At 44.0% G+C, this 121,896-nt stretch overlaps 1 protein-coding gene across 1 annotated transcript; it reads right to left on the bottom strand.

Annotated features, from left to right (window-relative positions):
- Window positions 1–7,448: 7,448 nt before the first annotated feature.
- Window positions 7,449–64,020, bottom strand: PIK3AP1 (phosphoinositide-3-kinase adaptor protein 1). Its single transcript, XM_065894221.1, has 15 exons — window positions 63,988–64,020; window positions 61,430–61,574; window positions 59,196–59,338; window positions 58,935–59,067; window positions 56,475–56,671; window positions 53,653–53,842; window positions 38,212–38,307; window positions 34,456–34,653; window positions 30,526–30,591; window positions 28,470–28,675; window positions 27,396–27,468; window positions 20,486–20,641; window positions 15,805–15,875; window positions 14,366–14,484; window positions 7,449–7,506 (listed from the first exon to the last, which is right to left on the bottom strand). The coding sequence occupies exons 1-15, from the start codon at window positions 64,018–64,020 to the stop codon at window positions 7,449–7,451; spliced, it is 1,884 nt and encodes a 627-aa protein (XP_065750293.1).
- Window positions 64,021–121,896: the final 57,876 nt, after the last annotated feature.

Raw genomic sequence — 121,896 nt, 5'->3', positions numbered from 1 at the left:
ACATTCTGACCTTTGTTGATGGCAGCCAACAAAGTACTGTACTACTATTTGTTTATATCTGTCCCAGCTGCTGGGACAGTGCTTGTCACATCACAGACATTCAATAACTATTTACTGAAGACATTCATAAGTAAAAAGTCACATAGCATAGAAGGATTTAAAGAACACATTCTAGATAGTCTAAGACGCATCACAGGGCAGTACATGATTAATTGCTGAATGAATCATATGCCAGTAATTACAATAGAAATCAGAGGAGGCGTCTTATACATCTTTGTATATCCCCCAGAGCACCTAACACAGTGACTTCCTCATAGTGGAAGCTCAGTAAATGCTCCGTGAATGAATAATCACAGTTTTGAATCGAGTGATGATGGGCAATTGAAGAACAAGCAGTGTTAAGTGCTGAATAAAGATGCATGAGTAGTTTCTTGCTTAAACATCCATCACCAGCCTCCACAGATTTGAGGCAGTAAGCATTTGCTAGGTGTTGTCAGGTGCTCTAGGTTAGCAATTACTTTGGGGTGGGGAGGACACAAGAAAAAGTATGAAGTATTCATTTGGGGAGTGTAGACCTAAAACCAGGAAACATTACACACATAGAAGAGAACAGAGATTACAGTATACAAAAAAGAACTGCACAAAATGTGACCAACTCTGCAAATGTTTGATAGGCAATAAGAGCAATGGGTGACACTCTCACCACTATTATTCAACATAGTTTTGGAATTTTTAGCCACAGCAATCAGAGAAGAAAAAGAAATAAAAGGAATCCAAATTGGAAAAGAAGAATTAAAGCTGTCACTGTTTGCAGATAACATGATACTATATATAGAGAATCCTAAAGATGCTACCACAAAACTACTAGAGCTAATCAATGAATTTGGTAAAGTAGCAGGATACAAAATTAATGCATAGAAATCTCTTGCATTCCTATACACTAATAATGAAAAATCTGAAAGAGAAATTAAGGAAACACTCCCATTTACCACTGCAACAAAAAGAATAAAATACTTAGGAATAAACCTACCTAAGGAGACAAAAGACCTTTATGCAGTAAACTACAAGACATCGATGAAAAATATTAAAGATGATACAAACAGATGGAGAGATATACCATGTTCTTGGATTGGAAGAATCAATACTGTGAAAATGACTACACTACCCAAAGCAATCTACTGATTCAATGCAATCCCTATCAAATTACCAATGGCATTTTTTATGGAACTAGAACAAATCATCTTAAAATTTGTATGGAGACACAAAAGACCCCGAATAGCCAAAGCAGTCTTGAGGGAAAAAAACGGAGCTGGAGGAATCAGACTCCCTTACTTCAGACTATACTACAAAGCTACAGTCATCAAGACAATATGGTACTGGCACAAAAACAGAAATATAGATCAATGGAACAGGATAGAAAGCCCAGAGATAAACCCACGCACCTATGGTCAACTAATCTATGACAAAGGAGGCAAGGATATACAATGGAGAAAAGACAGCCTCGTCAATAAGTGGTGCTGGGAAAACTGGACAGCTACATATAAAAGAATGAAATTAGAACACTCTCTAACACCATACACAAAAATGAACTCAAAATGGATTTGAGACCTAAATGTAAGACCGGACACTATAAAACTCTTAGAGGAAAACACAGGAAGAACACTCTTTGACATAAATCAGAGCAAGATCCTTTTTGATCCACCTCCTAGAGCAATGGCAATAAAAACAAAAATAAACAAATGGGACCTAATGAAACTTAAAAGCTTTTGTACAGCAAAGGAAACCATAAACAAGACGAAAAGACAACCCTCAGAATGGGAGAAAATATTTGCAAATGAAGCAACTGACAAAGGATTAATCTCCAAAATTTACAAGCAGCTCATGCAGCTCAATATGAAAAAAACAAACAACCCAATCCAAAAATGGGCAGAAGACCTAAACAGACATTTCTCCAGAGAAAATATACAGATTGCCAACAAACACATGAAAGGATGCTCAACAGCACTAATAATTAGAGAAATGCAAATCAAAACTACAATGAGGTCTCACGTCACACTGGTCAGAATGGCCATCATCAAAAAATTTACAAACAATAAATGCTGTAGAGGGTGTGGAGAAAAGGGAACCCTCCTGTACTGTTGGTGGGAATGTAAATTGATATAGCCACTATGGAGAACAGTATGGAGGTTCCTTAAAAAACTAAAAACAGAACTACCATATGACCCAGCAATCCCACTACTGGGCATATACCCTGAGAAAACCATAATTCAAAAAGAGTCATGTACCACCATGTTCACTGCAGCACTATTTACAATAGCAGGACATGGAAGCAACCTAAGTTTCCATCGACAGATGACTGGATAAAGAAGACATGGCACATATATACAATGGAATATTACTCAGCCATAAAAAGAAATGAAATTGAGTTATTTGTAGTGAGATGGATGGACCTAGAGTCTGTCATACAGAGTGCAGTAAGTCAGAAAGAGAAAAACAAATACAAAAAACACGTATGTATGGAATATAAAAAAAATGGTTCTTAGGAACCTAGGGGCAGGACAGGAATAAAGACACAGACATAGAGAATGGACTTGAGGACATGGGGAGGGGGAAGGGTAATCTGGGACGAAGTGAGAGAGTGGCATGGACATATATACACTACCAAATGTAAAACAGATAGGTAGTGAGAAGCAGCCATATAGCACAGGGAGATCAGCTAGGTGCTTTGTGACCACCTAGAGGAGTGGGATAGGGAGAGTGGGAGGGAGACGCAAGAGGGAGGAGATATGGGGATATATGTATATGTATAGCTGACTCACTTTGTTATAAAGCAGAAAAAAAGTTATGTCTGGAAAGTTCTGAAGTTTGCATTGATTATTTACACTGAGTGGCATTTCTCTTCAAGACTAATATGAACTTACTAGAACATGAAACAAATTTCCCACTGTTCTCAAAAAAAAAAAAGAGCAATGGGCGAGGAGAGAAAAGCAAACCCTATTTTGGTGGAGTATTTGGGAAAGTTTAATGGAGGGAAGAGCATGTAGGGCCATTAATTCAAGGAATATTTATTGAGCATCTATTATGTGCCAGGAACTCTGGTAGGTACTAGGAAATGATGATGATAAATGGCTTTAGGGGATAAAAGTCTGATAACAGTAGGCTTGGGAAGAAGGAATAGGAGATAAAATAACTGATTAGAGGAAAAAGAATATGGCTTCAAGATTCTTGGAGGCTGATGACCCACAGGGCTCAAAAATTGTTAGGACTCAGGGGCACCATCAAAATCAGGGTTGTTCTGCCAAACTGGACAGTGTAAAACATTGATAAATCTTATTTCATCAGTTTCTTCATCTAGATTAATGATCTCATTCCCTGACACCAAAAAGGTTGAAGGGGAAAATGCCAGTGAAAGGAAACCCCTCCCAAATGGCTGTACAACTTCTTTTTCATGATAGTTCTAATAAGACTCAATTGGTTAAAGAGTTTATGACCAGCAAATGATCCAGAAAACCAGAATTTCAACCTTTTATTCTTATTCTTAATAAACATGATCATCAAAAGTCTTGGTCTATAGATGACAACATATCTTCTGATTTCCATCTTCAGCTACCTTTTCTTTGAAATTTTATTTCTTCTTTCTACTTTATGTCTGTCTTTCTAGTAACTTTTCTATTGCTATTTACCACCTTCTACCTCTACCTTTTCTGTTCTAGATGAAGTGTTCTAGATACTGAAGAATTTTATAATTGGTCTGAATTCTTTCTTTAGGAAACAATCACTTAAAACATTGGTTCTTAGACCAAAGAGCAACTAAAGCTATTAATTTCTTTGTACAGTCCCCATTTCACTGTTTCTGACACATTTCTTTTAACTGATCTGTCATAACACTGATACAGGGCATGGAATGGGAGTTGCCACATAATAAGATCCCTTGCTAATTAGGTGGTGAGTCTAGTAAGGTTGTCTCCCTCCTTCATCAGAATGAGGTATTCCCCACCAAGGGGAATTGCCTTAGTCCTAAACTTAAAGAGGTGAAGGGACCTGGGTTATTACTAAACACAAAACATTTTACTTCACAGATGATGGGGAGTCAAGTTAAGTGAATTCAGCAAGTCAGCAGCAGTCCAAAATAAAATCCAGGTTTCCTGACTTCCAAGCCATGTTCTTTGTCTACATCATGCTAAATCTTACTGCATGGCTAGCTAAGACATTTTCTCCTATATTGTGGGTTAAATGGGCTCTGGCGAGCTAGCCAAGGAACCTATTTATTACAATTTCTATGAGAAAACGAATTCTGAGTTTTGCCTCAGAGTTCAGAACACATCTTTCTACCTCCTACTCATCCTCTTACCACTCTGATGAACATAGTATCTGGCCATCAGGAATGAATGAGGAAGGCCATTTTATATTCTTAATAACTCACCTGGAAATGAATAGAACACTATTTATCAAACCAAAGCAAATATTTATACAGGAAGATTCTTCAAAATTGAGGATTGATTTTTAGGATGAATCTTCTAGAGTTATCCAAATTAGCTACTTGTCTTTCTTAGAAATAAATCTGTTACTAATACTTCCTCAGCCAACCAGCTGCAAAACCACACACTATGCTTTGAAAGACAGCACAGAAAACCAACTTACTTCCAGGGGCAAATGGGAGAGGGATCTAAAAATCCCAGCTATTGAGGTGATGTAGGACAGAGTAGGATCTCTCTTTTTTAATAACAAAGTAAGACAAAAGAGGGGGAGAGGGTAGGTAACTTAGCTTGACTTGTAAAAATATTCATTGAAGTCATTTACATACTATTACTTTGCCTAATTATGGCAAAGCATTAGGGATTATTCACATCATTAAATACATCAAGTTAAATTATTTGATTGCAACACAAACCTCCTGTTCAGAGTCTCTCAGTATTCATACTGTGATGCTCATATAGTTGGGTTGTCTGCTCACAGGTTTTAACATAAGATGAAGGAACAGTGCTGGCCTGGGAACTGGAGGACAATGTACCTTGCACAGTTAGAGGCAAAGGCAATGAAGTGAATATGACCAATAGCTTCACTGTCTATGAGCCAGTTTGTAAAATCTTGGGAAAGGATGGTGGCCACACAGCTGTCTCCCAAGGCATCATATAGAGAACTTTTCAACTGTCTCTTTGGACACCTAGCTACAATTTAGTTTCTGATTCTCATTGTATTTAAATTCATGGTTTTGTTACATAATGTATTCCTAAAAATGTATACAAAAGTTGAGTGTGTGGAAGTTGAATAAATTTACATTATAATGGGTGGTTCTGTTTCTAGAGAATGAAAAATTTCACCCCAGCATTAGAGACATTCTTTGATAACATGGTCCCAGTGTTTCATCCAAATTTTTCATTTTCCTTTTTTACTTTTACACACAACCAATCATTTTGGATGTTCAGTGAACATTCAATGAGGATTTAAGACTTGTCATTTTTGACGTGGCACTCCTGATTATTTTGTTCTGTGTCTCAAGTGTGTGTCACATTTATGAAACCCAGGTATCTCGTAAGCACTTTTAATTTTATGGTTTCCACTTATTTTCATATAAGAATAAAAATGCAATAAAATATTCCAATATTGCACAGTGATGTGCATACAAAGATGGTAACACCATTGGCTGGGAGCAGATTTTGCCATGTTACTGATCTAAATACTTGTTAACCAAAGAATGTAAAAAAAAAAAAATTCTAAACTTCCCATCCAAAAGGGAGCTTAGAGGTACTAAATATCTTTAAAAGTATATCTTTTATCAAGATCAAATGTGCTTAAAACAGAGACTATCAATAAGAGGAAGGATAACCATACCAACCTTGTATTTCTCATTCTCCTTTTATCTCATATCACCCTATTTCTCCCAGATAAGTGACCAGAGAGTAAAGGGACCGTTGCAAAATGGCTACTATGTGCCAGGCATTGTGGTAGGTAAAATTTCCACAAATACTCTCTTAATGGCCGGTGCCAACAGTGTATTTTATGTCAGAAAAAACAAAGCAAAAAAACAGAAAAACAAAAACCCAAGATCTCAGAAGCTATTAACTTCAATAAGTCCTTGTTTGCTGGACTGAGGAATTCGATTGAAAAAGAACCATTGATCATTACAAAAGGACCCAATAAAACTGTACTTAACTGGATCTTTAATAGTATGGCTTTTATATCTTTGTGTGGGATGGAGAATAATTTCATGGAGAAGCACCAGATTTCTGATAACTTTTAAAGAAATAGGTCTGATACTAATTTTGCTGTATGTTTAACCATCAGTTAAGGGCCTGTGCTTTGAAGGTAGATTTATGTGCTAGGGACTCAAAATTAATGATATGTTTAAGGCTCTACATTCTCTGCACAAATTTCCCAAGCCTGGTGGGAATAACGTGTATATAACGAAATAGATAACTATTTCTACTTTAAGTTCCTCCTTCTTCTTCTGACCCATCAGCAGGGTAAAAGTCAAGGGTCCTCCTCTCTCCTATGGCCAGAACTAAGATCTACTGCTCTGCATCTAAGGGTGCAGAGCAATAAGTGGGGTCCCTGGCATCCCAAGCTTCTGGTTCCCAACCATTTTTTAGATGTTCTTTGGTAGCATCACTGTTTTGCAAGCATACTGACTTATAAATGCTCCAAATACTTGATAGTCCCATACCTGGGAGATATGGAAGAAGGAAATTTCTGGAAGGCCAATAGTCAGTCACTGAACAAATTTCTACATCTGCGCATTTCTTGAGGGAGAGAGCTTGGCTATTTGGAGATGGAAAGTATGGTGACCTGATATCAGCAGGTCCTGATTCTAGACCCACCTCTTCGTCTAACCAACTGAGTGTTCTTGGTTCCAGGCTTCTGTGAAACCTCAGATTTGCCTTCTATATAAAAGGAGTTAGGACTCATCCCTCTCTAAAGTCCTTTTGAGTTTGTTGTATGTGACCAGCCCTGGCATTTAAACACCCTCCTGAAGCTACAGAAAAGCTGAACAATCATTTAAAAATTAGGACATATCTTCTTACTTGAATACTGTAAGTCAAATCATAATCACTTCTAGAAATTAGATTGGACTAGCAAATAAGTAAGACCTAATATAAGTACATTTCAGTAAAATCACTTGTAATGTACATTTCTGAACAATCTTTTCAGGCTCCTGACATGCCAAATTAGAGGTAAGTATTCCAATTAAGTCGTCATCCTTTTGGCAAACAAGAATAAGGATCAATATACTTGATGATGGTGAATGAAGTCCTTAGTTTCACCTCTTGGTGCCTTAATAATATCTTCTTCAAGGAAAGCCCAGACCAGCAGGGCTGCAACAATATCAGCAATGAGACTGGGTCTTAAGGTCAGCAGTCAGGCCATAAAACTCAACATGAAGACATCATTAACAGGCTGAAAACCACAAGTCTCAAGGTCCCGAAGTAGGCAGGCTTTAGGAGCTGGAATCAGCGACCTCTGGGTGGAACAGGTGGAGGAGGATGGAAGGTCTCCCTGGTCGGAGGCCTGAAATGAAAGTTAACACAATTATTATCAAACGAATTTAATTAACTAGTTCTCAGGCATCCACGATTTGTTGCAAGCTTGGTATACTATGCAAAGGACATGTTCTTCAATTAATAAAAGTGGAGAAACATACGGACCTTTCAGTGGCATACATGCTAAGCTGTGGCTTGCAATCCTAGCTGCACATTAGAATCACCAGCAGAGCTTTGAAAAATAACAGTTGCCAGGCTCGATCCCAGACCTATTCCATCATAATCTCTGGAGGATAGGGTTCAAGCATCACAACTTTTAAATAGTGTCCCTCCTTCAACCAGTTATATTAACTGTGTCGTTTATTTTCTGAGGCTTTGACATCTGGGCCCTGACTGATCCTGGAGGGCCTGCCCCTCCTAGGGAAAGCTAATTCCTAGAGATAGCAAACAACCTGCAGTGAGTACACCTTTCACATGCAGTCCAGAGCCCATACTCCAACCATGTCCTTTAATGGGACACTCATATTCGGGACCACTATCCACTGCCCTAATCACCCCAGGGCCAGGTGCCAGACAACTGGAGACAGCCCCTTTGCCCCGGAGCCCGCTGAAATTATTCAAACTAGCCAATCCTTAATCTGCCTAGCCTGCCTAGATTGTTCCTTCCTGCAGAACCCAAAATAAAGGCTCTTGCCCATGTTTCTCCCCTCCCTGACATTTCTCCTGCCTAAACCTGGGGCTTTCCTGTGTGCCCCACCCCGGCATAATGTGCCCCCTCCTCTTGGGATCTAGGAGTATAACAAACTCCCTATTCAAAGGCAGTCATGGGGCTTCCCTGGTGGCGCAGTGGTTGAGAGTCCGCCTGCTGATGCAGGGGACATGGGTTCGTGCCCCGGTCCGGGAAGATCCCACATGCCGCGGAGAGGCTGGGCCCGTGAGCCATGGCCGCTGGGTCTGCGCATCCGGAACCTGTGCTCTGCAACGGGAGAGGCCACGGCGGTGAGAGGCCCGTGTACCACAAAAAAAAAAAAAAAAAAAAAGGCAGTTGTCTCCTGATCTGCTGACCTTGCCATACCTAAGTAATAATAAAACCTATATTTTAAAACTCCAGTGATTCAAATGTGCAGCCAGGCAGGAGACACACTGCAGTGGGGAGATCCCTTGAGAGAGGACTTGAGAATTTCTGAAGTCGGCTTCTCACAACTACTTCCACCTGGGATCACTAAGTGTGTTGTCCCAACTCCATGTCTGCTTTCCTAGAAGCCTCCCTCCACATTAGTCTAGATGGTTTTTGAACGGTACTAAATGATACTCCAGAGAGACCTGGGTGAATGTATTTACAGAGGGTTCAACAACTACAGATGGTATTTCCACATGTGTGCTGTAAAACCAATATTTAATTCTCTTGGAAGCAAGTCAGTAAGTTAAGAAAGAGAGCTTTGTCAGGTGCTGTCATTGAACTGTGCTACCCTGGAACTGCGTATTTGAGGACTGAATGAATCAATGAGTAAATATTTACTAAATGTCTCTTGAATGCAAGTTTGCATAGGTCAAGGAAACGACAAAAGAGTTGGGAAAAGACAGGCCATTTCAGGAGCCAGAGAGGGAGGCAGAAGTAGAAAAGAATAACAACAGACATCCTCAGGAGGGTCTGCAGTGGCACCTGGGAGTAGATGGTTCTGTGTGGTTGTCTCTTTATCCAGAGAAAACAAATGGACGGTCTCCTTCCATCGCCCGACCTGCCCTGCGAACCATGGGCTTAAAGGAGAAAGCTGAAGGACAGCCAGGTGATACCACTTATCACTTGGGTAAGCTGAGGCTGGCTTCCTTGCTTCCTTCCTTCCTCTCAACAGACATTTATCTACTGTGCACCTGCTCCTGGGTGTGGGATATATCAGCAAGTAAAATGGGCATGGAACTTTCCCTCAAGGTGCTGAGAATATAATGGATGAGACAGACAACAGGGAAAATCAGTACGCTGCACTGAAAGTTTCGATAGGGCACATTCAGAACCTATGAGAACATATGGCAGAGGCATGTATGCACACATCTGGAGAATAAGTTCAACTTCTCTGAACCTCTTTCTCATCTGCCAGACAGAGGTAAAGATACCTATGTTGGAGATGTAGGTATCTATATTGGAATTGCAGATACCTATACTGTGTGAGATGACAGTTGGAAAGTGGATAGCACTTTTGGCTTAGAGTAGGCACTCAAGAGGCAAAGCTACTAATTTTATTATTATGATTAAAGATGTATTCTTAGAACTTTTCCCCATGTATGCCCCATAAGCCTTACATTTTACCTTCCATCACAAAGAGAGTCACAATTCCCTACTGGTCCCTCTTCCTCTGCGGCCCGACTCTGCAGTTGGGGCGAGTCTACAAGCAAACCATCTCCACATTTCATTCTGATGAACAACCCAGCTAAGGATCGGAAGACCCATCTCAGGGAAATGGGTTTGTGATTACAGACATATCAGAACCGTGGAAATAAAGGTTATTAAATCAGAATCAAGTGGTGGTCTGTGGTGGAGATGGCGTCTCCAGGACGCTGGGAAGTTGGAGCTGGAGACAAGATTGTGCAGTCTGGAGACCCGGGCACTGGCTGCTTTCTCCTCCGTGTTGAGGGCGAGGTCTGTGCTGATGATAAGTTTGGTTCAAGAACCCAGCAATCCTAATGTTGGTTACATTCTTTTAAAGCAGGCCTATTATTTAGATGGTATGCTTTTGTATGATCACAATATTGTTAAAAATATCTTTAAGCTTCCCTATTAGTAAATAGCCTCCGGCCCAAGTCCCCTTACTCTCTGACCACTACCCCCCATCCCCCAGGGACTTCACAGATCTCTTTACAAGTCAGCAGCTAAAGGATTAACTCTTGGTACTCCAGGAGGCCTTCAGAAGTATGTTCTGATTTGGCAGTACCTAGGCTACGCCTGAAAGGGGAATGCATAGATTGTTAGTGATTGGCAAATCACTAGTAAATGGCAAAACATATTAAAAAACAAGGGGGCAATGGCTCAGCAAGATGTTGGCTTTTTTTTTTTCTCTACTGGCACGACTTTACCTATGAAGAGTGTGATATTGTCAGCTGCCCACTCTATAGGGACTAATGCCCTGCAAGGGAAATGCCATGCAAAGATATAATGCATCTGCTCCTGTTCTTGTCACCATCTGCCTTTCCTAACTTTGAAGTATAAATATATTAGGAACTTACAGCGGGTGGGAATGTGAAGCTTCTTTCCACTAATCTGTAACCCACCTGCACTGTGGTACACCACTTGATGGCTAGCTGTCAACCCAAGCAGTAGCAGTCTATCCATCCACCCATTCACTCACTTGCGTGATAAATATTTGCTAAATTCCTAGCAGGCGGCAATTACCGAGTTAACTCCATTCTGTGCTGCGGAGAGTAGAAAAAAAATTTTTTCTTATCAAAAATCTCTAGGAACTTCCCTGCAGTGGTTAAGAATCCACCCGCCAATACAGGTGACAACGGTTCGATCCCTGGTCCGGGAAGATCCCACATGCTGCGGAGCAACAAAGCCCGTGTGCCACAACTACTGAAGTCCCTGCGCCTAGAGCCTGTGCTCCCCAACAAGAGAAGCCACCGCAATGAGAAGCCCGCGCACCGCAGCGAAAGAGTAGATCCGGCTCGCCACAACTGGAGAAAGCCCACGCCGGAGCAGCAAAGACCCAAAGCAGCCAAAAATAAATAAATAAATAAAATTTTAAAAGCAAACAAAAACAATCTCTATTCTTTTGAGGTTTACCATCTACTTGAGGAGACAGATATGTAAACAAGGGCCACAACATGGGATGAATTATAATGGAGGTATTTGGGGAACCACAAGAAGGTTCATTCTGAATAGGAACATCAGGGAAGGCTTCACAGAAGAGGTAATGTTTGGACAGAGTCCTAAAGGATGTGTAGGAATTTTCTAAGCAGAGATTGGAAGGGAGTAGGAAGACAACATTGCAGGCAAAAGGAACAGATTGAGCAAAGACAGCACGAAATGACACAGCTCACTAGGAATTCTTAAGGGGGAAACATCAGTGACTACAAGAGAGGGGTGGGACTCAGGGCCACGGCATGCTAAAAAATAGAGAATTAAATTTAAGGCTTTCATGCCAGGAAGTGCCATCACCAGCTATTTCTGCTCTAGAATGGGCACTCTCTGGTGCAGTGGAGGAGGGACTGACTGGAGGCAGGGAGGTGAGTGTGGGCCTACAGGGATGAACTCAGGCACTGGCAGATGGAGACAAGGGGTAGATCTGAAAGCTGCAAGGGCAGCAAAATGAACAGAGCCTGGGGAGCTTCGAGGGAGGCAGGGATGGAGGCTGACCCCAGGGGCAGGCGCTTGGGGAAGAGAGAGAATAGTGCCACGTCTCAGGCTGGGAAATGGTGAGAAGAAGGCAGTTTGGGGCAGAGGATGGCAGGTTGGATGATGAGTTCAGTTTTGCATGGGCTGCGTCTGAGATCTTGGTTGGACACCTGGTGAAGTTCCCAATGAACAGTAGGAAACAGAAGGCCAAGGTACAGATGGCGATGGAGACTTGGAGTCATTGCTGACAATTCAAGCTCTGGGGACAGCATGCAGAGTGAGAAGAGGAAGGGACCAGGACTGGAGAGAGTGATGAGCAGGATGTGCTGTTTGAGGGAAAGGGGGGTTCAGGAGAACATGAGTGGGGAAGAACGGCCAATTCCCAGATCTGGAAGTGGAGTGGAGACCACCAAGGTCAGCCTCCCCTCCTGTCCGTCAGTGGGTCAAGCATTCAGGAGAGAGGCCCATTTTATTCTTTGCTCAAACATCTCCTCATTTTATTATGAAAATTACATACACACTTTCAGAACAATTGCATCTTTTCCAATCTTCACACCAAAAATGCACCCAAACCCCGTTTCTATCAGAGATTTCTTTGCAAACACCATTTCTTTAGTAACATATGTTTTCCTCCTTTTCTCTCCCCATCTTTATCACAACATGCTTCCAGACTCCCCCAAAACAATTCATCTGCCATCTCTCTTTACACATTAAATGCATCCCAGTTTCCAGCCTTTAATTTCTGGAACCCATTTCCCTGGTTGTTCCCTCTCCTGTAGACAAAATTCCACAGAGTCTTTGTAGCTATATATTCGAGATTGACATTCTTTTTAATCTTGGTACAATTAGATAACTGCCTCCAAAGTTTTACCTTCAGGAATAAAAGGTCTTAGATCTTGTATCTTCTCCCATGACACCTGGACCTCCTTGGACAGGTGTAACAAAATGACTAAAAGACTGGACCCTGGAGTCAGGCACACCTAGGTTTGCCACAGACATAAAGTCTCCATCCAGTCTTAAGCCCCAGTTTCTACATCTGCAAAATGGGATAACACTAAACATCTACCACCTAGAGTTGTGAAGAGAATTAAATGAGCTAATGCATTTAGTATGTTTAACAGAACACCTGGCACATAGTAAGCGCTCAATAAATATTAGCATTTATTACCACAATTGCTCTCCACAAACACCCCTCCCCAATCCCCAACTATATATAATTTTCAAGCAACAGAACATTATGCAAATTCAGGTGATTGGACTAGGTTATCGCTAAGGTTCCTTCTAGGGCAAATGTTCTAATATGTGAACTCTATTCTACACCAGGGAAACATGCTCCGTGAGTGTGAAGCAGCTTGGGACCGAGGGAGGCTTGTGTAGCAAGTGTCAGTACGTGAATGTTGCTGGGAGCACACGGAAAAGCGGTAATAGCAAGGGGAGAAACGGAAAGATCCTCAGCGCAGGGTCAGCTGCTCTTTCCAGAAAAGCAGAAGAAAAGCCTCCTCGTGGTACTTTCTCAACAAATTTCACTGATGAGGTTCATTTGAGTTACAAGTTTCAAATTGAAAGAAAAAAAAAATCCTAGTTTAAAAAAACATCCTTTTAATCTCCCCCTGCACCCCCCCCCCACATTGTATTTCAGACATCAAAGAATTAAACTCCCAAGGCAAGCCTAGGCTTTTATTCCCAAAGGCTCCTTTCTGCCTTGGCAGACAAGCTAGCTTTGACCACCTCTTCTGTGACTCCAGGAGACCTTAAAAAGGTTCCTGCCAGAAGCCTGAACACAAACAAAGACATACATCAGAGCCCCATAAGTCAGTCACACTCTTTTGTCTAATGCCCAGCTCCAAATCTCCATAGGCTCATCCTTCTGCATAAAAAACACTCAGACTGTTGTGCTCTTACTAAGGGCCAGAAACACAATCCTTACGACTCTGTTAGGAAGTTCATTGACTATCTCCGTTTTTTTTTTTTTTTGGCCACACCACGCGCAGCATGAGGGATTTTAGTTCCGGGACCAGAGATCAGCAGTGGAAGCTCAGAGTCTTAACCACTGGACCGCCAGGGAAGTTCCTACTATCTCCATTTTATGGACAAGGAAAGTAAGGCACATGACAGTTAAATAATTCATCCAAGTGGCTGCTGGAGACTTCCCCAGGCGGTGTTTCCCCACCACCACACCTTGCTGCCTCTCACCTTTATTTCCACTCCCAATTCCTTCTTATCTCCTGGTCCCCAAAAGGCACTGTCTCCACTATGCGGCCAAGGGAATTAGTTATTCGGGAGCTGAATTCTAACCAGATAAAAATTATGCAAAACATTGACCTTTACCGATGTATTTCACTGACAAAATATTGCATTTGTTATTTAGAGTATGTGCAACTGAATAAAGCATCCCTCAAGTTAATGAAGAGTCCACATTGAAATGTGTCCAAAGTATGCATTTCAGTGAGTCTAGCTCTGTGCTTATTCTTAGGTCATTTTAGATGTCCCCAGATCCTACACTCCCCTCCCCTGAAACTCAGAGAGTGAGGAAAAAATGTCCCGTCAGCTTCGATGTTACCTCTGTGAGGCGGCTCGGGGCGGCACCCTGGGGGGCCTCTCAAGGGGCATGATGGGTGCGCTGTCCACTGGTGGGGGGCCTGGACTACGACTTCTGGCAACCTCGGGGGCTTCATTATCCTACAGCAAAAAAGATGAGAAAGAAGGGTGAAAATCACATTAAGCAACAGCATAGTTGGACACACTCCATCCCACAAGCTCCTCAGCCCTTCCCAGCCTTTGGCTGAAGGTTACTTACTGACTGATAATCAACCCAGCAATACCAGGGCAGTTTTCCACTGACACTGACTCCCAGAGTCACTGAGGAGACCATCAGACCCAAATTATCATTAGTGATTCGAGCTCTTGTTCCTCACTAATCAGTGTGACATGTGGGCCACCAACATCACCATCGCCTGGGGGCTTGGGAGAGCCACAGGGTCCCAGGCTCCTCCCCACACCTGCTCCATCAGAACCCACATTTTCACAAGATCCTACGTATTTCTTATGCATGTTAAAGTTTGAGGAGCATTGCTCTATGTAACCAGATAGGCCTGGAGAAGTTTTATTTTTAAACAAAAGTCCCTTTTTGGGACAACAGAACGGTGACTGATCCTCAGTCACAGGGTCATATGAGCTGTGCACTGGTGGGCGGCCCGCCCCTAGGGCCCTACCTCAGGGAGTCTCCTGGGTTGGCAGTGACCCACGTGACCTCACCCGCACATCCCAGCTGCTGGTCACTGGATCAGGATACACACCCTGACCCAAACTGGGCCTCAGCCTAAGGCAGCAACTTACACTCTGCTCAGAGACCTTGCGGCTCTCGGGGAACTGTCTGCCACTATCCATGTGGAGAAGCAGAAAAGGCCAGTGCGCAGTGAGAGAAAAAGGAGATACCCACAGGGAAGAGGAGACAAAAGAGCGTGTGGCCTCGGGGGGTACAGTGAACAGTGGCTCCCGCTGTGGCATGCCCCGCTCCTGACCCAAGCCCCGAAAGGTGACCACTGCCTCTGGAATCCCTGATACTCATCCGGTTCCCTCTCACCCCTTTTGGCTTAACCCTTCCTCCTTCCCTCTCTTCCTTTCTTCCCCTCTCTTTATTGAGGTGAAATCCACATAACATAAAATGAACCATTTTAAAGTGAACAATAAGTAGCACTTAGTACATTCACAATATCGTGCCACCACCATCTCGATCTACTCCCCAAACTTTTTCATGACCCCTGCAAAGGAAACACTGTACCCCTTAAGCAGTTTACCTGCATTTCCCCTACCCCCAGGCCTGGTAACCACCAATCTGCATTCTGTCTCTATGGAGCTACCTTTTCTGGACATTTCATACACACGGAATCCTACAATAGGTGACCTTTTGTGTTGGGCTTCTTTCACCTGGGTTTCCATTTCCTGCAGTGAAACGACCCCCAGGACAAGACATATGCGGGTGCGGGCCCCGGCTCTCACCTCGTTGTCCCCCTCCATCCCGCTGCTCACACTGAGGAGGCTCCGGGTGCTGGATCGGTTACTCGCACTGCCTAAAGGGCGCAAACAAAATCAGCTGGACTGTGGATTGTCTCAAGGTAAAGTAAATTTTGCAGAACTCTAGCTCTCACTTACTGATAGAAACAATACACAAGCTGTGCATACGGGCTTCTTCAAAATGCTGCCGTCTAATAACATTACCATGTTTTTAGAGTTCAGTTTTTCTTTCAGCATAAAATGAAATGGTTCATCTTTGTATTACCACTTTTTGCTTTATAGTTACCATTTACTGAGGGCTTACCCCACGTTACATGCTTTAAAAGCACGACTGCATTTAATCCCTATGAAAACCCTACCCGATATTAGAGCTCCGAACTGACAGACAAGAAAGCAGAGACGCTCTAGTTCTCACGTGTTCAGTGGTATTTCTAAAATCTGCAAACAACTTTTGTTGCTAAAGTTTTTTTTTACCTATTTAGAAATTACGGCATGTGCGAGTATCACACATGGATACATACCTTCTACAAAGGGGCCAGTGTGACACAAAACACAAAGCACAGATTCAAAAGTATAATTTACACGCAGGGTAGGAACTGTGACTATGTGAGTTTAGGTGCTCAAGGATGTAAGTTGAGGATTTATCACCTACCTCATTGAAAGAGCATTATCCAATAGAACTTTCTGGAAATGTTCTGTTGTGTGCTATCCAATTTGGTAGCTAGTAAGACACATGGCTAGTGCAGCTGAGGAACGAAATGTTATTTAGTTTTAATGAACTTAAATGTAAATAGCCACATGTAGCTAGGGGTTACGGTATCGGACAGCACAGCATTAGAACAAGCTCAAGAACGTGGTTGGTCTAGCAGTGAAGAAGGAAGAATAACAGCTAATCAACTAAAACTTTGACTTTAATTTACCAATATTGCCTTTAACAGTATTGCCAGATCTTAGGTCTGCTGAATTTCCACTCAAAATAGCTCCTCATCATATTAGTTTATAGGTAAATTGCCTTAGTTTTGACTTCATTATGGTACCAACTTTGACCTAATTAATTTAGATGTTAGCTTGACGAGAGTCGGTTAAGATTATAATTTTGGATTGTTTCTCGGAGGCAGATTTTTAAATTTAAAATAATGCGTCGAAAATATTTCTAGAAACCAGGGGATTCAGAGTTAGTCTATTAAGGAGCACATGGCCCTGTCTCTTTCTCTCCAGCTACCCACACATAACACTGCTTGCTCAGCCAGAATGTCCTTTTCTCCCTGCTCCCCGCAGCCCACCCCTATCCACAAATAGAAAAGCTCCTGTCCCCAATGCTCAGGACAAATGCTGTCGAAACCTTTCCAGATCCCCCAAATGGAAGTAAACCCTCCTATCCACGGGCTCCCACCCCTGTGGAGCCAAGCCTCCCACGTCATTCATCATTGTTCATCCCCTTCCCCTACAATGAACCAGACTCCTTCCAAAGTTTATCCACTAGGAGGGAGCAAAAAGCTGTCCAGGCACTGGCTTCAAGATCCTGGAAATTCGCACCAGCCAGCTCCCCTTGTCCCTTCCCTTGGCGTTCTTGAATTTTTAACTCCCACCCTTTGGCTTTGAGCCTTCGCTCCTGGTTTATCAGCCCTGGCTGGCCCTCTCCCCTCTCCAAGGCTGATGACCTGCTTGGCCACAACCTGTCTGGACTGCACCACCGGTAGGAGGCTCTGGCCCCAGCCCCCATCATCTTCATTCTTGTTGGGGGAAGGGGGCAGTGCCCACCCCCTTGCCAGGCTTCTGTCACCAGGGAAGAAGGATCAGACAAGCATCTAACTGGTACTATTTTTATACCTTCTCCCCTCCATTATAAGTCCCCTGAGGACAGACCCTATTTCTTTTTCAGCTTTATGTCTCCAGTATACAGTCTAGCTCCATATGCACAGGGCTGTCCTCAATATTTGGTGGAGGAATGAATGAGAGAAAAAAAATGACCCTATATAGATGACCCTTAAGAAACCTGAACCAGACAACTTAGAAGAAGGTCAATGGTCTTTCTGTAATGAAACTTTGGTTCTCTTAAACATAACACTAATATTTTGTGCTTAAAATTATAATCACAACCAGATTTAACCTGCAACTGTTTTCCTGTAGTTCCCAAGAGATGACAGCTGAACCATAATAATATAGTGCTGTTTTTAGGGTACGACTCCGGGGGTTGAGAGGCAGTTGGTGGGTCAGAGCTGGGCCATCCTCACTCTCCCTCCTTGCCCTGGGAACTGTTTCTCTTTGGAAGGCAGTATGCCCCCATGGTTGAGCACACAGAGAGATCTGGATGTGAATCCCAGATGCCCTGCTTAATTTCCAAGTGACCCAGGGTAAGATGCCTAACCTAAGCCTCTGCTCCCTGGTCTCACAGCATTGCTGTATAGAGTGAGACCACACGGTAACAGGCTTGGCACAGAGCCTGTAAGAGCAAGCATTTGATTAATTACAGCAGCTATCATCATCATCACCAGTCTCAAAATGGCAGATTATCCACTAGTGACCCAAGGGCCCTCACCTCCAGTGTCCACACCTTTGTATAGCCTCTTCCTCACCTCCCTCTCGGCTTAGCCATGTGACTTACTTTGGCCAACGTGACGTTAGCAAGTGTGATGCAAGCCAACGCTCGATAAGTACTTGCACACTGGGGCTTGTCCTTCTGGAATGCTCCCTTTATGGATCTTGTTATCATACAAGAAGTTCAGGCTATTGAATTAGAGGCCATATGTACAGAGTCCCTGGAGAGTGAGATGCCATCGTGGATGCTCCAGCCCATGCCAAGCTTACAGCTGAATACAGTCACGTGAGTGACCCCAACTGACCACAGGGGGTGGAGATGAACAATTCCCACTTGACTCCTGGCCAAGTTGAGAATCAGACATAAATAAATGATTATGTTTCCAGCCACTGCATTTTGGGAAAGTTTGTTACATAGCAATAGATAACTGTGCAACAGGGCCTGGATGCAGTCTATGGCCACAGAGTAGAATAAAATCCTCTGGCCTGTCATTTAATAACACTTTCTACCCCAATAAGATAGCCACCTCTGGGCAGTACACCACCATACGAGGTAAGAAGCACAGTTTATGCTTTCCAATCTATTTTCACTCCAAGCTAACTCAAAGTAAAACATACGCATAAAATGGTTTAAATTAATCTGAACCTGAAGTGAGTACTCTGCATTCATCTTGTTAAATTTCCCCTTCCCGCATCCCAGAAAGCCCTGCCCTCACCCCAAGACTATCTACACCACGTCTCCTCTCCTCTGTGACACGTCTGAGCCGGCTGCCTGCCTGTCCCTTGCTTCCTCTGCCACCTGTGATCATTCCCATTTCTGAACTTATCAGAATTCTCTAAGTTGCCTAAAGGGGGGGTGATACACATTATCACCCCCATAACGTAAGGGGAGGTTTTCTTCTCTGTTAAGTCCAGGCTTCTCATGTGGTTGTATGATATGCTTTGGGTCTGTTTCAACAGGTAACAGTGGCAGAGAGAAGAGCTGGGTTCTACTCTAATTTTGCCATTGACTGGCTGTGGGACCTTGGGCAAAACCCCTTCCTTTTCTGGGTTACAAATACTCTATTAATAAAGTAAGGAGGGGGAATAGTTCAGAGGCTCTTGACCTAAGTCCATGGATGGGCAAAATTGTGTGTGTGTGTGTGTAAACACATACATGTGCATTTTTATAGGAAGCACATCCAGAGCATATACCAGACTCTCAAAGGGGTATGTGATACAGAAAAGATTAAGAACCCCTGGGTTAGGTGACCTTCCAGTTCCTACATCCATGTGGGGGTCTTCCACCTGACATTTAAGGAGACGTGAGTCCTGAAATTCAGCTTGTCTCTTGCTCTTTCACTTCTCTCCTAGCTGTTTTGATAACACTGAAGTGTTTGAAAGCAGCAAAACTCGATCTGTTTGGCTTGTGAAGCTGGTGTGTCTGAAGTCAGCTAATACCTCCCTGGATCTGGAAACAAAGCCCCAGCTCCTGCCTGCACATCAGCGTGTATTGCCTTGTTGCAATCAGACTCCTATTCAAGCTGTCAAGCCAAAATGAAGACACTTCCCAATTAGATCCTCCACTTGCCTCTAAAGTTGGAATTCTCAAATCTGAGTTCACTGTTTTCTAATGTTTCTGACTTTGTGCCCTTTCCTTCCTCTTCCCACAGATGAAGCAAAAAGAACAGTAGGCAAGAGTCTTGGCCCTGGATTCGGTCCACCTGAGTTCAAATCCCAGCACTACCACTTGTTAGCTATTTAACCTAGAGGAAGGCACTAAGTTTCCAGTTTCCTCCTCGGTAAATAGAGGTGATAATACCTATCCTGTAGAGTGATTATGAGAATTAAATCAGAGAATCTGTGGAAGAGGCTTAGCATATAGTAAATGCTCAATAAATATTAACAAGTATTATGATTAGGATTTTTCATTTATAAAAGCAATAGAGTAATAATTATCATGCAATCTGGCTTCGTGGGATATTTGTATAAAGGATCTTTGGCGCCCTAAAAAAGGTAAACCTCACAGGCTAAATGCCCCCCATTTCTTACACCTCCCAAGCCCAGATCAGGCTCCAAGTAAGATCTTCTGGGCTCATAACAGAGCACATTTCCAAGGCCCAAAGGCACCTGCGGGCCACCTGCTTACTTGCTGTGCTGGAGGTACTGTCTGTTTTCCAGTCTCCTCTTCTTAGCTCTGCCCTTGGGGGAAAGACGCTTTTCCTGGGGCCACTCTCATAGACTCCAAACTCCACTTTCCCTGGCAGGTGCTGTGAGTGCCGAATTGGGACTGTGATCTCCAAGTCTGGAATTAAAGGGAAAAGAGATAAGCTTTAAGGCACCAGGATGCCATTTACAAAACTGCTGGGCTGCTCTCTCTCCACGCACCTCCTCCACCGGAATCTGGAGGGTGCCTGGAGGGGAGGGGAGGGGGAAGGAGGAGGAGAAAGGGAGGGAGGAGAAGGTGGGGGTCCTGTCCAATTCAGCACTGAAACTCCACAGACTACTGTGTGGCGACTGTTGACAGAAAGTTGGGGTGGAGGAATGTTAGAAAGGGCAGAGAAATGCTTTTGCATCAGGTAGAAGAAAGAACATGTGATTAGGGAAAGATCCGGGGCCCCAGCTCTGCCACTCACCAGCTGTGGAGCTTGAGTTAAGTCAGTCGACCCCTCTGAATTACTTCCCTTTCTGAGGAGGGGTTGCAAATGCCATTGATTGTAATAATAGGTTATCCTGTGCATCACGCAAAGTTCTAAGAGCTTCCGTATTTTTAGCTCCTTGAATCCTCCCGAAACCCATGAAATAAATACTATTGTCAACATTCTAAATAGAAACTAAGGTACAGAAAAGTGAAGTAGCGTGTCCCATATCCCTGTCACACAGTCGGTAAGGGGGACAGCTGGGATTTGAACCCAGGCTCCAAAGTCCAGGCCCTTAATCACTACTCAGACTGCCTCTCAATCCCTTAGTAAGTGATGGATGAAAGGTGGGTGGGTGGTCCACAATGACAGCAATGATCCAGAGAGTTCACGAAAGGAGATCCATCAGGCCCATGAAAGATTTGGTGACTTGCACAGCTCATCAGTGGTTTGAGACCCCACAGATTCATAAGGGTAGATTATCCCTTTGCCCTGCAAAGCGTTAACGTAACCTCTTTACTGGCTTAGCCCTGCCCAGTGGCTGGTCTTTCTTCCTCCCTAGATTTCCACCCCTGGGTGCTATGAGCAGGGAACAACTCCAGCTGACAAGTGGAACAAAACATCTGTGCGGGTCCAAACCAGCTTCCTCTCCAGGGAAGTGTGAGAGCCAGGTGATCTCCTGTCACAGGGCTCCCCTTGAGGCCCTGGACCTTCCCAAGCCCTGGGGCAGGGCCTCTGCGAAGAGGTGTAAGTGCGGGGGGGACTTTTGGGGACATGTGGTCTCATTCTCAAGGAACCACTTCCTCCTCGCCTCTCCTCTGCTAGGGATGGGTGTGGCAGGAAGTTCAGGGAGCGCAGCGGCAGGGGTGGCTCCGCTTGCCAAAGCCAGAGGTCTGCCAAGAAGGGTAAACGGGTAAACAAGCGCAGGTGCGAGGACAGGGTAGACCAAGTGTGCTCATCATTCTGCATGGAGAATATTAGAACAGTGGACTGCTGGTTTGCATGAGCTCGAGCTTTCCTCATCCTAGAGACTCTGGTTCCAAGCGTAGTGTCTGGTCCTAGCAGTAACCCAGCTTTCCAGGTCTCAGTGGAACACAGATCTTTTTCATGTCCTTGGGCTCTCTTGCTTACAATTGAGCAGTGAGTGGAAGCACCCACCCAAGCTTGGAAGCACTCGGGTGGAGACTAGCCAGTGTACCCACACATGGGTGTGAGCCCATGGTGGCTCAGAGCCCAAACAGGTGACACTTTTTCCCCCCCCAGCTTTGACCGAGCTGTTTAACAACAGTCTCTTAAAGGGAGGTTCCTGTCTGCTTAATTCACTTCAATGAAGCAATTTTCGACTCTGAACAGTTCGAGGAGGAAGGAAAGTAAAATACACAGGAAAAAAGTTGGGAGTCAACAGTTCAAAAAATCAAGTAGAGCCAGTCTAAGTGTCTACAAAATCCGGATATTCTTTGAATAAAGGGACACTGCCAGGAAAAGTAATTATCATCACTATACTGCATAGTACTTTTGCCAAAGTGCATTCACATGTGTTACTATTCCTGCCTTGAACTCTGCTACTCCGTGAAGCAGATAAGCTGGGTGTAACCACAGATGAGGAAACTGAGGCACAGAGTGGTTAAAGGAAAAGGCCTAGATCATGAAGTGATTCAGTGACAAAGCAGGGATCAGAACCCAGGCCTCCTGGGACCCAGCCTGCTTCTCCAGGTCCTGCCGTGCAGTGGCCACAGACACGCCCAGAACACAAATATTGATATTCTCCTCCACGGGGCCAGGCCGTTCAGCAAGTCGGGAGTCAGCCAGCCCTCCTCTGATTTCCTACACCATCAGCGCTCTGCACTGTCTCAGCGAGAGGAAAACAACTCCCCAGGGCTGAAGAAATACTGGCAAGTTATTATGAACAATCTGTTACTTTTTAATCGTCCCTGGTCTTTTAACTCAAATTAAAGAAAAATCACCATTGTTTTTCTTTTCTAAGGCAAATGAGGTTTCCAAATGAATAGAGTCAGTCCTTGAGTGGAGTGGCCTCCATTCCTGGAAAAGGTCCTTCAAGCAGAAATGCCATTCATCGGCCCTAATTTTCCTATAGGTCAATGTTATCCTGTGTCGACAGTTTTCAAGCGTTTTTTTGTTTTTTGTGAAGCAGGATTCTTTCCTCTAGTGAAAACAGAAGCTCAGTATAGGAAACGGAGTTTTTAAAAAGGAGCTGCAATGGTTGAAGCAGAGTAAGTGGCCCCAAACCCTGTTCCAATCCAAATCTACTCCCCTACCCCATCCCCAACTGCCTCCCAGTTCCTACCTGCTACCACTACAAGCATGGATGCAGCAGCACTGGAGCACCTGAGTGTGAAAATCCCCGGAATAGGCAATTTCAAGTTAGAATGTACTAAATACACAATCGAGTTTTATGCAAAGATCTAGTATATCATATTCACTCAACCGTAAATGATGCCTTCTCTTTGGCAGATGCTCTGATGACCTTGGGCCTCACCAGGCAGTACAGGGTCCAACTTGCAACTGCCTGAGCTTTCTCTGGGAGCCGGATTACAAGCACCCATCTCCCAGCAGGCCTCACCCAAAGACACGGGAGCTGGTGTCTAAATGCCCCGCGGGAGGGATAACTCTTCCAGAGTGCTCTCCATTGACCCCCAGCGTCTCTGGGGAGATGAAACTGCAGTCTCCATGGTGCTAACTGCACGCTGCTGGCCGCCTTTCCTTCCTCTCTCACTTCCCACCCGCTCCTGTGTTCTCTAGGATCACCTCCCATATCAGTTCAAATCCTTGCCAGGAAAGAAAAAGTTCTAGAAATGGTTAGTGTTCATGGCTGTAAGATATTTTGAGTGTACTCAATGCCACCAAATTGTACATTTACATGCAAATAGGAAATGTTATCTTATGTACATTTTACCAAAATAAAAAACAAAAATATAGGGAGACTCTTGGTGCTGATGGGCAGAACACTCTCCCCATGTGGGCTACTTGCGGCCCCCAGCCGTTCTTGTTCAGTGTCAAATTATACATAGTTTAATCTTTTTTTTTTTTTTTTTTTGCGGTATGTGGACCTCTCACTGCTGTGGCCTCTCCCGTTGCGGAGCACAGGCTCCGGACGCGCAGGCTCAGCGGCCATGGCTCACGGGCCCAGCCGCTCCACAGCATGTGGGATCTTCCCGGACCGCGGCACGAACCCATGTCCCCTGCATCGGCAGGCGGACTCTCAACCACTGCGCCACCAGGGAAGCCCAGTTTAATCTTTTAATAGTTATGACATTAATTAAAACCCTTTATGTAAAAAGTAAAAATACTTAACCCTTCACCACCACCACCCCGAAATCCTGGTCAGGGGTCTGCTTCTTGAAGAGTAGGGTAGCAGGGAAGGTAGGGCATCTAACCCATGTTCCTTTGGAAAACTTTAGACATGGACCATTCTAATCTAGACTAGAGCCACTGGTGGGTATCACTTATTCGGGGCCTGATTAGCCTTGAGTGAACTTTGTAAAATGTGTCAAAAGCCACAATTCCAGGCCTGGGCCCTGGATGGTGAGTCCCAGCCCAGCGCACTCTCCCTGGGAAGCCCTGGCTAAGAGGATGCCAGCTGACGTGTGGGTGGTTTTTAGAGTGCCTCCATGTGCTGGGCACTGTGCCTGACCCCAGTTATGCCCTAACTCATTGAATCTTCAGAGCGACTCTCCTGGATGGGCACTTTTATTCGTGCCATTTTGCAGATGAGGACTGAGGCCCAGGCAGGTGAAGTATCTTGCCCATGGTTTCCAGCAAGTTAGGGGTGAACAGTGAGCAGGAACTTGACCTCAACCCTGCTGGCCCCAGGGCCCATGCCTGCAACCCTCTACTCCTCGGCATGCATGTTTGTCTTGCTTCCAGCTCTCCAGTGGGCCCAGGTGGAGCCTGGGTGGGTGGTACACGTGTGATGACACCAGTGGCTCGGTTCTGGAGCCCAGGCTGCTGAGCACACACGACTCCAACACTACGACTCACCGGCCTTCAAACACCACGTGCCCCACCAAATCGCAATTTTCTTGATACTACCTATATTTAAAAGCTTGAAATGTTTCATTCAGTCAAGGCTTCTATTGACCTCTGGGTTCATGTGCTCTAGTTTTAAAAAGCACCTCAGCCCTCTACCACCTAGAACTCTATTGTCTGACCCTAGGATGACTGCAGCTCTTGAAACAGATTTTCTCCCTTCTCTCCTTTTTCCTCCTCTCAAATAGAAGGCAGACAAGTATAAGGGAAGGGTGGGTAGTAGCAGCATACATTTAAAACTCAGTCACCCAGGCAGGAGTCTGAGGATGACCCCTCTGACTTTCTGCCACGGTTGTATCCTCTTTAGCCCTCTTTTTCCAAAAAGTCAAAATCAATAATATTCACTAGGCTGTATTGCTTGCAAAACACTGTGCTAGGCATTGTGGGACAGGCTGTAGCTGGGAAAACCAGACCTAAACAAATAAAAGACTAACTCATGAGCTACCAGATGGTGAAGACTGCATCTTACAGGTGTAAGATTTGTATTTGGCTGGGTGCCTGGTGCTCAGTAAGTATCTGTGGAATGAATGAATGGTGTCACCAAACGTTTCACTCAAACCAACCATTCCAACAGAGATTTCTTGAGTTCCACCGACGTACTGTGCTACGTGCTGGGAATTCAGCAGAGCACAAAACAGACAAGTTCTTGTCCTTGCAGAGCTTATGCAGGTGGTGGTGGCAGGTTTGGGGGGAGAAGGGGTGTGGAAAATAACCATGAGAATAGAAACATAATTCCAGTCTGTGATTTGTGAGAAGAGGGTGAGCAATGGCACAGGAGGTGAGTCGTGGAGAGCTACTCTGGAGAGAATGGCCTAACTCTGGAGGATGAAAAAGAGCCAGTGGGTAAGGACGTGGGGAAAGAAGTGGAGTGGGCACAGCAAGTGCAAAGGCCCTGGGCAGAATGCCCTTGGCATGACAGAGCAACAAAAAGCAGTCCATTGCAACTGGAACACAGGGTGTGGGGGAAAGTGGAGGATGAGCTCAGGCCTCACATCACGCAGGGCCTCGTAGGTCACAATGAAGAGTGTGATTTTACTCTTGGGACAAGAGCCCCCAAGGGTTTTGAGCAAGAGAGTGACATCATCTGATTTTTATTTTTGAAAGGTTGTTGACTACAGTTTGTAGGATTAACTGTAGAGGAATAAGAATGGACACAGGGAGACAATTGAAGAGGCTTCTGCATTAATCCAGGAAGAGATGGTGGTGGCTTGGATGCAGCTGTGGCATGGAAGGTCGTCAGAAATGATAACATGTACTTTGGATGCAGAACTTCTGGGAATTGCTGATGGTTTGAAGGAATGAAGTAATAACAACCAGAGGCAACAGAAAAGAAGTGCCAGGTGGACGGAAGGGATACTAGGTTCTATAGATGCTCAAATGAAGAAGGAGTACAATGGCCAGGAGTGGTCCAGGAAGGCTTCACTGAGAAGGGGCTGTCAGGGCTGGGTCTCCCAGTGCCGGTAGTTTCATACAGGTGAGGAGGGAGAGGCACGAGCAAGGGGCCTGTGGCAGGAAGAGGTCCTGTTTGAAGACCAGGGTATTACCAGACTGACCAGGTTCATGGGAAGTCGGGCCGTTGATGGCAGCTGGAGACAAACTATAGAAGTTATGCACCAGCGTAGTTCTTTATGCAATGGAGTGCCATTCAAGATCTGAATGCCTCTGAAAGTCTTTTCTTGCCAGCTCTTCTTGGTATAAGGCTGGCCAGTGTAAATAACAGAGACCCACCATGGCAGAAGCTCTCAGCGAGGATATGCAGTGCGGGCAAATGCCCATTCCTTGCTCAGGGGTGGTGGTGCCACATGGGTAGCACCTGGGGGAGGCAGGGTCAAGGGGGACAGAGGGGCCCGGTCCTCGGTGAGCACAACTGGAATCCATGGCCCTGCTATTGGGCCCCCACCACACATGGCAGGAGTCCTGCTGCACCTGAGACCGGGGCTTCCAAAGCAGTGTTTGGTGTGGACACTGATGACGCAGTGCCCTGCTTGAATCAGAAACAGACACTATGTGAATGGGATTTTCTCTTTTCTCTGCTCAAAAAAAAGTGTCTTCCTAAATGCCAAGGCGAGAGTCAGGTGCCTGGGGAGAAAGCATTATCATCCTCTTTCATGGGAGGAGGGACGCAGAGTTCAAGCCTTCCTTTCATTCATTTGCTGACGTGCCTTATGTGCCAGGTACTAGATTTATAGAATTAACAAGACAAAGCCGTTGCCCCAAAAGACCTCACAGCCTAGTGGGGGACCCAGATCTATAGACAGGTGACAGGTGCTGGGCAAGCATTCTGCCCACTCAGGCCCCAGCAGAAAGGAGAGTCAAGGACAACAGACCACAGCAAAGTCCCAAAGCATGCAGCACCCCCAGGAAGCCACATACCTGTCTGCTTTCCTGATTTTTGCTTCTCTCTCTGTCTTCGGGTGATGCTATCTCTTAGCCGTTTAAGATTTTCCTGGAAAAAAATTTAGTTTATTTTAAAAATATACCCCAGAATTATACCCTCTGGGCATTAGAGTTTCTTTCTGATTTTATGACATTTGCAAGATATATCACATTGCAATAACATTTCCAACGTGCAGACGAGGCTGGAGTGCATTTGCAATCGGCTCCCAGAGAAATCGAAGCCCTCTTAGAAGTTGTGCCTGAAGAGAAGACATCCTGTCCACAGCAAAGTATTTCCCCTCCTCTCTGGTTCTCAGCTCTTTCCCAGCCTTATAACCTACCACCCACTTTGCACGCCCCTTAGAAAAGCCTGTCTTCTACTTGCTTACAAGCTCTCCACCTACATTCCTACCTCTGAGACTGTGTCCTCACACATTCCCCTGACCCTGAGGGTCATGGATTCCATGACTTCACTCCAAGCCTGGGTCAAGGCCCACCTTCTAAGCGCCCCCTCCCATAATGCTCCAGTCCTTATTGCTGCCCATGCCATCCGCTACTGGGCTACACTGCCTTACCCTGTGTGTGTGTGTGAGTGTGCGCACGCGTGTGCACGTGTGGTCTCTTCAGAGGTACTGTGAGCTCTCGAAGGGCAAGAGACCAGGTCTCGGACCTTTCTGTAATCCTGCAGTCTGGTCTATCGCAGTCATTCAATAAATGTTGAACAGACATGTGAGGGTCAGGATTTGTTGCTATTTTAATCAATAAATAACAATCAGCTTGAAGTTAAGTGTCTGAGCATTCTAGGGAAATGCCCCAGGGACCAACATCCAGACCATCTGGTTGGAGCACAAGGTTCCCGTGAGGGAGCCACGGAGGCAGGACTGAAAGGTTGGTTGGGTTGTGACTGCAGCTGAGAGACTGAGCTTGGTCAGTCTCTGACCAAGCAAATGTTCTCAGGCCCAGTCACAGGTGTACAGTTACAGCAATACACAAGACAGCCACGGACCCAGCCCTCCTCCACTGTCTAGCAGAGAAACAGACATAAAACAAAGTCCATCTGGAGCCAGTTACCTGCTGGAAACGAAAGGACTCAGACCGCTTCTTCTGGTTGAGCTGCCACTCTTTGAAGTGGAGCACGGCCTCATCCACGTTGACGATGCCCAGCTTCACCTGCTCCTGGAGGGTAATAAGCTGCCGCTGGCCTGGAGTTTTCATCCCAGCAAATGGGTCATACATGCTTGACTGAGGCCTGTCCCTCCAGGGTCTGACAGGTGGCTCTGGAAAGGATGGAGAAACTCAGCTTGACAGCGGCGCCGCTGGGGAGAGCTGACCGGATGAGTGGGGTTAATGAGGCTGGCCATGGGCTCAAGAGGATGTGTCTCAAAAGAACAGTTACATATGGAACCAAGAAAAGGGAGATATGACGTGGAATCAGAGAGAGGGAAGCAGCTAATAATTTCAAATCCTGTTACACTAAAGTAGACAAGGCCACACCATTTTAGGAAGTAAGGCATCCACGGAGTGAGTCACCATAAATTACTGAGAAGCCTTTAGACCAGCCTTTCTCAACCTTGGCACTATTGACATTGTAAACTAGATAATTCTTTGTTGGTGTTGTGTAGCTGTCTTGTACACTGTAGGATGTTTAGCCTCATCCCTGGCTTCTGCCCACTTGATGGCAAGAGCATCCCCTTCCTCAGTTGTGACAATAAAAAATGTCCCAGACATTGCCAAATGTCCTCTGGCCGGTTGGGGAGTGGGGAGTGGAGGAGAAATCACCCCCAATTGAGAACCACTGATTTAGACTAAAATCCACTCCAGAAGAGAATATACAGGCAAGTCTAACCAGGCTGCTTCTCCCAGCACCACTTCCAGCCCTCCCCATCCCCCTTGCCTCCAAGCAGCATGGGGCACAGTGATTGTGGACCGACGGGTATGAACTGCCTGAGGAGACTGGAGTGCTAACAGAATCATGACCCAGTCCAATATCACCAGGTAAAAATTAGGTTCTGGGTCCCAGCTGACTCTCCTTGGGTTGTTCATGTGCCAACCTCTCCTCCGTATTAAAAACTTATAGTTCTCTGCTTTGGATACTCTAGGGAAGTATGAAGCCAACTCCTCTCTCTCTAGGCTCTGTGACTCCACTAAGTTCTGTGGGAAGAAAGAGCTACTTGAAGAGGTGATGGGGCCACTGGAGCATATGAAAACGACTTGACATTTCACTGCTCATTTCCTGTAGGGGGCTATCTTTGATTCTAAATTTCTCCAGCAGGACCCCATGTGAACATTGTGATTCAGGGAGACGGTATGAAGGAAAAAGAGAGATGATTTCTCCAGTGGGTATTGAAAAACTTCAAAGAAGCTAATCATTCTTACCAACCATTTACTCATCTGTCTACACACACTCACATAACTTTCTCCCAGGTTTGCCCTCTTCCAGGCTGTCTTTAATTGTGTTGGGAGTTGGAGTGTGGGGACAAAAAAAAAAAAAAAAATGCAAAAGCCAATCAGTTCCAATCTCCTACCACCAAAGCCCTTAGGGAAGTTTTCAAACGCTTAGATGGTGTCATAGTTCCTTTTCAGAAGAATCATCAATGGGATAATACTGAATGCCTCTGTTTAGCACAAGGAAATTCATCAAGAACAAAAGAATACTTATCTCTTCAAGCTTCCTTAAAAGGTCTTTGGAAAAGAAAGAAAAATGTCACCCAGTGGCAAGCAAAATGTCTCAAATAAAAGTTGAATTAAAGTATAGTCTAGCTAATACAGATAGGGTAGGTACATAGCACGGTAGGGCTACATCACCAGGTAAAGATTGGGTGCTGGGCTGCCCACTTTCATCCTGTTGGTATCAGTCTCAATGTTTAAATTGTACTTTAGTGTGCTGTTACAGACACTTTCTAGGGTATCAGTGTTATTGGTATGATCGATTAGTACAGTGTTCTAAGGCACCCCAATCTCTTCTCCTCTCCCTTTACCATCAGTACAGCTCCACTTCAGGTATCTCTTGGACCTCTCTGTTTTTCGAGGATAAGGAGCTGTTACACGTGGAAATCACTGAAACATGAACACTTCCACCACCCAGAAGTTCAGGTCATACAAAAGGAAGCTGAGGACATCTGCTTACCTTTCCTGATGCTCTCTGAAGTAACGTAGAAATTCTCAGGCCGCTCTTGACTTTTTTCTGCAAAAACTATGAGATAAAGAGTATTCTAGGTAAAGCCAAATAAGATCTCTTTCTAAAAGGCTTTATAATATTTTATACATTTACCAAAAAAATTACCAAAATCTTGTACAAAAAAATAATAATAATGGATCACAACTTGGACCACTGTATGCAGTTCTATAAACCAAAACTTTAGGAGGCAACCAATGAGCAGAAGCTATAGGGATTGTGAAAGGAAGACAGACCAAACCAACAAGGTCTCAAACCAGAAAGACAGAGCCAGTCAGAGGACATGATCAGCATTTACGAGATCATTAAAGAAAAGGGTAAGGTGAACAAGATTACCCTTTTCCGGATCCTTGAATACTGACGCAAGCCGTGGAACACCTTGAAGTTTGAGAATAAAAGGAAGTGCCACTTCACATGTCAACAAGTGCCATAAGACAGAACTCAGAGCAGTGGAACAGGTGAAATATGTGCAAGGCTCCAAGGGGACTTAGATGAAGTCAGTCATGCACAAGAGACTTGTAGGGGAGACTTCCCGGGTGGCGCAGTGGTTGGGAGTCCACCTGCCGATGCAGGGGACGTGGGTTCGAGCCCTGGTCCGGGGGGAGCCCACATGCCGCGGAGCAGCTGGGCCTGTGCACCATGGTTATTGAGCCTGCACTCTGGAGCCTGTGAGCCACAACTGCTGAGCCCGCATGCCACAACTGCTGAGGCCCGCGCGTGCTTAGGGCTAGTGCTCCGCGGCAGGAGAGGCCACCACAATGAGAGGCCCGCACACCGCGACGAGGAGGGGCCCCTGCTCGCCGCAGCTAGAGGGGGCTCGTGCGCAGTGGCGAGGACCCAACACAGGCAAAAATAAAAAATATATAAATAAATAAATTTATTTAAAAAAAAAAAGACTTGTAGGGAAAACTGGGAAATGACAAGCGTTCACTCAGTGGTAGGACTGCATAGTGATTAAGTCTCCCTGGGCTCTGCACACGACTCCCTGGGTTCAAATCCTGCTCTGCCATTTATGAGCCATACAACCTAAGACAAGAGGCTTGACCTCTTCTTGCCTCAGTTTTCTGATATGTAGAATGAGGATAATAATTGTACCCTCCTCTTTGTGGGGATTACACGAGTTAATACATGGAAAGTGCTGAGAATAGGGCCTGGCACATGTAAGCACTCCATGTTAACTTTTATTATTCACATCTAAACCTTGAGATTGATGCCAATAAGACAGCAATACCTTGGCTTGCTAGTTAACACAAGGGATGTCTACTTAGTGCTTTCCAGTTTATAAAATAGTTCCTCATGTATTATTCCATCTGACCCTCACAATAAGGCTCTGCAGAGTATTACTATGCATCATTGTATACATATGTTATTATGATACCCATTTTATAGATGAGGATACTAAGGCCAAAGAGGGTGAAATGACTTACCCAATGTTCCATACTGTACAGCTGAAAAATGTAAGAGCTGAGACTTGAACCCAGGTGTCCTGGACTCCAAACCATTGCCCTTTTTGTCATCTCCTGCCCCTCTCCTTTCCTTTCCTCCTCACAGTTTCCTAGCAAGTCCATCAAGGCTCTTTAGGAACCACCTATGCCCCTCCCAACTGAACTTCCCACAATGAGCCAGACCATCAACACCCTCTCCCCACCCCCTGCCATTTAGGCATTATCAATATATATTTGCATGCTTCTTCATTTGGGTTCCTTTAGAAGCAGACCTGGGGGACTTCCCTGGTGGTGCAGTGGTTAAGAATCCGCTTGCCAGTGCAGGGGACATGGGTTTGATCCCTGGTCCAGGAAGATCTCACATGCCACTGAGCAACTAAGCCTGTGCGCCACAGCTACTGAGCCTGTGCACTAGAACCCACGAGCCACAACTACTGAGCCTGTGTGCCACAATTACTGAAGCCCGCGCACCTAGAGCCCATGCTCTGCAATGAGAAGTCCATGCACTGCAATGAAGACCCAACGCAGCCAAAAATAAATAAGTAAATTAATTAATTTAAAAAAAAAGAACTCTGGAAAAAATGTCTCTTTAAAAAAAAAAGCAGCAGACCTGGGGACAGTGAACCAAGTACATGTAGACTATGTGAGAGGTGATGGAGGTAAGACAGGGAAGTGGATAAAGCAATAAATGGTGGGTTATCCAGTAAGTCACCATGATGGGCAAGCTGGGGAGCTCTGGAAAGCAATGTAGAGCATGCACTCCAGAGTTCTCCCAGTAAAGGGGCAAGTAAGCTAGGGTACTCAGCCAACAACTCTACTCAGTCAGTGGTTGAGGGCTGCATCCAGGGGTGATAATCCCCCAACTCTTCCAGCCTGTCCTGCCAGAGAAAGCCATCAGGCTAAAAGACACAGGTTCTAACAGGCAGGGTCCATCCAGTGGGCACAAAAACATAAAGAGCTGGGGAGATGTGAGCAGGACACTGACAGTGTCTGCTACACACGCCAAAGGAGATGCCATCCAAGGGATGGCAAACCATGAGCACTGATGGCATTAGGCAATATATAATATCCCCCCACTGTATTTCTACCCAATTTAAGGTTGCCAGATTTAACAAACCAAAACCAAAACTGAAAAAAAGAGTGCACTATTTGGGACACACTTACACTAAAAAATTATTTGCTGTTTGTCATAAATTCATACTTAACGAGGCATGCTGTACTTTATTTGACAAGCCCAGCCCAACTACCTGGAGCTCTGGTTAAGGGCTATCTTCCCCAGTTTATAATCTTTGCCATACCTTCCACAACCTGCTTATACTATTAAAAATGGAATGGAGGGACTTCCCTGGTGGCGCAGTGGTTAAGAATCCTCCTGCCAATGCAGGGGACACAGGTTCGAGCCCTGGTCCGGGAAGATCCCACATGCCACAGAGCAACTAAGCCCATGCGCCACAACTACTGAGCCTGCACTCTAGAGCCCACGAGCCACAACTACTGAGCCTGCGTGCCACATCTACTGAAGCTCATGTGCCTAGAGGCCATGCTCCGCAATGAGAGAAGCCACCGCAATGAGAAGCCCGCGTACCGCAATGAGTAGCCCCCACTCGCCAAAACTCGAGAAAGCCTGCACACAGCAACAAAGACCCAACGCAGCCAAATATAAATAAATAAATAAATAAGTAAATAAATTTATTTAAAAAAATGGAATGGAGGTCAAGCGCACAGATCTGGCAATTCCTATACTCTTACAGCACTTGTAATCATATTAATAAAATCAGGTCCTGAAAGATAGTGAAACTGACAATGCTATCAGCATCTCACTAATGTCCCAGGGATCACTATGGGTCAAAACCCAATTATCACCAACTTTTATCAATGTACGAAGGTAGACAGCATAGCATTGTGGCTGAAAGCCAAGGTTGTGGAGTCAGATTCCTTGAGTTCAAATCCTGGCTCTGCTACTTGGTAATCAAGTGACCTCTGTAAGCCTCAAAAATGAGGGCTTACATTTTCCTCATCTGTAAAATGGGGATGATAATGGCCCTTACCTAATAGATTATTATGACATATTCCAAATAGAGCACTCTTGGTAGATTTCAATAAATGTTAACTATTAAAAAAAATAATAATAATAATGAGAGTTTCAGGAGATAAATGTTTACCAGGGATCTTGCCATTTGGAGTAGAGGGACATCTTGTTTATCTCTGTCTTCACACTATGCATAAATTCCTCCAGGAAGGCCAGAACTGAATCTGACCACTGCCCCTAGTCTAGTTCCAGAATCTGCCCCAAGCTCTGACTCTGTCTCCTGGGGCTGGTTGGAGACCATTCAGAAGGGCATGGTCTTGAGCAATGGTTCAGGAGGTAGAGGATCCAGGGAATTCCTGCTGAGAGGCTCTGAAGACCCCACTGTGCATCATTCCCTGCCACACTTGCCTTTAGAAATGTATGGTTCATTGTCAGACAGCTGGTGAGTGCCAGAAGCACTGGCCTCTGGCCTGGGCACTGGGACAGGGGGCCTGTTGGCCAAGTCCACAGAAGAGGCCTCATCATCATCCACTGTGTGATAAACATCTTCTTCCTGACCGAGATGATGTACCTCCCTCTCCAAACTGGACATTCCCACGCTGTTGCCTAGAAACAGAGAGAAAGGTGACTGAAAGCTATTGTCAAACCCTGGGACCCCCAGGTCATACAGCCAGCTGCCCTGGGACCCAGCTCTGCACATCAGCAAGCTGGCCACCTCCACATTAGGTAGGGCCTGGCAGCCAACCAGGCCGGGGGCCAGCCCCACCTACCTGCACACTCACAGTAGTTGGCCCTGCCACAACAGAAAGGCCCATGGGGCACCACTAGAACACATAGCTCTGGTGACCAGAGGGGAGTGTGTTACTGGGCCCCACAGACATCTGCTACATAAGGCCACCACTCTAAGATTGGGAAACATCGCCAAGCTACCTAATACACAAAAATTAAAAGAGAGAATTAGGCAAAATGAGGGACAGAGAAATATATTCTAAATGAAGGAACAAGAAAAACCCCAGAAGAACTAAGCAAAGTGAAGATAAGCAATCTACTTGATAAAGAGTTCAAGATAATGATCATAAAGACGTTCAATGAACTTGGGAGAGGAATGGATGAACACAGTGAGAAGCTTAAGAAAGAGCTCGAAAATTTAAGGAACCAAGCAGATCTGAACGATACAATAACTGAAATTTTTAAATACACCAGAAGGAATTAATAGTAGATGAGATAATACAGAGGAACAGATCATTGAACTGGAAGACAGAATAGTGGAAATCACTCAAGATGAACAGAAAAGAAGAAAAGTATTTTGGATTTCTGAAGGAGAAAAGAGAACAAAAGGGGCAGAGAACATATCTGAGGAAATAATAGATGAAAACTTCCCTAACCTGGGAAAGGAAACAGACATTCAGGTCCAGGATTCACAGAGAGTCCCAAACAAGATCAACCCAAAAAGGTCCACACCAAGACACATTGTAATTAAAATGGCAAAAATTAAAGCTAAAGGGAGGGGCTTCCCTGGTGGCGCAGTGGTTGAGAGTCCACCTGCCGATGCAGGGGATGAGGGTTTGTGCCCCGGTCCAGGAAGATCTCACATGCCACGGAGCGGCTGGGCCCGTGAGCCGTGGCCATTGAGCCTGAGCATCCGGAGCCTGTGCTCCACAATGGGAGAGGCCACGACAGTGAGAGGCCTACATACCGCAAAAAAAAAAAAAAAGACATAGAGTGGCTGAATTCATCTATGATGCCAGCATCACCCTGATACCCAAAGCAGACAAAGACATCAAAAAAAAGAAAATGACAGGCCAATATCCTTGATGAACATAGATGCAAAATTGTCCTCAACAAAATATTAGCAAAGGGAATTCAACAATGCATTAAAAGGATCATGCACCATGATGAAGTGGGATTTAATCCCAGGGATGCAAAAATGACTCAATATCTGCAAATCAATGAATGTGATACATCATATTAACAAATTAAAGAATGAATATCATATGATCATTTCAATGGATACAGAGAAAGCTTTCGACAAAATTCAACATCCATTTATGATCTCAACATAGTGGGTATAGAGGGAACACACCTCAACATAATAAAGGCCATATATAACAATCCCACAGCTAACATCATACACAATGGTGAAAAGCTGAAAACATTTCTGTTAAGATCAGGAACAACATAGTATTGGAAGTCCTAGCCATAGTAATCATACAAGAAAAACAAATAACAGGGACTTCCCTGGCGGCGCAGTGGTTAAGAGTCCGCCTGCCAATGCAGGGGACACGGTTCGATTCCTGGTCTGGGAAGATCCCATGTGCCACAGAGCAACTAAGCCCATGCGCTATGACTACTGAGCCTGCACTCTAGAGCCCATGAGCCACAACTACTGAGCCCATGCGCCACAATTACTGAAGCCCATGTGCCTAGAGCCTGTGTTCCGCAGCAAGACAAGCCACCACAATGAGAAGCCTGTTCACCGCAATGAAGAGTAGCCCCCACTCGCCACAACTAGAGAAAGCCCGCACGTGGCAACAAAAACCCAACACAGCTAAAAATAAATTAATTTTAAAAAAGGAATCCAAATCAGAAAGGAAAGAGAAAAATGGTCACTGTTTGCAGATAACATGATACTGTATATAGGAAATCCTAAAGATGCCATCAAAAAACTACTAGAACTTGTGGCGCTTCCCTGGTGGTGCAGTGGTTGAGAATCCTCCTGCCAATGCAGGGGACACGGGTTTGATCCCTTGTCTGGGAAGATCCCACATGCCACGGAGCAACTAAGCCCGTGCACCACAACGACTGAGCCTGTGCTCTAGAGCCCGTGAGCCACAACTACTGAGCCCGTGTGCCGCAACTACTGAAGGCCACGTGCCTAGAGCCTGTGTTCCACAACGAGAGAAGCCACCATAATGAGAAGCCCATGTACTGCAACGAAGAGTAGCCCCCACTCACCACTACTAGAGAAAGCCCGCGCACAGCAACAAAGACCCAACACAGCCCAAAAAACCCACAAAAAACTGTTAGAACTAGTAAATGAATTCAGTTAAGTTGCAGAATACAAAATTAACGTACAGAACTCTGTTGTGTTCACTAATAATAAACTATAAGAAACAGAAATTAAGAAAAAAATCCCAATTATAATTGCATCAAAAAGAATAAAATACCTAGGAATAAATCTAACCAAAGAGGTAAAAGACCTGTACTCTGAACATTATACGACATTTATGAAAGAAACTGAAGACAACACAAATAAATGGAAAGATATACCACATTCGTGGATTGGAAGAATTAATATTGTTAAAATGACCAAAAAAAAAAAAAAAATGACCATACTACCCAAAGAAAACTATGGATTCAATGCAATCTCTATCAAAATACGAATGCATTTTTCACAGAACTAGGACAAATAATTCTAAAATGTGTATGGAAACACAAAAGACTCCAAATAGCCAAAGCAATCTTGAGAAAGAAGAACAAAGCTGAAAGTATCATACTCTCTGATTTCAAACTATACTATAAAGCTATAGTAATCAAAACAGTATAGTATTGGCATAAAAATGGACTACTGTAGATCAATGAAAACAAATTGAAAGCCCAGAAATAAACTCATGCTTATATGATCAATTAATTTATGACAAAGGAGCCAAGAATACATGGGGGGCAAAGACAATCTCTTCATAAATAGTGGGAAAACTGGACAACATATATATAATCACTCTCCAATATAACCTTGACTTAATAATACCTGTTTATGTTCCCCTATGTTCTCCTCCTTCACCAGAAAGTAAAGTCTCTTGAGGGTATTGATTATATCTTATTTTCCTTTGTGTCCCCTAGCCCAACAACTAAAATAGTGCTTTGCTCATAGTAGGTACTCATTAAATTTTGGTCAAATAAAAATAAACAAGTGTATTTAAAAAGAAATTTGGCTAAAGGCAACTTGTTTAACCAAAGCAGTGGCTCCAGTGGTGGGAACTTCTGGCTTACTTGTAATAGGCTGATGGGGGAGCTCATGGGAATAGAGTGCCTTCAAGCACACCATGTGGCATGTACATGGCAGCCCATTCCTTCAGTGCAGCAACCCTCATAGGGAGCCAGGCAATAACTTACATTTATTTCTCTTTCCCTCTTTTTGCTTCCCTGCTCACTGCTGCAACTTACCTTCTAAAAACTTGCGGATCATAGAATCCTTAGTGGTCCGAGAGAAACCGTCTCTGGGGATTGGATTAGATGTACTGGCCTGAAGCATTTCAACATCTAGAAGGAAAAGGAGACTAAGAGTTTGTATGTTGTTCTTCCACACAGACAAGGACATTTTATAAGTGGATATACAAGGTTTGACAAATCAAGAGATTCAAGAATTCATTAAACCATCCATCCATCTAATCACCCATGCATCCATAGGTCCACGAATGCATCCATACATCCAATTAACTACCTACTCAATAAGGACACTCAGTAAATATGGGGTATAAAGGAGAGCAACATTTACAACCTTCAGGCCCTTTCCTAGACCACAGGACTCAAAAGGTATAGATATGCTCATTTGTGTTTGAAAGAACTAGCTTAATTTTTAAATATATAACTGTAGTCTTTATAACAGCAAAAAAACCCACAAAATGACAACAACAAATAATTGGAGGCAGAAACAACAAAGAATGGATAGATTGTAATTTATTTAAACAATGAACCATTTTCAACAGTTAAAAAGGATGTATGGGAGCCACTCTACCAACATAGTACCATCTCAAAAACATAACAACCAGAACTCTATTTTTAGGTCATTCATGTAATTGGTCATTTATAAGGAAGAAGCACATAGACCTTTGGTTTTTCACTATTAAGCATAAACCCATGGGGACCAAAACTGTGTGTGAAAACTATTCAATTGCCACAGCAGATTCTACTAAAACCTTAGTAACCAACATTACTTTACGTTACTTTGTGACTCTGAAGTATGCATTTTGGGAGCAAAATTTCAGCCTTGTGTTAAAAGCAGAACTTTGATAATATCAAGAGGTTGCGTTCAGTAAGGCATATCACACAGTTACTGGGGACTTGTTTGCTTAGGCAAAATATGTAGTTTGAAGTTGAATAGTATACTTTGAGGAAAAAAATCATTTGAATTTAATCAGTATACACAGATATACTGTTCCTACTACTTTGATCTTTGGGGACCAGTTAAATACAGTCTGGTGAATTTGTATGAAATATTTATATTTATATTACATTTTCCAAGAATATTAATTGAAAAGAGGTCATGGTCGTAAAGTTATGTTAAGGATAGTGAACTTCACATGACATAATCCTAGTTTTGAAACAAAATATCTGTATGTACATAGAAAAAAAGCCTGAAAGGCAATACATCAAAATGTATATAGTGGCTATTTCTGAAGTAGTATGGATAGGTCATGGACATTTCAGACCATGGACATTTTATTTTCTATTTTACACTTTTCTTTGTCTTCCAAATTATCCATAGTGGCTTCTGTTGCATTCATATATGAGAAAAACCCTATCAGCACTTTTTTAAAAGGTCTAGGTAATTATGATCAAGTATGTACAATTAGATTCCCAAAGCAAAAATAATTTCAGGTTATTAAAAAAAATTATGGCTCACCTGTCAATTACCAGATTACCGATTTTCTAATTATAAAACATACTGATTTTTAAAAAATTTATTTATTTCTTTATGTATTTATTTTTGCCTGCATTGGGTCTTCCTTGCTGCGCGCGGGCTTCCTGTAAGTTGCGGCAAGTGTGGGCTACTCTTCGTTGCGGTGCGCAGGCTTCTCATCGCGGTGGCTTCTCTTGTTGCGGAGCACGGGCTCTAGGCGCGTGGGCTTCAGTAGCTGTGGCACGCGGGCTTCAGCAGTTTTGGCTCGCGGGCTCTAGAGTGCAGGGTCAGTAGTTGTGGCGCACGGGCTTAGCTGTTCCGTAGCATGTGGGATCTTTCTGGACCAGGGATCGAACCTGTGTCCCCTGCATTGGCAGGCAGATTCTTAACCACTGTGCCACCAGGGAAGTCCATACTAATTTTTAAACTTTCCAGTGACCAGATATTACATTATTACATAGCATAGCTCTTACCCGACCTTGTTTCAAACTTTGACAATCTTTTAATAATCTAAATATAAATTTTGTGACCATAAAATAAAACAAAACACAATGTTGAGTGAAAAAGTTGCAGACTGGTGTTTGCAGTATATAAAGTATTTTATATAAAGTAGTTTTCAGTATATAAAGTACTTTATATAAAGTTTTAAGGTCTATAAAATGATACTACATGTAGTTTATGAATTCATAAATATCTAGTAAACATATGAAAACATGCTGAAATGCTGGAAAGGATAAATGTTGAGTTCATGGTAGGGGTTACCTCTGGGAGGGAGGGAGGGCAATCAGGTTCCAGAGGGGGTTCATAGGGGGCTATAATATGTAATTTTTAAAAAAAAGATCTGAGACAAAAGAAAAAAAAACACATTCTTGATGAATCAGAATCTTTAAGAAATACAACATTTTTGAAAATTAATATGCTACCTTTTGCCCCCAAAGGGGGAAAATAAGATTCTATTTTTGTATTTTCCTGTATATGCAAAAAAGAAACTCTGGAAGGAGATATAAGAAATTAAGATCAATGGTTTCCTGGGAACTAGAAAGATGACAGACAAGGACTGGAGAAAGGTTTTTACACTGTTCATCTTTTTGTATTCTAGTTTTTCTATCCTATTGAAAAAATAAAGGAAAGAAATGCAGAGCTCTGATCATGTTTTCGTTACCTTAAATATTATCCAAAAAAAGGGAAGATAAAGCAATTCCCTTTTTCTACCTTTTCAGTTTAATGTTTCTTGAAATGTGTGTAGTGGAGACATTACATTGAATATAATGTACCTTGATGACCTCTGGTCCAGAGCCCTGTAATTCCAAATGAGTAAACTGTTAATTCAGTGAACTTCTCTTGTCAACACTGAATTCTTTAAAGTAAACCGTAGAGAGATTAGGGTGACTGTACTGATCCTGAAACACACCTAGAAGTGTTTTAATTTTAAAAATAAATTTCTGGGACTTCCCTGGTAGTCCAGTGGGTAAGACTCTGAGCTCCCAATGCAGAGGGCCTGGGTTTGATCCCTGGTCTGGGAACTAGATCCCACATGCATGCCACAACTAAGAAGTCCACATGCTGCAACTAAAGATCCCACATGCCGCAACTAAGACCCGGCACAGCCAAAATAAATAAATAAATAAATATTTTTAAAAATTTTCTAAGAACTCACAATTCATTCCTTAAAAATTCAAGACCAGAAAAATGCCACTTATTTGAGATTTCTATTTAAATTGCTTAATTGTGGTTTTATGGGACATGTTTCTCATGGAGTTAGAAAATTGGGAAGAAAGACATATCCTACAGGTGTGCCTTACTGGGAGCAGGACCCTCCTCTACCCTCCTGACTCCTACCCCTACAATACCTCACCCCTTAGCTGCCTGACCCTGACCCAGCCAACTTTTGAAACTCTTCATTCACACAACAATAAAACACAGAGGAAAAGACCCTGAAGGAAAGACTTGCTTGCATCAGACACCCCTAGAGATGAGAGGAGGGAAAAGTTTTGTGGACCTATCGTTGGGCTCTGTCATGCCCAGTGCTGCATCCTCCAGGAAACCACAGCCCCCTCAGGCTCCAGCATCTCTAAGAACCTAGTGAGGGCAGAGCAGCATCAGGACAGTTTCAATCACCAATAACCAGATTTCCCAGGCTGGCAACACCAGAGCGCAAACCTCACACACACAATCGGCCACCCCCACTGACAGTGGTAAAAGAGACACGCATGGCCTAGCTACTTCACTAACAAAGTTCAGTTTGAGACAACTGATTTCCACATCTGAGATGTAGCTGCAAAATTGAAGGAGCTACAAAGAGTGTTGGAAAAACAAAATGTAGAAGAAAAATGGAAACAGCAAGAGCAGCCCTGGCTGGACCTGGCACGCTTCTATAACGAGGAGGCAGGCTTCTGTCCCTAGTACTATGACCCCATCATAATGTGCTGAATTTTATGTAGGTTAAAGAAAGAATTTTAAAAAGAAAAGAGAGAAAAAAGAATGAGCACCAGTAATGCTACAACGCACTGAGGATGCAACATCATTGCTATGGCATTCTTGCCCCGAATTTATAACCTCAGTCCAATCACAGAAAGCATCTGACAAACCCAAACTAAAGGGCATGCTACAAAATAACTGATTGGTGTTCTTCCAGAGTGTCAAGATGAGGAAAGACTGAGGAACTGTTACACATTGGAGGAGACTAAGGAGAATAACAGCATGCACTGCAGGATCCTATCTAGGTTCAGCATCTAGTCCTACCTACGAACAGAAAAAGAACATTAGGGGGAAAACCAGTGAAATTTTGAACAAGGTCTGGAGGTTAGTTAGTGGAATTGCACCAATGTTTATTTCTCAGCTTTAGTAACTGTACTCTGGTTATGTAAGATGTTAATATTAGGGAAATCTGGGTGAAAGGTATACAGGAAGGGTAGCATTTTTGCAACTTTTCTCTAAATCTAAAAGTACTTCAAAATAAAAGGTTTTTTTTTTTTTTTAAGAAGAAGAACAGGTAGGAGGGAAAGAGATGACAAAAGGAGAGGAAGAAATGCAACAGCAAAACTAAAGAAGCATAAGCCCTGGGAATGACCTACGCTGACCCTTTCCTGTCCATCTACACTATCAAGTCACCTTCCAGGGACTCCTGTGAGCCACGCACCTCTGGGTACGATGAACAAGGCAGGGCTAAATGACCACCTGTGACAAACAAATCTTTTTACTCTACAGTCACGCTTTCACTGGTGGTTAAGAGCATGACTTTGGAAGGAGACAAACTAGGATCTGCTAAAGATCAGTCCTGAGACATTAGTAGAATTATTTCTCCTCCTTGAGGCACCCTAAAAGGATGGTGAGAGGTTTGGGCACTGTGGTCAGAATGCATAGTTTCCAATTTTGACTCTTCCACTTCTGACTATAGGACTGCAACACCCACCCGTCCAACTGACTTTTAGATCCAACTTTTTGGATCCAGCTGATCATTTGGACTCACAAGATGACCGTGGGCCGTGCTGGTGCCAGTCTACTCAGAAGGATGGAGGATACAGACCAGCAGGACAGTACCAAGCGGCCTTCCTCATCGAGGGCAGTCTTTATACCAATCCAGCAACTCCTACGCAAGGAGACATGGTCCATATCAGGCAGGTGGAGAAGCTGCCATGGTGTCTCAAAGGAGCAGCATTTCTCAACTCTGGAGTTTATTAGCAACTCCTGAGGCATTAGCTTCCAGGGTCCCCATAAGAGGCATCCAGAGACATTGCCCTCAGGGAAGCCCGAAGTATGGTGTCCCTTTCAGGTATTTATAGTTTACATACAACTCCTCTCAGTTCCAGATGCAATTTACCACCAATTAGGGGTCATTTTTATCATAGGCAATGTTGCCTAGAGACATAATTGACATATGGCTTTTATCAGGTCACCAGGGTAACAGAGTGGAAGTCAACAAAGGTCAAATTCTCCTGCAGAAAGGGAAATGAGAGCTGTTACATTAACTCTTTGCCCACAATTTTCTTGGGCCAAGTTGTTTACATCCTCTCAGGATCTGTTCTCCTGTCTGTAAAATGGTGATAATAATAGTACATACATCACAGGTTTGTCGTGAGTATTAAATGAGAAGCACAGTGCCTAGCACATAGGAGGTGCTAAATGCACGTTAGCTGCTATTATTACTGTTATCTTTATTATTAAATTCTACACCCACGCTAATGTCCTAAGTAGAGAACAATTTTAAAAAGAGGACTTCATTTGTACTTTTTAATAGTAACTTTATTTGTTTGAAGTCAAGTCTCCTCCTTCAGAGTAATAAATGCTTATGGGTTAATTCTCACATCTGAATATCCACACATATTTTCAAATTACCTTTCCTAGTAAAGAATTACACCCAATCAATATTTTTATATTGAATATACTTAAAGCAAGGAGGCATTGTAAGATAACAAACGATAATTCTTCACCATGGAATTATGTGTGGAAACCTGACTCACAAACAAGGCTTGCCAGGCATTGTCTTGATCATGGCTCCTGAACACCAAGTCCAGGCTGGACGGAGCTGGAGGCTTCTTTCCTCCTTGGCCAACGCTCTGCCGCTGCAGTCCAGACCTGACTTGGAGGCCCCATGCCCATTACCTTGTGCTTTCCTGAGGCTTACCACATTTTTTATTAGAGGGCTCAGCAATGAGCACCAAGGGGAAATTCTAGCAGCTCTTCAGTCGCTTCTGGCCCCACCCCATACTGCCGGGATCACAGGTAGAGGCTGATCTTAAGGTCAGAGCCTAAAGCCAGAGGATCTGAGGCTTGGCTGAAAGAGCATGATGGAGGCAGGGGCACAGGGAGGAGATGCGTGGTCTGCAGACACATGAGAAGGCCTGGAAGTCAGCTGTAAAGGCCCTGACAAGGGCTGGAGCCAAGTGAATGGTCTGCATTCGGGCGACAAATGTAAGTCAGAGAAAGGCAGCAGTCAAGGCCAGGCAAGCAATAGAGGTCCAGGACACTGACTGATAATGTCTGTAAAATGGTGATAATAATAGTACGTATCTCATAGGTTTGTCATGAGTACTAAATGAGAAGCACAGTGCCTAGCACATAGGAAGTGCTAAATGAATGTTAGCTGCTATTATTACTATTGTTACCATTATCTTTATTATTAAAGCAGGTCAAGATCACAGTCAGAGGTGGTGATTACCAGCGTGCACTTTGATATCCTGGAGACCTGGGTTCAAGCCCTGGCTCTGATTCTTAGCAGCTCTGTGTCCTTGGACAAGTTACTTGATATCACTAAGCTTTCATATCTCCATCTGTAAAGTGGGTATGGATAACAGTACCTACCTCATAGGAAGACTGTATGAACCAATTGAGACGATGCTTATAAAATGTTTAGCAACAGTACTAGGCACTAAATATTAATGGTTATCATTATATTGAGGCAACCTAGACAGTTTATTAGCTTGCTATTGTTGCTGTAGCAAATTACCACAAACTTAGTGACTTAAAACAACACCCAGTTCTGTAGTTCAGAGGTCTGAAATGGGTCTCACCAGGCTAAATCAAGGTTTCAGCTGGACTGCGTTCCCTTCTGGGAGATCTAGGGGAGGTTCAGTCTTCTTGCCCTTTCCAGCTTCTAGAGGCCCTGCACTCCTCGGCATGAGGCCCTCTTCTTCCATCTTCAAAGCCAGTAATGTTGGACAGAAAGCTCAGCTGAACTGAGTCCTTCTCATGGTGCCATCTCTGGTCTAACCTGATTCCTTCTTTTACGTTTTTTTTTGGCCACGACCAGGGCCAGAGATTGAACCCAGGCCACCGCAGTGAAAGTGCTGAGTCCTAACCAGTGGGTCACCAGGAAATTCCCATCTTTCTTCTACTTTTAAGGACCCTTGTGATTATACTGTGCCCACCCTGATAATCCAGGATATTCCCATTATTTTAAGGCCAGCTGATTAGCAACCTTAATTCCATCTGCAACTTTCATTCCCCTTTGCCATGTAATCTAGCATATTCATAGGTTCAGGGGCATTATTCTGCCTACCACAGGTAAGACCAAACGTGAGCACAGTCAACCTGTCATGAATTTCCTTCCCATGTGGGACTGGCAAGGGGAGTGGGCACAGGGACCAGGGTGCACTCAAGCAAGTCCATCATGTCATGTCCACATATGGACTCAGTAGCCCTGGCCTGATGTGGGCACAGGCCTCTGTTGAGTCTCTGTAGGTGCACTGCCTTAAATGAAGAAAAATACTTTTCTTTCCATTTATATTTTAAATAAAATGATTATTTTTATACTGAGTTCAACGTTAAGTATCTTTGAATTAGACCAGGAACAGTGGATACACACATTGGCCTCCATGTCCCTATCGTGTACTCAAGGCAAACATCCCTATTCAATCATAGCACTCTTTGTGGCCTCAGAATCCTTCTCACAGCTCCCCAAGCACTCAACACCAGCTAACTGACACTGACACATGAAATTACTTTTAAAACACTATTTGCCATAGCTATATTAGGCAGTAAGTCCTAGTAGTAGCAGATACTACTTTCGTAATAATAAAGAAGAGAAAAGAAAAAGTACCTGGTAGTTTGGAGTTAATGAGAGATAAAACCCTCAAACTGTAAATTTGACAACCCATGCGTACATACAACCCAGGCACACAGTAACAGATGAGCGACTGAAATAGAAAATTCTGGAGGTGAAGGGAGTCCGTTTCCAGACAAAGGACATTTTGAAAAGGAAAGCACAGCAACAGATCCCTGCGTCCCTGGACGCTCAGGGTTTGTACTTCAGATTCTAAGCATTTAACCTTCACCACTTAGATAAACTGAAATGTGCTGAAACCTGCTGGTCTAAGGAAAAAGTGCAAAGTTCTTTCATTTCATTGGGAAAAAAACCCAAAACAATAACAAGGAAACTCTGGGGCCACAGTCTCCTTCTGGGAAAAGCAGCTGCAGCGTTACACTATACTTTTTCAAAGGAGTCAATCCCAAAGAAACCATTCCTGGGAAGAAAGAAGCTTGAACAGATGAAGAGAAGGCAGGCAGGCAAGTAATTAAGGAATGAGTCAAGAGCAATAACTAATTTTCAAAGAAGCTCATATGATACTCCTCATGGGACATAAATCTAGATCACTCGGCTGCAGTGGAAACTCCATCCAGATTATGTGTTGTTAATTTAACAGAAAACCTAATCTGAGTATGTAATACAGTAAAATGTCGGATACTGAGAAACTATTCTTCTGGAAAGGCTCTCAAACCCTGAAATCAGGCCAAAAGAATTTTTTTTCAGTAAGTGCTTTTGTGGCCAGAAAAGAGGCTTAGAACAAGGATCAGCATGGTAAAACATGTGAAGAAAACCTGAAACCCGATTGGTTCCATCTGCACACAGGTGGAACAGACTGCTGTGATTGACCATGTCAATAAGAAAGTCCAACCTTCCCATACCCTCATGGAGAAGTGAGGGGAAGCAGAGAGATAGACAGAGACAGAGAGGCAGAGACAGGGACAGAGAGAAAGAGATAGTCACACACATGCAGAGGTGGTGGGGGGAGAGGGAGAGAAAGGGAGAGAGACAATGAGACAATGAGACACAAAGAAAGAGAGAGTTGGGGGAGGGGAGAGACAGAGACAGAAACAGAGACAGAGAAACAGAGACAGAAGAGAAATGGCAGTCTGAAATTAGAGGTGCTAAGGAGTGACTTGACACTGAAAAAGAAGCTAAGCATGAAAGGCTTAGGAGAGGCAGCATGCTAAGTTTCGTGGATTTCTTAGCAGACAGCAAGTACCTTAGTGCGCTGCTCCTGGTAAGCACACAGCCCCTCTGTCTTGCAGGAATGAGTCCACGGGATGAGCTCCTGATCTGGTGTAGTGGGTACTATGACTTGCTAAGTCACAGGCACCCGTCCCCCAATCCATTCTCTACTAGCTGCCCTCTTGAGGGCACCGTGTCTTTTTCCTCAATCGTACTGTCACAGCTTGTAGTTATATATTCAGTTATGCAGTACCTTTGTTTAATAGCCAACTCTCCCTCTAGAAGGGAAGCTCTGGAAGGCAGAGATCATGCCAGCTTATTTACTGACTCCTCATCACCCAGCACAGTGACTTAAACACTCAAGGGGGTCGATAAATGTTGTTGAATGAATGAAGGTGAGAATGGACAAACTAACGGGTAATAAGCAAATGAATACATGGATATGGAGATCTTGGGGCTTTGTTAAGGAATCTGGGCATTTCCCAAGCTGAGAAAAGAGAAGGGCAATTCAGGCAGCAGGAACAGCACAAGCAAATGTATGGAGACAAGAAAGAAAAGGCAGCTGGGAACAGCCAAAGACGTCCCACCTTCAGGGACATCTAACAGGTATCTCACTACCACCTATCGGGGAAGTGACGTCCTTGCACTGGAACATCAACAATTCCACACCACAACATCTAGGATGATTTCTTATTTTCTGGTAACTCTCAAATTCAAGAAATAATCGAGCACCTGTTGTGTACAGCCTGTGGATGATACACGCTTCCTAACTGAAGTAGGAGCAGGTAAGCAGAGGAGCGTGTACATAACCAGAGTGCAAAATGATCTGCATGCCGTGCCCGGGGAGGGTGTGACCCACAGCTGTGCAGGTGCAGAGGGGAGCAAGGTCGCTGCTGATGGTGAGGATTTTATCTTATTAATTTAAAAACATTCAATCCAGCATGCTTTCACTAAGTGCCTATCTCCACAACACAGTTCTTGTACATCTAGAGGAGGGAAAAGCTACAGAAGTCAGGAAGTGCCCTGAGGATCCCTCTGCTTCACCAGGTCAGTTTCAGCCCCAGACAAGACAGGAACAGCCAGCCCTGCCTCAGAGGGAGTTCCTTGCTGGTAAGACCTCATGCCTTGCACCCAGCCCCACTGCCTCTACGGCACTTCTTGGCTCTACTAGCCAGGGTCTTCCCAAGATGAATAGCAGGAGGATGGCAGAGACTCCGCGGCTGCAGGAAGGAAGACTCTTGAGAGAAAAGTGTGCAGATGGAGGAGATATGGGAACATATGTGTATATATGGCTGATTCATTTTGTTGTAGGGCAGAGGCTAGCATACCATTGTAAAGCAATTATACTCCAATAAAGATGTTAAAAAAAAAATGTGCAGATGGGGAAGGCAACATGTTCCAGTAACTTAATTTTACTTACAAATGGTCCTTCAGGTGGGCTCAGACCTTACATGGCTGGGCTATGAGGCTGTTCACTGGGCCCAGTTATGGCCCCAGCTCAGAGAGGACCCTGCTCACAGAGACTGTAACCAGAGAGCTCCAGTAAAGAAAACACTGCTGGAGATGATCTGTTACAAAGACGCAGTTACCAAGGAGGCTGCTAAGGGAAGTCAGCAAGTTAGCTGGGGCTAAGTTGGCTCTCCACTGCACACAAACTTGAGCCACAGACCCAGGTGGAGGGAGCAGGGGCGCAAAAGAAACGTTCAACGCGAGAGTCACAAGAAGCAGAACAGCCCTCTGGGATGGATTAGAGTGACACGTGTGAGTTTAGTCTCTAGTAGCGAGACATTGCATCTTTCTCCTTTTACTCTTCTCTCCTGATGCAGAAAGACAGACCTCTGAGATAGTCAAGCAGCACTAAATCCACAAGTGGATTACCTTTGTAACAGCTGGACAAGGGCCTCCCAGAAATGGCTCCTGAGGCCTTAGTACCCAGAGCCTTATCAAAGTGCCCAGTCACTGGGTGAGGCTTTCCACACAAAACGTATTACCTAAGTCAAAGGACCACCAGGACCACCGTATCATTCTCTGAAGGCAGGGTTAGAAGCAAACGAAGTAAATGAGAAAAAAATCAGGAGATAGTGAAGACACCCAAAGAGAGGTGTGTTGTGATTTTTAGTTAGTGTTTGCAGATGTTTACCCTAAGAACATTTATTTCTTACATAGTACGGTGCGGAAAATGATGGTTTAAATCTGTGGGCGTTTGAACACAAAATTCTCAAGAGAATTGAGAGCAAAGTTGAAAGTCTGATAACAAAGACGTAGTTACCACCTGGTGGCAGCATATTTAAACTAAAGACAGTATGAGGAGTGTGTGTGTGTGTGTGTGTGTGTGTGTGTGTGTGCGCGCACGCGCGTGTGCACACGCACCCACGCACGCAAGTTCAGGGGAAGGATCATAAAATCTCAGGATCAGAACCCAACATTGCCGCCCAGCCAATTCATTCAACCCTGGGAGTTTCCCTGACAATCTTCCTACTTAGTGCTTGTTTGGATTCCCTCTGGGGACCTCATTACTATCCCCTTTCCAAAACTCAAGTCAGAAAGAGGTAGATTTGTCCCAACACGATCAGATGACCTCCAAAGCTGTGGTAAGGAGATGGCATAGAGCCTGCACTCCATAATGTTTGTCCTGTGAGTGAATGAATGAATGAGTGAGCGAGTGAGTCAGCTAGTGAATAAACACGGCCTAGTTTCCTTTTTATTTTCAGCCTCTAGGGTTGAATGGTAACAAAACAAATGATAACCTCCGCTATTTAGATTTAGGAAATAGCTCCCCTGTAAGTATCCGTCCCAGGGCTGGCAAGTTCTGACCCTAGAAGAAGGGCAGGTCAGGAGGGTCCTCTAGCTCAGTGGGCAGCTGACAGACTTGACCCCTGGGAATATGCAGACCCAGATTCCTGACCTAGTTCTCCCTCGATTAGACTTAAGTAAGTTACTAAATCTTGAAGCCTTAGCGGTCTCCTCTATAAAATGAAGATAACTTTATCCACCAAGCCCCAGGACGCTCAGATGAGATCACAGAGATGAAAGCAGTGTGTTGACTTGAAAGGGCCAGAAGATTACTGTGCTGGCTGGTGTTACAAATATGCATCTTAGATTTATCAGTCTGTCCTACTTATTTATGACCTAAACTGCCTTCTCCCCTAGAGAGTCACTGGTAGTAAGATGAATGGTTCCTCCCCAGGTACAAGTGGCTGCTGCTTCTGGACCAGTAGGTAAGTGGTCATTCTCAAGATTAAACCACAGAGACAGAAACACAAATCATATCTAGATTCAGAAAATTCAGAGTTTATATGATCTGGCAAGTGAAAACTGCAGTGGGTTTCCTCTGCCCGTTCCCCAAACAGCAGAATTCTACAGCCTGCCTGTTGGTGGCCTCCTTCTAGCTCCACGGCAACCAGAATTCCCCACCCCCCCACCCCCTGGAACTTTACAAGATGCCAACTGGCCGCAAACCAGGCAAGCTCCATAGCACTCCACCGCCTTGGTAAGTGCTGAAGAGGCTCAGCGCTCACGCTGTGAGAGGCCCAGCAGACAGGAGTAATGGGATGGCTGCTGTTAGCATTCTGTACAGCTTTGCACTGCTGTGGTGGGGGGATTTCCTGTGTTGGAGCATCTAGAGGGATAAGAGGTGTTAAGGCTCTCTGTCAACACTAAACCAACTGCCAGTAAAGTGCAGGATCCTTCAATTCAACTGCCCCACCGTAGGGACACAGGGCAGAAATGATGATGCATGGTCTCTGGCTTCCCAGAGGGGTACTAGTTTTTCTCCAAATGTTCTTTTGTTAATGAGTCTCTGTTCCAGACTGAAAAGGACTGTGTCTTCCCTCCATCCCGTTGTCTCACCGAAAACCAGGAGTGGGAGCGGCAAGTGGCAGAAACACAGATGCTCCAGAATGCTTGTTGGGTACATGGAGAGATGGATGGATGTGCGAGGGTAGGGGGCGCCAGAGGCTGTCTTGTGAGCTAACATCTGGGCCGCGAAAACAGGAGGTGTGGCTGGAGCTGCTAGATGGTTTTTCTAAAAGAAACCACGACTAAAATTTGTGGTGTTAGATGGAAACTTCTGGCACAGAATAAGGAATATGGTCCTAAAGACAGAGAGACCTGGGTTCAAACCTGGACTCTATCACTTATTAGCTGTGAGACTTTGGTGGAGTTGCTTAACCCCTCTGTGTCTCAGTTTCCTCATTTGTAAAGCGCAGGTTAATAAAAGCACCCCTGTATGGTTGCTTTGAGGATTCAGTGAGGTAGAGGATGTGGATGGTGAGGATGACGCCTTCTCTCCTCACCTTCCTGCTGGGTTACGGCTCATTCGGGAAGAGCTTCCACAAGTACTTCAAGTCCTTCCAGTTAGATGCTGAGAGAGAGCCTCTACCTTTCTTTCCCTCTTTCTTCTCCTCCCCCAGAGGCACAGCCAGTCTACTAGCAAGCACCTAACAACCACTGGACCACATCTTCCAGGTGTTAGGGTTGCAGTGTCAAAGGCTCTGCTGGTGTCAGGGTTCACCTCTGGCCCCCTGACCCACCCACATTTCCTGCTCCAAAGCACCCTCTTAATGCCTGCTTTTCCGTTCATGGATGGGAAAATCAGGCCCAACTCCTTGTGGGCCCAGGTCCCCGCAGTCTTCTCCTCAGGCTGAAAATTGGCAATACTCAATCTAGCCCATTCCAGAAATTCCTCTATCAATAAAGCTGATGGATGCATTGATAGGTATTTGTCTTGTCTTTCTTGAATCTATTAATTAGACCAGAGGGAAGGAGGGAGAAGTTGTAGGCAGTGTTTCAGAGCTCTTAGCATCTCGTAGCAAATGGTGGTAACATATAAAGAAGGCCCTTAGAGGGCCGGTTGTGTGGTCCTCCTGCTTCAACCCTGATATGTGCATCGAAAGCCAATGTTTATTTAGACCAGTGGTTCTCAAGGGGAGTGGCACTGCCCTCTTGAGGGTGTTTGGAAAATCTATGAGGGTATTTTGGGTTGTCACCATGATGCGGGGACACTACTGGCATTTAGCAGAAGGGAGAAAGATGCTAGACAACCTTCAGGGTGAGGGACAGCCTTGTTTTGTGTCCCTCATGACTTTTAAATATTTCACTAGATACACATATGGGTTAAAAAAATAACTGCTTATGATACATATTTATACATATGTGTATATTTGTACATATCTGTTTATATGTATATGTGTATTTTTTAAAATTTAATATCAGCAGGTATAAGGAAAAATATGGGCAAAAATCCCCACCAAACTATTACAAGTGCTATATCAGTTGGTTGAGTGGAGTCGTGAACTTTTAATAACTCGGTTATACATTTCTTTTTTGTTTCCAATTTTTGGAAGAATGTGTTATTTTTGCTATTAAAAAGAACTAAGATAAACAAAAATGGGCAAAATTTGTTAAGCAATTACAAAAAAAATCATATCTTGGAGATATGGTATTTTGGAAATAAGTTTATTATATATTAATCCAGTAAAATCAGGTTATCAAAAAAACCCTGCTTATAATTTTCTGAGCCTAGAAGCTAAATTGCTTCATTTATAAAATACAACTTGTATTTTTGCATGGTTTTGATATACACCAAATTTTCCAGGAATTCAATTACTATGAAAATGGAGAAGAGAATGTGAGGAATCATTCACCATTTAGGAAAATCCAGGCATTGATGCCAGCGCTGCTGGCGGTATCCAAGTCACTGATACAATAAACATGTCGGTCAGCACTTGAGGCTGTGACATTGGCAGTGACTCTGAGTGTAGGTGACTGCAACTGACTAATGCACTATGTCCTTGCGTGGAGGCACATCTGAGCATTTCCTCTCCTATGAGTTCTCTTCTATATTTCAATTGGGACTTATATTTGATTTCTAAAAATTTCATAGGTAGGTAGGTTATATTATATGTATCTCATGTCAGGGTAGTATAGCGGGGGCATTACAAAATGTTTGCTATAAAAAGGGCCCGTTGGAACTGACAAAGTCAAAAGCCACTGGTTTCACTTCTGGATCACAAGGCAACGCCTTCATCGACTCTGACTTCCAGGCCCTTGCTTAAACTTTCCAGTCACACAGCAGAGTCATAGCAGAGGAAGTCTGGAGAACGATTCTGCTTGTCACAGCACATGATGACCTGTCTAACTTTGTGTAAAATGGGATCTTCATCACTCCGGAGTGGGGCAGGGGGTAAGCAAGGGAATTTCCCCACACACAGCAGAAGGAAGAAACGCGTTTCTCAGCAGAAAGATGGAAGCAGAACTGCGCGGTGCTACTTACAGAGGTCCTCGGTGGCAGCTGGGACAAAGGTCGCCATGGACTCATACAGCTCCTCGTCACAGCCAGGGTTGAGGGAGCACTTCATGAGCAGGTCTGTGGAAAGGTGGGCCATGGACTCATACACAGAGTCAGCCTCCTCCCCTTGCATCAGTTCCTCTTTAATGTGACTCTTCAACATGTCCACAGTTTCCTGAAAGAGAAGGTGGGATCCCACAGGCACACTGACACAGCCGGGCTCTCTGGGTAGAGTCAGGCCCTCGAGTGGGCTTGTAACAGCAAAGTAAAGCCTCAAACGCATCAGGGTTGCAACTATGTGCGCATGTCTGTATTTCCCACCACACTGAAAGCCCCTTGAGGCCAGGCTCCAAGTCTTTTTCTTTGTTTTATGTTCTTTGTTTTAATCTTTGTATCTTCGTCCAACACTAAGAACAGAGTTATGCACTCAGAGGAGACACCCGTTAAATGTCCAGTGCCCAGAGGATACAAATTTAAAACTTTCTCGTGGGTACCTATTACGTGTCAGGGACAGTGCTATGGATGTGCCTATACATTATCTCATGGCATCCTTTCCACCACTGTTTGAGAGTGTCTCCTATTCCCTGGTCAAAAGATGTGAAAACCAAAGCTCAGAAAAATCTAGTGCCTTATTCATGGGTCTGCAATCCTGGCTTCTGACCTTTCTACTATACCCTAGTGGTTCCTCAAATGGCAACAAACGGCGCACAAAGGCATAACCCTCGCTGATTAGTCAAATGGGCTACACAGCGCTGCAGCCAAGGTGCTCTTGTGCTTGTGTGTAGTCAGAAGTCCCCTGGGGACTTGGTCCACTAGCCCCTTCCTGCTCCTTCCACCTGTTCCTTCCGTTAGGCTGCTCCAAAGTGCCTGACAGCACACCTCTCCAAAGCGTCCGCCTCCGTTTTACAGCCTGTGCCCAAGAGGAGAGACGGTCTTGGGTGAAATGCCCTGAAGTCAGAGAGGCCCCCTTTGTCATTCTGCCTCCAGGTGGTTGTGAAGCCAGAGAGGTGGCTTCTCTGAAACCCCTGCACAACTTTTCCTCGTAAGAAACTTTGGTGTTTCACAATCATTTCAGCATCAATCCACAAAAATCCTCATTTTCATCATCACCACCCCAAGAGAGCTAATCTGCTATCTGACACTCTGTGCTGGTTTCCTGATGAGCCCCAAGGAGTGGAGTGCTGGGGACTCAAGGTCTGGCATTTGGTTCTGATATGGTGGAAAGAGGAAATGGGATGGTTCTTAGAGGTGATGAACAACATGGAGGAGCAATCTTTTGGGGGCAATGCTGGAGATGCATCCGTTGAAGTGATTGTACTTAGAAAACAAAGATATGACAAATGTGAACCAGATTAAGTTCAGTGCAAACTGGAAGTGCATCTTTCCACGCCCCTGTGACAGAAAGTAGGAGAATGCTCCCCAGCTTTACCATCAGCTAGGTTCAAATCCTACCTCCACCCTGACGAGTGTGGGACCCTTGGCACAATGACTTGGCCTTTCTAGGCCCTTTTCCTCCTTTGTTGAAGAGAGAGAACAATACTGTCAACCTCAAAGGACTGTGATGAGGATTAAAGGAGAAAATGCATTTGCCAATCAACTAAATTCAATAGATAGTAGTGATTAATATGAATACAGTATGTTCTTAATAAAAACTATTGGCAGGGAAATGAAACACTGCATTTTATACATTTGTGACTCCAAAGTGAAGTACACACTCCTGGACCGTAAGTACCGTTTAGCCTCATTTATGTCAATGATGCCCCAGACAGGCACTCATGCTATTCTGTTTATTCAATACATTTAACCACCCCCCAAATTTTGGGAGGCCTCCTCTGTACGTCTCAGTGAGTTGCTGCCTTGTAGATTGTCAAACACAGAGCAGAAAGCTAAGTTTCTGGGGAGGTGTCAGGCTCACTCCTGTCTGGAGGTAGTGTTAATTGTTCCTTTTGAGGTCACAGCCCCATATGGGAGGATGAGCTATTCCCGCGTCACTGCTGTGAACTGTGAAAATGGAGGAAAACCAGAAAAGGGTCGAGACAGGAAGGGCAGCTGCCTCCAAAACAACGGAATCAATATTGGGGCATGGAACAAGGCCTAGGCATGGGATGAGATTACACTTAAAGAAAGACCCAGAAGTCAGTGATCAAGGAGGATCTGTGGGTCCAAAACCAGGGAAGCAGATAAACCTTAAGACGGGCAGAGGCTCAGAAAGAGAGAGAGGTTGTCAGCAGAAGGTGGGGCCTCACGGTTGGCCTCCCTGAAGCCTCAGGTGCAGAGCTTTACTGTGGTCTCTGCTAAGGAAGGAACCAAGCCTAACAGTTCACCTGGGCCTGATGGTGGGCGAGGGAGCTGGGAGCATCCTGCCAAGTACCTTGGAGGTGGGTGGGGAGGTGACTGAGAAAGACGGATCAGCATCTACCTTCAGCAGATTCACTCTATCAATGCTCCGTAAACTCTTCGAGGGTGGATCTCAGGGCTTTACACATATTATTTCTTCTTATTCTCAAAACAACCCTAAGGGTAGAATTATTATAAACCTTCTCCCGCATATCACAAAACTGAGAGAGACAGAGGACAGATACATGATTTGCCCAAAGGCACATGGCTGACAAGTATTGGTGAGGAATTTGGATCCAGATCCATGTGACTCCAGAACTCATCTCTTAAGCCCATGCATACTGGCCCTGCCAGAAGAGGCACGTGAGAACATGCTAGAGATGAAATCCACCCAGGTCTTTAGTGAAAAGGCAGCCCTGGGACCACATGGTGCATTTCCAATCCTAGAGCCTCTCCTGCTTCGACCTTACCACATACTCGTCGATGAACTGCCGCAGGTCCCGGAAGCCGTGCTTCTCGGCAATGGTGTTGGGGTAGTGGCCGTGCTTGTTGGCCACACTATAGGCCTGTAGGGCTCCTGGGCAGGTGAGCAACAGGGCAGTGAGGTTCTTCAGTCCATACTTGGCAGCGAAGTGCAACAAAGTGGGCAGCTCTTCATCCCTCTGATCTGAAAAATTGTCAAGGAAAACTTAATGATCAGATAAAAAGGAAGGCATGGGGTGGTGTGGGGACTTCCCTGGAGGTCCAGTGGTTAAGACTCTGCACTTCCACTGCAGGGGTCGCGGGTTCGATCCCTGGTCAGGGAACTAAGATCCCACTTACTGCATGGCACGGCCAAAAGATTAAAAAAAAAAAAAGGAAGGCACGGGGCACCTTGCTCATGGAGATGAAGCGAGAAGCCTAGTATGGCATCCAGCAGGTGCTCAATCATTACTTCTTGGTTGATTGACCTAACATCTAACAGCTTCCTCTGTGGTACCACTGAAGATGACAGAAGAAACGATATGTTAATTAATTAGCAAATCTAATCATTAATATCCTACCTTCTTTCTTTAAAAAGATTGGAGAATCCTGAGAAATAATACTAGTTCAAAATGTACTGATGTTCTAAGGGCTTAAGCAGCAGACACAAAGTACAACAGGGATCATGTTTTGACCTTTTCTTAAAATTTCAGAGCACTTTAAAACAATTGCTTTATGCTGATTAAAAGAAAGAAATCCTGGGACTTCCCTGGCGGTCCAGTGGTTAGAACTCAGCATTTTCACTGCCGTGGGCAGGGGTTTGATCCCTGGTCGGGGAGCTAAGATCCCGCAAGCCATGTGGCGCAGCCAAAAAAAAAAAAATCCATCTTCTTAGCTCTTACACCCAATTTCATAAAGTATGTCAAGTAATCCTGGGGCTGTTCCTTAGCCTTTCTGTGGCCCTTAGTTTTGAACTAGAAAATATTTCCAGACTATCTCAAAGGGACCTGGAAGGATTAACAAGATGGTTTTCAATGAGCTCTTTGTTTAGGACAGGTTTTGAATGATGGTATTAATGCGTGGGAACCCCAGGATGCCCATTAACCCTCTGATTTGTGGGAAACAAAGTACTTCTGAGAGTCATTGGATCCCCATGACACCATCCACCTACTAAAAAATACATATGGAAGCCCCCATATGTATTTTTTGTAATAAGACAAACCCAGCTTCCTATTCACCAGGATATGATCCTTGGAATGAAGGTCTGAAAATGTCCCCAGGATCCCCCAGGATTGTCAAACTATGAAATATACTCCCTCTTGGGCTTCCCTGGTGGCGCAGTGGTTGAGAGTCCACCTGTTGATGCAGGGGACACGGGTTCATGCCCCGGTCCGGGAGGATCCCACATGCCGCGGAGCGGCTGGGCCCGTGAGCCATGGCCGCTGAGCCTGCGCGTCCGGAGCCTGTGCTCCACAACGGGAGAGGCCACAACAGTGAGAGGCCCGCATACGGAAAAAAAAAAAAAAAAAAAAAACTCCCTCCTGAGCCTCAAGTTCAAGAATAGAGAATATTAACACCTGTTGGAAGTGATGTGAGAACATTCCGCAGTAGGAAAATGGAGAGAGGCAACAAGAGAATGTGCCCAGGTAATACAACATCATCCTTATGGTTCTCGGAGGCTGTGGAAAGAAGGAACGCAGGCACTGGGTAACCAGGGGCTTGGGTCCCATTTGTGTAGTGCAGCTGAGATGTGAAGGAAGAGTGGTGTCTACAAAAGAACCATACCAGGCGTGCCAGGCATCATCCCCGTGCAAGTGTTTCTCCCAGCTCCTGGCATGTCACATATGCCCATGAGACTGCTCCTCCCTCATCAAACAAATATTTGTTTTGAGCCTACAGTGAGCCACCAGGCACTGTCCCTGTCGTCATTCAGCTGACAGACTAGCAAAAAAGACAGACACAGCTGAAGAGTACAAGAACCCAACATGCTAGGGGAGCTGTAGCATGTAGAAGGAACCTACCTGAGGAAGTGCTGCAGGATGAGGGGAGGAAGAAACTGCACTCCCATGGGTCGAGGTGGCAAGAGGCAGGGCGGAATTTTCATTAGGTAAAAGAAGTTCATACCTTCCACAGAGCAGAGCACAGAAGCCAAGGGAGAGAGTAGAGAGAGGTGAGAGCAGAAATGCAGCAGGAGCCCCTTGGGAAGGCCTTGTATAAAGGTTGAGGAGTTTGGACTTTATCTAGAAGACAAGTGGGAAACACAAAGGGTTTTTTAGTAAGGGGATGACATATTCAAATTTTCAATTTGGAAGAATCCCGGGCTAGCCAGAGAAGAATGACTGCTTCTCAGAGGATGAGCTGTAAAGCAGGACCCAGCAGAAAACATGAGCACGGGCTGACTGCACGCTGAAACCGACGAACTGGAATCAACCCACTGCTGGTTTCCTGAGGTTGGACTGTTGACTTACTTGTCATCATATCTTCTTCTTCCAGCTGGTTGATTCCAAAGAGGTGCAGCCCACTTGCAGGGATGTTGTTCTTTAGGGACTCTGTTAGCAGTTTATCAAGGGTCTCTGTGTTGTAGGGCACGATTTTAAAGGCCTAAATACAAAAGTGAAGATGGTCAGATTTTAAATTCAGCTATCTCCCATCTAGCAGATTTGAGACTGGTGAACCATGACCAGAAACTACAGGTCTAGAAAACTCCAGTGTCCTTTCACCATCCTTACCTGACACATGAACTCCACAGGATTTGCAGCATTGGACAATAAATTCCCAATTTCCTCCATGTCAGTATAATAGCTGATAATGGTTTCGCACACCACTAAATCCCCAGAATATATCTTCAGAGAAACACTCCCAGATGAAAGTTCTGAACAGAAGAAAAGATACCATAAAACTGCTCTTTTTTTGTAGTACAAGAGTACAGGGAAAAGCGTTCATGGATTACTTAAATGGTGAAGAAATTAATTGGGGACTGGAAGAAAGATCTTGGAGGTGAGCTGCAGGATTGGGAAGTGAGAGAAACAGCAGAAGTAGCGGTGGGCACACTAACACACGGGAGGGCTCTGAGTCAGAGGAATTATCCTCACTGGGTCTGCAATTTAACTTTCGGAAGATTTTCATCTGTTTTGCTCATTACTGTAGGCCCAGTGTCACAACAGACAGGAAGAATAGTTGAATTTAAAGCACTTTATACAAAGGGCAGTGGTCGCCAGAGGTGGGACCTGGCGGTGGGACTCCGCCGAGCTCTGGGCCGTTGGGCCAGTAGAATTGATTCACTTGCTCTGCTGCCGTCATTACTATGTGCTCTCCTTGGGTGCTCTCTCTCTTCTACACCACAGGACGGGGTTTTGAGGGGGAAAGAAAAAATTAAAAATACACCAACCATAAAGATTCGATTCACAAAAGAGGAAATGCGACAAGTAGAGAACGTGGAAAAATATTTAACCTCGCTAGAAATCAAAGGAACGCAAATTAAAACAATGGACTACTTTTTAGAAACATATCAAATTAGCAAAAATATTCAAAGTGATAATGCCTAGCATTGGCGACAATATAGCAAATAAACGGGAATAGTAATATTTCATAAAGCAATTAAGCACTGTCTTCCAGGACTCTTAAAAATGCCCATTGTTTCAGGGATTCCATCTCAAGGATATAATCATAAACACAAAAGAAAAAAACCCTGCCTGCATAAAGATGCTCAATATATCATCATTTAAAACGATAAGACAATAAAACCAGACATAGAGAATGGACTTGAGGACACGGGGCAGGGGAAGGGTAAGCTGCGACGAAGAGAGAGAGTGGCACTGACATATATACACTACCAAATGTAAAACAGATAGCTAGTGGGAAGTAGTCACATCGCACAGGGAGATCAGCTCGGTGCTCTGTGACCACCTAGAGGAGTGGGATAGGGAGGGTGGGAGGGAGACGTTAAGAGGGAGGGGATGTGGGGATATATGTATACATATAGCTGATTCACTTTGCTATACAGCAGAAACTCACACACCATTGTAAAGCAATTATACTCCAATAAAGATGTTAAAAAAATTTTTTTTAAATAAAATAAGACAGTAAGAAATCAGAAATTACATAAATATGCAACAATGAGGAAATGAAAAATTAAAAGATGATACTTCTATTCAACTGAGTATTATATAGCTTTAAACATTATGGTTTTAAGATATAGATCCAACACAAGGGACTGGTTTTATAAATTATGGTACATCTATACAATGGATTACCTTGCAACCATTAAGCATCATTTTGTAAAAGAGTATTTATTAACATGGGAAAATATTCATAGTGTATTTCCAGGTAACAGAAGTTGGTTACAAGACATAAAGTTATGTACACAGATGTGGGAAAATACAGAAACCAGTGATTTCCTTGGCAGGTGGGCATATGGGTAATTTTCTATCTACTTCCTTTCATGGTTACTGTATTCTCCAAGTTTGCTGTATTGAGCACACATTACTTTTGTAATAGAAAAAATATGTTATAAAATGGAAAGTTACAAACTCCCTATAATAGTACAGGGGTAAAGGGATGAAGAGACAGTAAATTAAGATTACATAAAGAAAAACGGAATATAAGGTAATAGATACTATTGGAACAACTGTGTTTATAAAAATTATGAAAAAAGGCAAAAAAGACTGAGTGGTAGGGTGTCAGATGACTTTTTTCCCTACTTTTCCTATTTTTCTCTAATTTCAAAAAATGTTAATATATGAACTTTATAAACATTTTAGTATATCCATCTCCCCCCGCCCCAATCACACGTATATGTTTATATAACTTCCTTTTCCTTTAAATAGAACATGGCAACCAAATCCACATCTTGGCTGTCACTTTTCTCAGTGGCTGATGAAGACAGTTGTCGGCAAGTAAAAGAAAGTAAGAGGGGGTCTCTTCACATGATGCCTAATTTCTGGAGGTAAATGGGGCAACTTACTGGGAGCTTTCATGGAGATGGTGTACTCATTCTCCAGCTTGGCTTCCACCCTTATCGAGGGAGAATCTTCAGGAGAAAATTCGGCTTCTGTTGTCACCCTCTCATCCAGCTTACATTTCACAATGACGTAGACAGTGGTTTCTGCCTGGAACGGGAAACTGGTCTTTGTCCCTTCTCCCTCCTGTTAGGGTGCTGAGCCAGAGGGCCTCCCCAGCTTCTGCAGCCCCAGCTCTACCTAGTGAGGCTGTTCCAGAGCAGGGTGGGGTCTGCAGTCCAGTGGCAGGCAGTGACTGCTTGCCACGGGTCCCAACAAGACAAGTCACAAAAACCAAGAGTGAACATTTATAAACCTTAATAGCAATTTGATAGAGTAATTTTATGTCTGTCAAACCTAATAATAATTTTAAAACCTGGGGCTTGTATTTCATATGTCTTTTTATTTAATTTCTATAGCATTTCTTTTTTGTTGTATATTATAAAAGTATTGGTCCATGGCAGAATTGGAAATTTAAAACAACAAACATTTTTTAAAGTTCTTCACCACAGATAGTTTCAGAAGCACTATTCTAGATCAGCCTTGCTACTCAAAGCGAGGCCAAGGGACCAGCAGCATTGGCATCCCTGAAAGCTTGTTAGAAATGCAGAATCTCAAGCCTGCCTGGACCGACCACACCAGAGTCTGCATTTTACCAAGACCCCTGGGTGACTCATGCACCTTACAGAGTGAGAGGTACTGATTTAGAGAAGCCCTCTTGGGTTCTGCAATTTATGCTGTTCTTAGATGGACAAAAATAACTTACTGGAGGATTAATTTTCCCAAGGCACTGAGCAACCTAAGTGGCTATTTTACATTGCTTTGAGACCTCCGGCCAAACCTGCTAAATGGAATTATCTGTTTTACTGGGCTGGTTATGCGGTTAAGCTCTTAAGACACTGAACTGGAAAGAACAGGCCCTCCAAAAAGCAGGGGAAAAAGAGAAATTTCTGGCCACAGCTAATCCCCAAATGTTCATTGTAAGATTCTGCTCTCCAGCCCTTATAGTAGGCCTTCGTGACAAGGGCCACGATTCCAGAACAGGTGGGAGGGGGATGTGGTCCTGGCTCACGGAGACTGCTTAGGGTGAATGTGGTTGACCTGACTCCCACTGCAGGTCTAGCCCTCTCCCACCTGCCCCTTCTCCCAGGGAGCATGGGGAGCCAGAGAAGACGAGTGTGTCTCTTCTATTGACAGTCATGACCCAACCCCAGCCCAGCTGCCCCAGGAGCCAGGGACCTGGAGCAGGCAACAGTGAGAATCCTGGGTCAGTGGCAACCAGCACAGGAGAAGGAGCCAAAGCCTGGAAAACCAGGGAGCATGGGCGGGGCATCATCCTTTAGTTCTAAATCCTCTCCCCACAGGCACCCACCAGCGTGGTCTCAGGATGAAAGGGGCGTGGGGCAGGCAGGAAGGAGTACGAGGGCAATGGAAACTGAAATGCCCACTACGAAGGCCTGGACGGTAAGGAAAAGGAGTGAAGTGGGTACAAAGAAAGGGGAGTGATGAGAACCAGCGACCTGGGGATGCACAACCCCATTTAAAGGGTCACTTGGCCCAGCTGCTCATCTCAGGCCTGGTTATTACCAGATTCTGATTCAAAGGAGGCTGGAAACAGGTGTTCACGCCTAACTCTAAAACACTGTGCAGCTGGAAGCAAACATGTCTATGAGTTCAATCCAGCCCGAAGCAGCAGTTTGCAGCCCTCATGGAGGGAGTCCTTGCCCAATGCCTCGTGGCCTCAGGCCACGCAGAAAACCACTCACAAGTGCAGGGAAGCTAGGACTTTCCATTTCCATGGCCATCATGCCCTCTTGCCTACAGGAGCCCACAGTGGCAAACTTAGCACAGGGCTCCTACCCACAAAAAAGTGTTTCAGTGCTCTGAACCAAGGTCACACATTTCTCATCAGGAAAAGAAAGATAATGAAAAACTATCAATACTATGGTAGGATTCACATGACAGTGGCCCATCAGTTGGCCATCACATTCAGGTCACCTCTTAACATAGGTCCTACCCCTGAAAACGTTAGTCACATGCTCAGGCATTAATTTTCTCCCTTTTGCAAGCAATGCTGGGCAGCAAGTTTCAGCCACCGAGCTTCAAGGCATTCATTTGGGCCGTAAAGGGGGCCAGCTGATGGAGAAGCAAGCTCTCAAAATGCCCAGCGCTAGGCTGGAAGGAACAGACCCAGGCCTCTGACTTCAGGGTTGGCATATAAGTGTTTTGTATTCATGTCTGCTGGTCTTCAACACGTTCTAAGTTTTTGATCATGAACTTAATGTCTTAGATTGATGACATATACATTCCTGGGCTCGTCTCCCTTTGACTTAAAGGAGTGAGGTGTGCCCAGGGCCCAGGCACTGGGGGTCCCAGGGTAGTTAGTGCACAGGGAAACCCCACAGGAAGGCTGGGATTATAGTAAGGTGCAACAGAAGAACCCCGCTCCCTTTACTACAACTTCCACTGAAAAGCCCCAAAGCCCATGCTCCAACATCCATCCACCAGCCCCAGCAGTGCCTACCCCACAGCGGATGCGGTCTGGCTGCACCACCATCAGGTTCCCAGGTGAAGTCTTCGATGGCAGGCTCTGCTGCTCCGAGTAGGGAAGGACTTTCTCGTCCTCGGTCTCAGTGTCAGTGACTGAGTCGCAGCCAGAATCTGTGGCACAGAGAACACGGCTGAATGGAAAGAGAAGGAAGCAGTGCCGGGCATGTTCCACCCCCATTAAAACCCCAGACGTTACCAAATAGGAAATGGCTCCGGCCGTCAAACAAATACAGGCTGAAGGTAGTGACTCAGGAAATCATGAAAGAGGACCTCATGGGGAAAAGTCAACCACCATGGAGGCCATGAGGGTAGGGTGAAAACAAGAGGACGATGGTGTGGAGAAAAGCCAAAACATTTGAGGTGGGCTGCTGTCTGAGGCTGACAGGTCTGGTCGCAAACAACAGACTTCTGGAAGCTTTACCTCGGGACGTCTTGCAGGGCTGGCTTCAGTGATTGTGAGGAAAGAGGCCCCATCTCCTCAGGGGGGCTCAAGAATGGACTGTCCACTTAAAGATCATCTTTTGAACATTAAGTAAAACCTGCGCTTTCCAGGAAGCGATTATTCCTCAGGGTCATGGCTAGCTAACGTACTCTCTCTGGAGCAAGGGTAAAAAGCAATCACTTTCAACAAATCTTAGAGTATAACCGGGTTCCAAATCAGTACCACAGCCAACACCTCTGCTGTGGAAAGATTAGAGCGTGCACAGATTCAGTGAAGGCGAGCAGGGGTGTGCAGATAGGGTGTGGCACAGAATGAGATAATGCTGAGACAGGGGTAAGTGGAACCTACCAGCAGCGTTCTAGGGCTGGGGCTCTGAACCAGGACTCATTGATTGATAGGGTACCTGTGTGCAAGATTCTGTGTGTGTGTGCATGTGTGTGTGTGTGTTCCTCAAAGAGGAACAAAATGGTTAAGAATGGATACAAGGAGAGGGAAGGTTCATCTAGTCCCTTCGTTGGGCTTGCTCTTCTCCATTCCTAAACCACTGACAGAGCCAGACAAACATACTAGGTACTGCGAGGACATGAAGGTGAACCAGACATCCATCCTACCTTCAGAGAGCCTGCAATCTAAAAGGGCTGGTGAGAGGTAGGGGTTAACTTGGCTGATTCCTGCAGGCTGGCCTCATGGAAGGAGCGCAATCCTTCCTGGGAGAAAGCTGGGGTGGCAGACCAGGCCACTGATATGTCCCCACAGAAAGCTGTAACACAAGCTTGCACTCTAGATCCCAGGTCATGCCAGGGGAGGGCTGTGCTCCCACAACCATGAAGGCTGAGGTGGCAGAGCAGGGATGGGGAACCAAGCACCACCGCGTCCTAGGGCTATAACTGTGAGGCAAGGGCCTCCGGGGACCTTCTCAGGCTGGGGGAGGGGCTGAGGCTTCCCAGATAAACAATTTAAAAGCCCCACAGCCTTGGACAGGGGTCTTGTCCTAGAGCCTGGCATGTGTGCTGACAGATGTCTACACAAGGCCCCAAAGTGTGATGGGCAGTGAGGCACATACTCCTGCTGCTTGTCCCGTCTGTGATTTCTCCCAAGATGCACTACTCCAGAAGGCCGGGCTGAGTGCAGCTTGGTCTCCAACCTTGTTCACACAGCAGGAATCCAGGTGGATCTTAGTGTCAAGAGAGGGGACAAAGAACCCTGGGAGTTTCAAGGAGGAACTGTTTATGACTAGGCATCAGAACCGTCAATGTCCTCTATCTTTCCTTTCAGTCCTACCTCACTTACTCAGTGCTAATTATCCCCCTGAAAAGGCTAAGTGCAGTGGTCTTCCCACCTCTCTGTGGTCCAAGCCAAGTTAACGGAAGGCTGCCATTTTCTCCATTGGATCTGCCCTTCCCCACATCCTTTTCTCCTTGACTGGTTACTACTAAAATGGCCAGGGACCATCTCCATGGACAGAGCTGTACACGCCATCCAAGCAACTCCCACCCACCACGGGAATCTGTGAAGGGAAGAGCCAAAAAATTAGGGATAATTGATATTCTTCTTCTTAATAATTATATAACACCACATCAAGCTTTAATTTTGTATTATTTGATGTCATTTTTTCATTTCTGAGGTTCTTCCTGGATGAGAAAATAACCCCATTGACTTAAAACATTCAGTCAGTTTCTTAAAGCTGTGAGAAGCACCCTGGAACTACTTATCGTTCTAGAATTGTTTAGACACTATCCTGCGTGGCTAGCGTGGTGGGTACCAACCTACTATAATTTACTGTACAGGTATAATCTCAGTGGGATAGACCCACAGTACAGTCTATTGCTTCAAAAAAAGAAATCTCTTCAGGGACTTCCTTCATGGCACAGTGGTTAAGAATCTGCCTACCAATGCAGGGGACACAGGTTCAAGCCCTGGTCCAGGAAGATCCCACAGGCCACAGAACAACTAAGCCCGTGTGCCACAACTACTGAGCCCGTGTGCCACAACTACTGAAGCCTGTGCACCTAGAGCCCATGCTTTGCAACAAGAGAAGCCACCACAATGAGAAGCCTGCGCACCACAACGAAGAGTAGCCCCCACTCGCTGCAACTAGAGAGAGCCCGCGTGCAGCAACGAAATGGAGCCATAAATAAATTAATTAATTAATTTTAAAAAAGAAAACCTCTTCATTTCTCCCAAATTACTGACCCAATTAGTTGGCTGGCCAAAGAGTCAAAGCTCTAGTAAATATAATCAAGAAAAGAACAGAGAAATAGAAATAAGCCAAATAAGAAAGAGATGATAACAGCAGATATGGAGAAGAATTTTAGAAACATACTGATGTGAAAACTCATTGCTAAGAGTTTTTTTTTTTAATTTCAATACAACTTTTATAGAAAAATATAAGTTACCAAAATTGTCTCAAAATAAGTAGAAAATCTGACTAAAACAGTAATCACACAGAAAATTTTTCTCACTTTTCAAATCAAATGTAAAGTACAGGTCACACACCCACTGCTGCATTGAATTTTAAATTGTAGTTGCCATGATGTTTTTCTTTACAACATTTAATTTTCCTATCTAGGAAAATTCCATTTATATAGGTTTTGTGTCTCCTACTAAAGTTTAAAAAACAATAAAGGATAGTCTTTTTTATATTAAATTTATTAAAATATTAAACCAAGCAATTAAATACCATAGACAACTGCAAAATCAAGTTTCATTCTCATAAAAACTTAATATGTGGTAAGGAAAGCACTAAAAATCAGTACAGAATAAAGAAAATGGTTGGTGAGGATGACAGCAGATGGTACTGAAAAACTTTAGCTATTTGGGGTGGGCATGGAGGGACAGAGAGACTGTTTAGAATCTTCTTAATTCTTATACACTCCAAAATAAAATTTAGATGGATTATAGATTGAAATGAACAATGAAAACAAATTTTAAAAATTAAAAAGATAAAAATATGGTTGAAAATTTTATCATTGTTTTGGGAAAAGATTTGTTTACTTTAAAAACAACTAAAAAAAAAAAAAAAAAAAACAACTGAAGAAATACAATCCAAAAAGCAATAGAGTTGATGACATGAATTTAAAATTTTAGTAAACAAATTTATAAAAACCTAAAAACTAAATTGTAATGCTTGGGCAGCATTAGTCATAATAGCCACAGGTGGAAACAACCCATTGTTCATTCTTTGATGAATGGATTGACAAATTATTCAGCCATAAAAAGGAATAAAATACCAATATATGCTACAACATAGATGAACGTTGAAAACATTATGCTGAGTGAAAGAAACCAGCCACAAAAGACCACATATTATATGATTCCAAATATGTGATATGTCTGGAATAGGCACATCTATAGAAACAGAAAGTAGATTAGTTATTGCCTAGGGCTGGGGTTCTTGGGAAGCTGGGGGAGGTTGGGAGATGATAGCTAAGGGTGTGAGGTTTCTTTTTGAGGTGATGAAAATATTCTAGAATTGACTGTAGTGATAGTTGCACAAGTCTGTGAATATACAAAAACATCATTGAATTGTATACTTTAAACGGGTAAACTGTTTGTTATGTGAATTATATCTCAATAAAACTGTTACCGAAAAATTCAATGGCAAACCACAAATTGGTTAAAAAATTTGATATAAATATGCCAAGGGGCTGATCTCCTTAATATATGAAGAGGTCATAGAAATCTCTTTAAAAATACCCAAAGCCCGATAAGTAGATAATTCACAAAGGAAGAAATAAAACTTACCTTCCCATTCAGAAAAACTAAAAATCATTCATTATCTCTAATCATCATGGAAATGCAAATAAAAATAATATATTACTATTTCATCTTTTCTAATTAGGAAATATTTGAAGGTGAGGTAGGACAGATACTCTCATTTGTTGCTGAAGAAACTATAAACTGGTACACCCTTTCTGGAAAGCCATGTGACCATATACAGAGAAAGAGCAAGTCTTTAAAATGTTCATATCTGGCCACATAATTCTACTTCTAGAAATCTCTCTTAAGGAGGAAAATAACTGTTCAAAATGTAGACAAAGATAGTGAACCAAGATGTCTGCTAAATAATTCTTTGCATTGCTGAGAAACTAAAAACAACCTGTCTGATAAAAGAATATTAAAAATATTATTTTCAAAGAGTCTTAAGTAAAAGCTTATGACATGTTAAGCAAAAAAGCAGAATATAAAATTATATATCTTATAATGTAGTATATCAATTATATAAAGGAAAATGCATTTTAAAAGGTCAGAAGAAAATGTATGGATAAACTGCATGATCCTTCCCCCCCTCCCTCTTTTCTTCCTTCTTTCCTACCTTCCAACTGTTCATGTATTTTCATATTCTCCACAATGAGAAAGCACTTTGATGATGGGGATGGGTGAAGAAAGAAGTTAACAGCTGAATCTTTTGTCTAATCACTTCATCAGCTTGGTATCATTTATGATGAGATTGGTCCTAATAGTACAGCACCTGGCAGATTTCCCCAGCGTTCAGATGGGTCCTATAAACAATCCCTTCCGGTAAGTCTATTCATTTAGTCACCTGAAGTGAATTAGCTACTGGCAGCTAATTCATTTCAAGAAGTCAGGCAGGATGCCATTCACTCTGTAGGTAGATTCTGGTGGCGCTGATTGCCAGCACCATCACTTAAGTTTCTTCAGCCACATCGGCCTCTTCCACAGCGCACTACAGACCGAGCCAGGGTCCAACCACTTGAGCAGATGCAGAGTTTCCTTTGAAGCATATACCAACCCAGACAAAAGTACCACTGAAACCCACCTGAAAGAGTGAGATGGCTCCAAAGTTTCCCACTTAAACGTGTAGATTCCTCTCGCCCCCTCCCCACCTTGAAGATAAACAGCAGCTTTACTGTCCTGCGACTCAAATAAATAAAAGTTTGAGTGAAGGCACACTGAAAACCCCAAGGATCCTCGCCAGTTAAAGTCTTAATAAGACACTAATAGTATCCTTACTGCTTTAAAATTTAACAATATCCTCTCAGCTTTTATAAGGCCTGGAGAAACTCTGGAGAAATTATGGAAGAAGACTTTCTTTGTGCATCCAGCTCATCTATAAAGGGCCCTTGTGGCAAACACTCCTTGAGTTCAGTGGCAGGAAGTTTGTGTCCCCAGAGAACTTGGCTGCTTTCTCTCATTAGACAATAAGAACAAGCTAACATGGTGTGTTTCACCTTCTGCCCTTGCTGCCAGGTAGCTCAGTTTCAATTTTGGTTCTTAACCACTGTTAACATTTTCATCCAGGTCTTGGTCTTTCCTATTTCTCTTTTTTATATTGTGTTTAATTTTGGAGGCTGCTTCAAAACTTTGGGGATCTAGGCAGGATGTGAATCAATCTTTCTCAAAACTGGTATCTGCCAAAAGTCCTCAGATGTAGTCTTATGAGAATCAGTGCTTGGGCTTTTCATTTAGATGACAATGCCTTTAAAATGGGATGAAAAGACATTCCAGATTATCTGAATGACCACATTATAACTGGGCCCAGCCACAGGACTGTGGTGCCCGTGTGTGTGTGTGTGTGTGTGTGTGTGTGTGTGTGTGTGTGTATCATTTTGCAACTAGGTCATGCTAAGCTGTCAGGGGCTAATGAGGAAAGAAGACAGGGGGCAGGATGACATGTAAATGAGGCATTTGTGCCAAGTGAACACAAGAAGGTTTCCCCATACACTGCTTCACATAGAGAAATGCAGTGGGAGATCCAAGTCCCACAATAACACTGGAGAGCTGTAGCAAGCCCCTGGGACAGAATCAGCGAGCACCAGAGCTTTGCGCCACATACATGATGCTGCTTCAGTAAATGACCATCATCTATGACAAAACAAATGTAGTCAGTTTGCCCTGTATTTATTTTATGCGTGTATTTGTATCTGGTTCGTTTGTTTTGCTTTTGGAGTTGGGAAAGAACAATAAGCATCCGGAATTGAATATGTTTATACGTATTTCAACAACATCAAGATAATCTACCACCACTAAAGGCTCATAATTCTTTTTCCTTCACAAGGGAGTCTAAAAAGTTATTTAACATTATTTGGGTCTAAAGAAACTATGAATTTTAAATGAATTGAGTATGTGTATGCACTTGGACACACACCAAGCCACATGGACAAGCTCATACTAGGTAAGAGGGCTGGTGACAGACTCCTGATTATTACTAATATTGACAACAATAAAAGTTACCATTTATTGAACATCGTGGTGACTGCTTTAACAGTCAATCTCATTTGGTTCTCACATCAACCCTGTGAGATAGAAATCAATATCCTATTCCTATTTGATAGATGGAAATGCGGTGCCTGAAGGATTGAAGAAACCCAGCCCAGCTCAGGCAGCAAGCAAGCAAGCAAGAGGCAGAACGGGAATTCGCCCCCAGGGGTCTGTGCCTCCTTTGAGGATGTGGACCAGGGCAGGAAGCAGCATCACTTGCTATTCCTGGTCTGGGGTTGTAACTGTAGCTCATGAGACAATGACATAGGCTTTTGCTCACCAACACCTGGTGGTCCTGCCTTGTTCTAAGCAATACTGCCTTGGTTAGGTATGCCATGACCTGCCACCACGGCCAACAGGCACATTCCAAGGATGGGGTTTAAGTCAAAAGACACTGAACTCCAACTGAACCAGCCAGGGTCCCACGTGCTCGAGGGGGCCTCTGCCCCAAAGCTACAACTGTCTCACTTTCCAAATAAGTTTTCAGACCACAGTGCTTACTGCTTCTTTCCTGTACATTGGTGTTCAGTCAGGACTGTTTTTTGGTAGTCTGAGGGAGGGGTAGGGTAAGGATGGCCAGAGAATGATGTTTTCTGATCTGGAAGCGTTTTTTTGTTTGTGTGTTTTGTTTTCCAGAATATACAAGCTAACTTCTCTTGTAAGGTAATGCTAAGCTTTGGGGAAAGTACTATAAACAGGTATCTTTATTCTTTAAAATGACCACAACTACCATTGTTGAGCATTTACTATAGGCCAGGAGCCATGCAAAACCCTTGATATATGTGATTCTATTTTATCATAACTAAGAGATTGGAATAATTCTGCCCATTTCACAGATGAAGAAAAATAGGACACCGAAATTTAAATAAATTGTCCAAGTCACACAGTGCACGCTGTATAGAAAGTTAACCCCCAAATCCACGCTCTCGTGTGCTCTGATAGTTTCCCACACTGGGAAGCAGGTGACTGGTACACAGGAGATGATTCCAAAGTGTACAGCAAACATGCAGTGACACTGAGCCACACAGTAAGAAAGCAGTCCCCTTTCAGTTCTTTCAATCCCACTCATATCAAGAAGAAAGGCTCAGTTTGGTAGGAGGATGCTTTTAACTTCTCCTTAACATGCTTACCTCTCTCTCTGAATCAGGGAAGGAACAAGGCCCTAAGCCCACAGGCTTCTGCAGGCATGAGTGTCTAGTAGAATTTAATACCACTGTTTTGTTTTTATTGTCTTTATTTTTATAGTTACCTTGTTTCTATCAAGAGATACTGGTTTTTCACTTATAGCAGCAAAGTTTCCTTTTAAAATAAATTTATTTAAATAAAAAAAACGGGCATTGACTTAAAGAAAATATTGTTAAGAGTACAAGGAAAAGTCTGGAAACAGACAGTGGTAATAGTTGCACAACACTGTGAATGTATTTAATGCCAAATTGTATACTTAAAATTGGTTAAAATGGCAAATATTATGTTACATATGTATATACATATATGTGTATATGTATATATATAGTCACAATTTTTAAAAATTGATAATGTAGGGGCTTCCCTGGTGGCGCAGTGGTTGAGAGTCTGCCTGCCGATGCAGGGGACACGGGTTCGTGCCCTGGTCCGGGAAGATCCCACATGCCGTGGAGCGGCTGGGCCCGTGAGCCATGGCCCCTGAGCCTGCACAAATGGAGCGTGTGCTCCGCAACGGGAGAGGCCACAACAGTGAGAGGACCGCATACCGCAAAAAAAAAAAAAAATTGATAATGTAATATACCCCCCAAAACCATTGAATTGTACACTCTATATGGGTAAATTGCATGGCATATAAATTATATCTCAAAAAAGCTGTTAAAAAAGATAAACCAAAACCCATGTTGAGGATCCTCAAATGACTGAAGTTTGGGAAAAGCTGAATTATGCTATACTGCTTTCATTGTTTTTTTTTAAATCACTCATTTTATTTATTTATTTTTTTTAATTAATTTTTAAAACATTTTTGGCTGCATTGGGTCTTCATTGTGGTGTGTAGGCTTCTCTTGTTGCGGAGCACAGGCTCTAGGCGGGCAGGCTTCAGTAGTTGTGGTGCACGGGCTCAGTAGTTGTGGCTCGCGGGCTCTAGAGCGCAGGCTCAGTAATTGTGGCACATGGGCTTAGTTGCTCCGCGGCATGTGGGATCTTCCCGGACCCGGGATCGAACCCGTGTCCCTGGCACTGGCAGGCAGATTCTCAACCACTGCGCCACAAGAAAGTCCCTATACTGCTTTCATTTTGTCAAGCTACATTTATTAGTGATTTTTTTTAAATAAGGTAAAGCAAAGGTGGGAAGGCAGGAAGAAGGCCTGTAGCATAAACATGTCGAATTATTTTATCTGACTTTTAGATTACAAGGAAAAAGAACGTGAACAGAGAAGGAAATTAAGGAGATAAATTTCAACTGAGAATTAAGAGCCTTCCACCAATCTAGCCGAAAATGGAATGAAATAGAAGTGGTCACTGGAGCCAGACAGGGGCCCACACGTGTCTCTGGGCTGATATGAAGTAGGAGGACATTATCAATTTGCATCTGGGATTTCCAGTGTGGCTGATGAAAGAAAGAGTGAAGAAGATTCAAAGGTTTCTTGGAAGAAAGCAGAAATGAATAGCGAAACAACCTAGGCAGCGTGGTCCATGAAGGAAAGGGGCCATGTTCCCTCTGCATTCGCATCCCGGATTGAGACCCAAATTTGACCACCACACAGGTGGGGCAGGAGTACAGAGAGTTGCCTGAGGTCTGGAGAAACTTCTGGAGGCTTTTCCACTCAGGATGAAATTTCTCAGCTATTATGAAGCTCATCCAGCCTATCTAAGCCATGATGATGAAATCATAAAACAACTATTTCTCAAAGCCTGACATAAAATGTTCTGAAGCCTGAGCTTCCTAATCACTGAGCAAGCGTCTACTGAATATGCATGACAAGGATCCCACGGGGGTTCCCAAGAGTGTGCCTCAAGAGTGTCGGCCTTAAGGAGCTTACAACTGAACTGGGAAGGTGAGGCTCCACGTGAAACAATTGAGAGAACTATGTGATACCAGCAAGCATTATGAGACCATAAATATAGCTAAATAGAGTGAGTTATGTTTCCAAGTGTTTATAAAAGTGCCGGCACATGAAAAATGTAACAGAAGTTTAGAAAGTTGAGAAAAACTTCCTGAAGGATGAAGAAGACAGGTTAATTTACTTTAACTAAGGCAAATAGCATTTAGGTGCTGAGATTACCATTCTTGTGAAAAAAGCATATTTTCCATTTAAATTAATAAAATAATTAGTAATTCATTCCTTTATTCCTTCAACAAACATCCAATGCCTATCAATGAATAACAAATATTCAAAGCCTATCCTAGGCCCCCTAAGAAATGTCAGGGTGAGAATATTTCTGTCCTCACTGATAGTGGAGGGACCACACAGGAGAGAAACAGCTTCTCTCCAACTTCCACAGACAAACGATAACAGGAATAACTTCAAAACAAAACATTACAATGGATAAGCAGGGATTTATAAAACACAGTTTATGGCCACTAACGGATCAAAGAAGGAAGGACATCCCCAAAGACGTGACAAGTAGGGCCTTGAAAGGCACAGAGAATGCGGGCACCGGGTAGGAAGGACTTTCCTGGCAGAGGTAAAGGCATGATTAAGGACACGAAGGCAAGACAGCAAATGATGTGTGTGGGCCACAGGAAGCAAGGGGGGCACCTTCTATATGAAGCAGGGAGGGAGGGTGAGGGGAGAGGGACAGGGAGGGAACCCCAAATGCCATGCTAGGAGTTTGGTTTACACATAGAAGACCTGTCACTAAATAGTATTCATGAGAAAAAGAAATTCTGTAAAATATAGATTAAAACCCTAGGCTGTTTGTTTTTGGCCACGCCACGCGGCTTGCAGGATTTTAGTTCCCGGACCAGATCAAACCCGTGCCCTCTGCAGTGGAAGTGCAGAGCGCTAACTGGACCACTAGGGAATTCCCAAAAACGTAGTTTTATTTTTCTGAAAGTTGAAGAATTTTCTTGAATTTGCTTGTTTTTGAAATAATTCCAGACACACAAGTAGAATATGTCAGCTCTTTTCTAAATCTTTGTCAGAATCGAGAAGCAGAGGGGCTGACCACCCACCACACCTTGAGCAAGCAGTGTCTCTAAGTCTGTAAAATAACATGAACTAGTGGCTAACAAAGTGTTACCAAGCCAACATCCTGCTCTACCTGCTTTCATGAGCAAATAAGATGCTATAATTAACCCAATGTCATACCACAAGCATGGTTCACAAAATGCTTAGAAAAATGGTTCTTAAGTAGACGAAATATTTCTCCTACCGTGTATCTTGTTTACACTAGCTATAAGCTTAGAAAATCAATGTCATAGCTATTGTTATGTCCTTAGAAAGCACAAAGGGAGACCTCAGTCCTGGCCTTGTCCCCAGATTCCAAATGTGTGGATCCCAGTGAAGGAGCTTCTGCTCCACTGCAAAAGCATGTGGGTTCGCGGGGGGAGGTGAGAGGCTGGCAGTGGTGGGAACTCAGATCTTGAGTTTCAACAACCCCACCTTCTTGCTGCTTCCTGGCAAACATCAAGATTGCTTTTTCATTTTAGTCATCACCCATGGGTCTTTCTCTCTCCCTTTTCACCCACCTTGGTTAATGGGTATTGAATTTCCCATCCACCTAACCCCTTTCACTTAAAAAACTCCCAACACAGTGACAAGTATACCCAACCCGCAAGTCACCAGCTACCCCCTGAAGTCATGTACAGTCATCAATCAGAACGATGTTAAGAGGGTCAGTGGAATGCCAGACTCTTACCCATCACATGTCTTACTGGCACTAAAGTCAGGGGAGGGAGGAGGGGATGATTATTTAGTGGTGTTAGTGTGAGTTCATTAGAGTGACATCAGTCATTGTCCTTGTCACCTTCATCATCATCATCCTCATGATGCCAAAAAGGTAAGGCAGAGCCCTGTGGACACATCCCCAATTCAGACTTTAAATAAACTCATGGGGGCCACTCTGCCTCCCTGGAAATAAGGAGAAAGTAGTAGAAAGGAGAAGGAAGAATGGATCCGCTCCTCCCATAAGCCCACACTGACTTCCTGAGGCAGTCGACGCTGCTGACTTTCCCCATACAGGCTGACTCACCTGTCACATCCGACCTGCTTTGCCATCCAGATGGTCTGTGTCAGCTGCAGATTCCTGAGGCTGCCCAGTTTCACTGCACATCGATGGATCTGCAGCACTTGGTAGAGGGCTCTGGATCAGGAATCTACTGTACATCAACCCCAGTCTTTTCCAGCTCACATAGACAGGGAATCGTTTTTCCTTTATTCACCAGGTAATTCCCCTGGCCCTCCTCAAGGTACTCAAAGTTCAGGATAAGGCGGTAGGACAAGAGGAGAGGAGAGCTCAGGCCCCTAAGACCTTTATCCAGGCCCCACCTAGTTGCTCTAAATGAGCTATTCAAAGTGTCAGTTTAGTTTAGTTTTGTTTTAAAGCAAAGGATGATGGTTCTTCCCGTCCCCTCCCCAACTCACCCTACTTGCTCTTCAGCTTGAATAAAAATAGCCCCACAGCTGAGGCTGCCATGACAACCGATGAAAGTATGGGCTCACCCTTGCCCACCAATGATAAAATCTGCCTCCAGCTCTCCTACCCACCCAGCTGGGGCTGGGGCCCTCCAACCCCCTCCCAAGTTCAACCTTCAGGAAACTTTTCTGAGCACCACAGCCAAGTCACTCTATCCTCACCCGACAAGCTGAAGGATATTTAGAGCTCTTGCACCACCCAGTGCCTCAGAACTTTTTAATGTGTTTTCATTTGTTCTCTTCTGTGTTCCCAGGCATATGTGACAGATGTGACCACCTCCCTTTTGCAGATGGGAGAACTGGAGGCATGGGGACATGAACTGACTGGCCCTAGGTCATTAGCTGCTGGTTTAATGGTTGAACCACATTAAGAACTCAAGATTCCCATCTCCTAGCCAGTTCCCAGACCAAAGGAGCAGCTGCTCTTGGGAAACATGACCCCAGTGGGGAAATAATTTCCCTGTGTGAGCTGCTTCCTGGCCACAGGCTGAAGTTCCCTCAACCAGTCTCTGCGATAAATCTGGGAAGGGTTGGGGAAAAATCTGCTGCCACATCATGGGATCCAGGTTCCATAGAAACCCATTTCTATCCTGGACCCATCATCTCTGGGGCTGCTCCAACCAAGCACAGCTTCACTGCCCAAGTTTATCAAGAGCTTTAAGACACACTGTCCATACCTACATTCCAAAGGCCACCACTGGGGAGAAAGTTCTCCACCAGGGCTCTCAGGGCTGGAGGCCAGCAGGTCCCTGTTTCATTGCTCAGGAAACCCCATTGTTGCTAACAAAGCAGGGGCTACTACAGCCCCCCAGGAAAGCTTCCTCTTTCTTCATCTCTTTCCGACACTTATAAATGTGCTTCCTCTCTGTATGTAAATTTTGCTCAAATGGCATGACACAGACTTGTAATGAGGCCATTAATAACTAGTCTTTAAACTGCTTCTTCTCGGTTTCCTGGATCAGGAATCAATTCTAATTTAAGTAGACACTGATATCTGGATTTACTGGTGTGAGGACAAATGGGCTTTGTTTGGAGCAGACCACGAAAATGCAGTTTATTTTCACCCAGCCAAGAACTGACAGGATGAAGGCAACTCTTGATAGTAGAACCAAGGTTAAGAAATTGTAAAGAAAACTCCTCTCCTTTTGTCTCTCTACCACTCAGTCATCACACTTCCAGGAAGGGCCAAGAGGGTGTTTACCTGCCCCCACTTTTGCTGACATTTAGCATTCTAACCAGCTGAAACTCTGAAACTGGACGGGTCAGTTTCACTTTCCATCTTTGGAATGGGTAACTTTCTCTCACTCCTCACCCTGAAATGCTGTATCTGGTTTTCATGTACCATCAAGTTGGGGGGGGAGCATGCTCTCCTCAGTGATCTGCTTTAAAAAAATACAAAACAACAAGATGGCATCCAAATCTGCTTAAATAATTGTGGGTCAAAATAAAAACCCCTTTATTTTTTATCCCCAAATTAAAAAAACCCAGGAGCTGCTGACAGCCCCCAATAATTAAAACCTGGCGACTAAGGGCAAGGCTCTAAAGATATGGTGTAGTATTTCCTAGCAACATAAATGCAGCTAGCAAGGGAATCTGGAAGAGTACAGTCAAGGAAGCCACAGAAGGCCTGGATTTAAGTCCCATCTCCCAAGTCACAGGGTATTGTGACTTTTCAAAGCTTCAGTATCCTTTCTTTTAAAATGAGAATATTCACACCTGCCTGGCCTGCTGCACAGGCTTACTGGGATTAAGTGAGAAACACTTAGAAGCCCTTTGAAAACTTTAAAGTACTAGACAAAGTTATTTGTTATTTTTGTTACTATTCATTTAATGAATGAGAGTTCCTATGAAATGATTCTCCATGTGGAAATGAGCAGAAGCATACCTCTGCATACAGTAGTCCAGGGCTAGCCAGTCCAACGTGACCCAGGAAGTGAGTGTCAGGCAACCCAGGGATGCTCTGGGTAGCCATGGAGACAGACACCAGCAGAGATCCTGCTACCTCCAGGCAGGCAGGAGCAGCAAGTCTTGATTATCCACAACAAGCAGGCATCTGCCCCCACCAGACTGCCCAGCAGATCACTATGGCAGCTGATAGGGACTTTTAAAGTGGGAACTGAACTGCTCTGGGCTCAGGGTTTCCATCGCAGTGGAAGCCTGCATTCCCCAGGCACAGTCACACTCTTAGAAGAGGTGGCATGGCAAGAGGCAGTGTAGCACAGCAGTGAGTGAGAGGGCTCTGCATGTGTTCAAATCACAACTCTGCCACTTACCTCTCTGTGCCTCAGGTTCCCCGTGTGCAAATGGAGATGATGATACCACCTACCACGTTCAATAGTTGTAAGTATAGAATGAGCTGATTCATATAAAACACTTAAAAGAGTACCTGACAAAGAGTAAGCACAGAAGAGTCATTAGCAATTAGAGTCGTTTATCCGTCGACCAAATTGTTCTTCCACGAGTCTGTGATTTCTTTGCGGGCAGATTCCCTGATATTCATCTTTGGATCCCCGGGGTCTAGAAATCACTGTGAGAAATCAATAAATGCTTCTTGCATGAATGGATGAATCGATGAATAAGACCAACCACCTAAGTTACCAGCTGGGGGGAAAAATACAACACAGGGAGGATCACTGAAAGGCCTTGGGCGTTGAGCCTCTTAGTGTGGAATCTGAAGAGAAGCAGGAAACTGACTAATCCCCACTTTATGTTGGCAGGCTGAACCAAGCTGTCCTGAAATTTGGTGTGGTACACTGCGTTAGTCCAGGTCTTCTGAGAAGCAAACACTAAAATGGGATTAAAGAGGATGCAAGGATTTTATTAGGGAGGGAAGCTGGGAAAACGATCAGATGGACTGAGCCTGATAGAACAGCAGGAAGGAAGGATGGGTGGAAGCAACCTAGACCACTGAGTAGTCTAAAGAAAGTTCAGCAAGATGAAGTTGGCTATTGGAGGAGTCCTGTGTCTTCTGGGAGCTGACCTGGGAGCTGACAGCCATGCTGTCATTGGCTGAGAGCAGCCCGTGGGAAAATGCCATGATGGATTCAGAGCAGAGGCCTGGGGCCCTCAGTCAGTTGCACTCCTGGCAGCTGGAGGTCTGCAAGATGCATTCTCATGGCTGCCACATATATGGTAGTCCTTAAGAGCATGGGATTTGGTGCTCTTACCAATCTAAGGTGAATCCCAGCTCTTATAGCTGGTCACCTTAGGCAAGTTACTCAACGTCTCCATGCCTCATTTTCCTTATTTGTTAAATGAAAATTATAATTTCAACCTCTTAGGATTGTTATTGTTGAGCACTGGGCCTGACATATACTAAGTGCTCATTAAAAAGGCAGCTGCCATTCCCCTGACCATTATTATTATTAATAATGAAGTACTTCTATTAACAGTTAGGACATGAGAACAGCCCCCACTGTCACATACTTGGATTTGAGTTTTATGAGTCTAAAACCATGGCTTGGCAATATCACAATTCAAACAACCAAACCAGTTTGTCTACAAATGAAAGGTCTTAGGGACTTTCCTAGTTCGGCTATTTCCTGAAAGGGAAAGGTGGACTGTATTGTGCCAGAATCCATCTACAGCTACAACTCCCTCTGTTCTCTTCCACTTGCTGCACTTCGTCTGCAATGTCCTTGACCTGTCCCCTGCCAGCTATCCACCTTTGAATGAAAGCGTAGTCAGCACACCTTCCCCCCAAGAACAGGCTCAGAGAGACACGACCCTGCTATGCTGTATGTGTTCTGAGCACCCGTTTGGGACTCCTTGCTTGCCTTTGTTTCTGTGACCTTAATTCTTTCTTTAAAACCTTGGCCAACTTTCTGGTAGTGGTCACTGCTGGCCGCTGCTGGCTTCTGGCCACTCCATCTGACTGGAATCCACAGTGTCCCCTTGTTGGGCTGGCTATGACCTAGGGCAATCACAGCTTTCATGGCCCCAGTTCAGCGGGCTTGGGCCTCTCCCAGCCTTGCTGACACTTGTGCCTTGGTGGCAGTAACAACTAAGAACCCACAAAAAAGAAGTCTCCAAACTGGAAACCATACTCTTACCCCTTCTACCACTACCTCAGAGGCTTTTTCTCTAACCTCCATTTCCCAGAGGGTCACCAAAAACACACTGGGATTTCTGGGTTTTGGTTGTTTTTTGGGGTTTTTTTTAAATCTTTGAAGGAATGACCTTCAGGTTTTTTTTAACTGAAAAGAGTCAAAATCAAGCTAAAACTGATTGATTTTATTTAATAATTAACATCTTAACAAAGCTGATCAAACTGTTTCTTCCAGAATGATATTCTCAATTTTAGAGGGACTTTTCTAGGGAATTTTAAGTTTCTGTGTTGGAGCTGGAATCCAACACCTGAGCTGCCTTGTTTTAGCCTGACGTTGGAAAGCCAAGAGCAGGAAGTAAAGAAACTGGTTGAGTGCCCCCCAATGAAGCCGACTAGGCTTTCCCACCTGAGAGGGGATGAGGTCTCTCGGAAGTGCAGGTAAAGCCTCAGAGCGGTAAACAGGCTGGCCACTTACACATATGGCCAACGTGAGCACTGAGCCCATCTCCGAACTTGGCTTCTTTTTCTCCTCTGGTTCCCCAGACAGAGCTAGGAAAGTGCTGGCCACCCTGACACCAGAAATGCCCAGTGCCAGTGAGACTGAGAATTCCCACCACCAGGGAGAAACACTGGTTGGACAGTCATCTGCCCCCATTACACATGAAAATATTTACAAGCTTAGTAATCAGCCTCTTCACACCACCTTGGCCTCCTGTTTGCATTGATCCCTCTCACTAACTGAAAAATCAATCAGATTTGATTTCCTTGCAAATCCAAATTCTTAAAAAATGATCCCCTGAAGTAAAATCTGGGCGTGCTCGCACTCCTACCCTCAGGTCAGTGATTCATTAACCATCGGGCCCCCAGTGAGTCACATCCCTGCTCACAGATGGCCTCCCTGGCGTTACGATAGAGTGGACAATACGATTGTATTTCGGAGCCCCTGTGCAGCCCTGACACTCTGTGAGTGACACCACACCAGCCTCGCCAACTACATTCTCAGCTTCTGTGAACATTTCTCCCCAACCAGCCCAGTCTGGTTATGTATCATACAAGATACACGGTGTGAGGTCATACTTTCTGGTTCAGAGTCATAAGCATGAGGGCAAAATACAGTTTTCACTACTATTGTATATTTAATTACAGAAACCACTAGAAACCTAATCAACATTGGGACCAATATCAAGAAAAATCTATCACAGTGATTCAAAATTTCTCAGAGGGGAGGCAGGAGTGTTTGCAAATGTCCTGTCAGTGATGAATTAGAATGGAGAAACTGTGTAGCTTTTAAAGCACAGTCAACATTCTATTATGTTTTAACTATAATTTTTATAGTATGAACTATGGAAGGGGGACATATGTCAAAAGGGAGCATGGGTTAAAACAGGTGGAAAGGGACTTCCCTGGTAGCGCAGTGGTTAAGAATCCGCCTGCCAATGCAGGGGACACGCGTTCAAGCCCTGTTCCAGGAAGATCCCACATGCCGTGGAGCAACTAAGCCCGTGAGCCACAACTACTGAGCCCGCGCACCCCACCTCTGAAGCCCGCGCGCCTAGAGCCCGTTTTCCACAGCAAGAGAAGCCACCGCAACGAGAAGCCCGCGCACCGCAACGAAGAGTAGCCCCCGCTCGCCGCAACTAGAGAAAGCCCGTGTGCAGCAACAAAGACCCAACACAGCCAAAAATAAAATAAATAAATTTATTAAAAAAAAAAAAAAGCAGGTGGAAAACTGCTTCCCTGTAATCCTTGCAAGGTTCAGTCTACCTCTCACCCCTCCCCTCAGCCTCTGTGCCCCTCCCACTAAGAGCCCACAATCCACAAAACCTTGCCCTTGCTCACTTTTCCTCTCCATGATATTGTAGGCCCTTTGTATGTTGTCTTTTGCAAATCCAGCAGTCACAATATGGTTTATTTCCCTTTTGGTTAGGGTTCAGCAACCTTCCAAAAGTGGGGACCCCAGACACAGACCCTTATAGGCAAAGAGGACAGTGCCACACTCGTATGAAGTAGGCAAGGAGCACCTGGAAGGCTCTCATGCACAAAACCTCCCCCCACCTCCACATTCTACTAATAAAAGCTTCATCTGAGTTATGCTGGCGATAATGCAAATACCCCGGGGAAAAGTTCAGCTTCATGGTCACTCACACCTTAGTAAGAATTATTTTTGAATCTTACTTCATCAGGGTTTGAATGACACCTGAAAATCATTTAGAGCAAAATTCCACTCAATAAAGGATTTTTTAAAAATCATAGTCAAACTCTATTTGAATTCCTACAGTAACAAAAGCTCCCTTTTTGGAAGGGTCTAACTCTACTGATGGGTATTTGGAATTATCTGTGAAAGCTCATCCTTGTCTTCAGCCCAACCCTGTAGAATCTGTTAAGATGGTTCTACTACAAGGAAAGGAAATTCCAACTTAGGATGCCTTAAACAATAAGGACATTTATCTCTCAGAATAGCAAGTCCAGCAGCTGGGAGGTTTGGGGGTGGCTGACATAAGGATTCAGAAACATCGTCACGGCCCTGGTTCTTTCCATTTCTCTATTCTGTCATCTTCAGCATGAGCTTCATTCTCTCGTTGGTAGCATGATGGTTATGGCAGGTGCAGGTTCACTTTGGACCAGAGGAAAAAGAGAAAAATATTCCCCCCCGAGCGTGTAATATAAACTCTTCCCTTCATTCTGACCGTTTCAACTCATGTCACATGCACAATGACTACCACCAGGGGGATGCCAGGCACTCACTGACTCCACTAATCATCCAGGGTGGAAGGAGTGTTGGAACTTCCACTGTGATATCCACCACTCCTGCCTCCCAGGAACATCCACCTCAAATGGAGTTCTTCCTTCCCCCACAACTCACACACAGCCACAACCCTTTCCACGACATGACAGCTCATACAGCATGTTTCCAAACTCTCTGGTTGCCCTTCTCTGGATATAATCTAGTTGGTCAGTTTCCTCCTAAAAAGGTGTCACCCAGAATGAAACACCATTCTAGGTAGATATAGTGAAATTATAATATTCCACGACTGGGGAGCTATCTTTTTATTAATGTAGCTTAATTTTGTAACAGCTTTCAGCAGCTGTTAGTCAAGTAGTCAACCTTAACCTGTAGCTCATCTTTACAAGTCAATTGCCATGCTGGACATCTAACTTGCTGCACTAGTTGAGTTGCTGTTATGGACCTCAGAGCAAAACTTAGGATCAACCCCACTGAACCAGATCAAGATAATTTTGAATAATGCTTCTGCCACTCAGTGTAATAACTACCCAACCACCTATAAATGTTATGTATCTATAAATCTGTATTAGTTTTCTAGGGCTGCCATAACAAAATAACACAGACTGGGTGGCTTAAACAACAGATATCTATTTTCTCACAGCTCTGGAGGCTAACTCCAAGATCAAGATATCAGCAGGTCTGGTTTCTGGAAAGGAAATCTAAGACCAGAGTCTGGCACTCCGCTAGATAATCCTTTAAGGAGGACTGTAAATAATCCAATTACCTTCTCGTATTATGCTGAGATCAGTCACTTTGGAGAGGAGATTTTGACTAAATGTGGGAGAGTGTTGAAGAGAAAGATCATTCTAGAAACTGGGGCATTTCTAAGTTGAGTAAAAAGAGGAGGACTCTACTAGGGTGTTTCCACAGTCAGAGTGCGTGACTTTGGACACGAAGGTGCTGAATCAGGGGGCTGCCGAGCAGTGAGCTGTCTGGAGATTGGAGGAAAAAGAGCTAGAAGGTTATCAAAAGGTAAATTCAGCTACTTCCCAATTTTACTTAGGACATGAGTAGCGGGCAAGTGAAATTGACACACTGACAATTACCCTGAGTGCCCATAGCATAGATTGGCCATGCCTGTCTTCACTTCTTTGGTCTGCAATTAGCCAGGTGGGCAGTGACCACTTGGCATTTTGCCCAGGGACTTGAAGACCCATGTTTTATAGACATGATGAATGGAAAGCAATTGCTATGCTTTCTCACTCATACCCTCTTTAAAAAACATAAACACAAATATAAATAATAAATAAGTATATGGGGGTGTGCTATTAGAGCAACTACACATAAATACTAAAGAATTAAGTAGGTAGCAATAGTTAAACAAACACCTGTTTGTAATTAGCTCAGTTACTAACTGATCCTTAACTGTTCCTTCTTAGATTAAATCCCTTAATTTAAGAGGCAAAAGCCTACTCTCCAGGTGGATTTACAATTCTAATGCCTGAAGCTTTAGGGTAACATGATGTTATTAACCCCTCTAGCCAGGTGTTTGTTTTTCCTTCTTGCTGGTTTGAGCAAGTACTCAAAAGATGGGGAAGAGTGGCTAGAGGGTCTGCAAAGGACATCTGATGCTTGAATCTCCTTTCCCACAACCAAACGCCTATTTCAAACCAATAAAACTGGCACATGGGAGTTCATCTTTGCAAGAGCTGCCTCCTTCCCAAGGAAGCTCTCTTGTCTTCAATTTCCTCAAGGAAGAAACTGTCAAGGGAGAAGAGAAGCACCATTTTTCGTTCCCTGCTCTAATCTGTACTGCCTTGGCCAACATTATGTGGTTAGTATGTGCTGACATGATACCTGGGTGGGGAGAGAGCTGTGTGACCCTCTCTCCCCACTTTTTTTTTTTCTTTTGCCCCATTAATAGATGATTTTTAGCCACTTTACCAACTGACACCAAGCCTTGCCTCTGGTCTCTCATCAAAACCTTAGCAGAGTTTTACATAAACTGAAATTTACATTCAACCGTCACCATAGCAACCATCACACAGAATTAAACACAACTTGTCCCCCCTCTGATATCATCTACTTTTTTTTAAGAGCTGTTTTTCTTTTCAGTTGCTAATCTGAGCTATTCAGAAGATAACCATTAAAAATCTATTTTGAAAAACTGCATTTAAACAGATTGTAACGAGGTTTTCAAAACAGGCATTTGAAATGGTTTCTAGACACTTAGCACCGTACACTTTCTCCCTCAGTTGGTGGCTGTACATTGCTGAAGTCTCAAGGATTCGCCCTCTGCACTGGAAATTGTTAAAATCAAAACAAGGCTCCGCTCATAATTGTGACAACCATCCCTTGAAAGGTGCCCCAAGATAGTGACCCTGAGCTAGGGCAGAAAATTCTGCTAATTTCCAAATGGATTTACATCATGTTTAAAAAAAAATTTTTTTTTTAATAAAACATTTCGGTTTGACTATTCAATGCGAAATTGGCAAATCTCCTGAAATTTTCAGGATTCACCTGTTGACTGAAGAGGAGATATTCAATTGTGAATGTGGCTCAAGGCCATGTGGAAATATGCAAAGGTAATGGAGAGTAAACTAGAGATAAAAGGATGAAATATCCCCACCCAAGAGGTCTACATTTTTTCTTATTCTAGAGTAAAATGCCACAAGAGCCCTGAGTATTTGCAGCTGTTGGAAATATATTTCAGATTTAGAAAAGGGTAAGAAAAGATCTTTCTAAATTTTACTAAGACCAGAAAAAAAAATCTACTTATGACCCTAAACCCAGTAACAAATTAACGTGCACCTATCTCGTTACTCCATCTCATTCCCTTGCTACTTACAGTCCCAGAAATTGGCAATTCAGTTGTACTGAAAATTGAGACAACAAAATTAAGTCATTTTTCATAAGCCAAATAATTTGATCTTGTTTATTTAAAGCCAAACTATAATGTGATACTCCAATCGTTCATCAAATATTTATTGAGCACTAGATGCTAACATATGCTGAGAGCTACATCTCACAAAGATGAGTGAGACTGCATCCAAGACTTCAAGAGCTTTACTCTTCTAATTCCATCATATGGCAGATGTTTTACACCAAAATGTCACAGAAATCTTAAAGTATTTTCTCTGAATGAATACTAAATGTTGTATCTGTATACAGGAGGTGATGCCCATCCCATGGCTGTGCCCATGACCTCAGTCTGGACAGCAGAAACGAGTCCAATGGCTCGCTTTTACTACTAAGACCTAGTAGACCTCACCAGAGGACATTCATTTTGAGATTTCTGAAAACGTTGCGACTTGCTCCCGGTGCAGCTCTGCCACGCAGGAGATGTGGCTGAATCCTACCCTAAATGATAAAGAAGCCTCCCCCAAACACTTCTAACAGTCTGGCATTGCGGAAAGCAAGACAGCTCATGAAGGTTCTCAGTCATTCTCTTCCATTCAAGAGCATTGGCATAGCTGGTTAGGCAACATGAGCAGGAGGTGGGGGTATTTCCAAATAATGGTCAAAATACCTTATATGCCTAAAAGTGAGAAATATTACATATTAAGTGAGATATGTGGGAAAAGTGCAAGACCAGGAATGGGATGCTGGTTTCATTCACATCAAGGGCCTGCTCCAGTGGATGGGGATGGATGTCTAGACCACTGAATGAGACCAATGCCGAGGCCAATACCAGATCAGTGAGAAAAGATGGCTTGATTTATTAAGTCTGATCTATGAGCAGGCAGGCGGCACTGTACAATATGCCCCACTGTATAAGACCACGGGAGGGGGGCCTGGGCCGTGCTGGAGGAGGAATGAGGAGATACATGCCACTGAGCTACCTAGGAAAGAGTAGGGAAATAATCAAAAAGAAGAACCCAATGCATTCAAAGACCAATGAACCTGTGTCAGCAATCTTAAGAAAAAAGTTGAGGCACAATTGGCAGAATTTAAGACAGAATGGGTACCTGCCAAATAGCTGGAAAAGATAAGAGCCAACCGAACACATTCCATATTAGAAAAAAATGTACCAAGAAGGGTTAAAAAATGGAAAGCCTAAATATGAGCACAGGAACCAGAGACCAGAACATCTGAGATGACACCCTCTGACAGATACGCCATGTTGCCAATTAACCAGACAGGCTGAGGATAAAGTTCAAATCCTTTTCTAACAGTTGAAGAGCCTAACCAACATATGCATTGCAACCAACACAGGAGTTCCTGGCTTTTGTTTGTTTTTGCTTTTTTTAAAGATAAGTAGGAATATTGCAATCTCCACCAACGCAGTCTCCTGGTAACGAAGCAGACGTGTGGCTTTTGTGGTCAAAGGAAGCAAAGAATGTCATTTTGAGTATCTTAAGGCTGTAGACTTACTGCTTTTGAAAAATATAAATAAATAGATCCACAAAAGCCACAAAATTCAGCTTGTGAGTTATTTATGTCTTCATTTTTCTTCAGAGTTTCTTATGACTGGTGTCGAATCTAAAACGGTCCCAGCATGGTTTTCGGGTGGTCATTCAGTTGTTATCAAACTCAAGATGCACAAAGCTATCACTGGTGTGAATTAAGCAAAGAGAGAGCACCCCCAGGTCTCCCCTTTCTGTTTAGGTCTATGCGGATGGGAGGAGCAGAGGCAGCCAGGTTGTGGTTTGGCAAGAAGGGATGCTGACCATCCGTACCTGCCTGCAGCCCCAGGGACCACTTCCAAAGCTATATTGACAGCAAACTATGGGCCTCACACACCCAGCAATGGGAATAACTGTATCTCTTCCTCACCCTTGTTGCAGAGGGAACTGTCTGTCATACCTGACATGCTTTCTGGGGATGGAAAGTTTATTGAGCATTTACTACGTGCCAGGCTCTGAGCTAGATACTGGGACCATCCAGCTGGATTCATTTTGTTTTGCAGCTTTCTTTCTATCTTAGCTCATGGACAGCTGTCCTCTAATTGGTCTTCTTGCTTCAATCATAAAGGACCTCACAGTCTTTGGATCATAAAGATCCAAACATAATAGTAACTCCAGAGCAAAGAGAAAAGGTCAACAATAGGAGAAGGCCTAATATGTTCACCATGAAAAAGGACAGAAAAGCGACAAGAATGAGTCTCCAAAACTGGCTCTCTAAATCTCCATGTCTAAGGGAGGACATCTTAGAATCCAAGAGGAATCATTCAGGATACGTCACCAAAAAGTTAATAAACATGAAATTCATTTCCTCCAGGTAAGAAGGTGAACAAGAAGCTTCCACGTTTGTTTTTGAAGAATTGAGTTGCAGGCCTATGATGAAAAAAGAGAAGTTGGGAAGGTTTGTCTACACCGCTGATCTTTTGAGGCTGATCTCACAGAGGACCAAAACGCCCTGAGAGAGAATATAAAGCAGGATAGAGAACGGGGCTTAGGGTACAGGGAAGGGTGCCTGAGCAGCTGGGGTCTAGAGGCCCCACCTATGTACACATTAACCCCAAGAGCTCCATGTTTACCTGTTTAATACATTGGGGGTACACACAGGTTTTGTTCAGAGGACAAAAGTTTCTGCTGCTAACAACAACAACAAAATCTGAGAAATACTCCAATAAAGTTGCAGAATCCAGCAGGGGACAGATGGTAGAGAGCTTTGAGCTGTCAGATCAAGAAGTCTGGACTTTATCCTTTGATCAATGGTTCCCCATTTGGGTTTTAGAAAAATCATTCTGGCAGGTTGGTGGAGGATGGGTGGGAGAGGTATGAGATGGAAACAAGAAGACCAATTAAAAGACAGCTGTCTATGAGCTCAGATGAAAAGCAAACTGCACAATAAAATGTACACAATAATCTACTTTATAAAAAAAGTCCACATGTGTACAAATTCACACACGCAAAATCAATTAATTGAAAAAATCAAGTTACAGAATAATATGTATACAACGATTCTATTTATAGAGAAAAAATGTGTGTATTTTATAAATTCATAAAGATGGTCTGGAAAGACACACCAAACTGTTTATGGTAGTTACCTCTAAGAGAATGAGGATTTGGGGAAACAGACAAATATTTTCATTTTTTCCTCTACAGATTTCTGATAGTTAAAATTTTTTTATATAACAAACATGCATTACCTTTATAATTTTGGAGACTTCTAAAACTTAAAAAAAAAAGGATTACCATAAAGTAAAAAGATACAGTTTCTGTGACAAGAAATGATCAGGGCTTAAAAGCAAACCAGTAGTCATGAGGATAGAAAGCGGGGAGAAAACCCAGCAGACAGATGCTGATCAAAGAGCAGATATGAGCCCAGGGGAAGGAGGTGGCTGTGGGGAAGTGAGGGGCGATGTGTTTCCATTTATCTTCTCAGTTACATTTGCTGATAGCCCTGTGAGGTGGGCATTTTCACCTCATTTTACAGATAACGAAATGGAGTCTTGGAGTATTTTGCCCCTTAACCCAGAATTGGATACCAAAGCCAGGACTAGAAGCCTGGCCCTCCTGACTCCATGTCTTAGACTTAACTGCCTTGGCCAACTGATTTCCTTCCTATCCAGGGCCCTCTTAACTGACTTTTCTGTGCTCAAGTTCTGATCCCATGAGGCAGTAGGGAATAAGGGAGCTAGTTCTGACAACACAGGCTGGGACAGGGGGAGACTGGCAAGGCCGAGATGTGTTCCCATCCTCCCTGTTGGGTAGCAAGTCCCATACGCTGAAACTGGCCTTTAACAGAGGAATGCCCACATGCCAGCTTAGCTCACGAGGATTCTTGAGGGCATAGCCTATGTTTTCTACAGAATCTGTAACGCCTCTACAGCATCTATTACAGTACCAAGGCCTCACTAAATTCACTGAGTGGGTGTTTGATAAATACATATTAATGGGAGGGCAGCAGGATCACCTGAAGCAAATATGAAACTGCATTTGATTCCTTATTTAGATCATGAGTGTTCTGAAAGCATTTTTTTTTTTTCTGAACAATTCAGGATGTAGGTAGTCAATGCACATTTGTGACAGATAATGACTGTGACCCTACTAAGAGAGTAATTTAATCACTCTGTCGAAGCTGCTTTAGCTGCAAAGTAACTATCATATCTGTGCTCCAAGACTTCAGCCAAGCAGCCAACCAATCTTACAGCATTTACTAAGATCTCTGGGTGACCACACTGTGCTAGGCACAGTGGAGAATCCCATGGAATAATACATGGGCCCTATTCCTAAGGAATTTAAACTCTAGCTGGGGAACCCAACTGAAATTCAAGAAACAATTAGATAAATGAGTGTTACCTGTGGATGTCCTGCAAATGAGTTCCAAAGGAGTCCAGAAAGAGGAGAAACCATGCATACCACAATCTAAAGAAGACGGACGTGGGCAGTGGGGTAAAGGATAGTATCAGACAAAAACTAGGGCTTTCCCCAGCCTCTTAGGAGCATAATGGCATTTCATAATATCCATAAAAGCACCCGTAACTCTCAGGTTATTCACCCTCCTACGGAGCAGTTGCTTTGCCAGAACTCTTTAATGCCTTGACCACCCTCGGATGTGCAGATTTAGGAACAGATAACCCCACCCCCCGACATGCCATGGCATTTTCCCTGTTTATTCAATAGGCAACACTGGGTCTCTGCTCCTTCCAGGCAACCATCATTCCCCACCCACACCGGAGATGAGGCCTTGCACAAACACATCCCCTGAGCTCTCCAGAGCATACACCACTGATAGTAAAGGGGGGCTGGTGATAAGAATCAAAGGGCAAGAATAAGATGTCAGAGGAACTTAGCACTTGATGTTATCTCAATAGAATACATGAGCTTATATAAATTGACTGGAATATTTCATCAGAAAATCTGTATGTAACATGGGTTCCATTTCTCATTTAAGTAGGGTCTATATACATTTAGCTCTATACCCAACTGACACTGGAGAAAAGCCTGCCTTAAAAACAGGGCCCTGGGCTTCCCTGGTGGCGCAGTGGTTGAGAGTCCGCCTGCCGATACAGGGGACACGGGTTCGTGCCCCAGTCCGGGAAGATCCCACATGCCGTGGAGCGGCTGGGCCCGTGAGCCATGGCCGCTGAGCCTGCGCGTCCGGAGCCTGTGCTCCACAACGGGAGAGGCCACAACAGTGAGAGGCCCGCGTACTGCAAAAAAAAAAAAAAAAAAAACAGGGCCCTGTCCCTACTGCCGCTTTTCAGCTCAGGCCCATTATCACCTCTCCCCTAAAGGATACAAGAGGCTCGTGCTCAGTCTCCAGCCTCCAGCGCTGCCCACACAGCCACCAGACTGAACTTACTGAAAAGCAACCCTGATCACGTCAGACTCGACTTTCAGCCCTTCAAGGTCTCCCCATGGCCTTCAGAGCAAAGTTTAAGCTGTTCAGAGAATTATGAGGCTTTTCAGGATCCGGTCTCCCCTCCAGCTTTCCTTAGAAAGCTCTAGACCAGTGGTTCCCAAACTTTAATGCCCATCAGAATCATACTGCATACTTGTAAAACAATGCACATTCCCAGTCCATTCCACACAGACATTCTGGTTCCTTAGGTAAGAGGTAGGGCCCAGGAACATAGATATTTACCAAAAATGTGGGGTTCAAACATATGGGGAACATGAATATTTATAAAAATATGAGTTTCAAAATATTTGGTTCCACATCAAAACCAAAAATATATGGTTCTCACACAGGTGTTCTGAAGATCACATTTTGAGAACACCTGAGAAAGACACTGTAAAAATGGAACTGGAAACAAACATTTTTTGAGAAGCCATTGAATGTAGTGGTTAAGTCTAGGGGCTTGGGAGCAAACATGAAGTTTCCACATGCCATTGGGAAAGTAACTTAATGTTTCTTTGATAATAATAGTATCTATATTGCAGGTTAAGTTTCAATGAGATAATCATTGTAAAATGATCAGCACGGCAGTTAGCACTGCAAACGCTGTACAACTGGTGGAAGCTGTAGGAAAAGAGTGAAAAGCAACATCGTCCAGGTTTTTAATCTACAGTGTCTCTGGGCCGGAAGGAATTTGAGGGATTCCTTCTTCAGCATCGTTGGCAGATGTTTGCATAAACATCTTTATCTGGGGGTTTGAGGTGGCCACACGCTCAGTAGGGATCAGCAAGGTAGCACGACTGCTCTAGGGTGCAGTCTTTAGTCTGAAGGCTTCTGATGACGGGGCTTCTGACCACCACCTCCTAAGGCAGCCTGCTCCATTGCTTGGCCATTCCAGGTGTTGACATTCTTCCTTAAATCTAGTAGAATTCTGCTTTTCGATGACCACTGACCTTTGAAGCATCGTCAAATAACACCATTCTTATTTCCACATACCAGTCCTTCAAATGTTTGAAGGCAATTTTCTTGCCTCTCCTTGATATTTTCTTCTTTAGGAAGACAGTCAAGTGTAGTGGATGAAACTCTGAGTTCAGAATTCAAGGCCTGGGCTTCTGTCTCTACCCAGCTGCGTATCCTTGGGCAAGTCATTTGACAATACTGAGCCTCAGTTTCACTCTAGCCCCAATTCTATGATTAAACACCCCTTGGTTCGTTCCTCTCTTCCTCAGGCACAGGCATGTTTCCAGATCCCTCATTGCGGCAACTGTCTTTTGCATTGCTTGACAAGAACGGAATATCAGACCCTCTTCGGGAAAATTCTGCATCCCTCCACTTTCACCAAGTGGCTTGAGTGGAAGCTGCCAAGGTTTTGGAAATCCCACCCCCAGGCTATCAACATGGGCCAGTCATAGTCCTCCAACACCCTTGGCCTACAGTTAGGTACCTGACCCAAGTTCAATTAATTAGATCTTACCCTGGGATTTTTAAACTTTGGACCAGAGAGAACAAGTATCAATTCCTCTTTGGAGTTAGAACTGGAAGGAGTAAGGAGTGGCAGCTCCTATGGGCTGTAATACTCCTATGGGCTGTAATACTCCTTCTTGCAGATGGCTCACCAGACAATGATGCCAATTTGTGGACAGACATAGAAGGAGAGGTGGAGAGGTAACCCTGGAGTTCAAGTCCTTGATTCCACGTTACCTCTGAGGACCAACTACATTCCTACCTTTCCCATAGTTTAATTAATTTCTCTTTGGCCCAGGCTGGGGTTCTCTCCCTACAAACAAAAAAGTCCACAGTAATACACTCACCTTTCTAAGCAGGCTCCAAAAAGAGAGAGCTCTGGCTTATGTGCCTCCCCACCCCTACAACCTAACTTTCCACTCCTCCACCTTCTGCCAATAGCTACTCCAGATGGGTAGCTACAGTCTGTGTGTAAAACAAGAAGGGCTATCATTTCTGCCAATATTGGCTATTGTTTAGAAGGGTAGCTCAAAACTGCATCTTAGAGCAGTTGTCATATTGGGCACGTGGTCACCTCAAACCCCCAGCTCTTTTTCATGTAAACCATGGAAGCCAGGACTTTCCCTCTGCCATGTTATAATTCTATAGCTCAGTTTGTTTTGTTTGGATGGGGGATGAAGTTTGAGACCTAATTACAAATAAACACCTAGCCTTGTTAAATGTTATATGTTGGATTGGAGCCAGTGTTCCTGCCTGTCAAGATTGTTTTGACTCAAGATCCCATAGTTAACGGCAAAGCTTCCCAACTGGTCTACCAAATGGGATGGGTTACAGATGTTCCAAGATACTCATTCCCTCAGTTCTCTGCTTGGTGAAACAAAGGTTGGGAGCTGAACCCATGTTAGTGGCTTCCAACTCTGGCAGCCTTGTCATTTTCTGAGTACTCCTATCTCAACTCTCCATAGTTATGGTACCATAGGAAAGCTAAATTTTTCATAACATAAAAGCATTTACTAACAAGATGCGCATTTACAAAATTGGTCTCCACTTAAACATCTCTGCTTGCTTAATGTCACATATTTATTGCTTATTCTCTCCTAGATTTAGAATTTATCCACAATAAACTATAAATGCAATGTGATTTGGTTATATAGGGTAATTCTAGATTTTGCAAAAGAGTCATCATTTTATAAAGCTGACGAAAGTGACATTGGAAAACTGTTTGAATCACAAGTAAAGTCACTGTCCATTGGAAAGGTGACCAACTGGACAGGATAACGTCCACAGAGATGCTGCCCAGTAATCAAAAGCAAATGATAGGACTACATAATGATCGAGAGGCGGCCTTGAAAACTGTAAAAGTCAAACTGGCTGTGAATCTTATTTCAATACAACTGCTTTTGTGAAAAGTCAAATGCGAACTAAGGAATGTTATTTTGTGCTGGCATAAAACTGTGTCAGAAAACTGTACTCAATTCCTCTTCCATAAAAGCCAACAAGAGTTGATTCAGTCTCTGTGTGGCTTAAGACTTAGTATAGAGCTGAAATTATAATAAAACCTATGTTAATATGATCAAATAAATTTATTTTCTTAACTTTTAGAGTTCCTTTTCAAAATAAAGTCCCAATAAAAATTTTTTTGTAATATTTACTGTGAAATTTTGGTCCCTGCTTAAGTGTATCCACTTTAACCTGACCTTTTCCTAGGATCAGTTGTTTTTGGATTACGAGGGCCTCCTAAACCTGCATTGTTGCCATTGTTCCAACTTTCATCCATTGCTCCTTGCCCTGTCCACCTCAGAAACACAGAAAAGTCCTGCTCCTCTGCTTTTCCATGTGAAAGGCCTTCAAAACTCCGTAGACAGTTTCCATGGTTCCAGTGAAACTTCCTTATAACAGATTTATTTCCTTCAACTGTTTATCTGACAGAGTTTGAAATTACCCCATTCACTACAATCAGTCATTTAACAACTTATGGAGGGCCTACTATGTGTGAAGCATTGTTCCAGGCACTGGGAATACAGTAGTGAAAAAAATCCCCACTTTCCTGAGGCTTACATTCTATTCAGGGGACAATAAACAAAATAATTGAATGGATGGATGAGTGGATAGATGGATGGATGGATGGATGGATGGATGGATGGATGGTTATCTGTATGTGCTTTCCATTGACATATAGAACACCTCTCAGGTAAACTGACCTGTAAGGGTAGAGGAGGAGCCTCTTCTAGGACACCAATACTTCTGTTCATAAATCCTCATGTGGCATTTACTGTTTTTGGAGGTGACAGTGCTCTGTTGACCATGCTTAGCTTGCCTTCAACTAAAACCACCAGATCTTACAAGTGCAACTCTTAAATATATATCCCTTCATCCTGTTCTTGTACAACTGCTCAATTATTTTCTTGAACCCTGAGCAGAATTTTATATTGATTCTTATTAATTTTCAACTTATCTTTAGCCTGTCCTTCCAACCAGCTCACATTTAGATGAACTAGAATGTAAAACTTCCAAACTGTGGGAACATAGTAATATATACACCTCAATATCACTGCCATATAGAAACTTAAGGGAACAATCAAAATGTTCATTTTAAAATTAAGTAAAACTACGTAAAATTTTAGACAATCCTAATCACTCCTCTGAGAAAATGACAGTCCTGCCTGAAAGCCATGGTTAACTTGGGCAATACGTTACCATTACATAAACAGGTGCATAATACTTGCCATAACTACAAGCCATGCCTTTTCTTCTTTTTTCCAAGATGGATGCTCAGGAAACTCGTGCTTTCCTTAATGGATGATAATGAGGAACTATCAAAGGGGCCCTCAGGAAATCACAAGTCCCCTTTATTATTCATAGGGAACTCCCTGACTTCTGCTTCATAATGCTGGACACTCCTGGCATTAAGCAATTAACAGGACAACTGGTTGTTTAGTGGCCGTCTACCTCCAGGACACATAAACTCTGCAAGAGCAGGACGTGAGTATGACTTTTTCATCAGGTCTTCCCAGGGCCTTGCAGAGTGCCACCCCCATGGCAGGCACTCCATAAGCTCAATAAATATTTGTTGAATATAAACATAAATTAACAGTCTCATCTCTGCCACTAACTGTGTAACACTGGGCAATTCCTCCACCCCTCTGAGTCCTACTTTGTTCATTTTAAACTAGAGACTGTGCCAGATGAGCCCAGAGTTTCCTTTTCTAATGTTAATATTCTATATTTCCATCTGATTGACTCAGTGGCTCCCTGTATCTCTTTTCCCATTAGAGACTCTAAAGCTAGATTGTTTCCAGAGTATAGGCAAGTTTTAATCGAATGAACACCCTGGACCATGGAAGGGATTGTTATTAAAAATAACATTTAGGCTACCCAATTACTGTATGATTATTTCAGCATTACATTTTTCCTGAAAAACTTCTAACATGAAAATGCTTTATAATCACAGTTGGAGACCTTCTCTAGCAAGAAACCGAGGCTTTGGGAGATGATATTCAGAAAGTTTTGGAAAATGAAAAGGGGGACCTGTTTCAGAACAATAACAGTTGACTCTGTAAGCAGATAGGTTAGAGGGTCCCTGGAAAGAGAAACAAAAATTACTTTCTTGATTTAAGAGAAGCCATTTTGGCCTAAGCCATTTTGTGATCTAAGCCTGGCCACAATGCTTGCCCTTGAACAGGTCTCAGTAATTGATGATCTTTTTTTTTGGCTGGCTGTGTGGCTTACAGGATCTTAGTTCCGCAACCAGGGATTGAACCCGAGGCCGCAGCAGTGAAAGTGGGACCACTGGACCACCAGGGAATTCCCAGTAATCTACATCTTAAGGAAACAAACAAATGCAGAAACAGAGAGAAGGCAGTCAAACAATAGTGCAGTAATAAAGCAGAGTCCTAGTTCCTCCTCAAGGGATATACATAATAATATATCTTTGAGTTCCACGGGAACTAAGGCCCCCACCCAGGTGGAGGATGGAATGATGAAGTTGACCCTCCCGACTTCAATCAACTAAAGCTTGGACTCTGTCCACCTCTGCCCCAATTCTATGCTTAATTCTCCTCTGCTCCAGCCCCTTCATGAATATGCATATACCCTTAGCTTAAAACTTCCCCAATTTTGCTGTTCAGGAAGACGCTGCTTCGGGAAAGCGCCCGGAGTTCTCCTTACTTGCTGCAAGTAATAATCAGTCCTTCTCTCTATCTTTGGCTAGGTTGTGTCTTCTAGCTCAATACCCACCAAGGGGTGAACCCAGTTTTCTTTTCAGGTTACAACTCCACTTAGGATGCTAAATGCCATATCCTGCAACAGAAATGTTTTCCCACATTTTACACGCTCAAAAAAAAAAAAAAAAAAGAAAAGTCAACAGCTAACGCTAATATTCTCCTATCTGCTAGTTTTGATGAATGTCTATCCCACTGCAAGCCTTAACAATAGCTACAGCCTCAAACATTAGCTGTATACGGAAAAGAAAACTTATTTTCGTCCAATTTAAAAGTAGAGCATTTTCATTTCATCATCAGCCTCCCCTCTATTTCCTGTATTATCAGGTGTTAGAGAGTGAGCCAACAATCTGTTGTGAAACTGGCGACTTGGCAAATAAAATACGCACATTAAACCAGTATTCTTTTAAATTAAAGGCTAGTATGGGTCTAACCTTGTAAGAGTGATAAGGAAGATACACATATGCAGAAGATACAAACCCAGAAAAAAAACCTACCAAGGAATTTCCAAAATGACTAAGCCAATTCTAGAGGTCTCCTCTGATCATTTCAGATTTCTTCACTTTAATGCTCTCCTTCAAAAGGACACATCAAATTTAATTTCTGCTACTGATGATCCACATGCACCCCATGGAGTTAACCATTCAAATTATTAACTAGCCTCTGTAATGGCATACCTGGTTCTTTTCTGGGATGGGTTGTCATATCTGGTACATTTTTAAGTATGAACAGAGCAAAGATGGTGCACTCGATAGACCCTGTGTTGCTCTCAATCAGTCAGTTTCTGTTTAGACACATCCTGACTACATGACCACAAGACAAACCTGCTCCATGGTAACAGCTGATGATCCAAAAGGCACCAGCAGCACAGGCTCCCTAAGGATACTCATGGGAAGGATATCTTTTTCTCCAACTAGGACATTCAAAATGGGCTCAAGAGTAAGGAAAGTGGACAACAATCCATGGTTGCACACACCCATCCAGTCATCCATCCATCCACCATGTACTGGGCACAAAACACTTGTCAGTGGAAACCAGCATTTTCTTTAAAAACGTAAACACAGTGAAAATAAAGTAGTCTCCAAATGCTTTTTCCCCTACAGGAAAGGCAAGTTTATCAATTATTGATTTTGTTCATTTTTCTGTGTCGTGGAAAACCAACTTACCACTGCTTACATCTACATTTTACCAAACTGGCTAAATGAGGAAGTTTTCTGCCCAGCAGTCTATATGACAAGGCTACCATGGTTTCAATAACTTCTCCAGTGAGCAGATAAAGAGTCATTTACAGCATAAATCATCCTATTTCTTCAGCCATCTCAGACACACTCTCAGTCATGTGAATGGCGGTGGAAACTAAACTGAAAAGCTGTCAAAACATCCTGCAAAAACAGGGAAATTAACAGACCCATTCTGTCATGCATATTTGCTCCCATTTCCATTGTCCCCATTATCTTCCTATGAGCCCACATTCATATATCTACATGTACACCATAATAAACTATATATATATATATATATGTATAAAATATTAAATACATGCGTCATTCCCACACAGATAATGGCATATTGTTATGTCCTCCTAAGACTGAACTTGGGCTAATGTCCATAAACAGAAAGCTATTATTATGTCATTTCAGGTTCGGTTTAAAATTCTCTTGCAAAGGATAACTTTTTAGCTGAAAAAGTCCCATTACCTTGATGGGATTTTGAAAAATATCAGATTGAGAACCAGCAATGAAATGTAAGATATTTAAAATCACACATGGTTGGAATCATGGAATTTCATGGCTGCAAAGGTCTGAGATGTCAACTTGTGCTCCTCCCAGCATTTTAATGAAGATAAGAATAGGTCCAGGGTGGCCAGGTGACTTGTCCAAGGTGGCACAGCCTGTTAGTGTCAGAGTCTGTGAAATACACCCACATTCTCTTACTTCTTGTAATAAAGACTGTAGTAACCTAAGAAGACATCAATCTAAATTCCACAAGAGTCAAATTCCATTTGACAAGAGTAAGAATATGACTCAAGGATAAGTAGCTGTTCCCTCTTTTCAGGCATAGCCCACACAGAGTGAGTGATGGTACAGACATTACAGCAATAACACAAACCAACGTCACTTCCCCTTACCCAGAAAATCAATCTAATGAAGCTGAGAAAAAGGCCAAGGAGTTTGTACAACTCCTTGTTCCTTGTGGAACTTAACCCGAAGCTCAAACTACTTGGATTAGCTGGTGTAAGCCCAACTCCTTCCTCTAGATCCATAAAATCCCCATGACCCCATCAGTTTTCTCTTCTAAAATCCCTGAGAACAAAAATTAACATCGTAGAAAAATTAAAACACTGGAGAAATGTCTAAAACAAAAAGTTCAAAATGTCCACCATCCACCCAAAGGCAACCACTATCAACAATTTCTTGTGTATCCTTCCAGGAAAAGAATTCATAAACCAGTATAAAAAAAATATATATACACCAGCATAAATATAAATAAATATATATAAATGCTGCTATATACATACTTATAAATTTTAGATCGATAGGTAGGTAGATAGATAGAAGCACCCTGGTTTGATTCTGCCTTCACATAGGTTGCCAGGAGCTCAGTCTCACTAGTTCAGATGATAAACTGGTTATTCCAAGGACAGAAACCCTGTTGTTAATCAAAGGTAATTTTGTCTTACCTGGCACTGTATTTCTGGAGCCTGGGAACATAGCTAAACAGCTAACAAAATATAGAAAGAGACAAAGAAAGGGGAGGAATGAGGAATAAAAGCAAGAAAGAGGAGATCAGAGAGGAAAGGAAAGAAAAAGATGAAGAGGTATTCCCTACAGACCAGCACCTGGCAGATACTCATTCAATACTTTCTGAATGACTAAGTGAATAAATGAATAAAAAACCAGGACAGGCATTTTAAAAAACACATATGACATTTAATGTATTAAACTTTTAACAGATATGGTCCCAATTCTCTGAGAAGTAAGCATCCTTCTTGATCTATACTGTCCAATGTTGTAGCCACTGGCCACACGTGGCTATTGAACATTTAAAATGTACGCTCTATGTGTAAAATACACACTAGATTTCAAAGACTTAGTATGAGGAAAAGGATATAAAATATTTCATTAATAATTTTACATTGATTATATGTTAAAATTTTACATATATTGGGTTAAGTAAACCAGATTATTAATTCACCTGTTTCATTTTATTTTATTTTTTTTACTGCAGCTACTAGAAAACTTTAAATTTCACATGTGGCTCACATTATACATTTTTTGGAAGTGCTGGTCTAGAACATAGATGCTATTATAGCAGTGACTAGATCTGTCTTCCCTGCTCTATTCCAGCACCCAGCACAGGGCCTTGAGAATGGAAGGCTCACTGTGATATCTAGATAAGGCAGTAGCAGGTCTTGAACAACAAGGCAAGAGGCCCTTCCCCCAATCCCAGCTCTAATGGAAAAGCAGCTGTGTGAACCTGCCAGGCCTTGTCTTCCTCATCTTTAAAATGGTGATGATAATAATAATGTCTGCCTTATAGGAAAATAGCATGGACCAAATGAGATAGTGTTTGCAAAAGGGCTTTGAAGGGGTAAAACAGATGTCAGGTTGCTCCAAAGTTCTAGTATCCTCCTCTAGCATAGTCCCAGAAGTGAGATGCAGAAACTACAGAAACAGCAGGGTAAGAAACTAACCGATAAAATTCCTATATCTGATATTTCCATTCCAGCTGTGTTAGAAAGTTTAGACAAAAACAGGTGCAAACTTGAGATTCTCACACTAGTGGAAACTTCAGCATTCATCACTCCCTTTTCACTGCATCTCACCAACCACAGTTGACAAGGTGACTTGCAGATATTTTCCTTGAGGGACCACAGAAAGTCTAACAACTGGGAGCAGAAGGCTGCCTCTGGGTGGCTGACGAGGTTCACAGCTTTGTGGGAGATTCATAATCCTAGGGGACTCGGAGGCCTCAGGGGAAAAGTTCTGTGTGCACAAATCTATCATGGGCATTAGTCCTCGTTAAGTGTTTCAGGTGTAGCTAGGAGAAAGTATCTTGTTCTACAAGGCGGTCAGGGTACCTGGCAAGGGATATCCAAAGGACCCTTGGACATGCTGTAGCTTTTAGTGACACTGGGACAGATTTTACCATCCCAGCTGGGCATCTTCTTCTCCAAATCAAAGATTATTTCAAAAGGAAGATTGTACGAAGAAAGTATTCTTCTGCAAGGGGCATTTAAGGAGGAGCCTTACGCGTGGACTAACCCACAGCGGAGAGAGAGCAGACCCAACAACCCAAGGCCACAAGGCAGGAGGACAGCAGAACAAAAATAGTCAATTTCAAGAGGCCCAAGTTCAGATTCTCCCCTCAGTCTCTGCAAGACACCACAGAAGCCCAGAAGCCATCAATGACTTACCACCGCCGAGGCCGCCACACCAAAGAGAGCAAGGAGGGCATGGTGACTTCCCCTTTGCTGGGAAGGTCTGTCACTCTTCCCCTCTCTAAGAGCTGCTGCCTGTGACGTGGAAGTGAGCTGTGACATGGCCAAGCCCTGAGCCCCTGGGAACACTGCCCCGTGACCTGCCCTGTGACAGCCCACAAGGCCTGAGTTGCTGCCAGCTCCTCTAACCAGAAAACCAAGGGACAGGGCAGCAGGCATGGAGCAGAGCTTCCAGAACATGGCTGCAGAGCATAAGCCACATTGGAGGCTTTTTGAAATTCATATTCCCCAAACCAACCGCTGAAATTCTGGCTCAGTACGTCTAGGGTGGGGCTGAGGCACCTGCATTTTAAACAAAGTGCAGGGGCAGTGCCAATGCCCAGTCTGACTTGGGAACCTGTGGTCTAGAGAACTCAAGGAAGCTTCATTGTCCTTAATCCTTTCTCTTTCACAGGCTTTCTTCATGCTTCTTGTCCCCACGTGTAAGAAGAGGGTGTGGGGAAGAGGCTTAGATACAAGCAAGGCAAAGCAGAGAAGGAGTCTGAAGGCCCTACGTTCCAATGTGAGCTATTCCCAGTCCTCATGCAAGTCATTTAACCTTTCTGAACCTCAGTTTTCTCATCTGTGAAGTGGGGGTAAAACAATCTACCCACTCAGGGTTGTGAGGGGAATAAACACCCATGAAGTGCCCAGTGCATGACACAGGGTAACTGTCAGAGCAGTCACCTTAGTATTAGCTCTTTCCATTAGGGGAAGGAGGGGTGCAGGGCAGTTCCCCATATGAGTATCTTTGCAAGAGAAAATGTAAATAACTGACTTAGGCATAAAGGGAAAGCAAAATAATTAAATAAACTGCAACAACAAAAAACCCACAGTAAGGGGTCATGAATTCAGGTTACATGGGGAGGGTGGGGAGATGCACAGAGCAGGTGTGCAACACCATCTCTGGGAGCTCTGCAGAGATTGGCTGGGAGGAAATCAACAGAGATTCACAAAGATTTAGGCACAAAGCTGTGCGAAGGTTTACTGCAACATTATTTTTTTTAAATTAGAAAGAGCCTACAGGCATTTTTCCATTTTCCTTTTTTTTTTTTTTTTTTTTTTTTTGCGGTACGCGGGCCTCTCACCGTTGTGGCCTCTCCCGCCGCGGAGCACAGGCTCCGGACGCGCAGGCTCAGCGGCCATGCGTGGCATGTGGGATCCTCCCGGACCGGGGCACGAACCCGTGTCCCCTGCATCGGCAGGCGGACTCTCAACCACTGCGCCACCCGGGAAGCCCCATTTTCCTTTTTTTTTAACATTATGATAAAACATGTATTACAGTTGACCTTTGAACAACATGGGTTTAACTGCGCTGACAAGTCATACACAGATTTTTTTCAGTAAAAATGATCAACTACATGATCCGCAGTTGGCTGAATCTGCGAATGCAGAACCGCGGATACCGAGGGCCTGTGTGGGACTTGAGCATCTGTAGATTTTGGTGTTCTACTTGGGTCCTGGCACCAATCCCCTGCCAACACCGAGGGATGACTCGAAGATTTTTGCCTGCACAGGTGGGGGCAGGGGAGTCGGCGCCCCTAACCCACACGTGGTTCAAGGGTCAACAGTACTTTATTTCAGAAAAAAAAATGTTCCTTTTTAAAACTGGGTGAAGATTTTGGAATCTGTTAGACTAGCTAAAAGCACCTGTATCCCAACTGTTTTCCTTTTAAACTCCAGTTTAACATTCAGATTAGAACATTAATATCAAGAAAGGAAGACCTCTAAATTTTCCCCATGTAAACAAAAGGCAAAATACATTATAATTGTGGGTACCATCAACACTTCTGAAGCACAAAGGGCATGAGGAAGGATTGGGGGGTGCATAAAGAGAAAACACATATAAAGAAGCAGACAAGATCTCCAATGTAATCCTGAAAAATACTAGAAGAATTGGGTTCACTGCTTCCCTTCACCCTCAACACAACAAACATACACACGCATGCGTGGACACACAAAATTATGAGAACTTTTGAAATAAAACTCAACGTTACCCACCAAGTCCTCACCCGCACAGACCAACAGAATCTATTTTTATATTCCAGTGAGATTTGCAGCAAAGAATAGAGCACCAGTAAAAAGAGGAAATAATTTCTGTGCTGTACCTGGGTTTTTCTCACTTCCTTATTTTAAAATAATCACCTAACAAGTCCAAAAAATTCAGAACAATAGTACAGTCTTCTATGCACTGGGTATATATCCCTGCAGACATTTTGGAACTAAACTGAACCACTTAAAAGGTTCTGGGTAATTTGCCATCTATTTAGAAAACTTATAATGATATATTACAGCGCTGGGGGGCTGGAAGAAACCTTCCAAATCATCTGGTCCAACCCCATCACTTTATAGATGAAGATCCTGGAAAATAAACTGGCTGCTCCAACACACTGAAGACTCTTAATTAAAACGTTTGCTCAATTTTAAGGTGGCTGACAAATTTGGAGAGAGGGGATGGGAAATAAAATAAAACCTCCAAAACATTTTTTAGTGGCATAGTAATTATGATCAATGGTCCTATTAAATGAAGAAGCAGTGAGGATCGTGATGGAAGTATACCCCCACTCCAATGTCAGGACCACTTACATCTGGAAAACTGAGAGGTTTAAAGCTGTCAGAGCTAACACGTTGAATCTATGTGTTGGGGACCAGGAAGAAAACTCAGGAGCCCTACCCTGAAGTCTACTGGCCTAAGCATCAAACGCTGGTCTAATTTTATACCTAAACACTGGTCCAGGAGTCACCCTTATGTGATGGTGCCTTCATTTCCAGAAGAAGTAGAGATTTGAGAAAATGGTCCAGGCATAACAGAGATATATGACAATTGACGTGACAAAGGAAGGGTGGCTTAGACCTTAGCTCAGTTTTCAGTGGACCCCTGACCAGCAGCATCAGCATCACCTGGATGCTTGTTAGAAATGCAGAATCTTGGGTCCTAACCAGACCTATGGAGGCAGAATCTGCATATTGACAAGAATCCCAGGTCCTCCTGCCCACATTAAAGTTTGATAAGTATTGATACTTATTTAGATAACACAGCAGCAAGAGAAAGTGTAATTAACTGCCTGTAACCACATTCAATCCAAGTTTCTGGAATAATTACCTCCATCACCAGCTCTACTTTCTAAAGCTTTTGATCTTTAAGCCTTATTTTAAATTTTAAATGGTCTAAAATTTAGCCTAGGGCTTCCCTGGTGCCGCAGTGGTTGAGAGTCCGCCTGTCGATGCAGGGGACACGGGTTCGTGCCCCGGTCTGGGAAGATCCCACATGCCGCGGAGCGGCTAGGCCCATGAGCCATGGCCGCTGAGCCTGCGCGTCCAGAGCCTGTGCCCCACAACGGGAGAGGCCACAACAGTGAGAGGCCCGCGTACCACAAAAAATAAAAATAAATAAAATTTATCCTAAATTTTAAATGGTCTCAATGAATATCTTATTAAATAGTAATATTTGTTGACAAAAATTCAATTAATTATCAACTTAAGAAGACAAAAAGGGAATTTTATCTGAGCCATACTGAGGATTATATCCCAGGAAGCAGATTCTCAGAGAAAACTCTGAGAACTGTTCTGCCTGTTAGAAGTTGAAGGCACAGTCAGATACATTTCTGAAACAAAGGATCATACATCAACATGACATACTGATACTTTACATAAAGTTCACCAAGGATAAATGGCCCAGGTAGGCACATACAAAGCGAGCAGCAAGTCACCGTGACCCCCTACAGGGCTGGGAAAGAACACCATTCTTTTAAGAAGTTACACTGCTAGTGTCAGAAGAAAGAAAAAAAATTGATGTTTATGGTTGAGCAGGCACTCCCATCTTTGAGGAGCTCTGGTTAATGTGTAATGCGGATGCACCCTGCACATTAGGGAGGGAGGGAGGAGGTGCAAACAAACACAAAGAGAGAATTTTATGTTTAATTTTTTCTTATCCTGCCTTAAAATATAAATTTTATTTCATCACGTTTTCTCACAAACTGTCTTAAAATTGAGAAAAAAAATACAAATATTCTGGGCACATTACTATTTTCAAGGGTTACATAGATTATGAATTGAAGTCTTTTTTCCTGCTATTGTCTGCTGGGGTCATAGTAGAAACATGACCAATATTTCTTCAGTTGGGAGTTAGAAACCCCAGGGAGATCTGGTGAAGGAGGAAGACTGAATTTAGAATAGAAATGTTTTCCGAGCGGAAAAAAGAGAAGCTTCAGGTAAGGGAATTTTATGATCAAAAGGTTGTGAAGGTCACATGGTCCAATCATGGTTCCAAAGCTGAATTCCTTTTACGCCACACATGCAGTCTCTGCTTGCACACTCCCAGTGATGTGGAACTCATCACCTCCAAAGGCTACCCATCCCATCTTTGCATGCTCTAATTGTTAAAAAGATGCCTGAAATTTATCTCCCTGTAGCTTTCGATAGCCCCACAATCAGTAACCCCACAATCACTGTCCCTACCATTAGCTCATTCCCATTATCAATTTTCCATTACATTTCCCAGTGGAATTTTTTTTAACAGAGAAAGTCAAAGAAACAAGTTTCATGTATTTATTTCTCATAGTACTGGAGCAGCTTGTATAGTGGGGTGTATGAAATTTTTATTTTTTGCTTTTATTTTGAAGTGTCTTAGGAAAACCTCATGTGTACAAGAGGGATATCAAAATGAATAATCGCAAGTTGTAGAGACTGTAACCAAGGACATAATCATACCAGAAGCCTAGTGTAGGGATAATACTGTCCTTAAACACTGTTTTAGCCCTAAACTTCCCAGGAGTCAAAGCAGGTATGAAATAGGGCAAGAAGGTGAGGCTTCAAAAATGTCTGAGACTCTCTGGTCTAGGGGACTCTAGGTTATCAGCCGTGGAAAGTGTCTTAGATGAAGTCTAATCCCACCTCTTACAGAGAAGGAAACTGAAATTCAAAGAGCCTACATAAATTGCCTAATATTGGGCACCTAGTAAGCAGCAGAGCCAGGGAACAGAGTGTCACTACTCATTTTTGCTACAATGCCAGACCTTGAGTCTTGGGTTTGTTAAGAAAGCTTGTTCAGCACAAAAATCAGGGATAATAGCACCACATTACTGGGCCAACAGGACACTCCCAAAGCAAACCCAAGCCATCCTGGCATACACAGAGACCTCTAATCCCCAAATTCGCAAGTCTAATACCAGATAAGAAAATGATATTGGACGCATAAGCCATCCTTCCTCCTACTCTTTTTCCTATAATTCCACTTGTCCCTACATATCCATTGATTCTGAACTACAGAGATTTTCCACTAAGCAGCTTATTTTAATCTCCCATGAAAATAATCTCTTTCTGATGAGAGGTTATTTGCTCTCAAAACAGAAACACCACTGTGAAACACTTCATTCCTTCTGAAACACTTGAAGCTAAAGTCTCACAGCACACTGAGCCAGAGTCATTAGTGAAGAGTAAAATATAAGCAATCAACTTACCTAGGCATCTGAACATTGGATTCATCCAAACGATATTCAAAGAATTCCTTTTACCATCTATTTTCAAAAATAATACCACTGTAGTATTTTAAAGAACAATCTGGTAGCGCACACGGCATGAGATGCCAGTACAGTGACAATACATCCATGGTACTCTGAATGATTGGCAGGTGGGTCACAGCAGCCTGCCCACCAGATCACAAGCTCATCCTAAGCAGTGACAGAAGCTCACCCTCAGAAACAATTAGTTGCATCTCACTTCTCTGTAAGTTTCAGCAGAACCCTCAAAGCAATGAAGGGCAATCATGCAAATATGAATTATGTGCTTTTTCTATCCTCGTGTCCTTCCGAAGTAAAGATAAGCAAACCCTGGAAAAATTACTAATCCAGGTCCCAGGCATTTCAGGTGAGACATCTTCTATGCTCACACTAGTCATTTATATTACAAAATGACCTGGGATATTACTATGTTAGGTGACCTGATTTAGGTCACCAATATTTATTGGTTTAGAGCAGGCATTCCTGGGATAAAAGCATCTAGGGAGCTAAGAATTTGTAAATTCTTGATTCAGTTCATTAAATGAGACAGGGCAGATGAGCCAAATTAATACCCAAGTCAAACCAGGGATAACTGAGCATAGTTACATCGCCCCACAATTTTCCAGGCTTCTTTGCTGGTATCAGGTATATAAGAGCTCAAAGGCAAGAGAATAGAAGATAAACACATAGCCTGCTCATAGCCCACAGTGAGGCAAAAATAGAAAACAAGAAGAGGAAGAAAAGCCGTGACATGCATCCATCCCAGAGCACATCTTCCGTTACTGCTAATCAGAGCATATGTCACACTTCCTGGGGCCACTGAAGTCATTAGCCCCGCCAGGGAGGATCGGAATTTTCCCACTTTAAAAGGAGGAACAGGGCAAAAGACAGAAACTAGGCTGGCAGGAAATAGAGAAGGGAGGTATTTCTCTATAAACATGTTATCCAAAAGCGACACCTTTTCAACCAAAATCTTCAGGTGACCTGATGATAAAATGGAAATGGCTTGCAAGCAGGAAGGTTGGCAGTTGTATTCCTCACACCTCACCAAATTAAGTCTCAGCCTCCCACCCCCACTGCCCTCTAGGCTGGAACCTGTGTCCAATGTCTCCCAAGGTGCAGAAAATTCTAGAAGGAGGGCTAGCTTATCCTAGCACAAAACCCCATGGGAAAGTGTCATCTTTCTTTCCTGCGGTCAAGGAGACCTACTCTATCCTTATCCCATCCCAGAAATAGGCTGCTCTAAACCAGTAAGTATGACTGGGGCTCTTAGCATAGTGAGGTCCAGGTTCAGCTTGTAATAGGAATGACTAGTGTTAACACGACAATGTCTCCCCTGAAATGTCTAGGACTTGGATGGGTCTCTCTTTCCTGGGTTTGCATATCTGTACTGCAGTAGAGACCCTTACCTTCAGAAATGGCCTTCCTCACAGCTGCCACGTAAGTCTCGGGCTCATCGTCACAGGTGAGCTCCTGCCAGTGTGCCCAGTCTGGAAAGAAGTCCAGAAACTCCTCGCTGTCCTGCACCCCGCAGAGCAGGCGCACCACGCGGTGTGGAGGATGGAAGGCTCTCTGCAGCAGGGGCAGCAGGGCCGGCTGGCAGAAGCACTGCACCAGCTCCGCAGACAGCAGCACCACGATGCAGCGTGTGCGGAGAAAGAAGCTCAGGTCCTCGGCTGAGAAGGAGGTCTTGGGGCCCAGCCTGTAAGTCAGCATCTTCTGGCTATGGACATGCCGACTGGAAAGGAAAAGGTCCTGGAGGTACTGGCACCATTCCTCGGCATCCGAGCTGTAAATGATGAGGATGTCGCATCCTACAAGCATCCCTGAGCAAGAAGGAGGCACAGAAGCATGTTAACACGCCTGCTCCTACTAGGGCTTCCCATGACCTGCAAGATACACCATCCAGACGAGGAGCCTGGCACCTGCAATCTTTCACCGTCTGCCTACAGCCTACCTGTCTAACTTCTTTCTCACTTGCTGTCTGTGTTCCAACCATTCCAGACTCCCTGCTTTTGCCCAAACATACCATGCCATTTCAGATCTTTGCATAAGCTATTGCTTCTGCTGGCATGCTCTTCTCCCCACAGCTGACGCAGTATAGGAGGAGGATGACGATGATGATAGCAACTGCAAGCACTTATATAGAGCTTACTATGTTCCAGACACTCGTCCAACCTTATTGCCTCCCAAACTCATTTTATCATCACAGCAACTTTCTAAGGTAGGTACTACTATTAGCCTGATTTTGAAGACGAGAAAATTGAGGTATGGCAAGTTAAGTAATTTACCCAAGAGCCCCAGTGGCAGAGTCAGAATTTGAACTCAGGCAGTTTGATCCCAGAACCTAGCTCTTTCCCAAATACAGTGGTTACAAGCACAGGTCTGGAATCAGGCAGCCAGACTTAGCATCGTGGCTCTCTTTAAGTATTAGCTGTGCAACCTTGGGCAAGTTGCTTAAATTTTCTAAACCTCATTTATTCATCTGTAAACGGAAATATAAAGGCAATATTTATCAGTGTTTTGTGAAAATTAAATTAGATATTTCATGTAAAGTACTAAGCATAGTGCTTGACGTGTAGTAAATCCTCAATAATTGGTAGCTGCTGTCATTATCCTCACATTAATATAAATAATGCATTAATGTAAAAGTAACCATGGTTGAATTAACATGTTGACCTACACAATACCATTTATAAGGTGCTTCTCGCCATATATGGTCTGTCACATAGGCTTTCTTCTTCCTCTAATAAAGCACAAGTGCCAGAAACAGAGTCCAAAGCCTCAGAGAAGTGCTGAATTAAAAAGGTCTTTTGGGGATCACTTGGCCCAAACTCCTCATTTACAGATAAAAGAAATACTTCATCTGGGAAGATAAAGGAATTTGCTTAAATTCACACTCAGCAAATTAGTGCAGAGACAGGACTGAAACTCAGGTTGTCCCCTGGTTCCTTATCCAGTCCTCTTGCCAATCTACCTGCTGCCTCCCATCAGGAATCCTGTCAAGAATCTTATGAGCAACTACTCTTATCTTCCCATTATCAAAGTTCAAAGATGCTTGGCTCTTATAACGGTTACCACTGTTGTGGGTCCTCATCTCCCACTAATTCAATGAATTATTCTAAGGGATTTGGAAGGGGTGAGCGCAGAGAGGTAGCCATACATCTACAATGCAATAGGGATCCTTCCTCCCACTTAGAGAAGGAAGCTTGGAATTTTGTCAAACGGGAGTCATCTAAGTTGTGGATTATCACAATTACATGCCATCCCTGGGCCACATTTAGCTGAATGGTTCCTGGCCAAAAGGTCAGAGGCAGGAGTGGGGCAAGACCTGAGCTTCTCAGTTCTGAAAACATCATGAAATGAACCCCCTTTCCTGCCCCCATCCATCACCATATTCAAAGTTAAAACAATGACATATAAAATGTAAACTCAACCCAGTTCTGATATCCCCCAGGATGACAGTACCAAATCTTTTAAAACAGTAAATAAAACAAAAATGTGGAGTTTCTCTCTTTTTGGAGTCCCTAATTCAGTACTAATATGAGACGCAATAGGCTTCCAGTAGGCTTCTGTTAACAGCACATTGCAATACCTGCTGCTCATTAAAGACCTCTAGTCATCAAGGAAAGTTTAAAGGTTAATAATAGGGGAAACTGGGTGTGCAATATATGAGAATTCTCTGTATTACCTTCCCAATTTTTCTTTAAATCTAAAACCTCTAAAATAAAAGTTTAAAAATACAATTTAAATCAAACGTGCTTAAGGGTTTAACCTCTTCTAAATGGAAAACCTATTTAAAATGTCTAATTCCTGAGGTTCCAGTGTTAAATTCAACCCCCCTTTGAGCAAAAGTACAGGCATACCTCAGAGATATTGCAGGTTCGGTTCCAGACAACCCCAGCAAAGTGAATATCACTAAAAAGCAAGTCACCCAAATTTCCAGGTTTCCGGGTGCATATAAAAGTTATGTTTACACTATACTGTAGTCTATTAACTGTGTGAGAGCATTATGTCTTAAAAAAAATTGTACATACCTTAATTAAAAAACACTTTATTGGGCTTCCCTGGTGGCGCAGTGGTTGAGAGTCCGCCTGCCGATGCAGGGGACACGGGTTCATGACCCGGTCCGGGAAGATCCCACATGCTGCGGAGCAGCTGGGCCCGTGAGCCATGGCCGCTGAGCCTGTAGGTCCAGAGCCTGTGCTCCGCAACGGGAGAGGCCACAGCAGTGAGAGGCCCACGTACCACAAAAAAAAAAACAAAAAAACAAAAAAAAACCATAAAAAACACTTTATTGCTAAAAAATGCTAACCACCATCTGAGCCTTCAGCAAGTCATAACCCTTCTGCAATAGTCAAAAGTCACTGATCACAAATCACCATAACAAACATAATAATAATGGAAAAGTCTGAAATATTGCAAGAATTACCAAAATGTGACACAGAGACAGGAAGTGAGGAAATGCTGTTGGAAAAATGGCGCCAATAGACTTCCTTGATGAAGGGTTGCCACAAGCCTTCAATTTGTAAAAAATGTGGTATCTGCAAAGCGCGATAAAGCCAAGTGCAATAAAACGAGGTATGCCAGTACTTGAGAAGGAAGTGGTTAGTACCTCAGACTAGTTAATATCACAACCTACTTGGTCACCAACTCAAGGTGTGACTTCAGACCAATACACTATATCTAAACAAATTTTTCCTCAATGTAAATGAGGACAACAAAATCTATCACCTTCCTGAACTTTGCTCTGCTGCTGAAACTGAAAGCTGGGGAAGTTGTAGAAAAGTCCAAAGTGTCAGTTAAAGTCCCTCCACAACCCTCTGGGTAACAACACAGGACTAAATGCTTTGTCGGGGACTATCTCTCATATGTGGGGACACCCCTTTCTTCAAGGAGAATTCCCTTCCTTTAACCATAAGTCACTTCTTCACGTGTGCCAAATCATTCCTCCCACTGTTGTTTGTTTGTTTATTTAGAGAAATGAAGTACATGAATCAACAAGGAGTCCATAACTCCTAGACAGAAATAAGGAAGGGTCTTTGTCCTTGTCGAGCTTAAAGACCAGGTTTGGCTATAGAAGGAGAAAGGAATGGATAACAGTAGAAGCAGGAGCTGGCTGGTGGCAACAGGGAGTGATGGTGGTGGTAAGAAACACAGTGACCAAAAGAGAAGTTCCTTTAAAAGATTCAAAATCCACCTGAGAAGAGAACCGAGAAGAAGAGCTTGGGAGCTTCTCAATCTACCCAGCCCAGACCACTTTTTAGTCTGGCACTCCGTTCATCCATCCTGGAGCCCGTGTTTGAATCTGGGCACCGTACTGAAGAGGGGTGTGAGATAGGGAAGGTGACTTGGATAGGGAGAGATCTGGAAACAATTAATGTGAGGAGCTTCCAGACTCCGAAGGTTTCAAGTTTAGAGACTTGGCAGGAGTATTGAGGAACCTCAAAGATCACACGGAAGTTAAGATGACAAAAAATTAAAGGTCCCTTCAAGCCCTTTTGTCCTAATAAATCCAGGAATGGTAGAAGGATCTGGAGATAAGAGAAGCTTTGGAGAAAGCAGGCAGAAAAAGGTATGAGAGCTTTCTTCAAATACCTGGAGGCTGACACATGGAGGAAAGGATTCTGGTTTTCACTCAACCAGGCTTGGCCACTTGGGAAAATCACTTATGGCTTCTCTCTCCTCTCTCAAGAGTAAATACAAGAGACGTCATCAGGAACCTAGAGACTATTCCAGGATAGGCTGATTCCATTTCATTTTACCTTGCTTCCCAAGTTCTTTCAAAGACAGGGAGCCAAGATTCTCCTTGATTTCCACAAGCAAATACGCCTTTCAAAAAACAAAAGACTAATGCTTACCCTTCAGTGGAAGGGGATTTGAACCCTGAAAACATTATGCTACAAAAGAAGTTAGTCACATACTATATGATCCCACTTATATGAAAGTCCAGAGTAGGGAAATCTACAGAGACAGAAAGTAGAACTTAGGGCTAGGGAGAAGGAGGGAACGAGGGGGTGATGGCTAAAGCACACGGAGTTTCTTTTTGAGGTGATGAAAATGTTCTAAAATTGACTGTGATGATGGTTGCACATACCTGTGAGGATACTAAAAACCACTGAATTGTATACTTTAATGGATGAATTGTATGGTATGCGAAATACATCTCAATAAAACTATTTAAAAGAAGATAAGGGCTTCCCTGGTGGCACAGTGGTTGAGAGTCTGCCTGCCGATGCAGGGGATATGGGTTTGTGCCCTGGTCCGGGAAGATACCACATGCTGTGGAGCGGCTGGGCCTGTGGGCCATGGCTGCTGAGCCTGTGCGTCTGGAGCCTGTGCTCCGCAACGGGAGAGGCCACAGCAGTGAGAGGCCAGCATACCACAAAAAAAAAAAAAAAAAAAGATGAAGGAGGGGAAGGAGGGAGAGGGGAAGGAGGGAGAGGGGGAGGGGGAGGAGGGAGGGGGAGGGGAGGAGGGAGGGAGGAGGGGGAGGGGAGGGGAGGGGAGGGGGAGGGGAGGGGAGGGGGAGGGCAGGGGGAGGGGAGGGCAGGGGGGGGAGGGCAGGGGGAGGGCAGGGGGAGGGAGGGGGAGGGGGAGGGGGAGGGAAGGGGGAGGGAGGGGAGGGCAGGGGGAGGGCAGGGGGAGGGGAGGGGGAGGGAAGGGGGAGGGAGGGGAGGGAAGGGGGAGGGGAGGAGGGAGGGAGGAGGGGGAGGGGAGGGGGGAGGGGAGAGGGGGAGGGGGAGGGGGAGGGGAGAGGGGGAGGGGGAGGGGGAGGGGAGAGGGGAGGGGGAGGGGAGAGGGGAGGGGGAGGGGAGAGGGGGAGGGGGAGGGGAGGGGAGGGGGAAGGGAAAAAAGAGGCAAAGGAAGAGAAGAAGAGGAAAACCACAAAGAAGAGTGGCCTGGATGACTCCAGAGCCTACAGCATTTTGGCAAGAGACACTCTCACCACTGTCACCACTGTGACCTGCCACCGTGGGTCCTGGTACTTCCAGACCTCAGGGAGTCCCGGGGACTCCAGAGGCCCAACTCCCACTTGCAGCCCCTGGAGTGGCGACTCACCACAGAGGACGTTTATGTCAAGCAGGTTTGACAGCTCTAACCCGTTACAGACATCTGCAAAGCCACTACAGAGCCCATAAAGAGCCCCAGGTTTGGCCACCAGGCGTGAATTCCCTTCTGAATAGGAGCACACCCTTCTAGCCCCTTTGGCCACGCCCACTGGGGGGCGGTGCACATAGGACACTGGACCAGGGTGGTTTTCTCTGCCTCCTCTGCCCAAAGTATGCTGTTTCCTGGACTTAACAGCCCAGGGCCTGTTCCTAGCAATGGGAGGAGGTGGAAGCTTCACTGACGTTATCTCCTACTTCTCCTCAATCAACCACCTACTGTGGCCACTGTGGCCTGCTCCCTGTTCCATAAATACGTCACGTGCACCCATTTATTGTTCCCCTGACTAGAGCACTCTTCCCCGACATGACTCCTCCCCCACCCTCCTTCAGGTCTTTGCTCAATGCCCCTTTCTCTGTGAGGCCTGATCTGGCTGCCTCCTTTAAAAGTATAACCCCAACCCACTTTACCCCTTTACTGTTTTTCCACTGCACTTATCATATCGTGTACTTTCCTTATTAACTGTATTGCCTGCCTTCCCCCACTGCTGCATAAGCCCCATGGGGTCATGGCTTATGTCTGTTTTACTTACTAAATATACACCTGACACCTAGAACTGTGACTGTATTTGGTTTGTTTCTGCTTTTTAATTTATTTATTTTTGGCTCCATCGGGTCTTCGTTGCTGTGTGCAGGCTTTCTCTAGTTGTGGCGAGCGGGGGCTACTCTCAGTTGCGGTGCGTGGGCTTCTCATTGTGGTGGCTTCTCTTGTTGCGGAGCACGGGCTCCAGGCACGTGGGCTTCAGTACTTGTGGCACGCAGGCTCAGTAGTTGTGGCTCGCAGGCTCTAGAGCGCAGGCTCAGTAGTTGTGGTGCTCGGGCTTAGTTGCTCCGTGGCATGTGGAATCTTCCCGAACCAGGGCTCAAACCCGTGTCCCCTGCACTGGCAGGCAGATTCTTAACCACTGCACCACCAGGGAAGCCCCGTATTTGTTGAATGAATTGATTCCCTCTAGATAACTCTGCATTGGCTTCCGAATAGAATGTGTGGACTATGAACCTACTATTACCTTATTCACAGTACAGGTTCTTCTAACCTCCAGAGCCCAGGTAGAGAGCCAGGAGGCTAAGGTTAGCTACCTTCCCACTTCTCGTAAATAATGAGCCTGCATCACCAAATCTAACAACTGTCTCCACTGGCCTTTTCTTCCAAAGCACCATTAGAAGGCTCAGGGGATCTGGGGAGAGCTGGCTCTTCATTCTAGCATCTGCCCACAATTTCTCCAAGAACAGCACCTTCTCCCAGCCAACTATATTTTATTTTTCAAGAAGCTTTTACATCCTGTTTCCACATGTTATCTCTACTATAACATCATAAGATGGGATGGGGAAATACAAGTAAACCCATTTGCAAACATGGTAACTCTAATCTTCTCATCTAGTAATTCCCTATTTACTTATTGCTTGCCTTCACAGACTATAAACTCCTTGAGAGCACAGATTAGGGTGTCCTGATCACCACTGAGGATATATTTAGGTGCACATTGTCTTTTAAATTGTATAGTTAGTGCTCATTAATTGTCTCTATTCTCATCATCATTGCCGTGTTTGTCCTGTATCTCAGTGAGTGAGTGACTTGCCAAGTGTACACGCCCATGAACCAGAAGGGAACCCAGGGCTAATGGGAAGAGACTCTTGGCACCTTTTGATGGGTCGATTACCCAGTCACCTCCACCTCTCCCCAGTTCCCAAAGTTCTGCAAAGGACATAAGAAAAGTAAAGCTAAAGGAATGGTGTTCCTAGAGTCCTATGGAAATTCTAGACAAAAACAAAGCCCAGGAGGGTAGAGGAAGCGGGCATAGGAAGGTGGCCCAAGGGCCCATCTCCAACCTCGGACTGTCTGAGCTCCCCCTATTGGCCCGATGGGACCCGAAGAGAAGCATTTCACCGGCCGAGAGGTAAGTCGGCTCTCCACCTAATTTAAACTTGACTCTCGGCTCACAGAGTTAGTACAACAGGGAGATCGACCCTCAGAAGCTCGGGCCAGTGCTGGAGGGAGAAAAGGAGACTTAGAAGACGGGGGACAGGGGAAGGTCGGGCAGGGGCTGAAGAAAATCGCGCAACAGGCTGGGAAGGGAAACGTGAGAAAGTTGGGGTGGGAAGTTTGCGACAAGGAACAGAGGAAAAAACAGAAAGAACACAGATGCTACGCCGAGGAAGCAGCCGGATTCGAAAGGGTACAGCGTACGGCAAGAGGTGGCGGGCGAGAGGGCGCGCGGCGGGGAGGCTGAGGAGAGCCCGGCCTACGCACCTGAGGCTGCCATGCCGCCGGCCGCAGTCCTCCGTGCCCGGCTCGCTGCGCGCGGGGCCCGGGGCCGGAGCGGGCCCGGCGGCGTCCCTGGCGCGGAACGGGAGGGGCGCCCGGCTCCGCGCAGCACCAGCCGCCGCTCTGGCGCTTCCTCCCGCCGGGCAGCGAGGACTTGCCGCGAGGGCGTGTCCACAGGGCCCGCCCCGCCGGCGGGGCTCGGTCCGCGGCACCTGCACCCCAGGCCGTTGGGGAGGGGAAGTGAGAACACCGCCCCGCCCCTCGCGCCCCGCCACCGGCCGGCCGTCGGCCAGCTCCCCGCGCGGCCCCCGCTCCCCACATCGCTCACTCAGAGTAGGTAGGAAGCAGGGGTCTTCGTGCGTCTACTCCTCGTGAAAACATCCGGATGGGCCACCAAAGGGCAACCTGAGGTAGAGGGAGCGTTGAGAGAGGAAGGAGGGAGAAGGGTTAGCTGCCCGGCCTCTGTGACCTGGGGCGGGGGCTGAGCACAGCTGGCCAAGCCATCTCCCCATCTCCTGGGGCTTTCTCCCTGAGCCACTGCCCCGGCAGGAAAGGGAGGGGGCAGGAAGGGGAAGAGGCACCTTCCCTGGCACCTGGCCCTGGGTGCTTGGCGTTGCCCTTGATTACCCTCCAGTGACCTGCCTGAATTCCCTGGACCTGGTCTCCTGATGGCACATGAACGTTAATGATAATCTCTTATGATAAATGCATGGTATAGTTATCATTGCTTTTTATGCCTTTGAGGTAGCACCTATCACCGTCTTCAAGTTAGCGCTGAAGAGACAAACCAAATCCCTTGCTCAGACTTCCACAGAGTAAATGCTCCCCGAGGTTCCATACCACGCCTGTCTCAGTCCAGAGCTAGAGGTCTCCCTTAACTCTCACACTCACCTGCCGGCTTCTTGTCCTTCTCCCTTTGCTGCTCCTCTAATGGATCTGAATAGCTCTGTGACCTTGGAATCCTCCACGATGCAGGTCCAGGGGATGGGTCCAGAGAGCAGAGATGACGGAAAGATAGGGTTCCAGCGCAGGTGGAAAGGAATGAAATGTATTTTAAAGTGGAAATATCAGGGTTCAGGCCGACAACTAGTTTTCTACTGTTGCCATAACAAAAATTACTACAAAACTTAGTGGCCTAAAATAACACAAATTTCTCTCACTGTTCTGTATTTCAGAAGTCAACATGAGTCACACTGGGCTAAAATCAAGGTGTCGTCATGGTTTGGTTCCTTTCTGGAGGCTCTAGAAGAGAATCCATTTCCTTGCCTTTTTCAGCTTCTAGAGAAAATTACACACATTTCTTGATTCATGCCCCACCCCCATGTTCAAAGCCAGCAACATAACATCTTTCTGACCCTGCTTCCCTCATCAGATCTCTCTCTGACTGTCTCCTCTGCCTTCCACTTTTAAAGGCTCTAGCGATTACATTGGTCCCACACAGATGATCCAGGAAAGCCTCTTTAAGTTCAGCTGACTAGCAATCTTAATATCACCTACAACCTTAGTCCTTCTTTGCTGTGTAACAACGTATTCACAGGATCTAGGGGGTTAGGATGTGGACATCTTTGGAGGGGGCATTACTCTGCCTACCACAGACCTGGAATTCTGAAATAGGAGATGAGCCTGCTACCTGATCTACCTTATACCCGTTCTCCATGTTCAGGATTTCTCTGGCCTCCACACCAGGTTAGCCATACCTGCTACCCACCCCTAGCCCCCTATCAATGCACTGTCACAGCCCTATACTGTTCTTTAATAGAACTTATATTGATAGTTTTCTGCAATTACAAGTAGCTTCGCAGACAAAACCTAGAAGCCTAGCCCTCTTGCAAGCTTCCTTCCCTACCTACCAAAAGGGCCACTCCCCATAAAGTTTCTGCCACTTGTCTCCTTGGGCCATTTTGAGCAATGGCAGTGCCCATTTCCAGGCTGGACCTCAGGTTCAGAGAAACGAAATGTTGGGCATCTGCTGTAGCCAACTCTGCTCAGAGTGCTGTCACTTATTCAGCTTTCATGAATCTTTACCTGAAACCTGTGAGGTAGGCATATTATTATGATCCCATTTTACAGGGGAAGAAACTAAGTCTCCAAAAAGGTAATTTGCGTGATCCATGGTCACTTATTTAGTAAGTGTCAAAGCTAGATTTTGAATTCAAATCCATGTGCTACACAAGAGCTGACTCTCTTGTCGTGCGTTGTGATTCAGAAGCCACACCAGCTATTCCATGCCAATTCCATGATCTCCAAACCAAAAGTGACCTTAGTAACAGGAAAAAGGAGTGTTGTAGAGATTGCTGGTTGCACACCCAATATCTGTTGTCCTTAGTAACAAGATCACAGTTTTATCTGGAGGCAGCAATGTGCCCCACTAAAAGATTCCACTCCCCAGCCTCTGTTGCAACAAGATGCTGAGATGAGGAGGAGGCTGACAAGATGTAACTGGAAGTCATTACTTGGGCATCCAAAAAAACATTCTCTACGGTGCTTAATTCTGCTGCCAGATATCCCTTTTGCCTTTCTCTCTCTCTTTTAGTGCCTTCTTGGAATGTGAATGGATGGCTGGAGATCCAACAGCCTTCTTAGATTTTGAGGTGACCTCGTGAATGGAAGCCACACAGTAAGGACAGTAGAGAACAAAGATGGGCAGAATCTAGTTCCCTACTGACCATGGAGCTTCCATATGAAATCCAGGGTTCCCATATTCGAATTCTTTTACATGAAAGAGAAATAAACACATCTCTGTCTTGCTAGAGCCATGATTATTTGTGTATTCTGCTATATGTAACCAAACTTAATTCTTTACTGATATGGGAATTGAAGCTAACATTTATTGAGCATCAACTATAATTCATGAATTTTCTTATGCTATCTCAGTTTAATCCTCACAATAATTCTGAATCATAGGTGTTATCTCCACTTCAGAGATAAAGAAACTAAGATTCAAAGATGTTAGTTTTTTCAGGGTCATTCAACAGTTAGTAGAACTATGATTCAAACCCAACTCAGTCTAAACCCAATGTCCATGGTCTTTCCATGGCACAATGACATAACGGATGACTTCAGAGAGTAAATTAAAACTACTTACTGAGGATACTTGGGTGCTCTCAAGTGAGGGGTCCCCCTTGAGTCCTTGGCACTTCAAATCTCACACAGATGGTGCCTTCACTTGTGCATGAAAGCATATCTTGCACGTTTTCTACTTCTTCCGTCTGAGGTGCTGAAGCAGAAAGTTTAGGCAGCTGTGATAAAAAGTTTAGGACTTGGTCTCATACACTCTTAGAATGTTAAGGCTGGAAAAGACCCTAAGAGGTCATTATTGGACCCATGTGGAAACTAAGGCCAAGAGAGGCAAAGTGGCATTTCTAATATCATACATTGAGTTGGAGGCAGAACCAGGATTAGAATTCTAGTCTTGATTCCTAGTCTGGTGGTTTTTAGCTATATCTGACCACTTATTTTTTTCCCCTATTAGTAAAAGAAAGCAACTGTAGAAAATTCTTTCCTTAATCTGATGGTTCAATTTTGTAGTTCTTTCCCATAAATCTACCATAAGCTCCTAGACAGTTAAATCAACCTCGAAGGCCTCGGATAAGCCCCACTTGGTCATGATGTATCATCCTTTTTATATGTTGCCAATTTACTAATATTTTGTTAAGGATTTTTGCATCTATATTCATGGGGGATACTGGTCTATAATTTTCTTTTTTGTAATGTCTTTATTAGTTTTTAGTATCAGGGTTAATCTGGCCCCATAAAACAAGTTTGGAAGTATTCCTTTCCCCTCTATTTTCTTTTTTTTTTTTTTTTTTTTTTGCGGTACGCGAGCTTCACTGTTGTGGCCTCTCCCGTTGCAGAGCACAGGCTCCGGATGCGCAGGCTCAGCGGCCATGGCTCACGGGCCCAGCCGCTCTGCGGCATGTGGGATCTTCCCGGACCGGGGCACGAACCTGCGTCCCCTGCATCGGTAGGCTGACTCTCAACCACTGCGCCACCAGGGAAGCCCCCCTCTATTTTCTAATAGAGAACAACTGGTATTATTTCTTTCTTAAATGTTTAATAGAATTAACCACTAAAACTATCCAAGCCTAAATTTTCTTATGTCAGGTTTAGCTAGCCAGTTCAATTTCCTCAAAAGACATAGGGCTATTCATGTTTCACATTTCGTCTTGTGCAGTATTGGTAAATTGTATTTTTCAAGGAATTTGTCCATTTAAGTTTTAAAAGTTTATAGATATGAAGTCACTCATATTTCCTTATTATCCTTTTAATGTCTGTAGGATTTGTAATGATAGCCCCTCTATTTTATTGGTCTTTCCAAAGAACCAGCTTTTGCTTTTAATTTTTCTGTCATTTGTTTTCTACTTCATGGTTTGGGCTCTTTATTATTTCCTTCCTCCTATTTACCTTGGGTTCCCTTTGCTCTTATCTAGTTTCCTAAGGTTGAACATTCGGCCATCTTTTTTTTCTGGAGTCACTATTTGTTTTTTTACATTTTTATTAGAGTATAACTGCTTTACAATGTTGTGTTAGTTTCTGCCACACAACAAAGTGAATCAGCTACTTGTATATGTATATCCCCACATCCCCTCCCTCTTGTGCCTCCCTCCCATCCTCCCTATCCCACCCCTCTAGGTGGTCACAAAGCACTGAGCTGATCTCCCTGTGCTATGTGGCTGCTTCCCACTAGCTATCTATTTTACGTTTGGTAGTGTATATATGCCCATGTCACTCTCTCACTTTGTCCCAGCTTACCCTTCCCCCTCTCTGTATCCTCAAGTCCATTCTCTAGTAGGTCTGCATCTTTATTCCTGTCCTGCCCCTAGGTTCTTCAGAAACTTTTTTTTTTTTTTTTTTTAGATTCCATATATATGTGTTAGCACACGGTATTTGTTTCTCTCTTTCTGACTTACTTCACTCTGTATGACAGACTCTAGGTCCATCCACCTCACTACAAATAACTCAATTTCATTTCTTTTTATACCTGAGTAACACTCCATTATATATATATGTGCCACATCTTCTTTATCCATTCATCTGTTGATATACATTTAGGTTGCTTCCATGACCTGACTATTGTGGTACATGTCTCTTTTTGAATTATGGTTTTCTCAGGGTATATGCCCAGTAGCAGGATTGCTGGGTCATATGGTAGTTCTATTTTTAGGTTTTTAAGGAACCACCATACTGTTTTCCATAGTGGCTGTATCAATTTACATTCCCACCAACAGTGCAAAAGCATTCCCTTTTCTCCACACCCTTGCCAGCATTTATTGTTTGTAGATTTTTTGATGATGGCCATTCTGACTGGGGTGAGATGATATCTCATTGTAGCTCTGATTTGCATTTCTCTAATGATTAATGATGTTGAGCATTCTTTCTTATGTTTGTTGGCAATCTGTATATGTTCTTTGCAGAAATGTCTATTTAGGTCTTCCACCCATTTTTGGATTGGGTTGT

This window comes from Phocoena phocoena, chromosome 16, assembly GCF_963924675.1.
Source record: "Phocoena phocoena chromosome 16, mPhoPho1.1, whole genome shotgun sequence".
NCBI classification, from domain to species: domain Eukaryota; kingdom Metazoa; phylum Chordata; class Mammalia; order Artiodactyla; family Phocoenidae; genus Phocoena; species Phocoena phocoena.
This window is presented reverse-complemented; position numbering and strand designations above follow the sequence as displayed.

What these genes read in the sequence shown, in the direction of transcription:
- PIK3AP1 (XM_065894221.1), bottom strand. Translation starts at nt 64,020, where the DNA reads ATGGTGGTGCAGCCAGACCGCATCCGCTGTGGG. An exon ending in CAGACCGCATCCGCTGTGGG is followed by an intron (nt 61,575 to 63,987) that starts GTAGGCACTGCT and finishes TTCCCGTTCCAG; the next exon opens with GCAGAAACCACTGTCTACGT. An exon ending in AGAAGAAGATATGATGACAA is followed by an intron (nt 56,672 to 58,934) that starts GTAAGTCAACAG and finishes ACAATTTTTCAG; the next exon opens with ATCAGAGGGATGAAGAGCTG.